The sequence below is a fragment of the Antechinus flavipes genome, chromosome 5 (assembly GCF_016432865.1).
Source record: "Antechinus flavipes isolate AdamAnt ecotype Samford, QLD, Australia chromosome 5, AdamAnt_v2, whole genome shotgun sequence".
Lineage (NCBI taxonomy): Eukaryota > Metazoa > Chordata > Mammalia > Dasyuromorphia > Dasyuridae > Antechinus > Antechinus flavipes.
The window spans coordinates 285,030,431-285,174,609 of record NC_067402.1 but is presented as its reverse complement, the minus strand read 5'-3'; the positions used below and the strand labels follow the sequence as shown (position 1 = coordinate 285,174,609).

The window sequence follows — 144,179 nt, the reverse complement described above, 5'->3', positions numbered from 1 at the left end:
AGAAATGCTATTATAGTATACTATAAAGCTATTGAGGGTAGACCTGAAGGGGAAAAAAGTCACAAAGAGGAAACTTCAACTTAGAAGGGGGAGGGGGCAGGATGGATAAGGAAGTAGCACCAATTTGAGGGAGTTTCCCATATTTTGTATGCACATGAGCCCTGGGCCTTTTTTTTTTTTTTTTTTTTTTAAAGAAGCCACCTCCTCCTTTCTCACTTGACATCACTGCTCAGACACCAGCAGCCTAGGGGACCCCAATGCTTTCGATTCAGAAACACCAAGCCCTTGTGATGAAAGAGATTTTGGAGCAGGACTCAGATAGGGCTTTGTTTGGTCAATGGTCTGGGTACTGAGTCAATTTAATTCAAGAAGTTTTGATTAAGAGTTAATCATGTGCAAGGCAACAAGGCTATGGATTCTGAAGCTACTTCTGGGATGAGGAAGGTAGAAGGGACCAGATGGCATTGTGAGAGGCGGAGAATAACTGTGGACCTTGTGGTCCAGTGACCCTTGCGATCCAAAGAGACCCTATGATTTGTAGATGAAAGGGGCTAAAGAGCACTTTCATCACATTCCCCTAATTTTATAAATGAGGGAAACTGAGGCCCAGAGAAAGGGAGTGATTTGCTTTAGATCACATGATGAAACGGGGCATGTTCTGTACTAGAACTTCTCAGTCCTTCTCATCTGACTTAGTCATAACATCACAGAATTGCAGATTGTTAGTTAGAAGGGAATACACAGATCCCAGGGGTTCTTGACCTGAGATCTATTTATAGATAACATGCATTATATATAATTATATTTATGTAATATTAATTATGTTTCTAGATAATCTATGCAATCTGTTATATTTATTAAAAATTTATAGAATATATTTACTTATATAATGCATATTATATAGTTATGTATTATTGTATATCTATATTTTGTTGTTTTATGAATATATTTATAAATTATATATTTTGTTAACTGCATTTCATTAAAATTCATCTCCTCCATTATTCTATGTGTATATTATGTCAAGCATTTAACAACACGATCTCGAGAAGGGAATCGTAGGTTTCACCAGAATGTCAAGGGGGCGGATGAAGATTAAGATCACCTCCTCTAATTCTAATACCTCACTTTACAATTGAGGAAACTGAGGCTCAGTGAGAACTGCTTTGTTCAAGGTCACCTGACTTTAGAGTAGAGTGGCCTGAAAGCAGGTAGTATTAGAGGGGAAATCACTGCTAGGAGGAAGGATTCCAAAGACTTGTCTCCTGCTGTTTGTTTGCCTTCTCTCAATTTTCTTATCTATAAATAAAGAAAGTTGGATTCACTGATCTTAAAGGATCCTTGCAGCTCAAAAAAGAGGATCTTATCAACTTATTCCTCAAACTATCCTATGAGGACTTATAGCCATATGTGAGAGAGAGATCCCTAATAAATGATGATAACGACTCCATCAAGGACATATGTGACGAAAAAAGGAGAATGATGGACCCAGAGTTCAAAGACTACATTAAAAAAAACAGATCTGTTGGCTCTTTTTAACAGTGAAGTGATTTAAGGCAATTCCAATAGTTTTATGATAGAAAGAACCATCTTCATCCAGAGAGAACTAAGGAGATGGAATGTGGATAAAAGCATAGCATTTTCACCTTTGTCGTTATTGTTATTATTTGTTTGCTTGTTTTTTTGGTCCGATTTTTCTTATGCAACATGATGAATATGGAAATATGTTCAGAAGAATTGTACATGTTTAGGGAGGGAGAAAAATTCAGAACACAAGGTTTTGCAAAGGTGAATGTCGAAAGCTATCTTTGCATGTATTTGGAAAAATAAAAGGCTATTATAAAAAAAGAAAGGAAAAAAAAAAAAGAAAAACAGGTCTGATAGTTACTGTGTGTCCTTGGGCAAGGACAAGAAGCAAGGCATGATGAACAGATCAGGGGATTGGAAACCACATAGTTTGAATTTGAATCTTATCTTGTCCCCTGCTGGACATGAAGAAGTCATTTCCCTTTTCTGGACCTCAGTTTCCTTATTTGAAAAATTAGAATATTGGATCTGGTGATTGCTAAAGTCCCTTCCTCCTCTCGATTATATTGTAGATCATTTCTCTTTCATAAGGTTCAGGTAACTTATTCATAAAATGAGTGTCATTATAATTGTATTTCCTACCTTGCAAAATCATCTTGGGGGAAGGACTTTGTAAGCTGTAACATATTGTAAGTTTTTTGAGAGAAAGGGCTGTTTTTGTCTTTTTTTTGGTAACCCAGCAGGTAGCACAGTGCCTGACACATAGTAGGTGCTTAATAAGTGCTTATTGATTGATATGAGCTCTAATCATCATTCTTTAGTGAGAAAGCTAGACAACAGGAACCAAGGTAGTAAGAGCTGTCTTAGTTTAGACAAAGGAATGGAAGGTTTCTACTCTGTTGAACCTATTCTCTATTAAGAATTTATGAAAATAAAATAAAATAAAACTGTTGCCTAGGTGAGGCAGAACATCAAAAAAAAAAAAAAGAATTTATGGAAGGTTATAGACAAGAAACTCACAGGGAGAGAACAGAGACAACGAGCCTTCGTAAGAGCAGCATCCATGCACAAAAATACATCATCAAATTTAGTCACCAAATAACACACAAAATACAAGTAATACATATATTACAAAAAATAATCAAGTAGCAATTATAATGATAGCTCACATTTGTGTAGTGTTTTATGGTTACAATGTACTTTTTTGTTATTTAGTTGATTATTCATTTATTATTTAGTTATTTTACTCGTTATTTACTTTTTAGTTTATTCATTATTTACTTATTTAATTTTATTCACTATTTAGTTATTTTGTTCATTTAGTTATTTAGTTGATTATTTAGTCAAGTCTTATAGAGATGCTGGAGTGATTTCCCATTTCCTTTTCTAGGTCATTTTACAGATGAGAAGACTGAGGCACATAGAATGAAATGACTAGCTTAGAGTCACACAACTAGCAGGTGTCTGAGGCAGAATTTGAACATAGGACTTCCTAACTCCAGACCTGGAATTCTATCCTCTGTGCCAACTGTTTGTTGCATACTTTCCCCCTTTCTCTTGAGTCTCATTCCAGTCCTGTGAGATGGGTAGGGATAGGAAACTCCCTTTGCCAGTAAAGGTTGGCACCTGCCTTGCATTTGACCTCAGGGAGCTGCCTGGAACACTGGGAGGAGGAAGTTACTTGTCCAAAGTCTCCATGCGTGTCAGACGTAGGATTAGTACAATGGCTCTCTAGCCAGTGATGAGGATCATCACTGCCATTTTGCAAGTGTAGAAGCTAAGGCCTAGAGAAATGGTTTGATTCGTTCAAGGTTACTCCAGACAACCTGGAACTTAAATGACGCTGGAGATCTGTATAAAGCATAAAGCAAGCACCTTCTTGGGCTCAGGGCCAGTCTGTGGGCCTAACGCTGAGAGGAATGGTGGACAGTCATTTGTTATCTTGTCAGATCCTATATCTTGGTTATCAGGGCTACTTCCTGAAAATATATTCTGTTAGTCAGCTGATGAGAGGTAGGGTGGGGTAGCAGATACAGAGTGATAGGGAGGCCACTGTAATACAACAGAATCCTGGCTGTTTTTAGCTTTGTTGGCAGGTCACTCCACCCTCTCTGAATGTTCAGCTTTCTCACCTATTAAATGAGGTAGGGGTGGAGATAGTGTTATATACTATAGTGTTGAGAATGTTTTCTTCAAAGTCAGAAAAAGTGGATTCAAAATTTGCCTTTGCCACCCACTATTTATATGATCTTGTCTAACTCACTTAACTCAGTTTTCTCATCTCTAAAATGAGGGGGCTAGACAAGCCTGAGGCCCATCAAATTATGAATCTATGATTCTAAGTAATTTTATCTATCTGGACCTCAGTTTCCTCATTCCCTTCTAGCCATGATTGCTAGGAAGGTCATCATCACTAGTTGTCTTCTGCTTGGCAGGCTGTATCAAGTATGTTGTGTTCCACGCTTCTGGGTATCACATAATAGAAGGATGTTAACAAACTGAGGAGCCTATAGAAGTTCGCCCTCAGGGTGACAGAATTTCAGACTTTGGGATCACACCATGGGCACTAAATCTGCTGAAGAAATTGGGAGTGTTTTCTAGAGGAAAAAAAAAGACTTAAGAGGATGTGATCATTGTCTTTCTTTTTTTTTTCTTTTTAAATTATAGCTTTTTATTTACAAGATTTTTCAGCATTAACAATTGCAAGACCTTTTTTTCCAACTTTTCCCCTCCTTCCCCACATGTTAAATATGTTAAGGTATAAGTTAAATACACTATACGTATACATGTGCAAACGGTTATTTTGCTGTACAAAAAGAATCAGGCTTTGAAATATTGTACAATTTGCCTGTGAAGGAAATCAAAAGTGCAGGCGGACAAAGATAGAGGGATTGGGAATTCTATGTAGTGGTTCATAGTCATCTCCCAGAGTTCTTTCCTTGGGTGTAGCTGGTTCAGTTCATTACTACTCTATTGGAACTAATTTGGTTCATCTCATTGTTGAAGAGAGCCATGTCCATCAGAATTGGTGATCATTGTCTTTCAAGTATTTAAAGGATTCTCATGTGCAAGAGGCACTAGCTTTGGTTAGCTTAGCCCCAGAAGGTGGCCCAGGTACAGAGACAACTTAGAAGTGATGGAAAGGAAAAAGCTGACAAAGCTCCCGTTTAATGGAATAGGGCCCTTAGGAGGTGGTAGGATCCTTCCCATTGGATGTGCCCAACCAGTAGTCGGTAAACATTTTGTCACAGGTTTCTTGTTCTGGTAAAGGTTACCCTTGTTCTCCTCCAAGGTCCCTTCTAGCCCTGGGCATTGCTTGTTAAATTACAACCCATTATGCAGCCCTTAATGAATGTCACAAGCCCAAGGGAGCCTGAGAGGGATCAGATAAGCAAACAATTACAGCTGACCTCTAATGCCTGACCAGAAATTTTCCAAGAGTCAATAATTGGGGAGTTGTTGTCCAATGCCTTACTTCATAAATGAGAATCCTTATAGATCAGGAACTGAAGGGACCTTAGAAGTCATGGAGTTGGGGCAGTGGATAGAGCACCAGCCCTATTCAAATCTGGTCTCAGACACTTAACACTTCCTGGCTGTGTGACCCTGGGCAAGTCACTTAACTCCAAATGCCTCAGCAAAAAAAGAAAAAAAAAAGTCATGGTGTCCAACCCGCTTTACTTTATGTGGGGGGAGTCAGTGGAAGCAAAGTCCTCAGAACCAGGAAGAAGCCGATCCTTTTATGGCTTGATTGCCTTGCCAGAATCCCCTTGGAAGAGTAGGTCCATTCCCAGATGCTCACAATATCCATTTTAAATGACCTAAGTGGCAGAGTGGATAGATTGATGTCCCAAGTTCAAATCCTGCCTGTATGACCTTGTGCAATTCATTTAACTTTTTTAGGTCTCAGTTTCCTTATCTGTAAAATGAAGACAATAGTAACATCTATTTGTTGTTATATTTGGAAAACAAAAAGTTTGTAAAGTGATTTGTAAACTTTAAAATATTATATAGATACTAGATATGATGGTGATGATGAATTTCAGTTAATAGAAGAATTATCTTTGGAAGAGCAGTTAGCCTTCTTCTGCTTGGTCCTAGAGAGACGAGGGAGAAAATGTTGACTTGTTGTCAGGAAATAATGTTCTAATAACTGACTCTGAAAAAAAGGAATTGGACTTCTTGGGAGGTTTTCCATCACTAGAAGTCTTCCCTCAAAGACTCTTCCAGACAAACAAAAGAGATTCTTGGATTGGAGGATTTGATAAACTTTTCGGTTCTAAGACTGAGAGGACCTGGGTTTAAATTCTGCCTGTAACACTATTATGTGACCTTGAGCAACTCACTTCATGGGAATCAGTTACCTCACTTGTAAAATTAAAGAGTCGGATCAGATGAACCCTTCCTGTTCTAGATAGAAGATCTTAGCATCCCATGAGATCTGGGCCTTAGGTCAACCATCTGTAAATGAGGGGGTTGGATTAGATGGCCTCTGAGGGCCCTTCCTGTTCTAGATATGATCTTATCATCCCATGAGACCTAGGTCTCAGTTTCCCCATCTGACCCTTCTCGTTCTATATTTAGGATCTTATAAACCCATGATTCTGTGAAGTAAATATAGGAAGAGGATTTTGCTTTGCTGAGGACTCCCAGATGTTCCATGTTAAAGCTATGACCAGAGTTCTGGGATTCTCCCCTATCATGTAACTGGAGACAGAGAAAATGGCAAATCCCTCTGAATATCATTGAGCTAGAAAGCCAGGCTAGCTCTTTTTGCTATCACCCAGAAGCCGGGAACTCCCGGTCGATACCAATTAAAAATCCCAGTTTGGGGAAGGGGGGTCTCCAGGTCAGCTAGACTTGCCCTTGGCCTTTGAACGATGTTCATGAAGCATTGAGTTGGCCTTTTGGATGAGCTTTGAATGAGTGAGGAAGAACAGAAGGTGGAACCTGAGTCATGTGGCCAAACAAATTCTACCCAATGTCCTGGGTACCACTTCTGGAATGATGCTGGCAGGTGATGTGGAACTCTGGACACTTGGATCTCTTCTTGTCATGTTTTTATCACTTGGGAAGGTGGGTAGGAAAGGTCTTGATTTCAGAAGTGGCCACTTTCCATGAGCTGCTTCAGATGGGGATTGGGCAAGACAACAGTCCTTCTTCCTGTTTTGTCCCTGCAGAGAGAGGGATGGAGAAAGAGAGAGAGACAAAGACACACATAGAGGAGACAGAATAATAAATTGAGACAGAGACACACATAGAGGAGACAGAAAAATAAACTGAGACAGGGAGAGACAGAGACGCACATAGAGGAGACAGAAAAATAAACTGAGACAGAGAGAGATAGAGACGCACATAGAGGAGACAGAAAAATAAACTGAGACAGAGACACACATAGAGGAGACAGAAAAATAAACTGAGACAGAGACACACATAGAGGAGACAGAAAAATAAACTGAGACAGAGACACATAGAGGAGACAGAAAAATAAACTGAGACAGAGACACACAGAGGAGACAGAAAAATAAACTGACACAGAGACACACAGAGGAGACAGAAAAATAAACTGACACAGAGACATACATAGAGGAGACAGAAAAATAAACTGAGACAGAGAGAGACAAAGACACATAAAGGAGACAGAAAAATTGAGACAAGAGACAGGGTGAAAAATAAGGAGAAATAGAATGTGAGAAAGCAGATAGGGAAGCAGTGAGAGATAGGAGACAATGAAAGTGCAACACACAAAAGTGGAAGAGTAAGAGAGAAAGGAAGCTATTGAGACAGATACAGAGAGGGCAGAGAGCAAGGCACCATGAAGTAGGGGAAGTGAGAAACTAAGAATGAGACAGAAGACCTGACAGTCAGAGAAAGAACACCAAGGGAGGGGGAGGGAGTCAGTGAGTATGGGACTCGATTCTGTCAGTCCAAAAAAAAGAGGGGGGGCGGTAAAGAAGGAAATGGGATCTCAGCCTTCTTCAGACTCCCTGATTTCTCTCATCTTCCTTTAGTCTTTCCTAGCTTCCCTCAATTTCTCTTGCCTCTTTGATCTTCCTCAGCCTATCTTAACTTTCCTTGTCTCCCTCATCTTCTTTTGTCTCCCTCACTTTCCTCAGTTCTTCTTACTCCACCCTCACCTCAAGCCTCCCTTGGTCTCTCACCTCCCTCAGCTTCCCTAAGTCTTTCTTACCTCCTTTAGCATCCCCCAACCTCTTTCACCTCCTTCAGCCTCCCTTAAGCCTCCCTCAGCCTCTCTCATCTTTCTAAGCTTCCCTCAGTCTCTCGATTCCCTCGGTCTCTCTTACCTCCAACTAGTCTCTGATGGCAGCTGATTGAGTGAGGGTGGCTCAGAGAAGCCCTCCAGAGTAGGATCAAACTTCTCAGCAACTCCAGACTCCTCCAGTCAATGTAGTCCATACCCTTTCATGGTACCTGCCCACTTCCTTTTGGTTCCCCTCCTTCCCACGTGTTCCCAATCACTTCCCCATGTCCCTTATCTCAGGTCCAAGAGACCAGGAGACCTGGAACCTGGACAAGTCCATTGCCTCTGAACAATACCAGGGCCTTATAGAGAAGAAAATCCTTATCCCAACACTTAGGCCCCCATCTCGCTGGTTCCCAGGGAACCCAAACAAGTCTAATAATGATCACTTCCATTTTTAAAAATAACATAGAGGAAGAGGGATAGACTAGAAAGAGCAACTGATTGAGAATCACGGGAATTTGGGCTTAAATCCCTCGTCTGCAACCAAGCACTTATATACCTTTGACAAGTAACTTTTCTTTCTGTGGGTCTCAGTTTTCTCATTTGTAAAACAGTGTTTATACTAAATGGTTTCTGAAGACCCTCTCATCCCAAGATCTATAGTCCTGTAATTTTATGAACTGGTCCCATTTTAATGACTCTGTAAGGTTCACAAAACACCTTCTTTCCACAAATCCAGTGAGGTAGTGAGTTATTATCCAAATCCAAGCCATTCCGAGCTAATCTTATAAGCATTTATCAATCCCTTCCTCTGTGATAGGCTTGGGGGTGACAAAAAAACAAAAACAAAAACCAAAAACTGGTAGTCCCTGCCCTTGAGGAACTTACATTCTACTGGGGGAAATTCAGCATGTAAACAGGTAAATATTGTGATGATAATGTGAGGAGAAATTATTATCAGTTCCGGTGAGCATTTACAAAAATTTTGCATTTTGGATTTTAGCCATGGAGAGGTGTTTACATGGTTTCTGTCTCTAACCATATAGCCACACAGCCCTGCCAGCCTGTGAATACCCACTTTATTCTGTCCAAGAATCTATGGCAGTTTTAAGATTTTACTTCGTCATTTCATTGGAAATAGTGTTGGAGGGAGAAGCCTGGGATTAAAATCTTAGCAGTTATAGAGCTTTAACAATTCACTTTACTCCTCTATCATCTGAAAAATGAGGGGATTGAATTAATTAACTTCTCTAGATCCAAAACTATGGTCTCTCTTATTTGTAAAATGAAAGAATTCAGCTCATTAATCTCCAAGGTCCCTGCCAGAGCTCAATCTAGGACTCTTGGAGTTCATCGAAAGAGACTTGTAAAGACTTCCTATACAGAAACTTTCTGGGATGACACGAGAAGGAAAGAGACAGACAGACAGAAGGGGAGAGAAAGAGAAAGGAGAGAGAGAGAGAGAGAAGTAGAAGGAGAGAAATAGAAACAGAGAGAGACACACACATAGTGAGAGAGAGACAGAGACAGAAAGAGGATGAGGAAGAAAGAAAGAAGAGGAAGAAGGAAGAGGAGGAGGAGGAAGAAAAAGGAGGAGAAAAAGAGGAGGGGGAGAGAGAATAAGAACCAAAAGAGAAAGAGACAACTTGATGGAGCAATATCAAGAGACAGAAAGAAAGAGATAACTGTAAAGAGACTGATAGAGACAGGGAAGAGACACAGACCACTTTGACTGGACATAGAAGAGACTGCTTTGAATTAAACTTGAAGAGAAGGTAACCCCAGATGGTGGAAGATCCACAATGTTAAGTTCTGTGCTGTGTATCATGAGGAGACAGAGAGTTGGTAAAGCACAGCTCTTACCCACAAGAAGCTTATGCTCTAGTTGGGAAGATAAGCTGCACATAAGAAAGCATTGCCAATGACAATAGGGCATCTGTGCTAAGGGATGATAGAATAGGAGTTGATGGGGACTTTGAAAGGTCACCTAGTCTCATATCTCATTTTACAGGTAGGAAAACTGAGGCCCGGAGAGATGAAGTGGCTTTGCCCAAGGTCTCACAGGTCATAAAACATAGCTTAGAGCTGAACCCAGGTCTTCAAACTCCCAAAGTAAAAGCTTTTTTCTTTTCCCACTGCACCATGGTGGGCCTCAGTTTCCTGATCTAGTAAGTAAGGGAATGGGAATAATTTTTTTCTGAGATCCACTGGACTCCCATAAGCTTATAAGATATAAGAAGGCATCATAGGATTGCAGTTGTTGTTATCCATCCTACCTACAATGCTATGTATACAGCAGAGGCTTAATAAATGTGAATTGACTAGAAATGAATTGCTTGGCTTTGCCCTGTTTTGCTGACAGATGTCTCCAGCTGTTCCTGACAAGTCAATTCACCCTCTGGATCATGTTTTTCTCATTTGCAAAATGAAGGGATTGGATAAGATGATCTAGAGAGCCTCTATCATCTCTAAGTTTATGGTTTTAGGTAGAATGGAGAAAAAAGGAGGAGGGACTTAACAAAGGCTGCTTGGCCATTCCTTTCCCATCCCTAGGTTTGTACTAATCTGCATGATTGAGAAATCCCAAAGGACCCGGGTTGTTGTGAGGAAGCACTTTGCAATCTTGAAAGCATCATAAAAATGTGAATTATTAATATTATTAATAGTTCCTTAACATTAAAATCCCCTTTGGGAGGGGGGATGAGCAATCTCTTAGTATTATAGCTAAGTGGCTAACTTAGGACCTTAATACAGAAAATTCAGCACCAGGGAATCCCAAATCATACTATCCTCTACCCTAGTCTGATCACGGCTACAAGATTATGTTCATTTCCAGGTGAACAGTATAGGAAAACTATTGGTAGGAGGGAATTGCCATGGGGAAGGAGATTGGTTGGAGGAGCTCGGGATGTTTAGCCTGGAGAAGATAAAACTTAATGGAACTGTTTGAATGGGTACCAAGTAGGGTGAGAGTGTGGTGTGGTGTCAATCAGTTCATAAACACTTATTAAGTACCTACTATGTGTCAGGCAAGTGTTACTACTGGAAAAGACCACTTTTAGTGGAAAGATCCCTGAGCTTGGAAAGCTAAGACTAGAATTCAAATCTTGGCTCTGCTATTGAATATTCATGTGACCTTGGACAAATGTTCAACCTCTCTGTGCCTCAGTTTCCTGATCTGTAAAATGAATACGATTATACTTGATGGTGTCTAGTTCCAAATGTATGGCCTTATGGACAAGGATAAGATCTGTTCTAATTGTCCCCAGAGAGCCAAATTATGGAGAGTGGAGAAAAGTAACAGAGAAAATTTCGGTTCAATGCAAGGAAAACACTTCCTGATAACTAGAACCAGGGGTATGCTTGGTAAATATTTAATAACCAGCTATGTGGAATGTATGCATGACATACTTATACATTTAATCTTCTTGAGTAACATTCCCTCCATCCTTTTCTTGCCTGGATAAATCAGGGTGCATAAGATAGAGCACTAACCTTGGAGTCAGGGGTCCTTGAGTTTAAATTTGTCCTCAGACACATATTAGCTGTGTGAACCTGGTCAAGTCACTTTATCTCCAAAAAAGCACACTAAGCATTGATTTATAGAATTTGCTGATTCCTGAAATGGGAACTCTCATTTGAAAATTTAATAATTGCTTTCTGGAACAGTACAAGCAGATTCCAGTACATCCCTAAACCTTCCAAAAGTGGAAAAGGTGGTTGAGTAGAGCTGGATGAACACTTGAAAAGAATGTTGGGAAGAGGATTCTTGGTCAAGTTCATGTTGGATTATTTGGTCTTTAAGGTTCCTTGTACCATTAACTCTGAGATGCTCTAGTTCTATGATGTGTAATCTGGAGAAGAAAAAACCCCTGATCAATAGCTTTAAATATTTTAGGCCACCAACATAGACATAATATACAATATCACCTACCTGGATTCCAGATCTGGAGCTAGAAGGGACCTCAGAGACCATCTGGATCAACCTAATAAAGAGCGATGTGGAGGACAAGAACATTATTGACCAAGATCCCATGATCAAGGAAGGCTTTCTTGCAGAGGGCCACTTAATTGGGTTTAAGAGGATGGGTACATTTGAGAAGACCTTTGAATGTACAGCTCTGAGCAAATCATTTGGTCTCATAATAATTTCCCAGCATTCTCTATGACTATAAAGAGCAGAGAAGATACCAATCTGGATTAGTAGAGTTGCTTCTTATAAGGGGGGGGGGGGCTCCTTATGTCCATGAAATCACAAGTTCCATAGAATCTACTCAGCAAGAAACTTGGAGGATATCCATCTAAACAAGCGTTCCCAATCCAAGTTCGTTTAGGGAATACCGTTAGACCTCCCATGACAGGGAGACTCTTGGGACAGCTCCTTCTGTTGTGGGCAGTTCCGAGTCTTTCATTTCAGAGTTGAAATTCAGCTTCCTGTAAGTTCCTGCCCTCTGTGGCCAAGCTGAGTACATCTAATCTATCTTCCCTGTGACTGCTCTTTAAATATTTAAAGACATTTATCCCTCTCTAGGTTAAACATCAAAGAATGTAAGTATAGTAAGGTAGCTTGGGGTCAGCCTCCAAATGAACAAGCATTTCTTCTATAATACCTCTGACAAGTGACCACTTGACCTTTTCTTAAAGGCTTACAGGAAAGGGGAGCTCGCTATCTCCCAAAGCAATCAATTCTTTTTTGGGTTGGCTCTAATTGCAAGGCAATTTTCTCTTTAGCGAACAGGAATCTGCCATTCTGCCACCTCTAGCCGTGGATACTGTATTGATGTTCTATCGGCCTGCCTGCCTTCTGCCAACCTCACGCATCCATCTTTCACCACGCTGATGACCCACGTCCTTGTTTTCTCCAGCTTATCAGTGAAGCTCCCCCAATATGGCACCCTGACACTGAAAACAGGGATCCTGATGGAGTCTGCTCGGGCTGAGACTGGGAGGCTGGCTTTCCTTCCTCTGCCTTCTATAATTCTCTGAGTAAAGGATGATTGGGGAAAGCTTCCTGGCAGGGGTATAATTTTAAGTATTGTGTTGTGTTGAAAGACTTGGATTCTACTAGGGCTGCCTTCAACAAGAGTCTCTCAGGACTCCTCGCCACCAAACTGGACTGAAGTAGCAGAACTATAGAAGTAGAAAGGATCTTAGAGGCTGAATAATTGCTTTCTGGAATTTTACAGAGAAGGAAACTGAGGCAGAAGTAAGTTAAATGACTTACCCAGATCCACAGTTAATCAATGTCTGATATAGGATTAAAAGGCAAATCTGCCTGACTATACATCCAAAGCCATACTCACCACATCATGCTAATCCTTGATGAAGACATCAGGAAAGTCTCATGCTCCAGATTCGGCTCCTTCATTTCCTTTGCTCAGTGATATTACAAAGTCTCCATAGCTTTCCCGCCTAGTATTCCTATCTGTCTGATGAATTAGAACTGTGGACCCTGCCTGTCTGGGTTTAGCATGAATAGTAGACAGAAAATGCATCTCTCCATTTTGATCAAGTCAGGAAAAAACAGGGGTGACTGCTAAATACGTTGGATTTGAAGAAGGATTAGATCCCAGCTCTGCTACTTAGAGTCAGCTTCAGAACTAGAAAGACTTTTCAAAGTTATCGAATCCAACCTCCTTATTTTACAGAGAAGGAAACTGAGTCCCAAACCTCGCTCATTTTTAACATGTTTAATGGTATTTTATTTTTCCAAATACATCTAAAGTCAACTTTCAATATTCATTTTTGTAAGACTTTGTATTCCAATTTTTTCTACCTTCTTCTCTTTCATCCCTCTCCCCAAGACAGCAAGTAATCGGAAACAAGTTAAATATTCCTTTAAATATATTTTCATATTTGTCATGTTGTGCAAGAAAAATCAGACTTAAAGGGGAAAAATACAAGAAAGAAAACAAACAAACAAAAAGGTGAAAATACTATCCCTCGATCACTTTGATCCATATTCAATCTCCATAGTATTCTCTCTGGATATGGATTGCACATTTTATCCCAAGGCTGTTGGAATTGCCTTGAATCACTCCATTGTTGAGAAGGGCCAAGTCCATCACAGTTGATCATTACATAATCTTGCTGTTACTGTGTGGAGTGTTCTCTTGGTTCCATTCACTTTAGTCAGCATCAATTCTTGTAAGTTTTTCCAGGCTATTCTGAAATCAGCCTGTTCATCATTTCTTATTGAATAATAATATTCTGTTACATTCATAAAACATAACTTATTCAGCCTTTCTCCAATTGATGGGCATCCACTTAATTTCTGGTTCCTTACCACTGCAAAAAGCTAAACCTGGCTTTCTTGACTCTACAGCTATTGTTCTTTCCATTGTTTTACCACATAAACTTCCCCTTAAGTCACTTCTCCTCCTGGACTTTGATTTCTTCCCTTGTAAAATGAGGGAGTTAATCTATTTCAATTCTTGAGCCTTCCATCTACTCTTCCCTGGGATTCAACTTTTCCCTTCATCATTGACATCTTCAATGTTCAACAGCCATCAAGTACATATTTCTTCATTTCCTCTTCTGCTTGAATTGCAGGTTTGATAACTATTCAGCCAATGTGATGGTTGACAGCAAACCAGTGAACCTGGGACTGTGGGATACAGCTGGGCAGGAGGACTACGACCGTCTTCGGCCTCTTTCCTACCCCCAAACAGTAAGTTCTATCTTCCTCTCATCCCAGATACCCTGCCTCCCTGTCTCTAGATCCTTCTTCCTATCTCATCTCCCTCTTTCTCAACATTGGAATGGAGAAGGTGAATCAGCAGCAAGTTGTCTCTTCTTCTTCCCTTTTCTCATGTCAGTCTCAGACTGACACGAAATGTAAAGATGTCAGTTTGGCTTCCTACCTTGGAATTCCTCGAATTAGATATTTATGTTTGTAAGGAAGTCATGAGTGATAATGTGTAAAATAATGTAGTCTCAGGAGATTAAATTACCTTTTGATCTTCAGAATCCCACTTATCCTCCAAAATAAAAATGGTATACATGAAGGATGATGGGTGAATAAAATACAATGGATGAGCAGTGAAAGAATGAATGCTGGGTAAAGAGAGGGCAAATATTCAGAGGTAAAAGATAGTGGGTAGAAGCTGAAGAGTGAATGGTGACTGATAGGTGAAAGATGGATGAATAATGGCTGATGGATAGGTAGAAGATGAGAGAAAACTGGTGGTTTGGTAAGTAATTGGTAAAGGCTAAATGGGAAATGATTGCTGATAGGTAAAGGATGGATTGTGGAGAAATGCTGGCCAGTGATGAGTAACAGATAAAGGAAAAATAGTGAATATATGGTGGATGATGGATGAATGGTAAATGGTGGCTGACAGGTGAATAGTGGATGATAGAATAATGGTAGGTGAGGGAAACATGGTAGTTAATCTGTGAGAGGAGAGTGATGAGTAGATGGTGGCTGATGGGTGAGGGAAGATTTGTATGTGGATGGTGGACAATAAGTGAGTGAGTGGTAGATGATGGTGAATAGTGGTTGATAATGGTGGTGAATAGTAGAGGATGAATTGTAAATGATGGGTGAATGGCAACTGATAATTAAAGAGTAAACCACAGGGAGAGGTAGATAGGTAAAAGATAGAAAGTAAATGAATGGTAAATGGTGGGTGAAAAGTAGGTGGTAAAAGAAAGTAGCTGAATGGGAATTGGTAGCTGATACAGGGATTACAGGTAATAGGTGAAGGCAGAGTAACGGATAATGGGTGAATGGAGAATGGTGGGTGAGTGGTAATTCATAGGTGAAGTATAGATGGGAGATAAAGGATCACACATTCTGTGGACCAACAAGACTGTTTTATTGGCTTTCTCTGTACAAGACATCCCCACCTCTGAGCCCTTGAACAGATTGTCCCCCCATGCCTGGAGTATCCTTTCTTTCCTAACTTCTACCAGTTGGACTCCAGTCCCCAGCATGTCAGTGCTTCTTCCTCCTGCCCCCTATCAATACTTCATATATAGTTTGTCTTTATCATCTATTTACTTCTCTATGAACAATGTGTACTCCCCAATTAAAGGCAGAGATTATTTCTCCTTTTATCCCCATATCCATCATAGTGTCTGGCAACTAGTAAGTATTTAATCAATACTTATTGATGAGTTGCTTTAAGGTGGATGAATAGTAGATGATATATAACAGAATGGGGGTGGGTGGTGAATAAGTGGAAGGTGTTAAATAAAAGACAGGTACAGAGCATTAGCCAGCCAAGAGCCCATCTCTCTTTCGTGGTAAAGATTCAGATGTCCTCATCTTTCCCCTGAGAGAATCATAGAGCACATGGCTTGATGGAATGAGGGAAATGGCCTGCTTATTCCTGTTTGGCCTCCGACTTTACTGATTTGTCCCCTTCCTCTCCTGTCTTCTCAGGATGTCTTCTTGATCTGCTTTTCCCTTGTGAGCCCAGCCTCATATGAGAATGTTCGTGCAAAGGTGAGTGAGTCCTTGGGATACTCAGCAAAAGGAGATCGACAGTTTTGGGGCAGGAGCATAGGATGGATCCATTGCCTTCCTCCCATAGGGGCAAGTTTGAATGGTGGTAGTTGTGATGGGCGACCAGTTGTGGTTGGTGGGGGAAGAGTGTCCCAGGAGGGATATTGTGATTGCGTGCCTCCTAACTTTGTGACTCTTCTCCCTCTCTGCTGACTCTTTCTCCACTCAGTGGTACCCCGAGGTTCGGCATCATTGCCCCAGCACCCCCATCATCCTGGTGGGCACCAAATTGGATCTTCGTGATGACAAAGACACCATTGAAAAGTTGAAGGAGAAGAAGCTAACACCCATCACTTATCCACAGGGTCTTGCCCTTGCCAAAGAAATAGGTAAGAGTTCTTTGACTTGGCAGTGGAGATCTGAGGGCAAACTGCCATTTTTGTCTATTCATCTCTAATGTCTAGCACTCTCTACTCCTCTAGAGGCAGAAGGAAGATCTTCCCACACTGGGAACTCCTTCTTTTTGGTTTTAGACAGTGGTGAAAATAAAGGCTTGGGCCTGTCCTATGGACTCTGTACTTGAATGAAGGTCCCATTATATCCTGCCTCAACCAATTATATTAGAAGATTATAGATTCTGAGATAGTGCTACTAAAAAAAAAAAAGAGCAGCTCTTCCTAATAATCAGAGACAGCCACCTTTCTTCTCTCACTAAGTATCATCCAATAGTTAGTCAATAAACTTTTATGAAGTAATTTTTGTGTGCTGGGCACTATTCTAAATGCTAGGGATACAAAGAAAGGCAAAATCATAGTCCTTTCCCTCAAGCAGCTTACTGTCTCATGGAAGAAATAATATACAATTAGCTGGGTTCATAAAGATAGATGCAGCATAAAGGGGCAGTTGTCTCAGAGAGGGCATTAGTTGGGGCAGAGAGGTTATCCTCCTGTTGGGAATGTTGGAGTTGAGGGGTTTTATTCAAGAAAAGTCTTTGTAGCCTATGAGATCACTTTTAGATTTGGATCCTATGATTCTAGGGTTCTCTCCTTCTCTTGTATAAATAAATGAAGTACTGATTAATCACTTATTATATGCCCAGCACTGTGCTAAACACTAAAGATATAAATGGAAAAAATGAGACAATCCCTGTCCTCGAATAATTCACATTCTCATTGGGGGTAGATTATACATAAGAAGAAAAATTCGGCAACTATCAATCTGGAGGGAGAGAAGCAGGGTAGATGGTAAGACCCTTAAGCAGCAGTTAATGGTAAGACCCAGTTGTCTTCCATCTCATCGGAGGAATAGAGTTGGTAACCTTCATCTCATTTAGGTCTTTTGAACAGTAAAGGAGCTTAGATATGTTCTGAGTGATGTGGAACCATGGGAGGGAGTATAAGGAAGATACCCCATTTGGATTTTTATTTTATTTTATTTTTAAAACACAATATTTTATGAATTATGTTGGGAGAGAAAGATCAAAGCAAACAGGAAAAACCATGGGAGAGAAAAAAAAATGAACCTAGCATGTGTTGATTTACATTCAGTCCCCTTAGTTCTTTCTCTGCTTGCATATGGAATTTTTTGTCCAAAGTCTATTGGGATTGCTTTGAATCACTGAGCCATTGAGAAGAACCAAGGAAGGCACACCATTTGTATTGGGTTATCCTGCTGCCTAGTCTTCCTGCTTGGAATCTGGGTCGCTTAGGCAGAGAGAGAGAGGGTTGGGGAAAGGAATAAAGTGGAGAGGTTGCCTTGTGATGGTGGGGTGAGATGGGAGCACCTACCTTTTCCTCTGTCTTACTCTGATTTATCTTTAGATTTCCCCAATGCTTCTTTTTTCCATCAGTTCTGGGATGTGCCCTCTTACCTGCTCCTCTTTTTCGGGAGCACAACATGGTAGAAAGCTCTGAATTTAGCACCAGAGAAATTAACTGTATGAGCCCGAACAAGGAAGGATCCCTCAGAACTCCCCATTGTAGAATGTGGACATCTTCCTTCTCTAAGCAATATGAGCTTTAAGAAAGGGAGACTCCCCACACTGGGGCCATTTCTTTAGTGGCCTGGGAGGGAAAGCTCTTCAGAGTTTACATCTTGAGACACAGAGGGGGTGAAGAGGATGAGAGCAGGCAAGTCTCAAGCTTCTGCCAAGTTTGCTCCATGACCTTAGAGCATTATCCAAATTGTGGATTTCTGTCAATCTCTCAGAGAAACACAAAGATATGATACCCATCCTTTGGTCAATGACAAAGTTTGGAGGGATAACAAATTTGTTGGAGGGCAGACTTGAGAGTCTGAAAGGACTCAGAATTCTGGCATAAATCAAATAAGACTATTTGTTTTTGGTTGGATCTGGAATTTCACATCCTTACATGTGAAGAATTCCCTTTGGCAATAGGGATCAACCCTTGTTCTACAACTAATAGATTTAGTTCCTTGATTATGATGAAATTTGATGAACATCAATGAAAAGTCTGAAACAAATTTAATTTTTTTCCCTTTGACCTCATTAGCTTTTTTAAAAATTATAACGTTTTATTGACAGAACCCATGCCAGGGTAATTTTTTACATTATCCCTTGCACTCACTTTTGTTCCGACTTTTCCTCTCCCTCCCTTCACCCCCTCCCCCAGATGGCAAGCAGTCCTTTACATGTTAAATAGGTTACCGTATATCCTAGATACAATATATATGTGCAGAACCGAACAGTTCTCTTGTTGCACAGGGAGAATTGGATTCAGAAGGTAAAAATAACCTGGGAAGAAAAACAAAAATGCAAACAGTTTACATTCATTTCCCAGTGTTCTTTCTTTGGGTATAGTTGCTTCTATCCATCCTTGATCAATTGATTCCATCAGAATACATCCTCATACAGTATTGTTGTTGAGGTATATAATGATCTCCTGGTTCTGCTCATTTCACTTAGCATCAGTTCATGTAAGTCTCGCCAATCCTCTCTGTATTCATCCTGCTGGTTACATTTTTTTTTTTTCACAAGAGCAAGATGTTAAGAGGCATGGCTTAACTCGCACAGAATCTTAAAAAAAATGTGAATGTACTGATGAGCTACAAGCTTAATTAATGGATTAATTAATTAATTAATTAATGGAAAACATTTATTAAGCACCTACTATATGCCAGGTATTATGTTTAGGATACAGGGACCAAAAATACAAGGAACTTCAAGCCCAGTCCCTGAACTCTGTGTTTATTTTATCCACACAAGCAAACACACTCATGTTGATAAATTAGTATAGTTTAATAAAATATAGCATCATATCATAAAATGTAGCATTGTGTATATGTAAAATTATACAATGTTATTATGTATCATATTATATGATATTATAATTACATAATATGTATTATATATTTCTATACATTATGTAGAATTATATATTATTTTATTCTTTTTGTTATTGTATTATTTATTATTAATATATAATATAAATATATATTAAATAAATTATTATTTATTATATATCTATTATATAGAATAGAGCAGAAATATATATTATATAGAATATTACATATTTCTATATCATATATGTATATATAAAATTCAAAATCTAGCTTAACTTAACCCATAATATTATATAACATAAAATAATGTGACAAAAAATATAAGATCATATAAATGCTATGATACAATGCAACAGAATTCCACAGAAGGCAAGATGATACAATGTAAAATAATAAAAGAAAATGTATTAATATAGTATAAGACAGGAAAACATTATAGGATAGGATACAATAGAATACAATAAAATGTAGCATGATAGAATACAATGTGTTATAACACAACACATAGCATACCTAGCTCGGATAGTTAGTACTGTGACACGGCAACCTCCAAAGCTAATGCAAACTCATATTGCCTTAGCGGAGGCGGAGTGCCCATGCCTTGGTTGCCATATCTGAAATACTGAACTCATTTTGGTTCACATTTTAGGAAGGAAATGGACAAGTTGGGAAGGGTGGGGTGGCCAAGGAGGGTGGCCAGGGTTTGAGGTAAATGCCGTGTGAGTATCAGCTGAAGGAGCTGGAGATGTTTATCCTGGAGAAGAGAAGATTCAGAGGAGACGGAATCCTCATAGATTTGAGTGTTCATGGGGCTGTCTTGTAGATGAGCGAGGAACTTTGTTCTTCTTGCCCTCGGAGGACAGAGCTGGAAACTATAGAGAGGAACCTTTCAGCCAGGGGCAAGGACATGTTCCTAATAAAAACTGTCCCAATGCTGAATGGGGGCTATGGAAGGCGGTGCTCCAGACTTTTGGACTCTCTTTCAGAGGATGTTTATGCGGAAAGGTTGAGTGATGACTTGCTGAAAAAGTAAGAGAGGGAATTCTTGTCTCAGACTAATTAAGGGCTAGATGGTCCTAGAAGCCTACTACTTACCACCACCACTCCTCCTCCTCCTACTACCACCGCCACTACCACCACTACTACTGCTACCATGACCACTGTCACTACTACTATTACCACAACTATTACTACTGCTACTACTACTACCACCACTATTGCTATCACTACCACCACTATTAATACTACTATCACTACTAGTACTACTAACACTACTACCAACACTCCTACTACCACCATTATTACTACCACCACCACTTGTAATATTACTACTACCACTACTAGTACTACTAATACCACTACCACTACTACCAACACTCCTACCACTACCACCATTATTACCACCACCACCACTAGTAATATTACTACTACCACTACTAGTACTACTAATACCACTACCACTACTACCAACACTCCTATCACTACCACCATTATTACTACCACCACTAATAATAATATTACTACTACCACTTCTAGTACGACTAATACTACTACCATTACTACCAATACTCCTACCACTACCACCATTATTACTACCACCACCACTAGTAATATTACTACTATCACTTCTAGTACGACTAATACTACTACTAGCACTCCTACCACCACCACTGTTACTATTACTGCTGCCCTCATCACTAGTACTACTGCTGCCTATCCTAAGTCGAGGCAGCATGGGACCTTGGAGCCAAGAAGTTCAAGTGTTGCCTCTGCTATACAGTGGCTGTGTAGCTGTGACATGTGATCTTCAATGCCCCATATATTTCTGTAGGACTATACATGATGCAGCAGGTGCTAGACCCATTGGTGAAGACACTTTCCTTACTGGTCACTCCTTGCTCAATTCCAATTAAAAGTCCTCAAAAATGACATTTATTAATTGCCATAAGAACTTTCCAGTTCTTATAACTAACAACTAATTCATGAAGCACATAGGACATAGCGCTCAGCTCCATTTTCTAGGACCAGAAACTGAGGTTCAGGGTGGCTGAGTAGCCGGTACAAGTGGCCACGGAGTAAGTGGCAGTCTGGTTTGCCCCACGGCCGGCAGGATTCCTGGTACTCCCAAAGGCCGATTCAGGAGGAAGTCTGGCCCTGCCCTCGGGTGCCCTGGCTCTCTGTTCCTCCTGTATTCTGACCGCCCAGGCGCCTGTTGACATTTTACAACTTTGTGGCCCAACAGCAGCCCTCACCTCCCTACCCCCCATCTCTCAGTCTGTCTAACTTCGCCATCTCCTCTTTCCGGCCGGAACTGGGAGGGTCCTGAGAGGGGAGGCCTTCACATCTCTTCTCTCTTAAACAGGAAAAGAAACCACAACTTCCTGTTCTCTGCTCCTCATGACTACTTAATGTTGGGGGCTCAGCTCTGGCCCATCTACCCCCGGGCCTTGCTCTTGCCGGCAATCCCTTGCCTCCTCTTTCTCCTGCTATGTTCAGATATTTTATTGCCTACAATATAGCCCGGTTACCTTAGAGGCCTATCTCTCTGCTTGGTTCCAAGAATTCCCTCCAAATGTCTCCAAATCCAAGGGTTTGTCCTTCAGTCCTCCAGCCAGCCAAGTGGAAAATGGAATGGATCTCTCTTGCCTCGGAGAGGGGGCTTCTGGCTCTCAATCTCCAATATAGCCTGGTTAGCTTTTCTTAGAGGCCTCTCTCTCTCCTTGGTTCTAAGAACTCTTTCAGCTTTGTCCTTTGCTTCTGCCTCTTGCTTTCTTCAGCTCCACTCCCAGTGCTCACCATAGCCATGCCATGCCCAAGACTTGGCCCAGTCACAAGTAATTCTCCTCCCTTGGTTCCACCAGCTCATTAGACTGGCAGTTATCTCAGGGAAATGACAGATGCAGGAAGAATAGGGTTGGGGAGAATGGACACAAACAAAGCAAGTGGGATTTCAGAGGGAGATGCTAAGTACTCTCCTGTGTGCTTTGGGCTTGAAGGATAATGAAGGGCATCCTCCCTGGCCTCAGGGAGCGTCCAGTTTCCCTGGCCAGCCTAGGTGGACTGACTAGTAGGGGTGCAGATAGGGAAACAGATTCAGAGAAAAGGATGTCATCTGAGGTCCCACAGGAGCAAAGAGCAGTTCCTGTAATAGACAGATGCTCTGGAATCATCTAAATGAAAACTTATATTTATTGAATGTTTTTACATCTTTTGTAGAATCATCAAATGTCAGAACTGGGAGGGGCCTTAGAACAGGCAAGTCAGAAGTGGGTGGGGGGTCTTAGAACAAGCTCTAGAAGGGACTTAGAATAGGGGATGTCAGAGTTGGAAGAAACCTCGGGACAGAGAATAATAGGGCTGGGAGGGCCCATAGAATACGGGATGTCAGAACTGGAAATATCATAGAACAGAAGATAGTAAAGAAATTAGTTCAATTCCCTGATCTTACAGATAAATAAACTTATGTCTAAGAAAGATAATTGACTAACCAAACTTCAAACTGTTGAAGAATTGGCAAACTACGTTTCTCTCACTCCATTCTGGGGAATGGGAATCATCAACAGAGCTGAAATTTCTTCCTCTCTCAGCTCCCTCTCGAGGCTTCCAGGTTTTGCCTCAGCTCAGCTGAGCTCGCCAGGGTTCATTCCCATATCAAAAGGCGTGTTTGAGTTCACAGAATATGTAGTCCCCTGCCTCCAGTACCCTGTGAGACTGGCAAGACAAATATTCATATCTTCACTTCACAGATGAAGAACAAGTTAGAGCATATGGGATCCATGATCGGTAAATGATTCATCCGAGATCCACAATATGTATTCAAACCCAGATCTCCTCATGTACTTTGCACAGAGTGTCAAAATGGATAGAAAAATCACAATTGTGGTAATGAATGTTTAATAACCAGCTTTCCAGAAAAAATTACACATAATTGCAAATTTAATCTTTATTATTAACATTTTTGCCATAGTTTTTTAAGTCCAGACCATCAACAAAACAGGAAATCGGGCCTTGATTTGTAACATATGCCAGTTTCTGAAGTGTAAAAACTCACACTGAAAATGTATCCGGTGGTAGTAACAAGCTGGGTGGAGCTGCCTCCAGCACATCTCTTTGACAGATGAATTGGTGATCAAGAAGACATGAGTTCAAATCCAACCTTAAACATTTACTATCTGTGTCATCTTGGGCAAGTCATCCTACCTTGAAGAGCATCAGTTTCCCCATTGTCAAATGGGAATAATTATATATATAATCTATGCTACTTGGCCTTCTGCCTAGGCAGAGGTGGGTAATCCTTCGATTTTCTTGAGGCTCCATGGGACTCTATAGGTCATCTTGCTCAACTCCTTCAATTTGCTGATAGGAAACAGGCTCAGGAACAGAAGTTTCAGAAACAGCTATTCTGACTTGGAGTCCCTTTTTAGAGAGGTGGTTAGATTCTCCCTGACTTTTCACTGTCTGAAGCAGTGGTGTCAAAATAAAACAAAAATGAAGGCTTCTAAGTTATACATAATCTTGTGGTCCACAATGACCAAGAAAACCACAGTGTTTAAATATTCTTTTTTTATCTTTTGTGAGGCGATTGGGGTTAAGTGACTTGCTTAGGGTCACATGGCTAGTAAATGTTGTGTCTGAGGCCAGATTTGAAGTCAGGTCCTCTTGACTCCAGGGCTGGTGCTCTATCCACTGTACCACCCAGCTGTCCCATACTTATTCTTTTAAAAAAAACATCACATTAAAATCAATTGGGAAGTAAATTTGAATCTTGATTTGGGCTAAGCCAGATTGGCTGCATGTAACTGGTGTGCCTTGTATTTGATATCTCTGCTTTTGACAAGCCAAAAAGGGGAGATTCCCAAAGTGTTTTTCAAACCTTAGTGCTCTTGTTAATGTTACTGAATTACACTACACAGGATTTCCCTTTGAGGTGGTCTGGGTAGGCATCATCCCCATTGTACAGATGGGAAAATTTAGTCAGAGAGAAGTGATCCAAGGTCACACGATAGAGTTGATTCAAGGGATCAGGGTGGGGAGAATATGTCAGCTTTTTGAGGAAGCCCTATATATACTGAAGGGGCAAGGAAAGGAAGGAGTCCCCAGATGGTCTTGAAAGTATGTCTTCAGGGCTTTATGTTCTGAGTAGAGGGTGAAAGAAGCAGGGATAGAACTTGTAGAATTTAGCCTGGAAGCAGGAATAAGCTGGGGTCAGCTCCAGCCTTTCTAGAGCCAATTGTTGAATTTTCATTGTGAGCATTTATACTTTGGAAGATGACAGATACTCCAAATCAAGATTTGATTTCTTGTTTTATGGCTTATCTAGGCTTATGAGGGTGATAGAGAAAATTTTAGTGATAAAGATGAAACTTAAAGGCATATTCTGTAAACATCCTCACACCACCCCGCAAGAGATAGTTATTGAACATTTAGCAGCGAATGCCTGCCTTGGTCCAAATGTGATAAGTATTATATTCAATTAGATTGAAAAGTTTCATGACAGAGGAGAGTTCTGGAGTTTAGGAAAGAAATGGATTTTTATAGAAAAAAGTATGGATTTTTCCCTAGGAAAGGTAAAAAGATGAAGAAGTAAGAAGTCTGACCCTCCATGTCTCAGGATAGCTAAGCTGATGATGAGGACACTCAGTATAGGGTTTTATGATGGTTGATTAAAGGACTGGTGTTTAATATGGAGAAGACTTAGAACAGACTTACTGGGTTTATGGGTAGGAAAAAGAGAATGGGAGGAGGAAATGCTTGATAATTGGGGAGGGGGGAATGAGAACCACAGAAAAGACAAAAAAAATTCTAGCCCAAGAGGATTATTTTGAAAGTTATTGAATTTATAAGATACTTAAAAGAAAAGCTAATGGTTTGTACTAGTTTTAAAATTTCTAATATTAGCATCTTCCTCTGTTATATATAAGGAAATGCCCTTTCCTTTGGTGTTTATTAGATTTAGAATAATTTTTCTTTTTTTATTATAGCTTTTTATTTACAAGATATATACATGGGTAATTTTTTCAGCATTGATCCTTGCAAAATCTTCTGTTCCAACTTTTTCCCTCCTCCTCCCACCCCCTCCCCTAGATAGCAGGTTGACCAATACATGTTAAACATGTTAAATTATATGTTAAATCCAATATATGCATACATATTTATACAGTTATCTTGTTGTACAAGAAAGATCGGATTTAGAAATAAGGTAAAAATAACCTGAGAAGGAAAACAAAAATGCAAGTGGACAATAATAGAAGGAGTGGAAATGCTATCTTGTGGTCCACACTCATTTCCCAGTGTTCTTTTGAATAGCTGGTTCTCTTCATTACTGAACAACTGGAACTGATTTGGTTCATCTCATTGCTGAAGAGAGCTACATACATCAGAATTGATCCTCATACAGTATTGTTGTTGAAGTACATAACGATCTCCTGGTTCTGCTCATTTCACTCAGCATCAGTTCCTGTCAGTCTCTCCAGGCCTCTCTGAAATCATCCTGCTGGTCATTTCTTACAGAACAATAATATTCCATAACATTGCTATACCACAATTTACCCAGCCATTCTCCAATTAATGGACACCCATTTAATTTCCAGCTTCTAGCCACTACAAAGAGGGCTGCCACAAACATTTTGGCACATACGGGTCCCTTTCCCTAGAATAATTTTTCTTAATAAAACTGTGAAAATGAAAAAAAAAAGTTGGTCATATAGAAGTGTTAGACAATTTTTGGTTTCAAAAGGGCACAACTAGGAAAAGATTGTAGGAAGAATAATTTTAACCCCACAGAAGGAAAAATTTCTCGACAATAAGATTATTAAAATACTAGAATGGAATGCTTGTAAGGTAGAATATTTTTGACCATTGGATGTATCGAGGTAGATGAAATATAACCAATTCCTAGAGATGCTGTAGGAGAATTTCTTCTCCGCTACAGCTTATGCTCCATGATGACTAATGTTCCTTAATCTCTAAGATTCTATATTTCTGAATCAATTCAATAGACATTTATGATATGGTATCTATGCATAAGACACTAGGCTGAAATTTGACTTGATGAAAAGAAGCATTTTCTAATCATTAAAACTGTCCAAAAATTGAATGCCACTTTACTAGGTAGTGAGTTCCCTATTACTGGGAATATTTTAGTGGAGTATAGATGTCCTCTTGCTTCTTATCTTGGAATTTCATGCCTCAGATAAAGGCTTGGTTATATTATGTGACCACTTTTTTGATTTGGGGATTCTGCAGCTTTATGTCCTCTCCCAATGGATTTTTGACTGCCATCAGGAACAATTGTTATGTTGGACCTTTAATTTGATTGGCCAAATTTCTCCCAGGCCTGATGGGAGAGGCGGCAACATGTGACATTCAGGACTTGGGCCTGAATACTGATTACTGCCTGTGTGATCTTGAACAAGTCACACAGGCATTGGTGTTTGAGTATGGATAAAGCACCGGACCTGGAGTCAGGAAAACCTGAGTTTAAAATGTTTGACTGAGTTTAAGCTGTTTGACTATGGGCAAGATGCTTAAACTGTGTGCCTCAGTTTTTTTTTTTTTTTTTTTGTTGTTGTTATTTTTTTTTAATCCATAAAACAGGTGCTAATAATAGAACCTCTTTTACAAGGTTATAAGGATAAAAAGAGATAGTATCTGTAAAAATGGTTTGCAAACCTCAATCCATCATATAAATGCTAGTTATAATTGTTATTTTTATGATAAAATTTTATTGATATCTTTACATCACCTAAATTTACCCATCTCCTTCTCTGTTTTTTATTCCTGTATCCTTCTTTTTCCCAAGACCCATCCCCTATGACAAAGAATATTTTTAGAAGGGAAAAAAGAAGGGAAAGGGAAAAATAGTAAAATTGATGAATATTTTGAAAAAAATCTGAAATATAGGACCTCCCACTTCTTTAAAGAAGTAGGGAGAGGTACCTTTTTATATCTCTTTTTATGACCTGGATGGCCAGATAATTAACTTTTTTGGGCCTCAGTTTTTTTATCTGTAAAGTAAGGGATTGGTCTAGAATGGCCTCTGAGATTTCTTTCACTTCACAAGGTAGGACCCTGTGATTTGCTTTTTTCCTCCATCTATCTCTTGCCCAATTTGATGACTTTGGGGAATGAATACTCTAGCTAACAGTCTTTGCTCTTCTTCCCTCCCTCTCTCTCTTCCTTCCTTTCTCTCTTTCTCTCCATCTCTTTTTCTTTGTCTCTCTTTTTCTTTCTCCTTCTCTCTCTCTCTCCTCCACCAGACTCTGTGAAGTATCTGGAGTGTTCTGCCCTCACTCAGCGCGGACTAAAAACTGTCTTTGATGAGGCCATCCGGGCCGTCCTTTGCCCCCAGCCTACCCGACAGCAGAAACGCCCCTGCAGCCTACTCTAGAGGTAAGTACTGCAGATAGCTCCCTGGCCTGCACAGCCCACTACCCTCTCTTAGGAGACTGAGTTAGCTCTTCCCATCTGGGTAGGCTCCTTTTTGACAAAGACTCAATCAGTAAACATTTATTAGGCACCTACTGTGTGCCTGGCACTGTACTTATAATGCTAGTCCTGGGTCGAGCTTCTCAGGGGGTGAAGTGTCTGAGGATGGGCTCCCAGCATGAGTGCTGGGTTGGTTGATGTCACTTACTGTGGAGCTAAGGACAGTGTAGAGCAGAAGATTCCCAGGGGTGGAGCATTATAGAAGCCTAGAACTAGAGCTAAAAAGACACTCTCTTTTTACAATTCAATCCTATCTTTTTACAGATGAGGAAACTGAGATCCAAGGGAGTTAAGTCCAAAGTGACATGGATAGCAAATGACAGAGATGAGATTTGAACCCAGGGGCACAGTGGAAAGACTCCCTGGGTGCTCCTCCCATCTCTAGCTATAAGTCCATGGGCTTGGCTTACACTAAGAATATTTTTAGGTCTTTTTTAAGTCACTGAACCACTAGCCATAGAGAACAATAGATTTTTCAACCTTAAATACCCTTGCATGAGGGATGGATGAAGTATAATGGCCTGCTCAACTGTCTTTTTGCCCAATCAGATCACCGCTTAATTAGATGTTGGGGTTGAGGCTCATTAATGAGGATTATCGTCAAAGAGTTCCTTGAGTATATACAATAGTCTGTGCATTTTCTCCTCATCATCTGCTATATCTTCAGAAAAAGCAGATACTTGTTAATTGGAAAAAAAATAATTACTCAAAAAATTAAGTCATTGGAAGGTGAGGTTGGAAATTGGAGATGTGATTAGACACACTGTGAGAGGGACTTGTCCAACTAAAGCCTGCTGGAGAGTCTTGGGAAACAGTGGAAAGTAGGCTGAATTTGGAGTAGAAGGACTCAAGTTCAAATCAGGCCTTGTCCATTTACTGTCTGAGTGACATTGGACAAGTCATTTTAACCTCTCCTCATCTGTAAAATGGGGTTATTGATGGTAATGTGACCTCTAAGATCCAATCTAGCTCTAAATCTATGATCTTATGAGACAAGTAGAGGTGTAGATGAGCATAACCAAGGGACTTGCTAATTCTCATCCTTTATCTTTCCTATCCAGGTATACCCTTGGTGCCTATCTGTTCCCCAGTCTGTATAGCTCTCCTCCCCAGTTCTCTGATTTCAAAACCTGGGGGCTTTTCAGCCAGTCAGCCTGCCTTCTCCCCTTGGCGTTCCTGAACAAATGGATGGAGCTCTTGTCACTAATCTCCCGCCCGCCAAAGACATTTCCAGGACAGGATCGTGTGAGCGCATGCAAAGCTGTTCCCCACTCCCTTGGGGTCCCCTGCTACAGCCAGGGGCTTCTGGGGGAGATGACCAATAAAACAGACCTCTTTTACTGCAGTGGAAACGCTTGTGTGGGACCTCAACAGTGGATGCTCTATTGGGCCCCAAGAACCTTTGTCCCATCCTCTCGAAATCCTTCCTTCCCAAGTCTTTCCCTTCTCAAGCCCAGTTGTCCCCATCACCGCCATCACGTCATCTTTTCTGGTTAACAGTAATGATTCTGGCTCATAGTGATGATTATTTACATTGGTGCTCCTCCCACCTCTAGTCATAAGGCCATAGACCTGGCTTGTCCTCCAACCGTTTTTAAGGAAGGAAATCCTAAACCAAGGCATTGAGCCACTAGGCCCACAGAACAATACTTTCTTCATCCTCAATCCCCCCCACTTACATGGGGGATGGATGAAGTACATTCGCCCACTCAACTGTCTCTTGCCCGGTTATACAGACAATTGAACTCAGGTCCTTTCTGCTCTTTCTGCAGCTTCATGAAACATCCTCAGTTGACCTCAAGGACCTTTGGGATTCCAGCCATAGAAACACTCAAGGAAAGCCCTAGGAAGAACAGAGCCATTCTTCCCTAACCCACCCATTGCTCTGCCAAGACGAGTCTTGTCTTTCTTCTCCCAATGAACAGCTTGGTGATGGCAGTACAGGAGGCCCACCTAAGAAACATCAGCTCACAAGTGGGATTTCTCCCCTTGTTATTTGGCAATCTTGCAGACCCTGCGTAGTAGAGAGCTTGGTGCCCCTTGTTGGGGAGTTTGCCTGGAGCTTGGCTTCCTTAATGGGATAGCACAGCTAGTCAGGGGCAAACCCAGGACTCAGATCTCTGAGCTGCTAAATCAAGAATGCCATAATTAGGGGTAGCTAGGTGACTCAGTGGATAGAGAGAGCACTGGCCTTGTAGTCAGGAGGACCTGAGTTTAAATCTAGTCTCAGACACTTAATACTTCCTAGCTGTGTGACCCTGAGCAAGTCACTTAACCCCAATTGCCTCAGCAAAAAAAAAAAAAAAGAAAAAAAAAAGCCATAATTAAAAGTATAACTCTCATTTCCATGGTATCTTGAGTTTTATGAATAATCTATAGCAGGTAAGAAGTGCTTCCTAGCCCCTCAGGGACTGAGGTCCATGTCTTCCCTTAAGATACCCTGGGGAGATGACCACTAGAGGGACACCCCCTCCATCCCCACCCTGCTCCAGCCTCCTCTCTATAAAACTCATTATAAAAAGCTTGGAAGAAACAATATCTGGACTCCTAGTCAGGGGACCTCTGGGTTCTTCTGTTATACTCGGTGTGATTGTGGATTTGTCCCTTTCCCTCTCTGAGGTTTCATTTTTTTCATCAGTAAAAATGGGACTATGTTGGGCAAGTTACTTAACCCCAACTGCCTCAGCAAAAACAAAACAAAAACAAAACAAAACAAAACAAAAAACAAAAGCAAAAAAAAAAAAATAGGGATATGAATCTTTGCTCTCACTCACAAGATTGTTGGATGAAAAATGGTCCCCACACCTGCAAGAATGGGAAACATCATCATTATTAAGACTAACTCAAGTCCTGTGCAAAATGCTGAGCCTCCTGGGAAGGCAACATAGGTGTCCGCCTACATGTGATTTGAGGGCCACACTTATGAATGGATCTTTCCCTCACCCACACAAATAGGTTTTGATATTCATATTCTGCTGTCTACAGAATGCTTTCACATTTACTAATTTACCTACTACTCCCATCAGAGCCTATCTATGAGGCAGGGAGTAGAGGTGTTTTTAGAACATTTACAAATGAGTAAACTGAGGCCCAAAGAAGGATTGGTCCAGTTCTCATATCACTAGTTTGCCTGTTATTCCCATCAGATCCTATGAGGCAGGGAGTAGAAATGTTTTTAGGACATTTACAAATGGGTAAACTGAGGCCCAAAGAAGGATTGGTCCAGTTCACATCTCACTAGTTTGCCTGTTATTCCCATCAGATCCTATGAGGCAGGGAGTAGAAATGTTTTTAGGACATTTACAAATGGGTATACTGAGGCTTAAAAAAGGATTGTTCCAGTTCACATCTCACTAGTTTGCCTGTTATTCCCATCAGATTCTATGAGGCAGGGAGTAGAAATGTTTTTAGGACATTTACAAATGGGTAAACTGAGCCTCAAAGAAGGATTGTTCCAGTTCACATCTCACTAGTTTGCTTGTTATTCCCATCAGATCCTATGAGGCAGGGAGTAGAAATGTTTTTAGGACATTTACAAATGGGTAAACTGAGGCTTAAAGGATTGTTCCAGTTCACATATCACTACTTTACCTGCTATTCCCACCAGATCCTATCTATGAGGCAGGGAGTAGAGGTTTTTTAGAACATTTACAAATGAATAAACTGAGGCCCAAAGAAAGATTGTTCCAATTCACATAGCTTGTAAGCATTTGCACTCAGATCTTCTGACTCAGTATCCAGAGAACATTTAATAACATAGCAGAAAACTCCTAAAATTTTACCATAGAGAAGGGGGAGATTATCCTGCCTTGGAACCTGAGTTGGTCATCTTCAAAAATTCTTCATTCAAAGATGTGAAAACTGAATTCAGAAGAGCAAAGTGACGGGCGTCACATCATCCCGCTCCAGTGTGAAGTCGTCTCAATGCCATCCTGTATCCCCTGTGTCCCTCCCTCTTACTCTAAGTCCAAAGGAAGGACAGGTCTTGAGACCAGGAGCTGGAGGTCTGAATATGGGTCCAGGTGCTCCTGTGTGGACCAGAATCTGGATTGAGCCAGCCTTTTTTCTCCAGAGAAATGAGGAAACTGAGATGGGCTGAGGTAGAGAGAGAAAGAGAGAGAGAGAGAGAGAGAGAGAGAGAGAGAGAGAGAGAGAGAGAGAGAGAGAGAGAGAGAGAGAGAGAGAGAGAGAGAGAGAGAGAGAGAGAGAGAGAGAGAGTGTGTGTGTACACGCACGTGCCTGCTCAGACTAAAGCAGAGGGAGCCACCAGAGCATGAGTCACCCAGCTAGATGCACACCCTGCAGTCTCTTGTATGCCCTGCAGTTTTCTGACTAGCAAATAGGAGACAAACAACCGGGGCCGGGGATGGATGCAGGACCACTGATCTGGGAGCAGATAAAAAGCAGTGGGGTCATAAAACCTGAGACCTCCTTGTTGGATGGGGTTCACTACGTCCTACTAACACACACAGCAGCTAGCCCAGCTCTGGGTCCCCAGGGATGGCTATTTTTATACAGCCATGCAACACCCTGCCCCCTCCACATACATTCTCTCTCTGTCTCTTTCTCTCTCAAATTTTGAATAGGACAATTTGCCTGCTCCCAAACAAACGAGTAACTAAGTGCCCGCTTTGGGTAAAGCATCCTATTCTAAACCCTGTGAGAAAGTAAGCAAAAAGGCAGACAGTCAGTTCTTACCCTCACGGAGCTCCCAATCTTACAAGGAGATGGTTATTGACCCCAGGGGACGTCACCATCTGATGGGAGACACAGATTTCCCTATGCTCGGGGAACCTTTGGTATGGAGGCTTCTGCCCTTAAGAACAGGCATTGGACTTAAGGCAGCAAGGAACCTCAGAGATCATCAAGTCTAACCTTTTCATTTGACAGGTAAAGAAACTGAGATAATGGCTTGCTTAAAATCATACAGGTATTAAGCAAACTGAGGGGGATTTAAACCTAGTCCTCCGACTCCAGTGGAGATAGAGTCCCTGCCTTTAGGCAGCTCTCAGATTGATGTGGAAGATAAGTTTTTTGTCCTTGAGGAGAGCTTATTTATGAGGGGGAAGCAAACTCTCCCTCCGCAGCCTGGCCCCAATCCATTGAAGAGACCCAACTCTTGCTTTGTGGGGAGACCCTGGTCTGAGAGGAGCAAATATAGACCCCATCCTGAGAAGAGGGGGTCAGGAAGAGGACAGTCTAAGTTGGATGGGGATTACAATCCTCAACTCTGGAGAACCTTAAATCCTTAGAGAAAGACAGGTGGGGGTCTCCCTCAGGGAGCTTCTAATGTGATGTGGATTAGATCAGGTGGGGATAAAATCAGATCCCATGGCAACTATCATGAAAAGGTAGATGAAGGGACTGGGATGTGTGAATTGATCCATCCGGGAAAGAAATGTCTGGGGTATTAGTTTTAAAAAAAAAGAAAGAAAAAAGAAGAAGAAAAAGAGGAGAGCAAGGAACTCCAAATCCCTATCCTTCTCACTCCCAAGCAGCTCCATATAATTCAGAAAGGGGCTTGGACATCATCTAGTCCAGGAGTCCCCAAACTACGGCCCGCGGGCCAGATGCGGCAGCTGAGGACGTTTATCCCCCTCACCCAGGGCTAGGAAGTTTCTTTATTTAAAGGCCTACAAAACAAAGTTTTTGTTTTTACTATAGTCTGGCCCTCCCACAATCCTGGCCCCCTATTTAAAAAGTTTGAGGACCCCTGATAGTCCAATTGCTTCATTTTATAAAGGAGGGAAGTGAGGGTCTTCCCCAAAGGAGATGGATTTCTATATATAGGAAGATGGAGAAATTGGACTTGCCCATGGTCATACTGCAAGTTAGTTGAAGTCGGGGATAAAATCCTGTCCTTACAACTCCAGGTTAGGTTTGCTTTCTTCTAAGCCCACTGGAATTGAATCTGTCTTTAGATTATCTGCAGCTTTCTTCAGAGCAGTGGCCAGAAAACAATCTATAACCAGAAGGGTAGACTTCAGAGGCTTGGACCAAATGGTTCAAATCATGGAGCATGCTGTCCTCTTTTTTGAACCCTAGAGGGTGCTATTAAAAAGGAAAGCTTTGGAACTTCAGCAAAAAGAAAGATGGTACTGTGGAGTAATGAAGTGGCCTAAAGAAGCTGCTGGAGAATAAAGAATTTTTAGTTTTCCTCTCTTTGCATATAATGAGCCATTTTAGTAATGCTTCCCAGAATCATTTTTAAATGCATAAAATAAAATACTTAGTATTATAAAGGAAAGAGATTCTTCTGTTCATCAATAACCAATGCTTATTAAGTGCCTACAGTGTACCAAGCACCACGCTAAGCTTTGGGAATACAAAGGAAAAAAAAACCAGTCAAAAGACATTCCCTGTCTAAAGGGAACTTCTAATTTAATTCAGTTCTGTTGAGATAGTTATTAAAATATTTTTGTTCCTTATGGAGCTCATTTATGACTTGTTCATAAATGATAGGGCTATTTAAATATTCTATTTCTGTTATTCTGGATAGGTTATTATTGTAAAAATTTATCCATAAAAATATGTTTTTTTAAAAGTTCACAGAACCATTGAAATAGCCCCACTAATTCCTTTGGGGTTTGTGGACCCTGGTTAAGAACTTTTTTGAATGGATAACAATTGCTCAAGATCAGAGAATCACAGATTTAGCCCTGGAAGAGTCCTTAGAGACCCTTTAATTGAATTCCTTCATTTATAGTTTATGAAATATGGAGCAAAGTCAAGGGAACTGTCCATGGTCACAGAACTAGGAACTATCAATCATTTGTCCCAGAATTCATAGAATTATATCTTTGGGACTGGAAGGGATTTTGGAAGCCATCCAGGCCAAACCTCCTCATGTTCTAGGTATGGGAACTGAGGCCCAGGGAGGATCATAGGATCATTGATGCTGAGCTAGAAAAGACCTCAGATGCCATTGAGTCCACCCTCCCCTTATACACAAGGAAGTAAAATGACTTGCCTAGGAATAAACATCAGAGATGTTGTTTGAACCCAGATTCTGATTCCAGAGCCCCTGAGCATGATCCCTCACACTCTGAAGCAAGGATCTCAGGGACTAGAAGGATGCACCCTGAGTTCTTTGTAACAATCATTCTCTACATTTGCAAAGACATGCTCTTGACTTTTTCAAGTTCTTTCAGAGTTAAAAAAAAAAGTCATTTGATAATCCCAACCCTCTGTGAAATTAGCACATCAGAAAGTCAGATAATGTGATCCCCATTCCACAGATAAGATAATGAAAGCACCTAAGATCAAGTGCCTTAATTGCAAACCCCACAGCTTTTTCTTCCTTTACTGTGGGCTCTACACTAGAGCTCTTGTTTGATGACTCACTGAATTGTGCAGTTGACCCTAAGGCCTTGAAAGCTAGGCCTACTGTACCAGGGCCCACCAAGCTGGAAAGGCTCAGAAAGAAGAGCAGAATGACGCACGATGTGCTCGTCATCCAAGGACAAACCTGGCTCTGTCAGAGAGCTCATTACCAGACGATTGATTGGTCACCAGGGAAGGAATTTGTCTTTTTAACTCACCAAAAAAAAGAGGTAGTTTTAGTAAAGCCTGAAAGGGTTGCACTCTGCTTTGGTGGAGGGAGTGGTCTCCGGTCCAGATTTAGAGCTGGAAGGGACTTGTCTGCAGGGGCTACGTCCTCCATCCCTCCTCATTTTATAGATGAGGAATCTGAGAGATTTAAGTTACTTACCCAACATCAGAACCACAAACGATGTCTCCTCTCCACCTCTTCCTCCCAGCTTGTCTAGCTTCCGTCAAACCTCGACTTAAATTCTACCTTCTATATAAGGGCCTTCCTTCTGAGATTACCTCCTATATGTATGTATGTGTGTGTATATATATATATATACACACACACATATATAATAAACATATATACATATATGTACTATGTGTAAACACATATATGTATATATGTACTATATGTGTATATATGTGTATGTGTATATATATACTGTATATATCTTATATGTTTTAATTGTTTGCATCTTGGCTCCCTCATTAGACTATGAGCTCCTTTCGGGAAGGGTCCCTGGTTTTGCCTTCCTTTCTATCTCTAGCACTTAGCCCAGGGTCTGTTATACAGTAGGTACTTAATAAATACTTTTTGATAATGATGATGATTTGAAATCAAGCCCTCTAGAGTCTAGTACTATATTCCTTTAGGTTGGGGGCCATTTGATGTTTTTCACCCTTTGAGCTATAACCGTGGGTACTGAGACCTGAAAACTCTGCAGTTCTCCTGCTTGCTTTTGGGGGACCTCCTCCCAATAGACTTGGAAATACCCCTTTCTCTCCCCCATGGTTAAATTAATGGCTTGATCACAGGAATTTGCCAGATGAGAACAATGGAGGGAAAAAGTTGGGGAACAAAAGATGAATTATAGGGGAGATTATATGAGCCACAGGGGACATAAGGGATAGCTGAAGGTCCACCTGGTTAGCCAGAGATGTTAGCTCAGGAGCAGCCCCTACAGATCTAATGTTGATCTGTACATGATACACACGTTCACACAATGGGTTGGATTATTGGGGCCCATGGAGCTTTGGGAAGGGAGGAAAGGGCTTATAGTTTAGAACATGAGAAAATAGAAAGTTGGAGATGTGAAGTGTTTATTTTCAAGGTCACTTGAAAGTCACAGGCAGGGTAGTAGGTTTGTAGACCTGGGGTAGAAAGGATCTCAGGAGCCATTTAGTCTAAACATTTGACAGATGAGGAAACTGAGACCCAGTCAGATCAGATGAAGAAACTGCTAGGCTCAAATATTTAGAGCTGAAAGCTCCCCGGAGAATCATCCTTTCTTTTTACCGATAAGGAAAATGTCCCAACGAAGCGAGATAGTCAGAGCCGGAGCTAAGGTCTGAATACTGATGCATTAATTCTAGCCCTAGTGATCTCTCCACCATAGAACTGGGGCTCTCTTGTAGAGGACTGAGGTTTTCCCTCCCACCCATCCTACCCATCGGCTCCCCCCAGGACCTGCCCATTCTAATTCTTGGGAGAACAAGGTTTGGAGGAGCGGCGAGAGGAGGGAGTGACAGATGTTATCCTGGAAAATGGCCTGACATGGATCTCGACACGGCAGCAGGCGAGGGGCAGGCTGCAGGGGCGGGGGCCTGCTTTGGGCTGGCACCCCACCGCCTTCTGCCGATGGGCCCACTTCTCTAACTTTAACTAGCTCCTAGCTCCAAGGCCCAGCGTGGGTGGCTGAAATCTCCCCGGTAACAAGGGTCTGCCCCCTCCTCCTTTCGCTCCTCTTCCCTCCCCTCTTCTCCCTAACCTTCTGTCCTTCCTCCTATCCTCTTACACTAGGCACCTGCTCTCTGCATTCCCCCTCTGCCCCTCCTCCTTCCCTCCCTCCTTTCCTCCCTCCCTTTCTCCTCCTTCTTTCTCTCTCTCTCTCTCTCTCTCTCTCTCTCTCTCTCTCTCTCTCTCTCTCTCTCTCTCCCACACCCCCTCATTCTTTTTCTCCTCTTCCCTGGCTCCCTGTCACCATCTGTGGAACAGTCATTCTCTGTCACTCTCCTTCCCACCCCCTCATTCTTCCTTTCTCTGTTGTTACCTCTTTTTCTGCATCACTCCTTCTCTCTCCCCTTCTCTTTCTCTCCTTCCTCCTTTCCTCCTGCTCCTCAGACATCTCTCCCTCCCTTGCTAAGCACTCCCCCTCCATCTTGCTACCCACTCATTGTGTCTCTCCAACCCCTTCATCCTTTTATACCTCAGTCCTCTCCCCCTCTCTCCTTACCGAGTTTCCTTTATTCTCATTGGCTTCTGAGGCTGCCCAACACCCTCAGGAGCTCTCCTTTCCTCGTGGAGGGCCTCTCCCTAAATTCTTCCCCCCTTCACCAACAACCCCCTCTTGACTTCTTTCTCGTACCCAGGAGGCATCTGAGAGATGTGGGGAGAATCGCTCAGCATCAATGGGAAGGCGGGGATGGAGACCACATGGGAGACCCTCAGCAGACAGGTGTGACCATTTTGGGGCTAGTGGCGTGCCCCCTTGTGGGGGCACAGCTGCATTCTGGAGACTGGGCACTGGGAGGCCAAGCTTCAACAGGAGACCAGACTTTAAAAATCCCCTGGGTCCAGGGAAGGAGCTGTGGGAGCACCTTAACCCAAATCGAAGGGAATCAAGGGAAGATGAATCATCGAGGGAGCCCCTCATCTGATGAGAAGGTAAGGAGGTCGAAAATTCTATTACTATTGAGGCTAAGCCCGACAAGCCCCCTCCCTGGTCTTCTTCCACCTAGAGCCAGAGTTTGAGTCGGCATGGGACAGGAAGGTGGCTTCAGGTGGTAGCTGGAGCTCTCAGACTTTAGTGGGGAAGTGGAGGGAGGGGAAAACCTCCTGTGATTATCTCAAGGGACTTGGAAATAGAGCCATCAGTCTTAGATTATTAGTATTCGAAAGAAACTTAGAACATAGACTATTAGGGTCTAGAAAATTGGAAGGAGAAAGGACAATCGAACATTAAATGTTGGACCTAGAAGAGATTTTAAAATGTATCACGTTAAGACAAAATATGTTAAGGCTGAGAGTAACTTTTGGGCTGGGCTAGAGATGAGTGGGACTGGAAAGGGCAATAGATCATAGAATGCTGGGCCCAGAAGGCACCTTAAAGTGGGAAGGGGCCTAAGGGACCATCTGTTCACCCGTCATATTTTACAGATCAGGAAAGTGAAGGAAAGGAAAGTGAGTAACATGCCCAAAGTCACAGACCAAGTGGAAGCGGTAGTTTCCAAACTCCCCTACTCTACGCTTTGCAATCTGCCATGTTGCTCTCCTGAATTGTCTGTTTTTCTCTAATGACCAAGTAGTCTTTGTCTCCTGTCCCACTGCCTAGAATGGGACATTTCCCCCTAGAACTTTGCCAGCTTAATTCCATGAAGTGGAATAGGAGTATGGAATGATCAGGGGGTCAGGTCTTTGATGCTCCCACCATTTAGGGAAAGGACCAAGAATCTATATCCCTCCTTCTAATAGGGAGGAAGAAGCTTTCCTTGTCCCAGAAACTCTCACTCCCAAATCAAGAGGATCCCGATTGCCTTAGTTCCTGGGCCTTTGTCCAAAATTAGGATGTTAGAGCTGGGAAGACTTTTCTGTGGGGAAGTTTCTTTCCTTGGCCTTTTCCATAGGCTCTTACCAATTCCAGGTCTTCCCCTCCCTCTTCTTCTGGTCTAAACTCAGAAGGAAAAGTAGAAAATCAAAATTCCTAGTCTAGGCTAGGCTAAGCTGGGTTCTGGATAAAGGAAGTAGTAAAATCTTAGGATTGGACCAGAATGGGGAAATTCAGTTGATTTCATGGCTACAGGACATGGGTAGATGCAAAAAGAAACCTGTAAGCAGTGTGATGGAATAGGAACAGGACTACACTGGGAATCAAGAGTCTTGGGTCCTAATCTAGGCTCTGACTCTAATCTGAATTTCCAAGTTCATTCAAGAAATAGTTTCCAGTTGCTCTGGAGGAGACATAAAGTTATAAAACAGATTATTTCTTAAGGAGATCACAGTCTAGAAGGAAAATAAGACATTAATACTGATAAGTAAAATATATGGAATACTTTATGTTGTTGCTATACAGTCATGTCAATAGTGCTGGACTCTCTATGAGCCCATTTGCAGTTTCTTGGCAAAGTTATTGCAGGGGGTTAGCCATTTCCTTCTCCGGGTCATTTTATAGATAAGGAAACTGAGGCAGACAGGGTAAAGTGATTTGACGTCTGGCCCAAGACTAGCCCACAGCTAGTAAGTGTCTGAGGCCAGATCTGAACTCAAGGTTTCCTGATTCCGGACTTGGTGTTCCAATCACTGAGCCATGCAGCTAATATGATAAAGGAATAAAAGACAGGCAAACAACCAATTAAATGTGGGGGTGGGACCAGAGGAGAAAGTTCTTTAGCAGTTGGAGGGAAGATGTAACAAAAAAAGAGATGGTCTTTAAACTGAGCTTTAAAGGATGGAGATGAATTGACCAAGTATCATTGATCAGGATTGATCAATAGACTGAATATAAGGAATTCTGAGATTCCTTCCAGTTCTGACTCTCTCTGACTCTGTGATATTTCAGGGAACTGCTGAGTGGGTGGAAAACTTGAACCAACTGAAAGAATGAGGGACCAGCCAGAAAGACACAGCAGGAAGGGGAGCAGTCAGTGACTCACTGTGTCCCAAGGGCAGAGCCTCGGACAGAGATGGGGTAGAGAGGGGGTGCGGTTGGGGGAGCCCCGGGAGATGAGCCTTAGCATGGATTTAAGTGCTAGTCTACAGCATGCCCTTGTAGCTCCTGCACTAGAGGGTCATGGGACCCCCGCTCAAAATCTGGAAGGGGCCACTATAAATCCTGGACATACTGTGTGACCTTGAACAAGCTTTTCTCTCTCTCTCTCTTTCTCTCTCTCTCTCTCTCTCTCTCTCTCTCTCTCTCTCTCTCTCTCTCTCTCTCTCTCCCCCTTCCATTATTCCTGCATTTTGTAGCATGGGCCCTAGATTCCCAGAGCTCCTTAAACCACAAGGAGCTGGACATTGAGTCCATCCTCTGCAAAGATCTCAGAGTGAAAAGAATAGCCCATCCTTCCCTCCTTCTCTCAGACCAGGAGAGTGAACAAAATTATATCTGAGTCCTTTGGAAAGAGAAGACGTCACCTAGATTGCAGAGCTAATTTTGGAAGTTTTATGGAGAGCTGCAGTCTTGCTTCTCAGCTCTCCCAAGAGGCTGATGTACTTTTTCAAGAAAGGTGAAGTCCAGTGCTGGGAGAGCAGGAAGGAGAAGGGAGGAAGAAGAGGAAGATATAAATCAATCTGTTTTTCTGGGGATAATACAGTTTTGCCCTCTTTTCTAATATTTCCTCTCTGAAAGGAAGTGGGAGCTTTTGAACATGAGATTTCTGCCCTAAGTTTGTGTATAGTGGAGGGAGAGGAGCAGCTAGAGAAGGGCCAGAAAAATTGGTGGGTTCTTGGAGAGAAGCAGCAAATATAATTCACTGTCTCTGTTCTCTCAGTACAGTAGGATTCAAAGCATAGGAAGCTAGAGTAGTTCCACTTTGAGGGTTCCTTCTTTCTCTCCTAAGGCATCAGAGCATCTGTAAGGAGGGACAACAGGGGCTTGTGGTACTTAATCTCTAAAGTTTCAACCAACATGGAATAAATGAATGGATGAGAATTTATTAATTACTTACGGCATGTCAGATATTGAACTAAGCTCGGGGAGCACCAAATAAAACAGAAAATCCCTGCCTCGAAGAGCTTATGTTCTAATGGGAGACAATACACGTATGGGAACGATGGCTAGAAAGGGTTTTCCCTCAAAATTGCAGTGATGGTGAGTAAAGTCACAGAGCTAGAGAGAGGGACTAGACAGGGAGTAGGGGATTTCATTGACATGAGGAACTCCAGGATGAGTAAGTTCTCTCTACCAATGCATGCTGGAGCCTCCTTTTCAGGACCCAGAGTGCTCAGGGTCACATACTCAATATGTATTAGTGGCCAGAGTTTGAACTCAAGTTTTCCTGACTCTAAGGTTGGGTCTAACACACTACACTAATGTATAGGAGTCACTCAATAGATCCTTTGCAGCAATAATGGTAATGTTGATTTACTATGCCCAATGCAAGGAGTGGAAGTAGAGGAGAGGGATGAAGCACAATCTGAGGGTCTGAAGCGTGTCGGATTGAGCTGGTGTTTACCGCTCAGGACCACACAATCCCAAGAGGTTGGGCCAATAGCAGAAGCACCAAAAGGCTGGGTGATATAGCAAGAAACTATCCAGGATGGGCCATGATTAGGGTCAGAGAAAGCTAAATAAATTCTAGGAACCTGTGTCTTCCCAAATCCTTGTACCAGCTTTGGGATGGGCCAATGGTAGGAGGTCAGGGGCAAGGTTGGAAAGGACCAGCTCTGCTCCTGTGGGTTGCAGAACAATGGGAGCAGTGTCACCATTGGGCTCTGAAGGCAGAATGGAAAAATCCTTGCCCTTTACATCCGGGTTTTTTCCCTCTTTATCATTTCTTCCCCCTCCGAGACTTTTGGGACTTCCTGGATTTTCTAGTTATCCCAGATAACCAAAATACTAACTTCTTTATCATTTGACTTTAAAGAAAGGTAGAGACATCAAGACTCACAGAACCAGATCCCTAGAGGTGCAATTAGGGTAGGGCAGAGACCAGGGTGTAAGTAGGAGGGAATATGCCTACAGGCAGCCCCCTGTTCTACTGATGCCTAAGACTAGCCCTGCCTCTGGGGAGGACTTCTCCTCTCTCTTTACTAAGTATCATTGGCTAAGAGTTGTCCTCAGGCAGAGGCTCTATGTTACCTGGGGAAAGGGGTAGGAAGGTGTGGGGGAATCTTAGCATCCTCTGAGGATGACGCCTCCTCTTCAGACTCACTGGCCCCTGAAACCCTCAGGTAGGCAGGGAGGCAGGCAGGCAGTTGCTCAGTTGGTTGGTCAATCACTTATACAGTCAGTCACACCGCTCCGCCACTTACTGATATGTGTCCTTCTCTGGGCCATTGATTACTCATCTTGAAATTGGGAATGATCATCCTCACGTTGGCAGTTTAGTGGAATTGTGGGAAAAGAGCTATATAAAATGCCAGGGAAACAAATTGCTGTTACCATTACGATTATTTCTGGGTGGAATGAGGGGATAGAACTAGGGGGTCTCTGTAAAAAATGATAGAACTGGGATAGACCTTACAATATGGAGCTGGGCGGGACAATAGGCTACAGGAGGACATAAACTAGGCAATAGAGGTGGGACAGAGTCAGAGAGATCTATGATGGCTGAGATCAAAGATTTAGGTGATGGTGAAAGGGATCCAAGGAATGTAGATCCAGTTTTGATGAAGAGAGAATGGGCTAGAAAACTTATATCTTTTAACTTAAGAAAAGTCACTGTTTTTTAGTTCCATTAAATTATTATCTCCACTCCAATGAGCAATCAACCACCTGTTATGTAGCAGCCCTTGTGTTTGCTTCCAGGGACACAAAGGCAGCAATCAAATAGTCCCTGACTTCAGGGAGCTTCTATCAGACAGAAAACCACTAGGAGTCATTATTTTTCTTTTTCCTTTTTTTTTTTTTTTTTTTTTGAGACAATTGGGGCTAAGTGACTTACCCAGAGTCACACTGCTAATAAGTTTCTGAAATGGGATTTGAACTCACATCCTCCTGACTGATTATAGGAGTGGTGCTTGATCCACTGTAGCATCATCTAGCTGCCCCTGGAGACCTTACTTTTCAAATGTTACAGTCAATCCCCATTCCTAGAACTCAGAGATCAGAGTAAAATGAGTAGGTGATAAGGGAGAGAAAGTGGTTTCTCTGAGGTAACTCTGAAGGCCAGGAGAGATTTGGGGGAGAAGAAAACTGTCTCTTTTTCCTTTACCTGTATAGAAAAAAGATACATTTTCCAAGGTCTGTCCTTCTAGCCCTAAAGTCAACCGTCGGGCTGTCCTTTGGGGGATAAAGTGGGGCCAAAAGGAAAGAAAACATGAAGGGTTGTAAATCAAGTCATCATCATGTCAAAGAAAGAAGTTTCTGGCTCTCATCCCCACCCAGCTATGGACAAGCCTTCTCCCTAGCCCTGTGATAGAGGGGAGGCAAACATCCTGGCTTCAAATCCTACCGGCACTTATTACATATGCAATCTTTGGAAATGTCATTTATCTTTTTCTTAGTCTCATTTTTCTCATCTGTAACAAAGAGAGGATTGTATTGGATGGACTTTGAGGTCTCTTAAAACTCTAGAAGTGAGAGAAGATCTAGATATTAGGAACAACTTCCTCAGGAGCAGAACTGTCCAAAAATGAAATGGGCAACATTTGGTAGATTCTTCAACCCTGGGGGTCTCAAGCAGAAGTTTGGGTGATTAATTGTCAATGATACCACATTGAGGATTACAGGTTGAGGTCATTATCTCTGGGTCCTTTCATATCTGAGATTATGCAATTGACTGGTGTGTGTGTGTGTGTGTGTGTGTGTGTGTGTGAGAGAGAGAGAGAGAGTATACGAGTGTGTGAGTATGTGAGTGTGTATGAGTGTGTGTGTGTGTGCATGTGTGCATGTGTGAGAATGTGTGTGAGTGTGTGTGAGTGCATGTGTGAATGTGAGTGCATATGTGAGTCTGTGTGTGTGAGTGTATGTGAGTGCATATGTGAATCTGTGTGTGTGAGTGTGTGTGTGTGCATGTGTGTGTGTGCGAATGTGTGTGTGAGTGTGTGTTTGAGAGTGTGAGTGTGTGTGTGTGAGTGTGCGTGTGTGTGAGTGTGTGTGCATGTGTGAGTGTGCGTGTGAGTATGTGTGAGTGAGTGTGTGTGTGTGTGTGAGTGTGTGTCATTGGGATAATATAGATGACTAGAAGGCAGAAGGAGGGTGGTAGTGAGGGGAACCAGATTCTGACACAATATCTACAACTGGTGTCACTAAAACCCTAGCTAAGCATTCACTGTTCTAGACCAGACAATCCAGTAGATGACATCCCATAACTCTGAGGACAAAAGCAGACATAGAGTCAGATATAAAATTAGTCCGGGTCTTTCCTCCCTAGGATTGGAGCAGATTGTAGCCCTCGAAGGTGACTCTGCTGACCGCCATCTTTGCCCCTCTCCCGCTCGGCTGGCCTCTCCACCCAGCATGGACATCGCCAGCCCCCCTCCTCCAGCGTCTGCATCCTCAGGACCAGAGAATGCCTCTCTCAGCTGGCCAGAAGACTTTTTCACGGGAAACCTGTCCGTATCCCCAGCCAGCACGGGCCTGGATGTGAGCGGCGTACTGATCCCCCTGGTATACCTGGCGGTGTGCGTGGTGGGCCTGCTGGGCAATTCCCTGGTGATCTACGTGGTGCTTCGGCACACCGTGAGTCCGTCGGTGACCAACGTCTACATCCTCAACCTGGCCCTGGCTGACGAGCTCTTCATGCTGGGCCTGCCCTTCCTGGCTGCCCAGAACGCCCTCTCCTACTGGCCCTTTGGCTCTCTGATGTGTCGCCTCGTCATGGCCGTCGACAGCATCAACCAATTTACCAGCATCTTCTGCCTGACTGTCATGAGCGTGGACCGCTACCTGGCCGTGGTGCATCCCACCAGGTCGTCCCGCTGGCGCACGGCTCCCGTGGCGCGGGCGGTGAGCGCGGCCGTGTGGGTGGCCTCGGCGGTCGTGGTGCTGCCCGTGGTCGTTTTCTCGGGAGTCCCGCGGGGCATGAACACCTGCCACATCCAGTGGCCCGAGCCGGCCGCCGCCTGGCAGACGGGCTTTATCGTCTACACGGCGGCTCTGGGCTTCTTCGGGCCGCTGCTGGTGATCTGCCTCTGCTACCTTCTCATCGTGGTCAAGGTGCGCTCGGCCAGCCGGCGGGTCCAGGTGACGTCCTCCAAGCGGCGGCGGTCCGAGAGGCGGGTCACGCGCATGGTGGTGGCCGTGGTGGCCCTTTTTGTGTTGTGCTGGCTGCCCTTCTACGTGCTGAACATCGTCAACGTGGTCTGTCCCCTGCCCGAGGAACCCTCCCTCTTTGGCGTCTACTTCCTGGTGGTCGTGCTGCCCTATGCCAACAGCTGCGCCAACCCCATCATCTACGGTTTCCTCTCCTACCGCTTCAAACAGGGCTTCCGAAGGGTCTTGCTCCGGCCCTCCAGGAGGGTCCAAAACCAGGAGCCACCCACCGGACCCCCTGAGAAAACGGAGGAGGAAGAGGAGGAGGAGGAGGATGAAAGAGAAGCCAGAAAAGCTATGAATGGACGAGTCAGTCATATCAGCCAACCAGGCAACGGTGGGCAGGAGCAACCACCCTGCAGACCCTATGGCAGTGAACAGAAGCCTCTCCCAGAGGAGCCACCTGGAGGGGAGAAGTCCAGCACTCTGCAGACAAGCTATTTGTAATCAATGGAGCATGACTGGGCAGGGGAACGAGAGGAACTGGAGAGAGGATGAGAGGGAGGGGCTTTGGGGTGCCACCGAGTGGGTGGAGGGGACCAGGCATCCATAAGACCCATCTCTACCCTTAGATGATCACTGAGGGAAAAAATTAGGGTGGGGTGGAAAAAAGGAGATAGAAGCCTGTGTGCCAGTGGTCAAGGCGGGAGATAAAATTCTGCGTGTCGGTGGCCAAGTCACTTAACCTGCGTGGCCCTCGGTTTCCTCATCTGCAGAGTGAGAGGTATAGACAAAATGATGTCTAAGAGGCCTTCTAGTTCCAGATCTAATGTGGCCCTAAGTGGGAGCAGGGAAGACTCAGTCTGATTGACCATAAGCTCTTTCCCGAGTAACTATCCCTTAAGTGTCTTGGGGAGAGGGGACTTTTGGATCTGGAAGGTAACAGTCCTCGACTAATGATCCTTTTCCTCTCCAGATGTGAATAGACCACATCTGGAATATTGTGTCCAGTTCCGGTGTCCCATTTTAAGAGAAACATTGACCAGTGGTATTGTGTCCAAAGGACAGTGGTCAAAATGGTGAGCGGACTGGACACCATGTTCTATGAAAGTTGATCGAAGGCAACTGGGTCTGAATCTCAACTCTGCCACTTTTTAGCTTTGTGACCTTAATCAAGTAACTACATTTCTCTGGAACTCAGTTTCCTCATCTGTAAAACGAGTAGGATGGCTCAAGTGACCTCTGAAGCCTTTTCTAGTCCTTAAACTAAGGTTCTTTGATGCAGTTACTTTACCTCTGGGCTTCAACTTCTTTGTGTGTAAAACAAAGGGGTTTGGTTTAAATGATCTTGGGGACATTCAGCTCTAAATCTGATGATAGTTTTCTTCAGATATCTTAAGAGCTATCGTGTGGGAGAAGCGGTAGGACTGCCCTGCCTGGCCCGGAGAGAATTAGTAGAAGTAGAGAGTTGAGGATTGGCAAGAGACAGATCTCAGCTCTACCTAAGAAGAGCTGTCCATGGGGAAGACAGACTGCCTGAAGAAGGCCCCTTCCTTCTCATTAGAGGTCTACAGCAGAGGCCAGATGACCCCTTCCTGGGGATGTTGTATAAGGGATTGCTGCCTCAGGTATGGGTCGGTCCAATTGGCCACTCTGACATTTTTTGACCCCTGATCCAACATCCCTACCATTCTCCGTCTGAATTCTTCCCCATAATTCCTTTCTGGGGAATGAGCAGACCTCACGCTATTTATTTACTGGCTGAATCGTTTTAGGCAAATTTCTTCATCTCTCTGATCATCGGTTTACCCATCTGTCAAATAGAATGGTCTAGATGCCCTCCAAGGTCACTTCCAAATCTGAAGTCAATGATACAACGACCTCGTCCATATTTCCTTACCTTGTTCCTCCCCTCGTTTCCCCCAATTTCCCATGCTCTTAAATCCACCCAGTGTTTAACCAGTAGAAACACACCTGGGATGGAGAGAAGAAATAAATCCAGTCTCATTGGCTGATCCATTCGGACATTTTTAATGAATGCTATCTGGGAAGTGGGAATCCGGGCTGTATTCTCAACCTCTCACTTTTCATCTTTATCTTAGTATTGGGGTAACTTCACTCAGGAGCCTCCTTTGTAATCTTGGACTGATGGCTGATGGTAAGTGAGATTGAGGGGAGAAGCTAGGTGAGAATAGAGTTTGAAGGAAAGAGGCAGCTGGCCAATCATAAGACCCAGAGTGCAATGAGAGGGCAGCATGGAGGGAGGTCATAGAACTGGGCAGGCGGACCTCCTGAAGGCCAGGCTGTGGGGTCAAAAGGTTCAGGGCTCTGGTCATGTTCAGTACCTAGAAAGGAATCGTAAAGCAGAGTAGGGAAAGGAGCTCTGGACTCGGCAGCTCTGGGTTAGAATCCTGGCCTGTCAAATAAGATCAACCTGCCTGGCCTTCAGATTCTTCATCTGTAAAATGGGGGTGATCGATCCCTCCCCCGCCTACCTCACAGGGCTGTTGTGAGGGCACAATGGGATAACAAAGGAGAAATCATTCTGTGAAATCTCAAGTGTGATACAATGCTTCAAACTCGGAGGGCATTTAATAAATGTGTGTTGGATTAAACCTGGGGGACAATTATTATTCAATGCAGGTTTCATTTCTTGTTCTCTGTCATCCTCCCGGTTTGCTCGACAAATGTCACAATTCTCTCATCACCCCACTCTGTTAGGGAGGGAGTGATAATGAAGCTAGCTAGGATGCGTCACCCAGAATCCCTAGCTTCTCTGGCTACTCCTGAAGAAAGAGAAAAGGTCTGAACTCTGGAGGTACAAGGAAGCAAGCAATGGGGAGGGGCCATCTCTGGAGGAAATACAAAGGAGGTCTCCTGGCACTTTCTAGCTCCAGAACCTATGATAATTTTTGGTTTTGCTCTGTTCCTCAGTTTCCCCCATTTGTAAACTGAGGGAGTTAAACTCAGTGATCTCTAGAGTCCGATCTAATTCTAAAACCTTACGATCCTCAGGCTTGCAAAGACATTTGTGGGGAAATAAAGGAAGTAGGACATATTGCAGAAAATGGGGGACAAAGGATGGATGCCTTTTGAACTAAAGCAAAGGGACATGGGAAGAGACTAGTCTGGTATATTTGGACTGTGGTCTGGGACCCAGGACTAGGACTGGGGGGGGGCAATGAGGGGAAAGGGAATGAGAATACTGTTCCTCCCCTGTCTCCTCCATCTTCTTGGCTCACTCCCACCCCACTCCTGCAGTAAGCTCACCTTGAACTTTCTCTGAAAAGGCTGTTGCTAGGCAACAGTGGTCCATAGCATTGACTCTCCATCCTGAGTCCTGAGCCAGAGGACAAAGATGGCCAGCTGCAGGGAGAGGGTGGGGAGGGAGGCTTCGGAGTTCCTGGGAAGAGGGAGGGTGTGTGTATGTGTGTGTGTGTGTGTGTGTGTGTGTGTGTGTGTGTGTGCGCGTGCGCATGTGTGAGGGGCAGAGGCAGCTGCCAGGTCAGAGCACCCAGAACTATAAGCCTACAGTTCTGAGGAGCCACTGAGAGAAGGCAAATGTAATTAGTAGACAAAAGATGGTGGAAGTAACAGAAAGAGTTTGAAGCTCAAAGGACTGGGTGCAAATTCTGGCTAATCCCTCTCTTTTCTGAGCCTCAACTTTGTTATCTATAAAATTATGAGGTGGGGGTAGGTGACTTCCAGATGCCATGATCAGTAATTAGTAGTGGATCGTATTGACAAAATGACAAAACCCTAATGGTGATGGGAGTCCAGTTTCTCATGGAGGATAGTAGAGGAATTTCCTCCCAGGAAATTATCTTTCTCCTGTTGTGCATTTCTCAATAAGCAACCAAAGATTGAGATTTCTAGAGAAGTTTCAAGTTAAAAAAAAAAAAAGCACTTCCTTTGTTTACAGCCCTTTGAGGCGGGCACATGACTATAAGCATCATTTGCTCCATTTTATAGATGAGGAAATTGAGGTTTAGAGGGGGAAAAAAAAAACTTACTCAAGATCATACAACTGATTATTGTCCAAGCCGGGACCCAGAGACAAATTAGTTGATGAAAAGAATAATAGCTTTGGATCGGGATTCAAATTCTACCTTTGATACTTTCTCCCTTTGAACTCTAGAGTGAATCACAAATTCTGTGGGACTCAGTTTTCTTATTTGTTACCAAAAAAAGGTGAAAGAGAAAAATAAAAGATCTGAAAATAATAATAATCTACCAAAGCATCAGGGGAATTTGTGTATGGGTGTTGTACTTCAAAGCAAAATAAAAAATATCTCTATGTGATACATATATATATATATACATATATATAATATATTATACATAATATAATATATATAAATGTATATATATGCATTTTTAAAAGGTGGTTAAACTAAGTGATCTATGAGGTTCCTTCCAGCATCTATGTCAATAGTCTCATGATCCCCTAGTTTGTGATTCTCATGTGTGTATACATATGCACAATCTTCTATATAATTAAATATACATATTATAAATTCTATATAATGCTTCACATATGTTATCTCATTTTGATCTTCACAACAATCCTGTGAAATGTGATTTTCATCCCATTTTACAGATGTGGAAACTGAGGCTTAGCGGGGCATATAGCTAAGTGTGTGAGACAGGATTCAAAGACAGATTGTTCAGATTGTAAATTCAGTACCCTAGCTTCTTGAAATGAATGGAAACAAACATGGATTAAGTTTGGATGATGTGGCAAGTATTATGGTAAGGTGACATGGAAAGAAAAGACAGTGTCTGCACTCCAGAAGTTCATTTCCTAATGGGGAGGGGGAGTCAGAGAGAAACATAACAGATCTTTGACTATAGGACAGGGGGAAAGGCAGATAAGGATACCCCTTGGAGAGAAGTGGCTAACCACCTTTAGGAAGGGGGTGATGGGTCTGGGACTTGGAATAGAGAGGGGATTCTGGGTTTCCACCTCTTGGGTCACCCCCAGGGTCTTCTAGGTGCCCCAGAGAGGCTCTGGGAAGCTTGCCTGATGTAAGCTCTGGCTGAGCCACTGCAAAGCCCTACCCCCAATGGACTAAGTTTATCCACTGGACTAAATCAATGGTTCTCAAAATGTGGTCTAGGATCCCCAAGATCCTTTCAAGGGAGTCCATGAGGTCAAAAACAATTTTTGAAATAATACTAAGACATTCTAATTTTCAGTGCAGTGAATATTAATCCATATGTTCCACATAAACAAAAGCTTTTTTTGTGTGTGTGTGTAAAGGGGTCCTGAGATCAAAACATTTTAGATCTGCTGACTTAAATGATCACTAAAGCCCCTTTTTAACTCTCAAAATTCTAAGGCCTTTTTCAAAGACTCCTTATTCTGCTTTGACATTACTTTTCCCCTCAGTAACCAAGTGGAACCTTGCTTTTAACTTTAGTACTCAGCATAGGGGACAAAGGGTTTTATTCCTGCCCTCCTCCAAATCAGCTGATGGAGAAATCTCTGGGAGATTCTGGGAAAGAGCTGGTAGCCTTGCAGAATGAGTAATTGCACTTACCCAAGTGCCTGTTTTCAGAGAATTGGTCAGACTAAGGTCAGAGAGACTAATTACCATAAAGATGAACCATCCATGGAGGAATATTTTTTGCCCCCTCAGTTCTCTAATTCCATTTACTTAGAAATGGAAAGACTGAGCTCTGAGTCTCTTGGAAAAGGGCCCACAATGGGGAAATCACAGATCTTTTGAAATGCACAAAGAGAGTTCGGTTCTGCACACATATATTGTATCTAGGATATACTGTAACCTATTCAACATGTAAAGGATTGCTTGCCATCTGGGGGAGGGGTTGGAGGGAGGGGAAAAATCAGAACAGAAGTGAATGCAAGGGATAATGCTGTAAAAAATTACCCTGGCAGGGGTTCTATCAATAAAAAGTTATTAAAAAAAAAAAAAGAAATGCACAAAGAGCGCAGTAATGGAAGGGACAAGGCTTTTATTCCAGCTAGACCATGATACCTGTGCTCCCATTCACCTTAGTCCCGTCTCCCTCATCACATGGAAGTGGACTCAATCAATCAAAACATAGAAACATGCACTACTGTGTAACAGACACTGTGGTAGGCAATGGGAACACAGAGTCAAGAATCAAACAGTCCTTGCCTTCTGGGGATTACATTTTAACCAAGGGAAACAATATAAGTAGATAAATATATGCACAAAGTATATACACAAAGGAAGGAACACCATATAAGGCAGGCTTTGCCATATACATAATATAATAGAAAACGAAGATGCTATATGCAAGGAAAACCCTCTTTTCTTTTTCAGTATGTAAAATCAACCCATCACTTTCTTTTTTTTATTAATAACTTTTTATTGATAGAACCCATGCCAGGGTAATTTTTTACAGCATTATCCCTTGCATTCACTTCTGTACCGATTTTTCCCCTCCCTCCCTCCACCCCTTCCCCCAGATGGCAAGCAGTCCTTTACATGTTGAATGGGTTGCAGTATATCCTAGATACAATATATGTGTGCAGAACCGAACAGTTCTCTTGTTGCACAGGGAGAATTGAATTCAGAAGGTAGAAATAACCCGGGAAGAAAAACAAAAATGCAAGCAGTTTATATTCATTTCCAGTGTTCTTTCTCTGGGTGTAGCTGCTTCTGTCCATCTTTGATCAATTAAGGCTCTCTTTATCGAAGAGATCCACTTCCATCAGAATACATCCTCATACAGTATCGTTGTTGAGGTATATAATGATCTCCTGGTTCTGCTCATTTCACTCAGCATCAGTTCCTGTAAGTCTCGCCAGTCCTCTCTGTATTCATCCTGCTGGTCATTCCTTACAGAACAATAATATTCCATAACGTTCATATACCACAATTTACTCAACTATTCTCCAATGGATGGACATCCTTTCATTTTCCAGCTTCTAGCCAGTACAAACAGGGCTGCCACAAACATTTTCAACCCATCACTTTCAAAGCTATCCTGCTTGTGGGTGTTTCTTCCGATTGTCCTTTTCTCAACTATAAACATATAAATGAAAAAAAAAAAAAAACCCTCAACAGCCCCCTTTTCTTTCTTCTCTTTTTCTTTCCTTTTAAAAAAATCTGAGTGCAAAACATGATGAAAATTGAGCAAACATCACTTTCCTTAGAAGGATTTTGAGGATCCCTTCCCCACTTGCCTCACAAACTATATTGAATTATAATATATTTATCTTGTATGTGTGTATCCTGTATTAATCCTATATGTATATGGTAAAGGGTCCATTTATCTTATAGCATATTTGCTCTAGAGCTACTTGGAGGCAAAGTAAATAGAGCACTGGGTCTAGTATCAGGAAAATTCACCTCATGAGTTCAAATCTGACCTTAGATACCTAATAGCGGAGTGACTCTGGACAAGCATATAATCCTGTTTACCTCAGTTTCCTGATCTGAAAAATGGGAGAAGGAAATAGCAAACTATCCAAGTATCTCTGTCAAGAAAAACCCAAATGGGGTCATGAAGAAGAGTTGGACACAACTGAAAAGCAACAAATATTTACCCTGTGATTTCAAGCATATTATACAATATATATTTAATTTTAATATGTTTATATGCCTATGTGTTGTGTCCTGCAATAGAACATGAGTTCCTTGAGAGCAGGAAATCTTTGATCTCTCCAGTTCAGTTCCTGATACAGAGCAGGCTTTTATATCTATCAATGTATTTATTTTCCTTTATTCACTTTACATTGATTTTGAATGTACATACATCTCTGCTGATATATCATGTATATGTAATTATGTATGTCATATAATTATATAGCATATATGATCATACTTAAGATCATTTATAATTTTAAATATAATTATATTTTTCCTTTACTCATCTTACATTTATTTTGAATATACATATTTCTTTGCTGATATACATGCATATGAATTTATAATTATGTATGTCATACAGGGGTCCTCAAACTTTTTAAATAGGGGGCCAGTTCACGGTCCCTCAGACTGTTGGAGGGCCGGACTGTAGTAAAAACAAAAACTTTGTATTGTGGGCCTTTAAATAAAGAAACTTCATAGCCCTGGGTGAGGGGGATAATCGTCCTCAGCTGCCGCATCTGGCCCTCGGCCGTAGTTTGAGGACCCCTGTCATATAATTATATATCATATATGATTATATATAATTTAAAATATACTTACATGATTCCCTTTATTCACTTTACATTTATTTTGAATGTACATATATTTCTGCTGATATATTCATGCATACATATATGTAACTATGTATATCATATAAATATATAGTATATGGGATTATATTTAAAAATTATTTATAATTTAAAATATAATTATATATTTTCCTTTACTCACTTTATCTTTATTTTGAATGTCTATATATCTTCGTTGATATATACACAGATATGTATATGCAATTCTGTATGTCATATGATTATATATAATATATGGTTATATTTAAGGTTATTTATAATTTAAAAAATAAGTATATATTTTCCTTTATTCACTTTACGTTTATTTTGAATGTACACATATCTCTGCTGATATATAAATGCACATGTAAATGTAATTATGTATGATATATAACTCTATATCATATAGGATTATATTTAAGATTATTTATAATTTAAAAATATAATTACATAATTTCCTTTATTCACTCGACATTTATTTTGCATGTACATATACATCTTTTCTGATACATACATGCATATGTATATGTAATTATGTATGTCATATAATTATATATCATATGATTGTATTTAAGATTATAATTTAAAGTACAATTACATATCATGTGTATGTGTCTATAAAACATATATAATATTTTTGTTAACTATGTAACATGCTTCATTTAATATATGCATATATATTCTAATAATGATATAAGGGAATAAACATTTATAAAGTGCCCACTATGTGCCAGGTACAGAGTAAGCAACTTACAAATTTTTCTCTCATTTGACCTGCATGACAACCCTGGATGACAACTGCTATTATTACCCCCATTTTACAGATGAGGAAACTGAGGAGATGGAGGTGAAGTGACTTGCTTGTAGTCACACAGCTAGTATCTATGAATGAGATTGTATTATAAATGACACCCCCTCTGTTTTCAGATCTGTGTAATGGGTATCCTGTTGCTTTGATGCGAGGTTCCCAGGACCACTGTGGGGCCAGCATCTCGGGCTTTTCGGCACTCGGGAAAAGCTAATTATCGGACTGTTCCCGCTCTGCCGCGCCCCGTCCTAAGGGCCTTCCCAGCTGTGACAGCTGCCCTAGGACCCTCACAAGCGGACACTGCCCGTCACAGGGCCCTTTCTAGCGCCGGTTCCGAGGTTCCGGCCAGTCCCGCTCTTCCTGTGTGGAGCTCGCTCTCCGATCTGACATTCTCTGCTCCCACGGGACGCCGCGAGCCGAGCTCCCGCCTGAAGGAAATGGATTTTTCTATTCCTGGGAAAGCGGTGAGATAAGGGCATGGGCCGGCGGCCGAGGCACTGAAGCTTTCAGTCTCCTCACGTCCAGGCCGGGCCGGGCGTCTGGCGGAGGGCCTCACTGCTCCCAGCAACCCCTGCGGTGGGCCGTGGCCTCCTCCCAGGCGGCAGGTGCTGGCGAGGGGGCCGGGGGCAAACGTGTGTGTGCGTGTGCGCTCGTACATACATAGCTCTGGGCAACTGTCCCAGAGACTCGTCCGTCCATTTGCGCTGCCGGAGCTTATTCCTGGGCACACACGCAGCCGTGGGGTGGGGGGAAGGGAAGTCGTGGGGTGGGATCGCAGGGGGGGCCGTACTTTACACACTCTAGACATTAATCAATCAACCATGGCCCAGCAGAGACTGAAGTTCAAGGCCACAGGGAGCAAACCACCAACACACACACGGCTGCACAAGTCAGACCCTTCCTAAGTCATAAATATACAAGTTCCCTGGAAGCTCAGGACCTACAAAGTTAGTAATAAGCAAGTTACCTAACAACTCCCAAGTGATTAGATGTCAGTGCTAGGAGGGTGCTTAGAACAGGGGGTGTCAGGGCTGGGAAGGAGCTTAGAACAGGGGATGTCAGGGCTGGGAGGGGGCTTAGAACAGGGGGTGTCAGGGCTGGGAAGGAGCTTAGAACAGGGGATGTCAGGGCTGCAATGGAGTTTGGGGCACCGAATGTTAGATTGAGACACCTATTCATCCCTTTGCTCCACAGATGAGTCTCAGGGAAGGGAAGGCCCTCTCTTGTGCTAGGTAGCAGAGCTCAGATTGGTTCCCATCTCTCCTGATGCTCATCTTATCCCCCATCTCTATTCCCAGCCCTATCTTCCCTTTGGGAATTCTAGGACTCTTCTGCAAATGTCTTGGTTCTGGGAGGTGGGGATTCCTAGGGCAGATCACCCCAGCACTTGAGGCAATTGCTCAGGGAGCAAATCGGAGATGGGAGATGGGAGATGGATTTGTTAGGCCTTTGGCCTGTTCGGGAGAGGGAGGCCCAGTTTCACCTGGCCTTTCGGCTTTAATGAGCAGAAAATATGTAAATATTTATTCTTGGAAACTTGCTGTCCTCTGCCTCCCCCACAGAACCCTGTGCAAATATTATGTCACCTGGCCTTCTGGCAGAGTACAAGGGTCAACCCGAAGTGCAAACATGCACCGCACGGCATATACAGAAACTGCTGCCGATCTCAAAGCAACATTCCCACACATCCGTAGGGTCCCCCACCCACCCAGAGTCTCATCAGGCTCCCGAGGTCAGAGGTTCTCACTTGACCCAGAGGGATGCACAGCATGTACCAGCATTCCCCAGTTCTGAGCCTGCTGGGATGGCCTAGATTTTATGCACGTGCACACACATGCGTACCTTGCATGAGCCATTCATTCTTGCAAACCTCCTGATTCATATCTCCCATGTGATCCAACATATGGAGGCTACCCCCCCATCATCATCAGTGCTACCGTCTCTGAACATGCCCCCAACACATACTCATAGACATTCACATACGGACAGACTCCAGTGTGTGCTCTAGGGAAAGCTGCCGGCTCTGGCCCCTAGGAATGGCTCAGTCGCTAGCCACTAGCTCTGGGCAGCTCACTCTTACCTTAGCTATGTCCTGTGTAACATGAGGGAGGGTATATTAGAAGAGGAAAATGAGAAGAAAATGAGAAGAATTAGAAGAGGGAATTTGCTAATTTCCTGTTCTGGAGGCCCCTCCCCACTCTGACACTCCCAGTTTCTTAATATAATCTCTCCCACCTCAGCTTTGAATGACATTTTACAAACACAACAATATTTATATTCATCCAAGTAAATGGGAATATTTGGGCCTTGGTGGAAAAGAAAAAAATCACTGAATTTTGAAAAACACCAGCCATTTTCCATTAATGGGACTTGACACCTCATCTATTAAAGGAAGTTGTGTCTCCTGTGAAAGAAAGTGTGTGGGATTTGTAGTAAGGAAAAACAGACAGGTAGTTCAGTGATAGACTGCCAGGCCTGGAGACAGGAAAATCTGGTCTCAGACACTCGGTTGCTGTATGACCCTGGCTGTGTCATGTTACCGTGTTTGACTCAGTTTCCTTCTCTGAAAAAAAATGAGTTGGAGAAGAAATAGCAAATCATTCTATTATCTTTGCCAAGAAGAAGCTAAATAGGAGCAGGAAGAGTCAGATAGGGCTACCTAACGGCAACAATTAAAGTCCTCGATGCCAGGCTTACTTGCTATTCTGACACCAGGCAAGGTGTCTTGAGCGATTTGCGTAGGTGCAGTCAAACGTTCCGGGGGCCCTCACAGGACCATCCGAATACGGGAAGTCGGGTATCTCCGAGGCCCCCAGGCCAGAGGACGGTGGGCGGGGCAGTGGGGCACACGGAGGGCGTGACTCTGGACGTTCTGCGCTCCATCCCTGGCTGGCAGCCAGGCTGAGCTCGGGGCTGCTGGGATGGAAAGTGGGCAGCAGGGGTCACTCTTGAGCCGCACAGACCCCGCTCTCTGGTTTCCCCCTCCTCCCTCCACCCTCTCCATCCATCCTCTCCAGCTCCGCTTAGTTCCGCTCTGCGGGCTGGAGATGCAGAGCCGGCAGCTGTTAGTGCAGCTGCAGGGAGGCTGGAGGGAGGATCCTTCCCCACCCGACTGCGGGCTGTGTCCCCATTCCAGCCTTCTGCCCTGGGGCTTGAGCCTCTGGGAGCGGGGTGGACAGAGCAGAGCCTACCCAGGGCACCCTGGGATTTAGGAGGTCCTTCCGCATCTTCCGGGCTTGGGGCAATAAATTCTAGACAGAAACTGACTTCTAGAACTGCCACTGACTCGAGACCTTGGAAAGGTCATTTGTCCCGGCCTCAGTTTCCCCATCTATCAAATGAAGGACTGGCATCTGAAGTCCCTTTTGTTAAAGTTGTAATAATATAGTCTGTAGTGGGGGGGGGGAAGAAAGGAAGATAAAGGAGAAGATGGGAAAATTAGGCAAAAGCTTTATGCAGATGACAAGGGGATGCACCTCCCAGTGATAGCTGGCTGCTGTCTATCCCAGCAGGCCCAACAGGATTTCTTCATGCCCCGAAGCAGCACCCTTCCTCCCCGGATGCTAAGCTCAGTTTAGGGGAGACGGTGAGACAGAAAACTCCTAGATCTCTAGGCAGGACAATGGCCCCATTTGAGTGGAAAGAAGCTCCGGGCGTTGATGGCTTGGCCAAAGCCCAGGGAGCCTGGGAGAAATGAGGAGGAGATGGGGAAACAGGGATGGGGATGCTTTCCTGCAGCAGCCACAGTTGGAGCACGCCTGGCCCGCCCCCGGCCAGTCCAGGCACAGATCTGAGTTACATAAGAGCTGGTCCCAGCTGGTTTCAATCAGTCCTCCCCCCCCCCCAACTCCCGCCCATCCTCTTCAGCCTCCCTTGCCTTTCCTCGTGCTAAGATGAATAACTGAGGTCAAAGAGCTCAGCTGGAGGCCAGGCCCTCACCCTAGGATTGGGGGGCTGCTGGGAAAGGGGAGAGGAGGAAGTCAAGGATGAGATGTGGGAAGGGGCTAGTGTGGAAAGAACATCGGATTTGGTGGCGGGGGTCTTGGAGAGGCAAACACAACTTGGCTCTGCTCCTTAGAACCTGCATGACTTTGGGAACATCACATTCCTGCTCCCGACCTCAGTTTCCCCATCTGTAAAATGAATCCAGTGATTCTGTGCTTCCATCCAGCTGCAAATCCTGACTCATAAGAGGGGAAATGGTGTGACTGAAACTAGAAATGAGATTGCTAATGTTTCCAATTACTTCTCTTTGCGCCCTCCCTGTTCCAGACAAACCAAACTTTTCCCTGAACTGGGACTCGGCATTCCATCCTTGTCTTTAAGCCTCGAATGCTTTCCTGATTCACTCTGCTTTATCTTCATTCAAGCTCAGGCATCGCCTCCTCTGAGAAGCCCTCCCTGATACTTCCCTCCCCATAGCTGTCAGGACTCTCTTGGCTCAAATACCAGATATTTATAAAATCATAGATTCTGTTTAAGAACTGGGAGGGGCTTCAGGGGTCGTCTAGACTAATCCCGTGGTTTTACAGAAGAGGAAATTAAGTCAGGGTTGTGGAGGTGTAATTTTGCTGTTAGTCGCATGGCTTTTAAGTATCTCAGGTAGGAATTAAACCCGTGTTTCTCTAATGACAAAATCAGTTTGAATCTATCCACTAATCCGGGCTGCCTCTCCTGGTAGATCCCCCAATAGAACGAGAGCTCAGGGAGGAGGGGGATCTTGAGATCCCAAACAGAGACCTGGAAGGACATATAATCCAACTCTCCCATTTTACAGATGAGGAAAGAGATTAAATAACCTGGTCACAGGAGTACTAATGGCCCAGCACAGAGTCTTGTACACAGTGTGATAGCATGATAAATTAAGACCCGCAAGGGACCTCAGAGACTATCTAGTCCTACCCCTTTATCTTATAGAAGAGGTCCATGGAGGGGCTTCGGATCATAAATTAAGGTGTCAAAGGATTTTTAAAAGCCCTCTATTCTAATGCTTTCATTTTACAGAAATGGAAACTGAGGCCTGGAGAAGCAAATGGTCATATAGATGCTGAATAGGAGAGGCCAGATTTGGATCCACGCGTTCTGATTTCGATAGCTTTCTTATTACACCAGCTGCCACCCTGTGCGGCTGCCTAATTGTTGAGTTGAATCTAGAAAATGGGTCCCCGGTCTCCACTATATCACAAGACATTGCCAACATTAGTAGAGAAGCCAGGATTTGAGAGATTAGGGACCCATTTTCCAGATGGGACCCAAAGAGAGGAAAAAAATCTTAACGGATGTCAGACATTGAATTGGGGGCACATCAGACTGAAACCCAAAGTTTTTGGTTCCCAATTCATGTTTCCATTGCTTCACGAGGATGGGGCTTGGAGACTCAGGAACACAGCTTTAGGGGGATAAACACCCTAGAACCCTAGAATCTTTTTCCATTGACAGAAACACCCACACCAGGCTTCCATCTTCCATCCAGCAGAGCTGGTCACTCCCTACAGTCACTAGGCTCGCTCCCATCCCCTCATCCACCTAGGGTCTTCTACTCTCAATAGGGAGTTGACTTGGAATGGTGGGAAGAGCACTGATTTCGGGACTGAAGACCCAATCAGAATCCCAGTTTTTCTTTTTAAACTCTGTGACTGTGGTTAAAGCATTTGATATCTCCCAGTCTCAGTTTCCACAACTGTACAGTGATGGTTCCGGGGAAGCTCGACGCGCTTATCTGCAGTTCTAGGAATGACTTCCACCTCTATCGCTTATAAGCTGTGTAGCCTTGGGAAATGACCGGCTGCCTCTGAACCTCAAGTTCATCCTCTATGAAATGGGAATGGCCATCAGAAAGAGCCTCAAAGGATACCCACCTGATCAATAGTCCCTCTTTAACATCTCCGGCTTAGCTCGAAGATTCCCAAGGAGAAGGAACCTCCTGTTTTAATTTTGGCCAGTGCTGGATATTGTCTGAAGAATGGCAGCCAGATCATGGGAAGAGAATGGGAATGTTTAGATTGGAAGAAGGAAGACTGGCAGTGGGGGTGGGGAGCAGGAGAACTCTGTGTGTTCAAGACACAGGGAGAGCACGTCGAAATCCTTTTTCATCTTCTCTTGGGTCCATTTTGTGATTTCTTTGTTCTCTGTTCTCCCCTCCTGAGTCCCCTTCTCTCTCCTGCCATCCCTTCTCCTATGTTTCCCGGTTCCTCCCCTTCCTGCATATTTTCCCAGACTTTCCATAAGAGTTTCCAGGACAGCCTGGTGACCACAAGCTCCTGACCCAGACAGCAAAGCCCCTGGGGACTTCAGAATCCCCATTCCCCTTCCTTGTGCCCCAAGGCTGCTGAATCAGCCTTTTTGGGTACTGTGTGGGAGGGGGAGGAGATGTCTTCCCTTCTCTGCCATCCCCATCCCTCGTTCCCGTCCCCATTCCCAATCCCATCTCCCTCCCCCTGCCCAGCTTCATCCCTGTCCCTCTTCTGGAAGACTGGTTGCAAGCAGAGAGTGCAGCAAGTGTAGACTGTGTACTTAGAATAACCGAATATAAAAGGGGAAAACTGGTTCCCATTGCACAAGACTTCCTCAAGCCTGCTCCAGGGGAGCTTTCCTCCTGTAGGGAATCTTTGCACAGAACGAGAGGAGCAGTTTGTTTTGCACGTCTCTAGTTATTTGTGTATGATTTCCTGCCTTAGAATATCAACAACTTGTCTAATTCTTAACACAAAGCCTGATATACATCAAGTGCTTAATTAATGCACATGCTAAAAGGGAGCCTACAAAATCATTTCCAGGAATTCCTAACTTAGAAATTCATAAACTTGTTTAAAATATTTTTAAAACTTGTTAAAATAAATTTAGTTATTTGTTAAAATAAATATTGTTAAAACTCGTTAAAAAAATATTTGACTGCTATCCACATCCAGAGAAAGAACTATGAAGTCCAAGGGCAGATCGAAACATGCTATTTTGACTTTTTGGTTTGCTTTTTCTTTCTTTGTTTTTCCCTTTTGTTCTGAATCTTCTTTCACAACATGACTAATGTGGAAATATGTTTAAAATGATCGTGTATCTACAAGCTATAGCAGATTGATTGCCCTCTTGGGGAGGAAGGAAGGGAAGGGCGAGAGAAAAAATGGAAATCAGCGTTTTATGAAAGTAATTATCTTGAAAAATAGCTTTACATGTAACTGGGAAAAAATAAAATATGATTGCAATTTTAAAAAGTAAAGAGCAGAAAAGAAAGGAAAAAATAAAAGGAAATGTCAAAAACAAATTTTAAAAATAACAAAAATGCAAAATCATTTTAATAATTGAATATAATTCATTTCCTAAGTAATCAGGCATATTTTATTTAAAGCATGTAAATAAAATGCATTGTAAGAAAGGGTTGGTTGATAGACTTGACCATCCTGAAAAAAGGGTCCAGTACATAACATGTTAAGAACCTCTAACTTCTAGTCTACCTCCTCTATTTTTCATTTTCTGTTCTAAAGTAGAGAAAGGATGCCCTTCCCTCCATGAACTTTTCATCTTTCAGGGCCTAAATGGGGAAACTGAGGCTAAAGGCGATCATATTGCTTGTCTGTAGGTCATCAAGGGGATTGTTGGCAGAATCTGGACAAGAGGAAATCCAGCCTCAGATGAATATTGTTGCCTTTGGGGGCTGCCCTCCCCCCCCCCCCCATGAACTTTTCATCTTTCAGAGTCTAAGTTTCCACTAAAACATCTGGCAGGTGGGGAAACTGAGGCTGAAGGAGACCATATTGTTTGACTGTAGGTCATCAAGGGGATTGTTGGCAGAAACTAGACTAGAGAGAATCCAGCTACAGTATTGTTGCCTTTGGGGGCTGTTCTCTAAGGAAAAGAAGAAGGAGAGAGGTAGATATCAAGATCTAAGCTTCCCATTTCAGGAGACATAAGCCCTCCCCCTAGATGCACAGGTCCTGGAGGACCCAGATACAGCTTCTTCCCTTCAAGTGTCTCCTTCTTTCCCGCCTTAGCCCCTGATCCTCCCAGGGACCAGCCCTGCCTCTGCTTCCACCTGGAAGGCCCTAGGAAAGGCTCCGACTTTGGACATCCCCAAAGAACAGGCTTATGTCTCATGTCCCTCTCCTTCTTCCCTTTACCCCCAAATGAAATGTACCCATTTCCCTAGAGATAGGGCAGCTGAGACAGTTTGAAGGCAACTTTGACATCCCCCAGAACCCCTCCTCCACCACAGAAAATAAGCTTGAAAACAGAATTAGAGGCAAAACCCCCTTATCTCCCTCTAATCCTTATCTCCCCGTTCTGTTCTCCTGCCCAGGACCATCCCTCAGCCCTTTATCTAGCACAGCTGAGTCCTGCTCTCCTTCCCAGGGCCAGCCCTGAGGCTCCCCCCTCAGTCCCTGGCTGCCCATTCAGAACCCTGGCCATAGATGGGCATTTTAAGGAGCCTTGTTCCCTGCCCCCCTCCTCCTAAGACTGGCAGCGTGGAGGTCCCTGGAGGGGAGAGAGCCCCTCTCCCAGCCCCCTTTCTTTCCAATCCCTCTGCAAAAAGCCTTGCTGAAAAGTCTACTTTTCCCTTTCCTGGCTTGTTGCTCCTCTCCTACCCAACTTCCTCCGGCTGTATCTGATTCCCAAACAATGTTCTTTGCTCCCAGGGGACTCGTGAGCCCTGCTGAACCCAAGGGAGGCCTATTTCTAATGGGGGGACTTCAGGCACAGTGATTGGAGCCAGTTTCTCAGCCCCCCCATCCCCGCCCCCCTCCCTGCTGAGTCTGGCCTGGAGGGGGGTGCTATGGGAAGGGGCAGTGACTGCTGACGTGGCTCCAGCAGGAAGCCCGTTACTTGAAGGGGGATGGGGTTGCCCACTGGAATTTCTCCACCCACACCCCAGTTCCCAAGGCCGAGTCCCACAAGTCACGAAAGAGTTAAAGCCGCGAAATCTAACCCTCAATTCGTCGGAGCCAAACCCGAGCCGGGCTGGGAGGAAGGGGGGAGGGATCAAGAGGGAGGGAGCGAGGAGGAGGGGAAACCTGGGACCCAGCTCGGTCCCCTCCCTCCCTCCCGCCTTGGCCGGGTCCTGGTGCCAGCAGAGTTATTATTACAGCGATGGGCCAGGGAGCCAGAGGCAACCAGCAGCCCTGGGCCTGACTAAGCCGCTCAGCCTGGCCTTCATGGTGAGTCATGAGTGGGGTGGGAAAAAGTGGGGAGCCCCCTCCCCTGGAGAGCCGAAGGAGGGAGGGGCTCAGCTCTCCCCCTCACTGGCTGACTTCCCACTGGAGGAGAGGCCCCTTGCTCCGAGGTTCTCCTTCCTGCCTTCCACCCCCTCTTCTTCCTCCTTCTTTGCTGATTTTCCCACTGCAGTCAAAAGACCTGGATTCGAATTCCCACTCCACCACTGCTATCGGGAACAAGGGGATCCCTTTCTGAGCCTCAGTTTCTGCTAACTGAAGGCATTGCACTAAGCTGAAGTCTGAAGTCTCTTTCAGCTTGACACCCAATGACCTCCTTCCTCCCCTGGACCATGAGCTAACCCCCCCTTCCAGTGCCCCCTGACCTTCTGAGTTATTCCCCTCCTTCCTCCCTTCCCCATGCTCCTCTTCCTCCAGACCCTCAGCACTAGCCAGCTCTGACTCATTATGAGCTCCAGCTGCAGAATAAGTGTGATGGGGTGGGGGGCGGTGGGGTGGGGGACCCTAAGCACAAATGACTTTTGTTTGGGGTAAGCGGGGATCCAACTTACAAAGAGGACTCCCAAGAGGATGAGGACACCCTCCGCCTCTAAAGCCAGCATCCCTCAGGCCGGTCCTTCAAGGTAGCATCAGCAACACAGACCTGTCACACAGCCACTGACTGACTGACTCCTGCTCCCCTTGCAGGATGTTTGCTTCCCAGCCCAGCTCCCAGCTGGAATTGTGGGGACCGATGGGGAGAGGAGAGGGTTTGGAGCTGGGAAGCTGGGGTCTGATCCCAGAGGGAAAAGGCAGATCTGTCCTGTCCTTGTCCTTGTACTTGGAGGAAAAAATCAGGGGCTCTATTGTGGGATAAAGTGGGACCTTCTTCCCAGTTCTGATAACACAATAGATTTTTTTTTCTTTTTTTCTTTTCTAATTTCTTTTTCTTTTTTTCTAATTCTCTGAGACTGAGGCTTGCGGTCTCCTGGAGATTCCTATGGACATAGCCCAAATGGTTTTAAATTGGAAAAAGATGGGGATGGAGGGGGAACCTTGAAAATAAAATTCTCTCTCAACTCCCTTGTTCTCTGCTCCATTACTCTGACCCCGAATGGCCCCACTGGCCTAAGCTGAAGTCCTGGGGTCTGGAGCCAAAAGACTTTTACAGATGGTTTGGGGTGAAAAGCTAGCCTTGGCCCTGGGTTCCAGAGAGGTGCTGTTGACTTCAATCACTTTTTTTCCTCTTGCTCATAAAGCCAAATTTGCAGAAATTTCCTAGAGCTCTTCACAGAAAGAAGTCATTCTAGTGGAACAGAAATCAGGAACTAAGACAGGGCCAGGGGTGATGCTGATCCATAGGGTCGGTCCTGTGCCCAATGCCCAGACTGAGCCAGGATCACCACGGAATAGAGCCGATTGAGGTGACTGTTATTTAAAAAAAATTTTGACTTAGAATTGGAGAATAGAGTTGCAGAGGCCATCTAGTCCAAGCTGATCTCATTAGGCATTTTTCCCACACCATCTCTGGCAAGTGGTCGTCCTTCCTTGCCTGGAAACCTCCAGGGATGGGACCCATTGACCTTTTGAACAGTTCCAGTTGTTAAAAGTTAGACTATCACCAGGGTCATTTTCTATTCCAGATGACAATTCCACTCCCCCTTTCCTTCCTTTGGGCTTTTGGCCCTGTACTTCCTCATTTAGGTCACCATGGCAACAGCCTCCCTGACTCCCCGATGGGCTGCCCTCTTGCTCCCACTCTTGGTGCTTGGGATGCCCACTGAGGAGCCCACCCCTGAGACACCTTCCCCAGTGCCGGGGGGCTGCCGGCGATGCTGCCAAGAATCGGAGCCCCTCAACCCTGAAATGGCCAGTCCAACTGCTGTTCCCTATGTGATACCTGAAGTGAGACCCTACATCAACATTACCATCCTGAAAGGTGAGTGTCTAACATACTGGTATCTGCTTCTGCCTTCTACTGGGCACCCGGGTGGGGGGAGATTAGATGGGTCTGGGGGCTCGGGGTTCTTTCTAAGGGTAGACAGACAATGATTCAAAAGGCTCCATTTGGTGGTTATATGATACCATATTGTTTTATAACCTTCCAGAACCCCCTCTGGAATACATAGGATCCCGGCAGCCTTCTGGGCAACTTTCCCAGAGTGCTTTGTATATTTCCAGCTACTTGGGAAAAGTAACTGCCCAGTAGTTTAAGCCAGCCCATTGGGACCATCGAGTCATAGGGCAATAGGATTTAGAACTACAAAGCCTTTGGAAACCAATCCCCCCTTTGCAGACAAGAGAAAAGTAAATCTCTGCCCCACTTCTTTCAAATCTTTCCTTTAAATGGGACATGCTTCCTAGAGCAAGGAGCATGCTCACAATACCAAGGCATTAAGTGGGTATTCAGGGGCCAGCATGCCATATTTCCAGTGCTCCCCCAAGTTCATTGTCCTTTCCTCACCCTCCCACTTCCACACTGCACAGACTTGGAACATCCATGCTTCCTGTCCGGTGCTGACACAGCCTTAAGATGTCACCTCTCCCAGGACATTGTTCTATGGGTGTCGACCATAAGACAAAAAAATAGAAGAAAGCCCCCAGAGGATGATTACTTGCCCTTCCTCTGACAGGCTGGTCAAGCTTATTGCAACCCTCTTTAGAACCATAGTTTTTTAAATACCAAAAAACAAAACAAAACAAAAAAACCTAGAATTACAAAGGAAACCAACTATTTTGGAATATGATTTAAAAGTTTTTAACAAGTTCGTATTTCCCATATAGAGTCTAATTCCCCATTCTTTTTTTTTCCTTTCTTTTTTTATTTTTAACTGAGGCATTTGGGGTTAAGTGACTTGCCCAGGATCACACAGCTAGGAAGTGTTAAGTGTCTGAGGTCAGATTTGAACTCAGGTCCTCCTGATTTTAGGGCTGGTGCTCTATCCACTGGGGATTTGGTGTCTCAAATTCCCAATTCTTTAAATTAGTAAACTAAGCCTCAGTCAAGTTAGAGAGATTTACCACATGCTAATCTTTTTTTTTTTTTAATAATTGTAACTTTTTATTGACAGAACCCATGCCAGGGTAATTTTTTACATTATCCCTTGCACTTACTTCTGTTCCCACATGCTAATCTTAATAAGGAGGTTTGAACCCAGGTTCTTTTGGCTTTCAAGATAATGGAGCTTCTATTCTACCATGAAAATGTTTCTATGATTATTGAAAATATGCTTATTGCATTATTCTATATCACATATAGAAGATTGCTTATTATGTTATATTATACTTTTTTCTAATCTTACCAGCAGTTTCTGAGTGAAGGAAGATATTTATTAGAAAGAGCTCTGGGTATAAAGTCTACAGATCTAGGTTGGAAAGCTGACTTTTCTGCTCACTATCTGGGGACCCCTGAATAAGCCAGTTTCCCTCCCTGAGCCTCAGTTTACCCATGGGTTCTGCCTCTTTCTTTCTGATCAATCCCACCAGTTCAGATAATGGGGCAGAGAGGATCACCACATCTAACGTTCCTGTTCATTTGGATAAGCCTCTTGTGGCCCCTTCAATTATAATTGTTGGTAGAAGCTTCTCCAACATTAGCATCATGCTTCCTCTCGGGAGGTTGTTAGGAAGCCTCTTCTCCAGGCTCAGTGACACGATAGTGTCTAAACAGTGACTACAGCCCTTCCAGGACCAAAACTCCCGGGCATTGGCTCTCCAAGGCTTGAATAGTGCCAAAGATAGATCCCCGGAGGCTCTTTGGTAGTCCCTTACTATTCTCTGCATCAGGCCCCTGCCTTGTAGCTGCATCATATTCTAGCCAGACTTTCTGTTGAGCCAAATGGACAGCTGTTGCCCTGAAACATGATAACTGTCCATGGTGAGAGTGCTCTGACTATATTGCCTACTCCATAGTCTAGGCTTGTTTAGAGACATGGCCAGGAGTGGAGAATTTAGGCACAAATTTCTAGATGCCTCCTTTTTTAGATTATTTCTCTGGAGATCTGGGAAGATTCTTAAGCAGTTTATTCAATACAGTTAGTCAGTGTCCTTTCTTGGATGCTTTCCCTACTACCTTCCATCCCCACCCAAGAATTTGCAGCCATATGCAAAATCCTTACAAGGATACCCTTGTTATGGTCTAGCTCCATCTGGTCTCTATCCAAAACAACACACACACACACACACACACACACACACACACACACACACACCCCACAATGGCCCTTGGGGGCCTGTAAGATCCTCCCCGTTTTTAAATCTAGAACCAAGTTCTAGAACTGGTCCTTCTCCAAGTTGGGCAGCCATACTGTCCCTTATCCCTTAATTCCCAAGAGAACACTCCTGGCAGGGATCACTTCTGTCTTGGCGCCTGCTGAAATCTACCTCTGAATAGCTCAGTGCTGGTGCATGCTGCCTGCTAAGACATTGTTAAAACAGATAATTTAGTAATATTCCCTTCCCTACTAAAAATATTATCCCGGATGAGCCCACAAGATTAACCTCTGACTCAGAACCAGTATTAAATGCATGTGCACCGAGTTCAACCTTTGGAGGCTTCTCAATGATTTAAATAATGATTCCATCCCTTCCTAAAGCTATGGTCCTGGCAATACACACATTTGACTCATTTCTAATCCTCCTTAGTGCATTCAGTTCCCTTGAAAGTATCAAGATAACAAAGTATGGGATATTGAACTAATTCATAAAAATTCAGTAAACAACAGGGTAAATGTGAGAAGAAATTGATTGTTTAGTTATATACATATACAATAAGAAATTATTGTTGTTATAAAAATAAAATTTAATTGTGAAATGAAGAATAAGAGAGAAAATTTCACAGTATAAGAGATTTAAAACTCAAAGGTCATTTATTTTGATCAGTTCATTTTACAGAGGAAGAAGCTGAGGGTCAGAGAGGCCAGGTCATTTGCTCACAGTCTCCCTGGTAGTGAGCAGCAGACCAAGGTTTGGACCTGCGCCCCCTAAATCCCAATCCATAGAGAAGTTTGAACCCAGGTCCTTTTGGCTCCCAAGATAATGGAGCTTCTACTCTACCATTACATTTGCTTTAGCAAAGCAGAGGGTACAACCTTCTTTCTAATGGGTGTCATTATTAGACGGGGTCTTTGCCAGAGAGTTGATTACAATCCATTAAAACAAAGCCTCAAATCATAACTAGAAAGAGCCTTGCATTATGGGTGACTACAAGAATAGCTAGCTGTTTTAAGGCAATTTAATTTTATTCACTACAATCCTGTGAGGCAGGGCCTATTATATATATATATATTTTTTTTTTACCCATAGGAAAGGGAGGCTGAGAGGAGATAATAACTAGCCAGGGTCACACAGCAGTGTTTGATCTCAGATCTTCTTAATTCCAAGCCCACTATTTTATCTACTGGGCTGCCCCATTAATTGAATCAAATAGCTTCCCCATCTCTTTGTTCTCTTGTTTCCCTTTGGGTTCTCAGCTTGCTTCCTTGCTTTGCTCAGTATCATGTTCTTCTATCCTTGGTGCTGTGGTTATTAAGCACTCTGGACCATGTTACACCACCCCCCCACCCCCCCACTGTGAAGGAGGCAGCCTCTGTCCGCTGAGCTGACTTGTGTTACTCTTCCTCACCATTACTCTGCTACCGTGTCCATCTTCCTCCGCGTTCCATCTCCTGGAAGCTCCTCTCTCCCTTTCCTATGGACCTATGACATTAGGGAATTGCCTACTCTGCTATATCAGCATCTAGATGCCCTCCTGGCCAGTCAGATTATGAAAGGAGAGCTGAGTGTCTTGCTCCTGTCAATGAGACAAGAGCCCATCTAATAGCTGGGGGACAGATGGGTTGGATTAAATACTCCGTAAGACCCTCACATGTCTAAAACTATGGACTGTCTCTTGCTGTGTGTAAGCAGAATTTTTATGGTGGAACTCGTGGTGTTGTGATACAATGGGGGGGGTGTCTTTGGGAGTGGGTGTTCTCCACACAACTGTGTGGAGATATGGATGTGTTTGCTTGGAGGGAATGGATTCTTGGGTGATTGAAATGGCCTATATAGGGAAGGAGTAGCCCTTAGCTCCCACCCTGCAATAGCCACTCACCCTGATGTGCTTTACTTTGCAGGAGAGAAGGGAGACCGGGGTCCCCTTGGAATACCTGGGAAGATGGGCAAGGAAGGCTCTCGGGGGGAGCGAGGGCCTCAGGGCCCCAAAGGGGCCAAAGGCCAGGCCGGCAGCCCTGGGGAGCCGTGCAAGACACAGTACTCGGCTTTCTCCGTGGGCCGTAAGAAGGCCCTGCACAGCACCGAGGACTATCAGCCCCTGCTCTTCGATACAGTCTTCGTCAACCTGGATGGCCGATTTGATATGTTTTCGGGCCACTTCTCGGCCCCCATCGCCGGCATCTACTACTTCAGCCTCAATGTCCACACCTGGAACTTCAAGGAGACCTATTTGCACCTGATGCGCAATGAGGAGCCCACCGTCATCCTGTACGCACAGCCCAGTGATCGCAGCATCATGCAGAGCCAGAGTGTCCTGCTGGAGATGGCCTCTGGGGACCGCGCTTGGGTGCGCCTCTTCAAGCACCAGCGGGAGAACGCCATCTACAGCGATGATGTGGATACATACATCACCTTTAGCGGCCATCTCATCAAGCCAGGGGATGAGTGACCCCCTCAACTCCCCCTCAACTCCCCCCAATCTGTATCCTCCCAACACTTCTCCCATCTTTTCCACCTCTTCAACCATGCTGTGGAAGGGGGCAATCAAGCCCCCCAGGGCTCCCCAAACTTCCCTCCTAACTAGATATTCCACTTGAGCAAATCATGTTCCTTCTCTGGCCTCAGTTTACTCATCTATCTGTCCCTTTTTTCTTCTCCCCTTCTCTCTTCTCTCCTTCATAGTCCTTCCATTATTCCATTCATTCATTCCATATGCATTTATTAAGCACCTATTATCTGCCTGACACTGTACTCTGGGGACACTAATTCCTGCCCGGGGGGGCCCTCTTCCTTCTGGGCTCCCCTCTGTCTCCCCGCTTCTCCACCTAGGCCTGTGACTTCTAATGCTTCTCCCCCAGCTCCTGCTCCCTTGCCCCCTGTTCTCTGGATGTTTCCCCCATCATCAGTGGCTTCCCCCTACTCCCTCCCACCCTTTTCTCAGTGTCCTTCCTGCCCTCCTCCATCCCTCACATTACTGAATCCAAAGCATAGACACTCAAAGACCAGAGGCAGGGGACGGTCTCTCTGTGGATAAAGAGTAAAATAGGACCAGATATCAAAGCAAAGACCACCCGGCAGTCCATTCTCTGGTGGTTTCCTTCCCCTTCCTACCAGCCTCCACTGGCCAGCCCTTGATAAACAGCTGGGCCACAGCTGGGTTTCCACCCTGGTGAGGCCTCCAGGCTTCCTCGACCCTTGGAATAGCCTGTTCCTCTGTTCTCTCAAGACAGAGATGGGCAGACAAGGGCCCCTTTCTCTCCCTTTTCTCCATGGGTCAGCTTCCCAGGGACCCCAAGGCCAACCCATTCTCCTCTCCACTTGCTCTGCCCCTGCCTAGGGCAGGCTGCGGCCTATAATGTGAAGCTCACCTTGTTAAACTCCCCCTTTTCCTATGGTGCTAAGGAAACCCAAATCAGTCTTGCCTTCAGGTTCATCTTGGTGCTCCCCACTTATGAAGGGCCAAGGCTGAGCAAGGGAGAGGGAGAGGAGAACAGGAAGATTTACCCTTCCCCCCAGCAGGCCTGGGATACTTGGAAAGGGGAGAAAAACAAAGGAAGGGCATGTCTAATTCTTCCTGACTCTCAAGAGGAAAGAACAGAAAAGGGTTAGATGAGATAACCTGGGTTCTACAAATCTGTGATTCTAAGAGTCACTTGGGGTGAGGGAGAGAGGCCTAGAAATGGGGTTCAAGGATGTCACACTATATCTCCCCTACAATTGAGGGGTTTGGACCCCCCTGCACTAGATAACCTCTCCCAGGGACCCTTGGGGAATGGGCCCCTCGGGAAGCATCCAGGGTGGAAGGGACAGAGCTGAGATCTTTAATTCCTTCCCTCCCCGCCCCATTCCCTCCATGGTACCCAATCTCTTTCCTTCAGGATTGGCCTCCAGCTCATTGGTGCTAATTCCTCCTGGCCTGCATGGGCGGGTCAGGCCCTGGTGCTCTGTGGGCGGGAACCAAAAGGGTTGGAGATGCACTCCGTGCTTACATTTGCTGGTGCTTGAGGTGACCTACATGTGCAGTAGCATCCAAGGTCACAGAAGACATAACCCCAAACCACAGTGACATTTTTGGTCTTGTCTCAGGCTGATTAAAAACCAAGAAAAATGCTTTTTCTCAGCATTTATCCGGGCTCATTCTTCTTTGGACTGGTCTCTGAAACTTCCGTTTCACAATTCCCAGGGGTTGAAAGAAACCGAATGGGGAGTTAGAAGGGGAGCGGCAAGCTCACCCCCAAGTTTGTCATTTTCCCCTTTTCAGAGAGGCCCCTTTAAAAGCCAACATCCTCAGAGAAGCGGAAGGAGGCTTCGAATGAGCGCTGGCTTGGGAGACAATCATTGGGTTCCGAGATCCTTAGAGGGCTTTGAGACCAGCCCCCTTAGGGACAGTGAGTGGGGTGTCTGGATGGGACTGGATAGCCAAGAAAATGTGGGATGTGATGGCTCTGGAGTCAGGAAAATATTGGGTCAAATCACAGGATCAAAAAGTAGATTCTCGATAAAGAAGCCTTTATTTGGAGGACAGAAAATCCCTTCCCCCTATTAAGGGCTCTGGATCTCAGAGGGTTCAAAAACTTGAATGCACAAAAAATATATATATAATTTACATATTATATTTAAATATATTTGCTATATAAACACATTTCATATATTTAAATATAAAAATATATTCACATTGTATAAAACATGTATGTAAATATATTTACATATGTTTACATATTATATTTAAATATTTTAATTTAATATATAAACACATTTCACATACTTAAATATAAAAATATATTCACATTGTGTGATAGTATATTATATATGTAAATATATTTAATATATAATTTAACATATAATTTATGTATTAAATATATAATTGAATTTGACATATAATTTCTATATTTGTATATACAATTTTATATTGTATATTTACATATACAATTTTGTATATATAATGCAATTTTATATATAATTGTATATGCAATCTTGTGTATCTATACTTACAATTTATATATTGTATATAAATTATATAACTTAATTTTTAATTTAATTAATAAAGTTCAAGAGTAATTCCTATATTACACATATATTTAAATTTTTTAGCAACCTTTGATTTTCTTTGTAATCTCATATATTTTATCGTGTGCATTTAAAATTATTATTCTTAGGAGAGATCTATATTCTTTACCAGATCGCTTAAAGGGTACTTGAAACAAACAAGGTTTGGCCTAATATTGTGTGGCTTGGCTCAGGTCACAGGAGGTAGTATTTGAACCCTAATCTGGCTCCGGTGATTGTCCTTTCCTGGCTAATTTACTAGACATGACAAGGCAGTAAACCTAGTGTATCTCAGTTTCTTTCATGGTGGAATAAGGAAGTTAAATTCAGTGATTTTTAAACTCTCTTCCAATCTAAAGCTAGGATCCCAAGATCCCTTCCAGGCATCTTTGAAAAAAAAAAAAAGACACGATTTATTTATTTTTTTTTTTTTTTTTATTTCCTGAAATAGTAGATATCAGGTAGCTTGGAGTAGGAGCCGGGGATGGACAAGAAACAAGGATCTTGTACTAGATGGTTAGGAATCAGAAGAGTGGGTCAAACCCAGGCTCTCCCAATAATTCACTCTGTGATCTTGGAAAAGCTACCGTCTTTCTTTTGGGATTTCCCTTTTCCCTGTAAAAATGAATGGGGGTGGGGATGAGGGAAGATCAATGAAATTCAACCATTATATGAATTGATCCTTCTGTTCTGGGCTGTAGACTGCATGCGGGTTGGACTACATAGAATGGGAGTTTCCTTCCAACTCTGATGTTTTTTACAGAGGACAGATGGGAAGGGATCAAAAGGCTCTGGGATAAGTGTGGGGAAGTCTGCCTTGTAATTTAGGATGCCAGATTAGGGCAAGACAGCCTCAGAGAATTTTTAGAAATTTGCTGGATTGGTCAACAGACTAATCTACTGTTTTGAAAAGGATGTGGTTAGGGAGAATGCAGTTTCTAATCCCTCATTTAAGGCCCTCTAATCCCCCCCCCCCAATCTAATCCCCCTTCCATTGACCTAGAAATTGATTTTCTCCAATCACTGTCATAAGAAGATAGGCTTGGAGCTGGAAGGAATATTAGACGTCAGCTAGACTATTGCCTCATTTTAAGATGATAAGTAAGATAAGAAAACGAAGACTGAGAGACATTAAATGTTCTACCCAAGATCACGGAGCTAGCCAGCTTTCAAACCTTGGTTCTCTGATCCAAGAGTTATCTTACTTCCCTTTTGGTAATTTTTTTTCAATGAACAATAATTTACTTTCCTTTTCTACTCCTAGAGAAAAAAGAAGGGAAGAAGAAAGGAATAAGGAAAGGAAGGAAGAAAGGAAGGAATAGGAGGGAGGGAGGAGGAAAGAGAAAGAAGGAAAAAAATAAGAAAGGAGGAAAGTAAGAAAGAAAAAAGGAAAGAAGGAAGGAAGAAAGGAAAGAAAGAAGAAGGTAAAAAAGAAAAGATTAGATAAAAAGAAAGGAAGGAAAGAGGGAACTAAGAAAGAAAAAAGGAAGGAGGGAGGGAAGGAGGGAGGAATGGAAGAAGGAAGGGAATGAAGGAAAAGATAAGAAAGAAGAAAGGAAGGAGAGAAAGACTGGAAGGAAGTACAGGAAGAAAAGAAAGGAAGGGAAAGGAAGAAAGAAGGAAGGAAGAAAAATGAAGAAAGAAGAAAAGAGGGAAGGAAGGAAAGAAAGAGGAAAGGAAAGAAAGAAAAAAGAAAAGAAGGGAAAAAAACAATCAAACAAAATCCTTTTAACAAAACTCCAGCCCTCTTGCAATTGCATCATTTTCTTTGCTGGAAAGTCATCTTTTGACATAAAAGCCAGAATTCTTTCTAATACACTACTATGCTGCCTTTTCCCCTTTAGTGGCAGGGCACTGTGGAATTTCCTGGACTTTCTGGCACATGTGGAAGCAGATTCTGGATAGGGTTTGTCACCGGAGACAAATAGGGTCAAAAGCTGCAAAGAAAAGCCTGTATTTGTGCTCTTAAAATACCTCCCTCCTCCATGGGTTGGCTGATCTTTTTTAAAGTGTTAAAGCTTTCGACAATCCCCTGAGATAAGTTGGTAAGTATTTATCATTCATTTTAGTGTGTGTATTCACACATATACCTATGTACACATATTTATGCATATGGAAACATACATACATATATATATAATTTTTACTACCATGCCCATTTTACAGATGGCCAAATTGAAGTTCAGTAACTTTGTCAACAGTCAAGTAGCTGATTTTAAGTAGAATTTTTTGTAGAGGGGAGTTTTCCCCCAAATTTAAGTGATGGTGATTTAATGCTAGAGTTCTTAAGCTTTTTAGTGCCTTGGACACCTTAGGCCAGTGCTGTGCAAGCTATCGACTTACTTTTCAGAATCATGTTTCTAAACATAAAATGAAACACACAGAATTAGAATAGAGACCAATTAATTACACTGACATACAATTATCAAACTTTCAAATCAAGTGCATGTTTTTCAGGCTAAAATCTGATTCTAGCCTGTCCTACCCAGAATAACCTAAATGGATCTGGTGAGGGTAAGGGTTAGGACAGGCTTCCGTTTGGAAAGGGGATTGGATGTGAAGGCTCTGGATCTAGATTTGCATTGCCAATTAATTATTCCTGAGCTACAAGACTTTAGGCAAGACAGGGCTCAGGTTTCTCATTTGTAAAGTGTAATTGTTGGGGGACAGGGGGAGAGACTAGATGGCATCTTGGGGTCCAGCTAAGGTCTAGATCTTAATTGTGGCCTTGGCAGTAATTTGAGATTTCTGCATCTCAATTTCCCCATTTGTAAAAATCAAAGAAGTGGTCTAGAAAATCTCCAAAACTTTAATTCCACAATTTAATCTGAAGAACTCTGGGATCCCCTAAAAACCTTGTCTTTCTTGTCCCCGCTACACATCTCTCCCCCCAAACTGGTGGGGTTTCACTTCTTGCCACTGTGTTTTGGGAAGTTGCTCAGATGGGTGAAGAGCACCTGTGGTGGGGTGGAAATGGCTCTCAATCTGGCACTGCCCCTAACCAGCTCTGTGATCTGGTCCATGACATTTCCTCTCTCTGAATTTCGGTTTTCTTATTGGTCAAAGGAGGTGGTGGTGACCTATAAGGCTCCTTCCAGCCCTGATATTCTTTGTTCTAAAGTCTTCCCAGCTCTGATATCCCCTGTTCTAAACTCCCTCCCAGCCCTGACATCCCTTGTTCTCAGGCCCCTCCCAGCTCTGACATTCCCTGTTTTAAACCCTCTCCCAGCCCTGACATCCTCTCTTCTAATGTCTCTCCCAGCTACAACAGACTATTTCCCCCCTCATTTGTAATTATCTCTTCTGTCTCCAAGATTGCAGACTCCTCAGAGCTGGGCTGGGTGTTGATTACAGGCTCATTATATATGCAGGATCGGGAAGGGCCTAGTTGTTGGATGGCCAGATAATTACACTTCCTCCTTGGAGCCATGAGCTGTCTGGACTCCCAGACGGGACACTATCCCTCCCACTGGCCCACCCTCAGTGCTCCTGATGTCACCCTTGTATCCTTATGTCTTAGCTTTAGATCCCAATTGTAAATAAGAGGAATTCAGGCCAGCGGATTGACCGATCAATCAGCCTGGTGGTCAGTTGATCACTGGGTCAGTTGATGAGCCATTCCTGTGGAGAAGAGACTCTCACATCCAACAAACACCTGGAAAACAGGCAAGCCCTAAGAACCCTGAGAATGAGCAAATCAGTTGCCCCAAATCCCCTTCATCCTCCCTTGAGTCTCCAGCCCAACCTATGGACCACCCTCCAGGGAAGCAATCCCATGGGGAAAGGAGCCATTGTTCAGGCTAAACGTTGCCCAACTGCCAATGCCATTCTAGTCTCAGCATCCTAGCTGTGTGACCTTGAATCAGTCCCTATCTGTATACCCATTTTCACCCCTGCATAATTGGGGGGTGGAGATTGGACTGAATCGTTTCTAAATTACTTTCCAGTTTTTTAGGTTCCTATTAAGTGAAGGCCTGTTTTGGGTGAGACCTTCAGAAGCTAAGGAAGAAGATCTGATCCCCTGTCTCAGCAATTATGAATTTCACAAAAAGAAGAAGGAACAGAATCCACATTACAAGGAAAGTCAGCAAGCACCCATGAACAGGGGATTCATAATCACTGAAGTGCACCTGTTAGGGAAATGGACAGAAATGGAGGAAGTTGTGGAAGCCGCCAAGGGTAGCTCTTGACGTGGGTTTCCAAAACGTGGTGCGTTTAACAGAGAGGGGAGCAGGGAGGCACTGCAGACAGAGAGTTCTCACTGGCATATAGCTCTGCCAAACCCTGAAGATCACACAAGACTATTCATCCACCAAGAGCCCCAGTAATGTGGTGAAAAGAAAGAGACACCCACGGGTGCCACGGAGATCCCATGGGATCGCTTTTCTTTTTTTAGGGCCTCAGAGACAGTAAGAAGCCCTATCTTGTAAGAAATAAATGAGATACTCTGTTAAAAGTGCTTTGCTAACCTTAAGGCATTATCATATGCATAGATATGCATATGTATATCACATATAATGCATTATAATGCAAATATTGCATAAATATATTATTTAAATACTGAATATTTAAATTTACTATTTAAATATTAATATAAAATTATATAAATGATATATAAATATATAAATATAAAGAAATATAAAATTAATAAATAAAAATTAAATATAAATAAATATAAAATATATGTGCTTGCATTGGGAGCTAGAGCTAGAGGCCAAAAAGTTGGGATCCTTGCAGGGATGAGATGGAGGGTAGAGCCCTGGACTATGACCATATCTGGGGAGGCCAGGGTTAGAGTTAGGATCCTGGGATCAATCATAGCATGGAGCTAGTCCAACCTTCCTTCACACACACAGGAAGAAACTAAGTGCCCAAAGTAACATAACTAAAAAAAAAGTATATATATATAATATAAAATGCATATGTATAATTAGCCATATTAGAGTATGAATATATCAAATCTAGCATATATTTATTTATTATTTATTTGCTCATATTTATTTAATATGGTAAATGTGATACAATATGAGAAACAATATGTTTAAGCATATTTATATTTTATATTATGATTTTTCTATTATAATATAAAATGTAAATATGCTTAAACATTGTATATATTGTACAGATAATACACATCTTACATATGTAGAAATATAATATATGTGTTTTCTATTATATATATGACATGTGTATACATAATGTACATGTGATATATATATATAATAGTATAAATGCTGGATAGCATTCTTGTTAAATCAATAAAACTAAAGCATGAATTATATATTACATAATACATTATTATCTAGACCTAAATCAATTAAATTATACATAATTGTTTGTGTTATTATGCATTCTATATGAATTATGTATCTTATAAATAATATATAGACAGGCAGTTAGGTGGTACAGAGAACAGAGCTCTGGGTCGGGAATCAGAAAGACCTGAGTTCAAATATAAACTCAGAGGTTTACTAGCTGTGTGATCTTGGGTAAGTCACTTAATTCTGTTGCCTTATTTCATCATTTGCAAAATGAGAGAAAAAACAGAAAAAGAAAAGATATTCCAATATCTTTGCCAAGAAAACTGGAAATGAGAAAATGAAGAACTGGAATCAACTAAGTGGCTCAATGCATGGAAAGTTGAACCTGGAATCAGGATTATCTGAGTTCAAACGTAATCTCAGACACCCCAGATAGATCACTTAACCCACTAAACCCACTTAATCCAAAAGGATTAAGATACTTTTCAGCATCTTTGCCAAGACAATCCCATGAACACTATGGTCCATAAGATAATGATGGGTGTATTACAACTAACTAATCCACAAATATATTTAAATAACTGGCAAGTTGTAGGCTCTCCAGAGACCGGTAAATAGAATGTGGGGAAGAGCCTGAAGATTATGTCATAGAAGAGTCCTTTGAAGGTCCAGGGGAGTTTTATCAAGAGAAGGCTCCAAGGGAGGTCAGGACATAATGGCTATGTTTGGAAGGGCCATTGGGATAGATTTGATTTTTTTTTTTTGCTTGGTGTCAGAGGACACATCCCATAGCATGGAGGGGGTTGAGATGGGGAGGAGGAAGAAAGGGCAGATGGGAGTGGTGGAGAGACAAGCTTTGGCTTGGGGTCAGAATCAAGCTCCAAAATACTCAGAGCTCTCCCAGAGCAGGATGGCCTGTCCCCGGATGTCTAGAACTCTGCATCCCTGGAAGTCTGTAAGCAGAGGCTGATTGTCCAGACCCCGAGGATGTTGCAAAGCGGATTTTTGACTCAGGAGGGCTGGACCAGATGCTGTTAGAGGCCCCGAAAGCTCTGAGAATCTGTGACATGAGATAATAGATTTTGTGAAAGTCATAGAGTTATCCAGATGAAAGGAATTGTTAGAGTTCCAGGAGAGCTGGGGGTCCAGAGCCAGAGAAGGAAGTGATAAATTTTCTGCTCCTCCTCCTCAGGCTGCACCCCCCTTTTTCCATCCACCCATCACAGTAGCACAGACACACTGCCACGTGTAAGTGGAGTTGGGGAGGGGGGACGGGCAGGAGGGAGGCGGGAGCTCAAAGCTGTAACCCGACCGGGAACAGATGCAAAGAAAATTAGGAGGTATAGGGAGTGGGGAGAGAGAACGGGGGAGGTCCCTGAGCCAGGCAGGAAGAGAAAGATTTCCAGAACATGATGAAGGATCACAAGAACTAAGCCTGCCTTGGCCGGGACCAGGCGCTTGCATTTGGGAGCTGGAGCTAGAGGCCAAAAGGGATGGGGTGGGGGAAGAGTCCTGGACTGTGGCCAGACCTGGGGAGGCCAGGGTTAGAGTTAGGATCCTGGGATCAATCATAGCACAGAGCCAGTCCAACCTTCCCTCACACACAGAGGAAGAAACCAAGTGCCCAGAGTCATACAACTAAGAAATGATTGAGCTGGGGTTCTAATCCAGATCTTCTAACTCTGAAGCTAACTACAATCTAGTTCTTCCTGGAAGCGTTTTGTAGTGGAACCCAGAAGAAGACCTAGGAAGAAGGAACCTAGAAGAAGAACCCAGAAGAAACCAAGTCAGGTACCCCAGGGAAAATAAGGTTCTAGAAGCAGGAACCCCCTGGTTATGTGGGTGAGCAAAAATCTTGGACAGCCTTAGGACCTACTGCCCATTACCAAGCATCTGGGAAGCATGATGACGAGCCTTGGACGATTTGTGGGTATCGCCATGGCATAGTTCAGAGTTCCCGGCAGTCTCTGCCTGGGAAACAGTCTTAGGGATAATCCAGCAGGGTCTGAGCTCAGCTGTGGACATAACTGTTGGCCAGTTAAAAAAAAAAAAGCCTGAGAGGTTGTATGCCCATTTGTGCCAGATGGGCCTGAAAGGGTGGGCAGGAATTCTAGGGGATGAGATACTGGAGACCATGGAAGTGGGAAATCTGGGAATAGAAATAGTCCAAATTGGCTGGACACAAGGTTTATGTAGGAGAGCAGTGTGGGATGAGCTTGGAAAGAGTCCTAGATCATGGAGGATCTTGGGTACCAGGAGAAGGTGCCCACAGCCTCGTCAGCATAGCTGAGTCCCAAGAGAAACAACTAGTGGCTACATAATATCAGTGTAAGGAACTGGATGAATGGGCAAAACCAGGAGAAACAAAGTATACCAGACATAGATTCAATTTATCACCACCACAGCCATATTAATCATTTTGTATACAAGAAGACAAATAAAAAAATGAAAAAGGAAAATGAAAAATATCGTGCTTCCGTGCTTCAGACAGCATCAGTTTTTTTTAGTATGTTTCATTATGGGTCCTTTGTGATTGTTTTGGATTATTCTATTATTGAGAATAGCAATCATTGACAGTTCTTCATTGAATAATATTGATATTACCGTATATGATGTACTCCTGGTTCTACTTATTTCACTTTGCATCAGTTCATGTAAGAACAGGTTTTTCTGAAACCCACCAGGTTTTTCTCGTCATTTATCTTTTTCTATTTTTAAAAAATTCAAACTTTATTATTATTTTTTAAAGACACATTGCTTTCTGAATCATGTTGGGAGAGAAAAAATAAGAACAAAAAGGAAAAATCAAGGGAGAGAAAAAGAAACAGAAAAAAGAAATGAACCTAGCATGTGTTGATTTGTATTCAATCTCCATAGTTCTTTTACTGGATGTAGATAATATTTTCTATCCAAAATCTATTGGGATTGCCTTTAATCAGTGATTCACTAAGAAAAACCAGATCTTTCACAGTTGATCAACATTCTTGCTGTTACTGTGTACAATATATTTTTGGTTCTGCTTGTTTCACTAAGCATCAGTTCATATTAATCTTTCCAGGCCTTTCTGTAATCAGCGTGTTCATTTTTCATAGAAATGCTCCCAGGTCTGCCCAATAAATTGATGCCCTTATCTATGTGAAGAACCTTTGAATATTTGAAAACAGGAACCAGGTTCCATCGGGACTAATTGTCTCCAAGTGCGCCATCCAGACACCTTCAATTAAACTTTCAGTGGTTTGCCTCCCAGACCTCTGGTCATCTTGCCCATCATCCTATAGGGCCTCTTCATTTTATTGATAACCTTTTCTAAAGCTCAGACCTGAACACAGAACTTGTCTTGCCAGGAGAGAATGATGGTCACTTCTCACTCTGGCTACTGTGCCTCTCCCAAGACAGAACAACTTAGTATGGATCACTTTGACTGCCATGTTAAAATATTGACTCCACTGAAACTCCAGATGTTTTGGACAGATATTGATGTCTCACCAGGCCTTACCTATTACATAATTCTGCAATTAATTGTGATCCTTTTTCCTCATTTAATTTCATCTTACTAAATTTAGCCTTTTATTCTAGCCTTTCCCTCCCTTGCTCTCTCCCTCCCTCTCTCCCTTCCTTTTTTTCCTTCCTTTTCTTTTCTTCCTCTTTCCCCCCTGCCTTCCTTCCTTTCCTCCCTTCCTTTTCTTTCTTTTTCTTTCCCCTCCCATCTTTCATTTCTCTTTTTCTATGATTTGTATCTATATAGTTGTCTTCTAACTTCATGAGTTCCACATGCATCACAGTTGCTCCTTTCAGACTTTTTTCTTGTTTTCCTTTCAGACTTTTTTCTTGTTTTCCACTGGAATAACTTATGTCTCTGTTGTCACAATTTCATTATTGAGGCTGTGTCATCCCTCTTGGTACAACATAGATTCCCAATTCCCTCTCTCCAAATCCAGGTTAACAGTCTAATTATAGTGGCTTCTCCCCCTTGTCTGTCCCAACAACAATCTTGCCTCTTTGGATCCCAAGAACTAACAAGTCTGAATTGCTCTCTACAAACAACTAACTGTGTGGTTTCACAGCAGTATCAGATCTGCTCTTAATCTTCCTTAAATTCCCTCTGTGAGATGGAGGGGAGGCTGGGGCTGGGATGGGCTAGACTGAGGGCATTGTGACATTTGCAGAATGAACAGAAAAGAGCAGACAGCAGGAGAGGCAGAGGAATTGAATCAATAATCCAGTGCTAGGAGGGACCACAGTGGATAATTTATTCAACATCTTCACTTTACACATAGGAAACCGAGGCACTTAGGAGCCCTGTCCAAGGTTTCAGGGGACAGAAAATTCTGCTGCATTGAAAAAGAAATTTTCACTTGTCTCCTTTCTGGGCACTTTTTTCTAGGAGGTATTTAGAATTTATCATTAGAAACACCCATCTGCAATATCCTCCAGATTCCATCAACTGGAACCTTGAGATCCAACTGTTTTGGAACATTTACGGGATCAAATAAAATATGAGCCTTGAATATAAATCTATTTGTCCCCCCATCTCCACCCCAGATACAGTAGGTGCTTAATAAATGTTTATCATTGTTCTGTCTCGGAGAATGTCCTGGGATTTTGTTTTTATGAGGAGTTGGGAGGGATAAATGAGAGCGGATCACAGAGGAAGAAGAAATCGTTTAGAGGGAAAGAGTAATGAACAAAGACCTAGGAAGAGGTCAGTGGTAGCTTAGTTTGGGTCACCTTTTCCTTCGTCCCCATGAGTATGCCCACTTTACAAAACCACCTTCTATAGGCCACGTTCACACCTCCTCAGCCCCTCCTTTTTCACTCTCACTCTCCTCCTTCTTCCTGCTTCATGAGGTCGGGGTGCCGGGAAAGGCACAAATGATTTTGATCAAGGCCACCAGCATCTTATCTGGGGCTAGGAACCGCAGGGTCTAAAATAACCAGCCACATCCTCCTCAGAGTCAAAACTTTACCTACCCATTCCCCTGTCCTGTCCCTGTTTAGACCCAGCAGAGGGACAAGTCAGGGGGCTCAGATGCCCTTTTCCTGGTGAGATGAGGGGCAGATTGGGGTGGAGTCAGTGTATTTATTCAGTTAATGTTTTTGTTTGTTTGTTTGTTTTTCCAGAAGAGGAGACCGGATATTTGAAAATGGCAGTGAGGCAACAGTATTATGTAAGGGGTGCTGCAAATTAGGAGCCAGAATACCGGTTCTAACCTAGAATTTTCCCTTAGCTTATTGGCTCATCTGGAAGAAGTCCCTTCTCTCTCTGAGCCTGCAAATGGAACCCATCACTGGTGAAAGCATACGAATGGTAAATCGTTACTCATATTGAGAACAATTTTAGAATCGTAAGATCTTGGGTAAAGAACTGGAAGGGATCTCGTTAAGTCTTAGCGAAATCATTTTCCTTTCATTTTTACAGATATGAACCAGAGGCACAGAGGGGTTAGGCTTTCCTAAGGTCACAGAGGTAATAAGTAGCAGAATTGAGATTTGAGTCTAGGTCTGTGAACTATTCCTTCTTGAATAGTGACTTTCTTGAAAATGGGTGGATTTAGATACAGTAGATAGGACTTCTGGGTTCAGGGTGGGATCCCAAAAGTGAATAGCAACTGGAGAAGAAGCAGTGAAGAAGTGGCTTTCATCACCCTACTAGATTGTACTGTAAGTTCCATGAGGACAGGAACTAACTATACATCATTTCAACTTTTCTTTCTCCCCCCAGTGCCCAGTACAGAGCTCTATTATTCAGTAAATCATACTTCCCTTCCCCCACCTCCTACCAAAAAAAAAAAAAAAGAAAAAGAAAGAAATAAAGAAAAGAAAAGAACTGTTTTCTCAATTTGGTTACTGAATTCCTGCCGTTTCCCCCAACCAAAAGGGCTGGCCCTGACCCTAAGTGAGTCACCAAGTTTCAGAAGAGGTATTTAGAAGGTTTAGGGGTTAGAATTTAGGCTCGTGAGCTAAAGTCAGAAGTCGGGGCCCCATGGGGACTGGTGAGCAATATTTTCTTTCACAGATTCATTTGGCTGCATTGTGCTTACAGATGCACAGAGGATCATGGGAGACAGAAATTACAGGCTGGGTGTCTTTGAGGGTTGGAAGGGACCACAGGGGGTATCTTGGCAAACCTATACACTAGCAAAAAACCTACTATGACATCCCCAGCCTCTGCTGGAAGGTCTCCAGGGGTTAAGGCTGGGGGATTGGGAGCCATCCCTGTAGTTGACCCACTTTACTTTGGAAAGCTCTAAGCAATAGGAATTTTTTCTTGATATCCAGCCCAAATTGTACTCTTAGCTGAGCTCTGGGGCCAAACAGAACAAATCTCTTCTCTGGAGTATCCCCAGGTCCTTCAAATGATCTTATGTACCATCATTCAACTCTCTTTTGGAATTCTGACTGCCTTCTAGTGGACATTCGCTGGCCCAGAAATGCCTTTCATCGACGAACTCTGACTCCAGAACTGGGGGGATACCACTGATGGGGTCTGATGAAAATAGAAGATAATGGGAGGGAACTGATGGAGGACAGAAAACCAGCTCCTTATTCCTGGAAAGTAAGCCCCTCTCAATTCTGTCCAAGATCATCTTTGCTTTGTAGTTGCTGTGTCGCTGTTTGTTTGTTTGTTGGCTACTTCAAACCAGCTCATACTCCACTTTAGAGTCCCTTAAGACCTTCAGATCTTTTTCAGAACAGCTGCTGTCTAACCATATCTCTCCCATATTTAATTTGTGGAATTGATTTTTGTACATAAGCATAAGACTTTACTTTTATCTTCATTAAAATTCTTCTTGGCAAAAGCAGCCCAGGGCTCTCTCCTGCCAAAATCCTTTTGGATTTTGACTTAGCCATGAATGAGTTATGGATTCTTCCCAGTTTGGGGTCACCTGCAAATTCAATACATTTGCCTTCTTCCAAGCCTTTGATCAAAATGATAAATGGTTCAGACTTACAGGTCCAATCACACAAATACATCCTTAACTATAGAGGAAAAACTCAGGGTTCAGAACTGGCTGGTGCTTCAGACAGAATTTCTCCTTCTTCTTTTAAATCCTGAGGATGGTCCATTTTGGGTTTGGGATTTATGAGTGTCTCACCTGCACATTGATGAGCTAGAGCTGAGTTTAGGATAAAAAGTTACAAGAATGAGAAAATGATCAGGGACCTTAATTCAGAGAATAGAGAATTAACCTGGAGGACCCTCACATCAGGGAGTATTCAAATATAGAATGTCAAGTGAGAAGAACCTTAGAACATAAAATTATAACCGGGAGGGACCTTAGAACAGAGAATGTCAAATATGGGAGGGGCCTGAGAACAGGGGATATTAGAGCTGGGAGGGGCCTGAGAACAGGGGATGTTAGAGCTGGGAGGGAGTTTAGAACAGGGGATGTCAGAGTTGGGAGGAGCCTTTAAATATACAATTCAACCCAATCTTTTTACAAATGAAGAGAATAAAGCTTACAACAGAGATGAAGTGACTTGCTCAGAATAAAGTGCTAGAAAAATAGATTTAGAATCTAGGTCTCTAGCCCAAGTCTCTTGATTCTCAGGTGTGTGTGTGTGTGTGTGTGTGTGTGTGTGTGTGTGTGTGTGTGTGTGTTTCCCACACTAGGGTTCTTAATGTCTGGTAAACTGATCTTACATGAAAAGTTGATTAACAGGAGCTAGGGGATGTAAGGAAATGCACACAATCCTTTTTCCTTAGCATGAGTAAAGTTGTTTATTCATTATGATTTTGACTCTGTGCAGTAAGTAGAGCACACAGAGAAGTCATGTTAAATGTCCAAAAAGAGAGTGAAAGATTTTTAAGTACACAGAAAAGAATAGAAGTAAGTCTAGAAGGAAGAATAAACAAAGAGGACAGTTTTGAAAGCACCAAGTATCATTTATCTTACATTTTTCCAAAAGTAAGTGATATGACATGTCTTTTGTGTGTGTTCTGCTGTGTACATGGAAATACTTTTAAAGTTGTATGCATTTCAGTTCAGAACAAACAAAAATTAAAATTAAATATTAAAAAATTAACATAAAAAACCCAGAGTTTCTTGAGCTGGGAGATATGTTATGTTGCCACAAGGAATGATATAGTAGATATAAATAATGGTTTGACAACTTTTACAAGGGTTAATGTTGAAAACTCTCTTTATGCATATTTTGGAAAATAAAAAGCTGCCATAAAAATAATGGTCTGTATGCAATGATTTTCTCTGATTCCTTATTAGGAACCCACGGGGATGATACGAAGTCAGAGAGAGAGGACTGATGATAATCAATATCTTCTAGCTCAAGGAAGCATGAATTCCCAGGAGGCAAGAGGTTATAGGACGGAACAGAGAGTCAGTAACATTTCAAAGAGCAAGGACATTGGAAGAAAAAACAGCAGGGGAGGAGAAGGTTCATAAAGACACTAATATCACGATGGATTTTCTCCTCTTCCTCTGTTTTGCTTGGGAGACATTTTTTCTCAGTCACTGAAGGTTCAGGGAACTCAGAATCACTTCTGTGAGACACAATAGCTTGATGAAGGCAAAAAACTAGTATATTTGGTGTGAATAGGGCTTGAGAACAGAGAGATCTTAATGGTCAATGAATCAAATTTATTAATTTTACAAATCAGGACACTAGGGCTAGTGACTTTTCCAAATAAGGAGTAGAGTCAGAGTTACACACCCAGAGGCTTTTGACCTTAAATCTTTCTTTGGAATCGTGTATTAGGGTACTGCTGTTACCCACAATTACAAGCCAAAGTCTAATTGTGGTGAACAACACGTGTGGTGAAACTTTCATGTGGAGATCCAGGTGTGGAGCATGAGACTAGCAGGGACCAGAGTGGAAGTGAGAATGTATTAGAGTTAGGGTCAGCCTTGAAAACTTTCTCTATTAGTCAGAAAAAAAAGGAGACCAACCTACCTCCATGAGGTCCCCCAGTTCTCTCTTGCTTATGGTCCTGCCCATGAGGCTGGATCCCATATATGTAAAACCACCCACTTGAGCTTTCTCATGGTCTTGTCCCTGAGCCAAAGGGGAAGAAGTTTGGGGATATATTTGGAGGCAAAACAATAGAAATAGGAGTCCTGAAATCTTTTTGCTTAAAGTTCATTATGTTAAACAAACTCTATGTCTATAGACTGTTTTTGGCTGTGTCCTATGATTGTATTAGTTCCGAGAGATAAAAGTCTAGATGTGGGGTGGGGGTTCTGAGCTGCATGTAAAGCCTCCTCTTGATTTTTCTCATGGTCTTGGAGGGGGAGGGCTTTAGGCTTATCCCTGGAGCAAATGGGAAGAGGTGTGGGGATGATTGGAGGCAAGATAATAGAAATAGAAGCTTTGAAACCTTTTCCCGTAAAGTTTATTATTTTCAACAAACTATATCTTTAGACTGTTTTTGATTGTATTCTACAATTGCATTAGGACTGAGAGATAAAAGTATAGATATGTCTTGGGGGCTCTGAGCTATGTGAAAATTGTATGCTAATTTTTTATGAAAGTTCATCATCTTCTCAGATAGATTTAGAATCTAATAGGTGAGATTTTTTTGTTTTTACCTGCTCATTCAGAGCTCTTCTACCTGATGGCGTGGGAGGATTTTTGATGTTTTCTAATCTGAGGTACTCTGGCAAGACCTTTTGGTTTGTGGCTTCAGTATAATATGACCTATTGAATAAGGGAGTCCTCACTGAGAAATGAATAACTTGACACTTAACTTTTCCATAGACTTATGAAAATCAACAGCAATGTGGGCTGCTGACACGACTGTGCTCATGTGAGGTATTCATCAAGTGTGGCTTTCATAGTGCCTGGAAGACAGTAAGTTTCTCTTAAAATAAGTCACTCTGTTCCCCAGGGACCACTCATGATCATCGCTGAATGGTCCATTGCAACATGGGAATTCTAGCCTAGATCTAAGAAAAGCAGAATCTGGAAAGCCATATGGACAATTAACACCCTATCAGGAATCAAACAGGAAAATGTACATTGACTAAAACTGTTTGTTGCTTCCATAAAAAATGAGAAATGAATCCGAATGGAAATAGGATCTCCAATAATTGGAGGTTAAACTTATCCAATCAGATGCTATTGTTTGCCAATGGAGTCTTGTCAAAAAAAAAGTTAGAAACGCCTGAGTTCAAATCCTACTTTCTGCAAGAAGTTTTTTCCTAATTCCCCTTAATTCTGGTGCTTGTCCTCTGTCCATTATCCTGATCGTGTCCAGCCTCAGAACATTTGTGCTAGGACCCACAGAACTAACAATTGCCAAACTTTCCATAATATCTGCTCTCTAGTTTCTATAACCAATTTTTGGGGGTAAAGTGAGCAAATTTTAGCTGTTTAGAATTTTATAACTGCAAATACTATTCAGCCTCACCTTGAGGAATGTAAATACATTTTTTAAAAATGTAAATAAAAGAAAATATTTCTTTTTAAATAGATGCAAGTATGCTCACATTTATGTATGTGTATATGTTAATGAATATATATAGATTTTATATATTAATATTAATAATTAGTATATATCATAATTAATATATAGTATATATTATATATCATATATGGCATATATTAATATACTATATAATCAATAAGTATATGCTCATAAGATCTTTCTCTTCTTGCTAACATCTCTGTGCTAAAAGTTCATTTTCCCCTCTCCTACTGAATCTGGGTTAGCATTTTTACATGGACTCCCAAGGGATTGGGTGGGAAGCAATGACCTAAGTGCCTTCATAAGCTATGGTGGAAGAAAAGAACAGCCAACTGATTTGGGAGACAGAATCTGGGGTCAAAATAATTTTTAATTCCTTTCACAAGCTACTTCCAGCTAAACTTTCCAGGCCGATCATACATTATTCTCACTCAGCTCTATGCCTTCACCACGCTGGTCTAATGGGGGATTTCCTATTTGCAAAATTTCACCTCTTGCCTCTAGAATATGCTCTCTACTCACCTTTATCCCTCCGAAAATCCTGCCTCCTTTCAAAGGTCAACCCAAGCATCTACTCCTTCACTTGGATGGTCCAGATCCTCCTGGTTTCTGGTGTTTGACCCCACCTTCACGTTGAAATACTTGTCGATTGACGCAAATAGATACCAGAGATAAAACAGAACTACTCAATTCCCATTTTTGCATATTTTCTCTACGAAGAGAAATGAAACTCAGAATTAAAAAAAATAAAGCAAAAATGACTAAATGAGGTTTAATGCCATCAAATCCAACATTTGTTAAGTACCTACTACAGGCAAGAAACTGTTCTGGGAATGGTAGTTCCAAGACAAAAATCATTAGTGCCTGCCCTCAAGGAGCTTCCACTCCACTGAGGAATACCGCTTGTAAACAGATGAGGAAATATAAGATATTTAAAGATGGAGATGGTTTAATTTAGCAGATGAAAGGGGAGTAGTGGAGTGAGATGAGATGGCCACCTTTGTGACTTAAGAATGGTAATTTTTATAGTTGCATTAAAGATAAATTGGAGAAGTGTGAAAGTGGAGACAGGAAGATGAATTAAGCAGCTTTTTAATAGTCCAGTCAAGAACTGAAATTAAATTTAAGAGTCATTATAAATCACAAATGAAAACTCCAGGACTGAAAGGGACTCCGGGGGTCATTAAGTCCAATCCTCTCATTTTGTAGGGAAGGGAACGGAAGCCCAGATAGTTTGAAACTTGTCCAGGCTTCCATATCTAATGAAAGCATAAGGGAGGATTCAAAGTTAGTCAGGTCTTCCTGACTCCAAATATGACACCCTATTCACTATATCTCCCTTTCTTAGGGGGCTAAGAAGGCACTTGACTGGCCCTGAGTTTCTATGAGCAGGCTGGAAGATGTAAAAAAAAAAATGGAAGGTGTAAATGGTGGTGGCTTAACTTGGAGTCAGGAAAACCTGAGTTCCAGTCCTGCTTCAGACACTAACTAGATGTATGACCCCAAGCAAATCCATTAACTTCTCTCAGCCTCAGTTTCTTCATCTGTAAAATGGAGATAATAATGTTTTTCCCTCACAGGATATTTTTGTGAAGATCAAATAAGTTAATATATGTAATACTTTTGGCAAACATTATCCTATTATTATTATTATTACTAATTAGCTGTTGCTAATTGCTGAATGTTGGGGGTGACTTTTGAAGAGTTTAGGAGAATAAAAGAGATAATAGCTCTGGGAACTCTGTCCCAGTTTTCAAAGGGCATCGAATAAATTTTCCACCAGTGGAAAGCTCTTGGTCTTTCCTAAATCTAGTCTTTTCTATACCAGACTGTCTTGCCACTAGCTATTGTCCCATTGGCTGCCCATGAACCTTCCCCTTTTTCTATAATCTCTGACTAGAACCTTTCAGGCCAGAAGCTTCCATGGCCCGTGTAACCTCAACAATTAATCCCTTCTGCTTTAGGAAGGACGATCAATTATGTAAGCCCAAGTGAAATCCTGACCCCCTAAGTACAGCCCTGACCACCCTCCTAGGCAGATTTTAGCCATCCCATCTTGGAGGCTGGAGTAAACTGGATTGCTTGAGCGATTTATCCATCCCCATCCTTATAGGATTTGGGATGTAGAGAGAGAAGGGGACTGTAGAGGCCTTTGAGTTCAACCCTTCTCATTGTAGAATATAATATCTAGAAAAAAGAATGTCCCACTTTTCCCTGTCCTGGTCTTATTTTCATTGCTGGAACATCTTTCAAGAAGATTTGCTTTCCAGACATTTCAACTTCTCCTTAAAACTGGGCCAGAGAAGCTTCCCTTGGGCCCAAGAGCATTCTCTGTTAATTATCTCCTAAACCCGCTCAAATCTGAATCTTACCTCAAGGTCCTGAACACTCCTACCCTTTCCAGTCCCTAAACCATTCTGATCCCTAGGTCCACAGCCACATTCTATGCCTTCCCCCAGAGCTGACATCACTGAAGTCTTCTTGCTTTCTCGCTTTTTCCCTCCCTTTCCATGTCCATTTCCAAATCTGTGAATGTGCAAGAGTGCAGTTTTTTCAGATTTATAGAGAGAAATTTAAAAGGAACATACCTGGATAAAATAATTAGATATAGGCCTATATTAGTACCATATGGAAAGGATCTGTGGAACTTCCTTCATCCATCCATGATTTAGAGAGTTTCATGAGTCACTTGACTATTAAATGACTTACTGCCCAGGATGGTCTTATTATTAAGTTCTAGCAGCAGGATTTGAATCCAGTTCTTTCTAGATTTCCTCGAGCCTAACACTCCATCCACTATACCTAGCTGTCTCTATGTAAACAGCTCTAGATTCTTACCCCACGCCTTCCTCAATGAAAATCAAGAACTCATTGGATCACAAACCCATATGTTGATTTTTTCATCACTGCAAAATTTTTTCTGAGAATTTTTTGAACAAAGGCTTCTTGTTCTATGAATTTAAAAAAAATTATACCCATTGTAATATAATTAGTTTCCTTTGTAAAACTCTATATTTTATCACATATATTTTTAAAACATTCTGAGAAGTGAACAGAGATTTACCAAACTGCCAATGGAGTCTTATGTAAAAAAAAAAAAGTTAGAAACGCCGGAGTTCAAATCCTACTTTCTGCAAGAAGTTTTTCCTAATTCCCCTTAATTCTGGTGCTTGTTCTCTATCCATTATTTCCAATTTATCTCGTTTGTATATAGTTATTTGTATATGAACTTTCTTATTAGGCTGTGAACTTCCCCAAAGGAAGGGACTCTATTTGCCTTTTTTAATAAAGCTTTTTATTTTCAAAACACATGCTTAGATAATTTTTATCATTCACCCTTGCAAAACCTTGCATTCCAATTTTTTCTCCCTCCCTTCCCCCTACTTCCTCCCCTAGACAGCCAGTAATCTAATATATATTTAAACATGTACAATTCTTCTATACATATTTCCACAATTATCTTGCTGCACAAGAAAAATCAGATCAAAATGAAAAAAAAGAAAGAAAGAAAGAAAAAGCAAACAAACAACCAACAACAAAAGAAGTGAGAATGCTATGTTGTCCATACTCAGTCCTTACAGACCTCTCTCTGGGTGCAGATTGCTCTCTCCATCACAAGTCTATTGGAACTGGTCTGTGAAAAGAGCTACATCCGTCAGAAAAGAGCAACATACTGTTGCTGTGTACAATGATCTCCTGATTCTGCTCACTTCACTCAGCATCAGTTCCTATCAGTCTCTCCAGGCCTTTCTGAAATCATCCTGCTGGTCGTTTCTTACAGAACAATAATATTCCATAACCTTCATATATCATAACTTATTCAGCCATTCCCCAACTGATGGGCATCCACTCAGTTTCTAATTCTTTGCTATCACTAAAAGGGCTGCTACAAACATTTTTGTGTATGTGGGTCCTTTCCCCTCCTCTATGATTTCCTTGGGATACAGGCCCAATAGAGACACTGCTGGATCAAAGGGTATTTTTGCCTTTCTTTTTATTTTTAGGACTTAGTATAGTCTGTGGCACGGAGGAAATATTTAATTTATTCATTGTCAGCCAATATTTATTACATATCTACACTGTTCCAGTGCCTGTGCCAATTGCTTTATAAATATTAGTTCATTTGTTCATCACAATCTGTGAGCCAGGTGTTCTTATGTCATTTTCTCAGTTGAGGAAACTGAGGCTGATAGTGTTTAAGTACTTATTCAGGTAATAAATGTCTGAGACTAGATTTAAATTCAGTTCAGATTCTAGGCCAAAGGAATACAGAATTCCACCGAGCTGCCTCTTGAGTCAGGGGAAGTGATTCTCAAATTATTTTTTACTCAGTATTTTTATATAAAAATTATTGAGGATCTATCAAAGACTTTTTGTTTATGTGGGTTATATTTGTAGATAAATGTTAGAAATAAAAACTAATTTTAAATTTATAGATTTTCTGAAAGGGTTTCAGAGACCGCTTCTCCCCGAGGATTCTCTAGACCACACTTTGAGAACCATTGGTTGGTGAAAGCATAAAAAGCTGATTTTAAAAATTACTGATTATTTTGTTTTTCCAATATATCCTCCTGAGCCATAATGTAAAATAACACAATATATTATATGACATATAGTATAATACCTGAGTTTTTATAACAGAAGGAAAGAAAGAGCAAAGGTATCTTATCAAAAGAGTTAACACATTCAAACAAGTCCAAGGGTTTTTGCAATATATTCCACACCCCATGTCCCCCCAACTTTGCAGAGACAGTAGGAAGGTATATTTTTAGCAACATGATGGAATGGATAGAACATCAATTTTGATGTCAGAAAGACCTGAATTCAGATCCCAAAGAGATACTTGCTAGCCTCACGATCCTGGGCAAGGCCATATATATCTCTGAGGTGATCTCATCATAAGTAAATAGTAATTATTAATTATAAATAAATAGCAATTATTAAGTACCTGCTATCACACTTGGCACATGGATAGAGAGATGAATGAATGAGTGAATGAAAATTGTACTCCTTCAATGACTTCAAATACTAGCCTCTGGATTCAAGGTATGCTGATCTTAAATAAAGTTAGAGTCAAGTGAAGATGTGACTCAAATCTACTAAGAAAGAGGATTCTGGAGGAGGGGAAGCATAATTTTTTTTTAAGTGTTTAAAAACACTAGGCTTAGCTTCATGTAGACCTGTATGCTAGTTTTTGCTCAGCTATTTGCCTCTGTGTGATCTTGGGCACGTTGCTCCCCTGCTCTGGGTTTCAGTTTCCTTATGTGTAATATGAGAGGGGTTCTAAGGCCCCTCCCAACCCTGACATCCCCTGTTCTAAGGTCCCTCCCAGTCCTGACATCTCCTGGTTTTGTGCCTCCCATCTTTGCCATTCCCTGTTCTAAGCCCCTTCCCAACTCTGACATTCCCTGTTTTAAGCTCCCTCCCAACTGTCTTTCCCTGTTCTAAGCTCCCTCTCAACCGTGACATCCCCTGTTCTAAGCTCCTTCCCAACTCTGACATCCTCTGTTCTAAGTTCCCTCCCAACTCTGACATCCCCTATTCTAAGCTCTCTCCCATCTCTGACATCCCCTGTTATAAGCTCCCTTCCAGCCCTAGAGGAGACAGGGCTGTGATACTTGAAACAGAGGCTTAATCTCATCTCAGACATTTCTAGTTGGGAGCTAACCTGGCAAGAGTTATACTAGGTCTTTCAAGCAATAGTCTGGCCTGAGATTCCCACAATTTTAAGTGTCCCTGGTTCAGGTCACTGCTTAGGAAGACAGAATTATATAAAGAAAAAAACTATTGTGCCAGGCTCAGAAGAGATTTGGGATTAAATTTTGTCTTAGAGAAGTCCTTACCAGCCACATGACCATGGATGTCATTTAATTTGAAAGAACCTTAGTTTCTACTTCCAAAAAAATGGGAATAAGAATACTTCTGGAACCTAATACAAAAGGCTATCATAAGGAAAGTGCTTATTATAAGGGTTATTTGGCACATGGGCAGATTCCCATAAGCTTGACTCATAAGGAGGTCACCACTGAATAAGCTAGATGGCCCTGTGGACAAAGTACTTTTTTATGGAGTCAAGGAAGACCTGAGTGAGGGGTTCTGCCAAGAAAATCTCAAATGGGGGCGGGAAGTTGGACATGACTGGATAGCAGAATTAATGACCATTAATCTTTGGCCATTGGAGACAAGTTGATGGGGTCTCTCTGTCCATGTGCCAGATTCCTACTTATACTTCTAAACTTAACTCATTACAGAAATATGAGTTATTATTTTAGTGAGTCAATTCATTTGGATAATGGATCATTTACTGGGTATATATTGACTTGAAGGATGTGGGTCAATTCTGAGGTCTGACTGGAAATGAGCACAATACTGAGTAGAGATATGCAAAATTATGTGCTTACACATTGTCCTCATTTCATATCATCACCCCCAAACTCGGCTTCCCAAACTCCAAAACATTATGGGAGCCCCATTCTTCAGTCAGTCAGTCAGCTAACATCTATTAACAGCTAACTAGGGGTGAAGCACTCTGCTAAGTACTGGGGATATTATTATTATTTGATCTTCTTTCTGGAAGAGGACCATGACATCGGGAATTTGATATTATGACTTGTAAATGAATTGGGTTGAAGTGAGGGAAGGCTGTGCAAAGTGGTGACTTTGATTTTCTTCTCCAGAGTCATCGGAGTCCAGTGGCCAGACATGGATCAGGAATGACCGGAAATGGCCCTGGATGTCCCCAGGTAGTTTGTATTCTAATAGGGTAAAAACAGGACATAAAAAGGAAAAGGAAGCTAAATGGGGTGGGAATGAACAGGTAGGAACAAAGGGTTATGGGAGAAAAAGTACATAGTGTAGCCTAAAGAGGATTGAAGAGGGACCAGCTGGAAATGGAGTTTGGGGGAAAGGCCATCCAATCAGAGGGAGAGGCCACAGGAAGGTGCTTCAGGCTAGGAGAGAGAGTAGGATGAAGAGCTAAGGCATGTTGGAGGAAATCTGGAGAGGAATGAGTTATCAAATGTGTGTGATGATAGGTACGATGATGGGTCCAGTCTCCTTCAACAGCCATGCAGAAGTGTGCTGGAATCAGCTGAGGTCAGAAAAGCTGATTGTTAAAATTTCGCTCTGAGCATTTATACCTCTGAGATCAGCAACAGCTACAAATTAGGGTTTTCCCTATTGCTTTGTTGATTATCTAGGCTTATAAAAATAATAGAAATAATGTTGGCTATGCAGTTTAAAAACCCCAAAGTATGTCATGTGCAATTGATTTTTCTGAGGTGAGAGAGCTGGTTATTAAACATTAACGAACACACCATTGTACCCATCCATGTTTCTTACAATTTTACAGAAGAGACTGTGAGAGCAATATCAGCCCTTACAACGATCCCTCATTCTCTAAGGGGTTGTCATCCTGAATTGTTTTTTTCCTGTGCTGGCTTTAGGTGGCCATTCTTAGTTCAATAAGAAGAGATGAGTTCCTGTTCTTCCCCCTCCCCCTTGTTCTAGGATCTGGTGTCCAGGATAGGGGAAGACATCAATCAACAAATTTGCTATTGCTAATTAACAGGATGTGATTCATTTCAAGTCATCCATTATCCCAAACAGGATTTAGCTGGGCATGGGTACAGATAAATCTGCTCCCATCCTAATTATGTCTGTGATTTATCTCTTCTGAGACAGCCTTGTACAGAATTTATTCAGAGTGAAGACATGAGCAGAGATGTTTCTCTTCTACTAGAAGCTTTAATTCTTTTTTTTTCCTACTCCTGAACAGTGCCAGTGTTGTAGAGTTCACCTTTAATCTCCTTTTGTTCTTCCTTTTTATTCTCTCTCTCTTTTCTCCTCTTCACCAATTTCCCATAGGTTTGGTTAAAAAGCTCCCTGGATTTAGCATGAGGAGACTTAGGTCTGAAACTTAGATCTATTGAGTTTTAGCCCCATGTCTGTGGCCAAGTAACTTGGGCCTCAGTTTCTTCCTCTGTAAAGTGAGTATAATATAACTTGCACTACTCACCTCATAGAAGTGAGGGAAAATGATTTTCTAGTTAGTACTATGTGTAATATTACAGCTTCTTTCTTCTCCTTATTCCCCTCCCGAAACCCCAAGCAGCTTGAGAGGGATGCATGGTCAGAGTTGAGAAAGATAAGGGTGAAGGAGTGGAGAAGAGAAACAGTAGCGATTTCTTTATTTCATGCTTCAAACTGGGCTCCCGTTTCCTCTGTCCTGATGTGACTGCCACGACAGCCCACCATCCCCAGGGCTAAAACTGAATTCTGTTCCCTTTTGGGCTAACAGTGCCCAATTCTCTCTTACTTAGCAAATAAGAGCTACCCAGCATGCTCTGGCTTGGTCCAGCTTGAAAAAAATAATAAATCTCATTTTGGGGCATTTTAGAACTACAAGAGAACCTGAGAGATGATCTGGTCCAGTTGCTTCATATTTATTACACACGAGAAAATAGAATCTTGAAGAGATAAAGTAATGTCCAAAAATCATAGATAGAAAACCATTTAAGGTCACCTAGTGAATTAATGGCAAAACCAAGCCTAGAACTGGTTCTCTTAGAAGTTCATCTTACTCTCTGGCACTTTTCCCAGCTCAGGACAAAGCTAACTCATTGACTTTTAAAAAATCCATTTTCTTTGTCAAATCCCCTCTCATTGCTTTCTCTTTCCTCTCCAATGAAGGAACGGACTTTGGATTCTGTCTCCTCCACTCCAAAAAGACACCCTGATTGGTTTTTCTGGTAAATGTGTAACAATCAACTCTCTGGAAAAGCTGTGTGATGATATACTTTTAAATTAAATCTAAGATATTAAATTTTTTCCATCATTTTCTTATGTCTGGACAATCAACAAAACAATAAATCAAGTCTTGACTTGTAGTGTTTGCCAGTTTCCCAAGGTGTTAATTGCTTGTAGGAAAAAATTCAACAATTGGCTTTCCGAGTCAGTTCAAACTAGCTCTGGCCAATCCAGGATTGGTGGCCAATCTCCATTAGCATTCCCGCAGCAGCTCTCTTCTTGAGGAAGTATTTGGCCTTCTCCTCTACTCCCTATCTTCCTTAAAATTTTTTATTCATCTGGATGTGTGAAAAGTGTTTTATACACAGCAATAGTTATGAAACCTATGGGCCCCTTCTCAGAATAATGGTATTAAATTCATAAAATCAAATACACAGAATTACAAAGGAAGTCAACCATACTGAAATACAGTCGTCACTATGTATTTTTGATTATGTTTTTATCTTGTTAAATGTTTCCAAGTAATATTTTTTAAATATTTAAATATTTGACGTTCATCTTTTAAAATTTTATGTTCCAATTTTTTTCTTTTTCTCCTTTTCCTCTTTCAACTATCTTCTTATCTATCTTTCCTTCCTTCTTTTCTTTCTTTCGTTCATTCTTTCTTTCATTCTTTTTCTTCCTTTCTTTTTTTCTTCTTTCCTTCCTTCCTTCCTTCCTTCCTTTCCTATCATCTATCAATCTTTTGATCTCTTTATCTACCTACCTCTCTATCTACCCATCTACCTATAATATTTTATCTTTCCTCAATTACATATTAAAACAATTTTAATGTTTTTAAAAAGGTTTTCCGTTCCAGATCCTGTCCTTCCCTCTCTCTTTTTTCTCCTTCTCAAGAGGGTAAGCAATCTGATAAAGATTATGCAAATCATAATATATTATTTTAAAATGATTTGCTAAAAATCCCTGACCTAGAGGAACTCTGGCTCTGTTAGTTAGAGCCTCTTTGGACATTTTATGACAGAACACAGATAAGAATCACACAAGACGGGGAAGGAGAGCTAGAGGGTGATCTGTATCAATAAAGAGAGTAACTTCTACAGATGAGATCACCAGATCAGCTGAAGAATCAAAGTATAATCAGTGATGATTCAGTCATACACCTCCATGCCTGAATGAAGTTGACATTTCTCTTCTGTTCTCTGTAGCTTTGCTGGGCCCCACTGGCCAGTTTGCTGCTCTCTGACCCCAACATTCCATCTCTGGACATAGTGCCTTATCCTGGTCTCTCTCCCATTCCTGGGGCACAATTCCTCCTTACTTTCACCTCTAAGGAGGTTCAGCTCATATGCTATCTCCTACAGGAAGCCTTTCTTGTACTAATCTCTCCCCTATTCCAACTCTTGATTCATGTCTCGGCTCTGGACTTCAGTGAGGAGAGAGTGAGAGCAATGTTTTTGCATAGCTCTGTCTCGCTTAAATCCAATTCACGTGCAATTGTACTGTACTGATGTCATTGATCTTCCAGTAGTGACCCATGAAAAACAAATAGATAACAGTAATATTAATTAATTAACAACAATTAATAACACGGACTTGAACATGTTCCTCTCCTGCTCAAGAAGTTATGGTAGCTCCTTATTACCCTTAAAATAAAAACTCACGTTTTACGTTTAAATCTAATCAGAATCAAGATTTAGCCTAAATTTCCAGGCTAATTACACCTGGCTTTCCATTATGCACACAACATTTCAGCCGCATTTGCCCACTTGGACAACTCTGTGCTTTTATAGAGTTAGTTCTCAATAACTGATATGCTTTCTTTCCTCCCTTCCATTTCTTGGAACCTCTACTCCTTTCAAGACTCAACTCAAATACCACTTCCTTCAAAAAGCTTTTTATGATTCCCCAAATTGTTAGCTCCTCCCCCACAACCTGAAATAACTTGGTACTTATTTTGTTTATATCTCGATTTAGCTACCCACTAGGATTTAAATGTCCTAGGCAGAGGCTTTCATTTTTGTTTTTCTATCCCCACGTGTGCCAAGGTTGGCAAATGGTTGTAAATGCCTTTTATCTCCTCCAATAGGACATGAGCTTCTTGAGGGTAGGAATTGTATCATTTTTGTTCTCATATCCTCACAATCTAGTATAATACCTAGCAAAAAAATCTGAAACACAAGTCTATGCAAGGGTTAATGTTGTCAAATTATCCATGCATATGTCTTGAAAATAAAAAGCTTTATTTAAAACAAAAACATAGTAGGTGCTTAATGAATATTTGATCAACCAAAGTGAATTACTGAACATGGAATCCAGGAGGCCTGATTCAAACTCTATCTCAGACACATCCTAGCTGAGCAACTCATCCTGTGTCTCAGTTTCCTTACCTCAAAAATGAGAGGATTGGACTAGATGGCAGCCAAAGCTATAATACAGTAGTGTATCTACCTCCGGGGATAGGAACGTCAACAAAGACACAGAATCACCATTCCTAGGGATTGTTGTGAAGATAAAATAAAAATTTTTTTTAATTAAAAAATTTTAATTTAATTTAAAAAAATAAAAAATAGAAAGTATTTTGCAAACCTTGATGTGCTCTATAAATGCTAGCTATTATTAGAAATGAAATTATCAGAGAGGCAAGAGGAGGACCATATGAGTGTGAAACCAAACTTAGAGAGATTATATAGAGTGGTCAGGAGAGAGTCATGGAAGATGAAGGATGAGAAAAAGCATTAGGATTTTGATAAGGTACAGCTTCTAGGGGAAATATAGCAATAATCCTGAGGCCCCCCCAGACCTTGGGAGTGCTGTTGTTCTAACAATCTGTTTGTCAATCATCCTAACGTCTCCTGGCTTTAGGAATACTATATTATAATCCTAGAAACATTGCTGACTGCCTGTTAACAATCTGTTGATCAATGATAGCAGGATTTCTGAGAGAAATGGTGAATTCATTCCTTAGTTCTACCTCTAAGCCATAAAAAAAGCATATCAGTGACATGAAGAATCGTATTTCTTTGTCTTTTCCTATAAATTTATCTTCTTGCTCCTGGTTCTTTGCTAAATTCTTTTGGAATTTAGCCCACTTCAATTGATGGTACAATTACAATAAACGTTGCCCCTTGACCTGGAAATGAATTCAAACCTGCAAATTCTTTTGAAATACCTCACAATATCAGTCTGTGACTTCAATCTTTTGGGGGTCTCTTTTAAACCTCAACAGATTCGATAATAATGAGAGTGTTAATGACATTTCAGAGAAGTTTGGAGTAGAGTGGTTGGATGGAAACCAGTTGTATAGTGAGTGGGAGGTGAGAAAGTAGTGATATGTGGGATGTGGAGGAGATTATATCTTTTGGGGTCATTTTTATTTATAGTAAAGCAAGGTAGAATATAGTAAAATAAATTTAAGGGGGGAGGAGGTAATTAATTCTATTTTGACTATGTAGAATTTTAGTTTTCTCCAGGATGTCTAAAGACTGAAGGTCAGGGGAGAGCTCAGATTTTGGTATAAAAATCTAAAAGTCAGATGAATTGAGATATTTAAATGCATTGTTGCTGCTAAGACATGGCGAGGGTGTGTAGAGAGAACAGAAGGTGACCCAGGATAAGAGCTTTAGGGAACACCCATTTAGATGGTGAGCACAGGATGATTAGCCACCAAATGGGATGGAGAAAGAACAGTCAGGTGGGTAGAAGAACAAAGTAAGAGCTATATCCCAGAGGCCAAGACCAAGGACAGAGTGATTAGGAATGTGTGATCTGTGGGTTTAAAGTTACACATAATATAGATAGCATGGGAACTGGGTAAAGGCCCCTGGATGTCGTGTTGCCTCTTGGTAAATTATGATATTGTATAGTTTTGTTTTACTTCAGATAATATAATGGAGATTGGCCTCTCACTAACAGCAACAGGACCCTTACATTTTAGACCCTCAGGGTTCTCAGTAATTCTAAAGAAACTGGGAAATCTCTTGCTTTTATGTGTTTGAGTCCCCACCACTAGTTTTCCTTTCTTCAGTTCCATTAAATTATTTAGCATTGAATTAGCTTTAAAGGGGAATATTTATTTAAGAGATAAAGCAAAAAGGAACCAACAGCCATTTTCTCCAAACACCTCAAGTACAGAGTGATGTGGTATGGATTATTTTCAAAGTTTATCCTAAATAGAGCTCATTGTCCATGTTCAGTTTTGTCTGATTCTTCCTGATTTCATTTGGGGTTCTACTGGCAAAGATATGGAATAGTTGGCCATTTCCTTTCCCAGCTCATTTTGTAGAGGAGGAAACTAAGACAAATAGGGCAAAGTGACTTGCCAGGATCATCCAGCTGACATTTGAATTCATATTGGAACTGAAGTCAGGGGTAAGGTGCTATCCACTGTAGCCCACATTCGTCCCACCATTACAAGTATAATGGAGCAATGGAGAGTATAGTATGTTTCAATTGAGTCCAAGAAAGAATAATATAATATACGTGTGTTTTGTTTTGTATGTGTATGTAGCATGAAGTCCTCAAGGAGACAATATGTCCACATTGGCTAGAGAGTCCGTTTCTGAGTCAGGAAGATTTAGATTTGAGTTTTGCTTCTAACCCCTACTGGCTATGTGAACTTAAAAAAGTGACAGCTCCTCATTGCCCTAGACTAGAGATCAAAGATGGCCCCTTGACTGCAAAGGGCCCATCTTGTGTGGCCCAACTAGATTGAAAACTAGTGGATCAATATATAACAAAATAAATAGAAATTGAACCATAGAATAATGTCAAGATGTGATTTTCTAAGTCAAAGTGCAGTTGCAGGAATCTTTAGCTAATGTTTTTATTTGAATTTTAATTGAATTCTGTTTGAATTCCTACTCTAAGTAAACTCTTTAAGACTGGAAAGAAGGCAGACTTGCCCTGATAAAGGGAGTTTTTTTATTTGGGAGTTCTTTATGTCAATAAAATCAGAAGCCATTTTCCTATGTCCCCTCTCCTCACCTTTGCCCTCCATAACCTATCATATAGGAAATTGTAGTGTGGTATAACTTTCAGTTATATGGTATAACATGGCAGCAAAATCGGCAATGGAGTATTGTGTTGCTAAGCTATCCGTGAACAACAAAGTGTGTAGATATGTCAGACTCAAGAAACAGACACATTACTTCACACTTATACAAACCACATGGAAAAAATACTTCCTCAAAAAGGTGATAAATATCTGTTGCTTGACTTTTACTGACACTATAGTATAGTTCTATATTAATTAGAGGTGTAATTTCATCCACATGGGACAGGAAAGTCAGTTCACTAATACAGATTGTCATTTAGGTCTTAGAATGTAAGCTACCTGAGGGATGGCTGTCTCACCTGCTTTTATTTGTTCCTTCAGTTCTCAGTGCAGTACCTGGCACACAAAAAGAACATGCTACATTCTCTCTCTCTCTCTCTCTCTCTCTCTCTCTCTCTCTCTCTCTCTCTCGTATTATTATTGTTTTAATCCCTATTTTACAATTGAGAAAAAACTGAAAAATGAGCTATTTCCTCAAGTTTACGCAGCTAGTAAATGTTTGACAACAGATTTGAACTCTGGCCTGTCTTTCTGGCTCAAAGCCCAGTTTGCCCGCCATATACCTCTTGGGGAAAATGGGAAGCCATTGAAGTTTATTGAGTGGACAGTAGGAGGGGGGAGGAAATGGTGACATAGGAAGGCACAAGAAAAACTTAGAATATAAGATGAGAAACCTAGGGAAGGGAAGTAGGAGAAAACCATACCTTGTATAAGACAAAGAACACTGGAAACCAGGGATTTAGATTCAAATCCAAGTCCTGAAAGGAAGTGAGGCGTATCACTAATGAGGGTAAGAAACAATATAAAAAAAGACTATCATAGAAAATAGTGAGTCAGTTGTTTTTGTCTGGTAGCCTGGCACTTGATAAAAGTTTATTGAATGAATGAGAGGTTCAGTCAAAATGTCTGATTAAAAACTTGAATAGCGAGGGACCAATTCTAGTTGGAGAGCATCAGAGAAGCCTTTATAGGGCAGGTAATGTTCAATAATAGGAAGGATTTCAGCAGACAAAAATATACCTCCTCCCTGTGGGATCTTTATAATTCTCTGGACTTGTGGTAAGACCCAGGAAAGGAAAGTATCCAGGGTAGGTATGAAGACAAGAAATCCATCCCTGCAGTCACCCCCTGCTACTGTATATGTTCCCTACGGACATATATAGATCTCCCACTTATAGTACTAACAGAGTTGAAGCTTCCCTGAAAGGGTCACTAGAGTGTCTCAGACCTCCACAATCCATATAACTCACATTACCAGTAAAGAGAAAGATCGGTTTTGTTCTTTTACATCATGATTCTGTTTTTTCCCATAATACTCTATTTTCCATCTCTCTGCTGTGTACTGGTTGTCCCCCAAGGCTGGAATGCTATCCTTTCTCATTTCCCTTGCTTTCTTCAAGACTCAGATCAAATCTTTTTGTCATCAGGATGCTTTTTTTTTTTTTTTGGTCTTTCTCTCCACCCTCACCTCCAGCTCCAATCCTTTCCCTCTGAGTTTATCTCCCATCAATTCTCTGTGTGGCTCTGTATAAAACACCTTTCCCACACATACATAGCTTGAATGCAGAGTATTTGGCTTTTCTCTGCATTCCTAATTCTTAACACTGTGCCTGGCAGCGAATACTTAATTAATGCTTTATGCCTAACTAAGCTCCTTCATACTTTTAACATTCCTTGTTCTAAGCTACTTTCCAGCTCTGGCATCCCCTGTTCTAAGCTCCCTCCCAGCTCTGACATTCCCTGTTCTAAGCTCCCTCCCAGCTCTGACATCCCTTGTTCTAAGTTCCCTCCCAGCTCTGACATTCCCTGTTCTAAGACCCCTTCTAACCTTGATATTATGTATTGTTGTGTTTGTCTGTGAAAAGTGGAAGCCTATTCATTTCTGTTCTGAGTCTGTTTTGCTGTGAGTCATTAAATCCATATCTAGAGACGTCTTCGGATGCCTTTAAATCTAACATGAAAGAAGGACACACACAAACATGGCAGGGTGGGGTGGCCCCATGAAAACTTGGAACACTGCATAAAGACTTCTTCTCACTTCCCCACATCTCATGCAGAAGGCAGAGTCCCCTGTCCCAGGGAAGAGCAGGGTACAGGGAGCCAACCCCCGCTCCACAGGTCTCTAAAATCTTCCTGGATGAGCTCTGCCATAGTGAAGCATCACAAGAAGGCTGTGGTAGGGGAAGATGATGGGGTCCCCCATTGGGACCACCACCACAGAAGAATTGAGGACTAACACCTTTGGTGTGAGGGTTTGCCAAGTCTTTTGGGGGCACTCATCTACCTTTCACCCATTCTCACTTGTTCGAAAAAACTATAGTTTGCATAGTGACCACACTCCAGTAAAACCTTTGATCAGCAGGATGATTTTAGAAAGTCCTGGAGAGACCTACATGAACTGATGCTGAGTGAAATGAGCAGAACCGGGGAATTATTATATGATGATCAATTCTGATGGACATGACTCTCTTCAACAATGAGGTGATTCAGACCAATTTTAATGGTCTTGTGATGGAGAGAGCCATCTGCATCCAGACTGTAGGGACTTAATATGGATCACAACATAGTATTTTCACTCTTTTTGTTGTTGTTTGCTTGCATTTTATTTTGCTTCTTTTTTTGATCTCATTTTTCTTGTGCAACAAGATAACTATATAAATATGTGTGCATATATTGGATTTAACATATAGTTTTACCATGTTTAACATATATTAGATTACTTGCCATCTGGAGGAGGGGGTGGGGGAAATGGAGAGAAAATTGGAACACAAGGTTTTACAAGGGTCAATATTGAAAAATTGTCCATGCATGTGTTTTAAAAATAAAAAGTTTTGGAAGGAAGGAAGGAAGGAAGGAAGGAAGGAAGGATGAACAACAAATCTCTCATGGAATGATGGACTTTGGTAGCATTAGCCCTGAAAGGAACCTTCAGGTTCAGGAGAGGGAATTGAAGCCAAATCAGGGGAAGTGAGCTGCTCCTGCATATACATCCACACAGACGCCCAGCCCAAAGCCCACAACTCTTGACTTCCCCTCCTTGTTCTTTCTTTGACAGGACTTCAGTAATGGGGCATTAGAGGGAACTGAATTATGGATAGTGCCATAGGTATGCTCTGGATATGTATGCCATCTTTCTATCACCACACCTGAAGGAAGGGTCACCCCCACACACACTTTAATTTGTACTTCCTGAGAGCCTTTTCTCCCCCTCACAGTCCTGAACAGTACCTGATGATGGAAACTCTTGTCTCCTAGCAGAGTAAAGTTCTTGGGAGGACCAAGACCATGACATTCCATGTCATCAGTCCAGAACTTCCCAAGATTAGAAGTTCCCTCCCTTCCCCATCTCAAGGAGGAATTCCCTAAGGGAGGAACTATATCTCCTTTTTCCTTTGCATTTCCCTTATACCATCTAATGCAGGACTCAATCCACCACAGACAGCTCAAAAAAGAACTGAATTACTGAATTTTTCTTCTGCTTAAGAAGTATAGCTCCAAGTGATTCCTTGTCTAAGGAGTGCTTCTGGGAAGATAAAAAAAGTTATTAGTTTAATAACTAGCTCTAAGGGAATGAAGCACTTTATAAGTATTATCTAATTTATATAGAAATGTATATACACACAGATATACATATAGAAAGAGACAGAGACAGAAGCACAGAGAAAATCGGTTAGATGGGACGGTATTTGTGAATGAAAGGAACATTTATATTATTGTGTTACTGGGTTCTAATTCTGCCTTCTATATTTACTAGCTATGTGACCATGGCCAAGTTCCCCCCTTTGAAACTCATTTTTCTCATCTGCAAAATGGGAGTGATGATAACTGGGAAGATCAGATTAGATTACATATGAAAAGCATTTCATAAACCATAGTGTTGTAGAAATGTTGGCTATTAACTTCATGCATGTATTTCTATATGTCGATGTATGTGGCGTATGTAACAATGTACTTGACTTCTGCATTGGATCGTCTGTAGATATATATTGGGGGGATGCAATTGAAGCAGGATTGGGGGGTTTCAAGATCTGAGAAATGGGATCTGAGTCCTGGGGAGGCTTTTCCTGGGAAGCACAGACCAATCTTGCCTCTTCCATGCAGAAGGGGGTATGTGTGTGCACATATGTGCACATGAATGTGGGATGTATGCTCAGGCTGTGGGAGTGTGTGGGAGATCTCTATCTGATACCTGGTATCTGGTTCAGAGTTTCAGGCTTAGCCTAATTTCCACCCATCTCTGTCCCCCTCCCCCAGTCACCACAGGAAGTGGGCTGAGCCTGGGGGATTTTTAAGTCTCTGCCCAGGTAGCTGCCTTCTCATACTTGGAGGCCCTGAGCCAGGCCAGTGCATGGAGTCCTTAAGGCAGAGTCCCAGCCTGCTGATAAGGTCCTGCTTCCCTCCTCAGGCCACTTAAGGGACTTTGACCTCTCTTCTTTGGGATTCCCCTCTCATCTGCCTCAAAGTGTGTTTGCCCCCTCTGGTGGCCCCTGAAAGAGGCAGCAGAGGGGGGGCAGCTTTTGATGAAGAAGGTACTAGAGCCTGGGGACCTGGAGGAGGTAAGTCTGGAGTAGAGAATTTTCTGAAAGAGAAGTAGAAGATGAGGAAGAGAAGAAGAGGGGGCAGGATGATGGGAATGGTTGGGGAGGAAGATGATTGGAATGGATGGGGAAGCAGGATGATGGGAATGGATGGGAGACAGGATGATGGGGATAGATGGGAAGGCAGAAGTAATGGACTTTGTGAGAGGGAGAGAAGTAGAAGGGAAGTGTGAGGAAAGAAGTTCCCAGAGATCCGGCCTCATCATGGTGGACAATAATGGATTTGGAAACTAAGGACCTGACTTCAAATCTTGCCTCTGATACTACTTAGACCAGGTCCACCTACCACTCTGGGGGCCTCAGTTTCCTTCTCTGTAAATATCTAGGATTAGGAGTAGACAGTGCTTTTTGTATTTGAGTCCATTTTAGAAAGGGTCATTGATATACTAGAACAAAAGCCTTGGTTCTGGAATCAGAGAGGTCCCTTTCAATATTTCTATACTCTAGAGGTATCCAGAAGAAGGAAAATATGGTGATGATAAGAATGGAACTCTTATTGTAGAAGGATGGGCTGAAGGAAATGATGCTGTTTCTGAAGAGAAGACCGGTGTGGGGGGTATGGGAGACGCCTTCGGGCATCTGGAGGGCTGGTTGTCAGATGGAAGATGGGTCCAATGTGTTCTATTTGGCTATAGGGAATTGAATTAGAAGGAGTGGGTGCACGTGGCAAAGAATTTCAAGTCTGGCTCACATTAGGAAGTTTCCCGAGCATGGGAGGTGTCCCAAATGGGCGGCCCGGAGAGGCAATGGTTTTCTTCTCCTTAGAGATCTTTGAGCAGGAACAGACTGATCATTTAGCAGGAGATTCTTGGTCAGGAATGGGTTGGTCTGGATTGCTGCCGAGATCCTTTTCAGGCTCTGAGACTTTTGATGCTGTAATCCCTTAAGATGCCATTCAGCTTGAAATCTGTGTTCTTATAGCCTTTGTTCCTTTGGGAGAGGAACCTTTGAAGTAGGCAAGAACAGAAGACTGGGGGAGGGAGGAAGGTGGAAAGTAGAGAAAGGATGGGATGGGGAGGAGAGAGGATAAGAGAGCTTTTAAAAAGCGGGCTATGGTAGAGAATAATAATGGAGTTGTTGAGGGACAAGAGAAAGATAATGGGTCATGAGAAAAGGGAGGTGCTGTTAGGGGATGCTTCCCAGCTAAGGAGGGGGTGGATGGCAGTTTCATTCTGACACATCTTTCCCAGCAGTAAGACAGATCTGGGGCCCCGTGGGCGAAAGATTACTATCCTCTTTTTTCTGCTCCTTTCCTCTGGGGACAGATGGGCAGGGAAGTGTTAGCCTTGGAGAATGGCTACGAAGACCAGACCCCTCCCTCCAGCTTCCCTCCCTTGTACCCTGAGATCTGCTTTCCCCCTCCTTCTTAGAAGAATGGGGGAGAATCTTGGGTTCCCCTTCTGTGTCTGTGACTGTTGAGTTGTCAGGGGGTGGAAGGGATTGTGTCTGTCCTTGTGTCTATACATGAGATCAAAATCTATCTCTATGACTCAAGATTCCCCTACTGCTAACCCCCCCTTCGGTCTACAGAAGGCTGAGGGTTATGATATCAAAGGATACCACAGTCCATCTCTCTCATTTTCAAAGGAGGAAACTGTCCCAACAAGGGGATGTGATTCGTTTAAGGTCTCACAGCTAGTAATTATGAGAGCTAGAGTTTGAAAAGAGCTAGGACTGTAATCTCTTTATGAGTCAGCTGTGCAGCTGAGCATCCTCCAAAGCTGATGTCTTCATTGGTCACAGAAAAGTGTCCAGGATGAGGGAGCTGATATTCCTTCCGAGCCATTCCCAGCAGCCCCCACCTAGACCATCGGCTCTGTCATTGATGAGCTTGAGCAGGGGAGGGAAGCCAATGTAATTCATGGTATATTCAGATGGATTGATTGAAGGAACTGACTTGGATGATGAAAAGGCTTGTCCGAGGGGCAGCCAGGTGGCACAGTGGCCTTGAAATCAGATGGACCTGATTTCAAATTCAGCCTCGGACACTTGTACGGACGAGCTGTGTGATCCTGGATCCTGATTGCCCTGAAGAAACAAAGGGGAAGGAGGAAGAAGAAGAGGAGGAAGAGGAGGAGGAAAAAGGAAGAAGGCTTGTGAAAGGGAGGGGAGAACATGACAACTATCTTCTAGTATCTGAAATACACTTGCAAGAAGGATTATACTATCCTACTTGGCTCCAGAGGGCAGAACTAGGAAAAAGAGACCAAGAGACAACTTGAAGGAGATTGCAGATGTCATTCCTGAACATTCCAAATCTGATGTAAATCTGATGTTTTCCCATGATACACCTTGATGCCTCCCTCCACTCAACTGCCAGGCAGCAAGAATTAGAATCTCTAAGTGCTAGGTTGGAGAGAAGAAAAGGGGATCGTGGTGGAGATAATCCAATCTGAAACTCCTTCCCCACCAGGATCTGGAGAGGTAAAAGTACTACTTCTCCTCTCTGAGCCTCAGTTTCTTTATCTGTTTAAAAAAAGAGAGAGAGAGATTGGATCCAATATCTTCTAAGGTCTCTTCATTTTAGATCATTTAATCAGTTCCCTTACTGGAGTCAAATTATGCAGATATTTAAATACCAAACTAAGTTGTTCATTTCCTTCTAGAGACCATAGGGAGCCAGAGAAGCTTCTTGAGCAGGAGTGTGATATAAGAAAAGAATTTTGGTAGTTGTTTGGAGATTTGGAAAGGGGAAGGAAATGATTTAAAGAGCTATACTAAGAGGTACCAATCTAGGCAAGAGATAATGAAGGCAGGGTATAGATCAGTGGCTACTTGATGCAAGGGGAGAGATGTTATAAGGATCAGATTGGTGACCTGGCTGTTAGCTGGCAATGGGTTAGGAGGATGAAAGAGAGAGAATTCATCTATCAACAAGAATTTGTGAAGAGGCTGCTATGTGCCAGATACTGTGCTAGGTGTTGGAATATAAAGGCAAGGATGAAATAGTTGCTACCTTCAGGAAGTTGATATTCTGATGGGGAGACATGATGTGCATAAATGATCATATGCAAAATAAAAACAAGCTTTTTATTTATTTATTTATTTTGCATGGGAGGGAACAAGTAGCTAAGGAGGGATCAAGGAAGGCTACTTATGGTAGAACTTTTGAGAAAAGTTCTATAGGAAATAAAGGATTTTAAGAGGTTTGAGTAAGAAAGGAGAAGGAGACAAGCATTTATTAGGCACCTATTATTGCCAGATACTGTATTAAATGCTTTACACTATAACCCTAGGAGGAAGATGCTAGCTAGCTTCTTCCCCATTTTACAGATGAGGAAACTGAGGCAAACACAGGTTGATCGACTTGTCCAGAACCACACAGTAAGTGTTAAGTGCCTGAGGCAGAATTCTAACTCAGATCTTCCCAACTCTAGACCCAACTCTCTGCCACTTGACAGCAAGGTCATGGAGATGGGTAATGATATCTTGTCCAGGAACAACAAGAACAGATTAGCTGCAATGAGAGAGTGTGGAAAGAATAGAAATATGTATAATCGTGTTGAAAAGGGTCTGGGGACTTAAAAATAGGAGACCTAAAGATCTGATCTTAGGGGCACTAGGGAGCCATTGAATTATAAGGGGCTGAGGAATCATATAATCTGATCTCTCCTTGAAGAAGATGTCTTTGATAGCTATGTGGAGGAAGGGCTGTTAGAGAGAAGCTTTTCAAGACAAGGGCAATTATTCTAGTGAGAGATGGTGACCTGAATGAGGGTGATGGTAGCATTAGATAGTAATAATAATAATAATAACAACAACAATTGTCATTCACATAATGCTTTAAAATCTGCAAATTGTCTCATTTGATAAAAAGAAAGGAACGGATGTTTAGATAAAGATAAAAAGAAAGGAACAGAAACAACAAAGAAGGTAGGTAGACTTGTGTTCAGATCCTGTACCAAACACAAGCTAAATGACTATGAGCAAATCTCTGTTGTCTTCCCCATTAAGATATAAGCTCCTGAGGGCAGGAACTTGTTTGACTATTAATAAATGCTTATTTATTGGGTGATTTAATAGAGCTATGTAAGAAGCATTTGTAAAGGTAGACTGGGATGCTAGAGAGATTTATAATCTGATTTTATATAGATTTAGGAATAATTATTAAGACTATTTCATAAGATCATAATTTGGGAATTGGAAGAGACTTTACAAGCCATTAAGACCAACTCTATAATTTATCCAGAAGATTATAAGTGAACCCAAGGGAGTTGAAAAATTCACTAAGAAAGCATTTTGTTGTTTATTCTTTGTTCTCAAAGAGAACTATGACATCAGGGAGGTGATGCTATAACATGCAAGTGAATTGGCTCTAAGTGAGGGAGGGATGTGCAAGGTCACCTGCCTCACTTTCCCCTCCAAAACCATCTGGATCTAGTAGCCAGATATAGATCAGGATGACTGGAGATGGCCCTGGATGCAATGGGAGAGATCTCCCATGACTAGTTATAGAAATAAGATGGAACAAATCTAAGACTGAGTGACTTGTATCCAAGTTAAAAGTCAAATTATCCTTCAGAGAATGAGAAGGCATGGCCAAAGAGGTAGGGGGAGAGTCAAGATAGAGCACTGTCAGAAAAAATCAAACGAGAAGACAAGTGAGAAGTCAGAAAGTGTCAAAAAACCAAACAAACAAATAAGCAACTGCAGACATAAATTGAAGACTGAGGAAAGGTTTTGGATGTCACCTGTAACCTTGGAGAGAGAGATGTGTTGGGGAGGAGGGGATTGCCACAAGACCCATTGCAAAGGAATGAAAAACAAGTGGGAAGTCAGGAAATATAAGCAATGAGAGTAGTTTCTTTCTAAAGAGTTGTTGGTGAAAAGAAAGAGAGATAAGAGAGAATAGGTCCTGAGGTTGGCTGATTCAAGTGAATCTTTTCTTAAAGATGGGAAGGTGTGGCTAGTTTGTTGGTTGCAAGAAAAAGGCCAAGAGAGATAAAGGGAATTGAGGATAAGAAGAGGAGGCAAGTTCTGAGAGGAAGCAGGAGACAATTACATCTAAAGCAATAGAAAGATTGATCTTGGGAAAGAGAAGAGATACTTCTTCAGAGACTGAAATAGAGAAGATAATTGGGGGTGACATAAAAGGAGTCTGAGTTGTAGAGTAGGGGAGATGAAAGGAGTACATAACAAGAGGTTTTATTCTTTCAGTAAAGTAGGAGATGTGTCAGAGAGAGAGGCAGAGAAAGATAGACAGAGAGAGACAGAGACAGACAGAGAGAGAGAGAGAGAGAGAGAGAGAGAGAGAGAGAGAGAGAGAGAGAGAGAGAGGAAGTTGTGTAGTGAGTTTAAGACAAGGAACAAAGTTTTGGAACTGACATTCTGGGAATTGTGATAGTCAGCGAAGGAAGAATAAAAGGATTGCCAAGTATGATGGGGAGAGGAAGGGGGGAAGGGGAAGAAGAAGAAGAGGAAGAAGAAAAGAAAAAAAAGAGGGGGAGGAGAAAGAAGAAGACAATGAGGCTGAGGAGGAAGAGGAGGAAAAGGGCACAGTCCAACTCTTCATTCTACTGAGCAGGAAAGCTAGGCTTTACTCAAGGTAACAAAGAGCTCAGACCTGATCTCATTCCTCTGACTTCAGATAGAGTTCTGTTTTTGAGTTAGCACTCTGTCTCTCTATTAAGTGACAGGATTGCCAGCTCCTGGATAAGGAGGAAACAGCAGAAAAGAATGATTTTAATAAAAAAAATCAGGAGGATGATGAGATTCCCCTCTAGTAATCAGAAGTCCTGGGTGGTCAGGCTCCGGAGACTATATGTGTGATGACTTTCTGAGTACTTAACATAAAATCTAAGTAGAGTTTTGGAAGAATATGAAAACATAAAATGAAATAGCTCCTGTTATTCTCATTGGAGTAAATGGACACCAATGGTTCCTCTGAGAACAACTAAACTTGCCATCATAGTTGGATTCCAACAGAAATTTGTCAAAAAAAATTTGAGGCTATTGGTTTTGAGAAGAATCATAGGTTTAGGACTGGAAAGAACCTTAGAGACCAACACATCCAAATCCCTCATTTTACAAATGAAGAAACTAATGTTTATGAAGGCTAATTGACTGGACCAGGGTTTGGATTTGAACCCAAGTCATAGACTCATAGAAAGAATAAAAAGGAATTTTAAAGTGCCTATTATGTGCTAGGCCCTGTGCATTAAGCACTTTATAAGTTTTATCACATTTGCTCCTCACACAACCTGGTGAAATACATGTTATAATTAATTTTCCCATTTTATTGTTGAAGAAACTGAGGCAGTAAGACGTGCCCAGGGCCACACTGCTAGTAAGTGTCTGAGGCTGAATTTGAATTTAGGTCTTCCTGACTCCAAACCCTGTGCTTTATCCACTGCATCACCCTCAGGATCCCTCAGGATCATATTCTTAAAGCTGGAAAGGACCCCTGAAGCCATCTACTCCAAACCCCCATTTTACAGAAGAGGAAATCCCTCTGTAAAATCTGAGGCATTGGGCACAAGGATCTCTTGGGGTTCTCCCAGCTCTGATGTTTTCTCTGATGTGCTGTGCTCTGTTATGTGAGAGGAACCCCTGACAGAGGAGACTGATGTGGTTAGACTTGAATTGATGCCTCCCCACATTTTCCACATCCTGTATTCATGCAGTCTATTATTATTCATCTTCCTCCTATTCAATCCCATCCATCAGTGTGTCAACACTTTTAGATCCCAATTTTGTCATCCAACTAGAGGGATATACCTTTCAGCTTTGGGATATGCTCCTGTTTAACTCCATGTCACTTTATCCAAGAAGCTGGTGGGGATCAGAGAGAGATCAGGGCTGGACCTGGGATTTCAACAGGAATGTCTAAATAGGGAAACTCTTCTCAAATTCAAGTTGGTATCTTCATCCCAACTAGGACTCTTAGAGACTTGCCTAGGGAACTGAGAAGTTCAATAACTTGCCCACGATCACTCAATGAGTACTCATCAAAGGCAGGGTTTTTTTTTTCCCCCTGACACAAAGCCCACTTCTCTATCCACTAGCCATGGAGCCTCTCAAGTCATTGATAAGTGTTGAATAGAATAGGACCAAGGACAGATCTCTCGAATACTCCAAGCTGTTCTCTAGCTTAATAAGGATTCATTCAAACTATGATATGTCAGAACTGGGAGGAGCAAATGGGTCCCCTTATTTTATGGACCAGGAAAGTGTTTTGCAAATATTAAAGTGCTATGAAATGTTTAACCTACATCAGATTAGTTCTGTCTTGGGGAGGAGGGAGGAGGAAGGAGAAGGAGAAAAATTTGGAACGCAAGGTTTTGCAAAGGTGAATATTGAAAACTATCACTACATGTATTTGGAAAAAATATAAAGCTATTAAGTTCTCAAAAAAATAAAGTGCTATGAAAATGCTCATTACTGAAATTGTTACTTTCCTTGTAACAGAAAGGCAATGTTACAAAATGATGTGTTGAATTTGGAGTTCAAGGATTTGGGTTCAAGTTGTGGCTCTGTTATTTCCCTTGTTACTACAAGGAAAAAGGGAGGATGAATTTATCATTAATTAACTACTGATCTTAATATGCCATCACTTTGTCTCATTGTCTTGAAATTCATTTAACTGGATCATTGTGTAGCCCATAATGATATTGTGGGAAACCATCAAAACTCACTTTTATAGCGTTCGTTTGATTTGCCCGTTTCCCAATCCAAAAGATCATGTGTTTACTATGGCTTGTAGTGAACTCATGTAGGATCCCAGTTGAGTCACCACCACGATAGAAAGAAGTACAAATGGCCGTAGCATTTTTGCCCTAGAAAGTCACTAGTGACTAGAGAAAAGTAGCTTTAGTAGAATGGTAAAAATGGAAGTCATATTGAAATGTTTAGGAGACAATAGTGAGGAGGAGGAAAGAGAGAGTAAAGAACACTGCGAGACATTCAGGTGGTAAGAGGAACAAGGCAATCAGTTCCAGGAGAGAGGAGTCCTGATAGACTGTGAGAGTGTGTTTGGCTTCTGATCATGACCTTCAAAAGGCCCAACTATGGAGAAAATAAGATGCTAGCACTGTACCAGCACTTTAAGCAGCAAACCTAGTGAATTATGGGAGATAGAAATAACAACATAAATTAGCTTGTCAAGGAATGGAGGAAAGAACATTAGACTTAAGAGATAGGACACTAAGATTCCTGAGCCAATTCTGCAACTTATTAACTATGAGACCCAGGACATTATAGAAATATAATTTCCTTGAATGAAAAGGACATTAGAGGTCAACTAGTCCAAGCCTTTCTTTTTGTAGAAAGGCAATGTTACAACATGGTGTGTTGAATCTAGAGTTCAAGGATTTGGGTTCAAATCGTGGCTCTGTTATTTCCCATCTATGTGACCATTAAGTCCTTTTATGTACCTGGGTTTTAATTCCCTTTCTGTAAAATGGGAGGAGGTTGGATTAGATGGCCCCTGAGGTCCCTTTCATCTCTAGATTTATGATCTTGTAATCATCTCTGGGCTTCAGTTTCCCCAATTGTAAAACAGAGAGAGACTGGGTTGGATTAGATGATTTCTAAAGTCCCTTCCAGCTCTAGATTTATGATCTTATAGTCATACACTTATCTTCCATTAGGGAAGGTGATTTTGAAATGCAAAATGGCAAAGGTGGGATTTTAACTCATTTCCTCAAAATCCAGCAGTCTTCCCCTTATACTGCACTGCCTCTCTCTAAATCTTAGTTTCTTCCTCGGGAAAACTGGTAATGTTTGTATTGCCTTCATACTGCTATTGCTGTTAGGAAAGTATTTTGTTGACTTTAAAGTGTGCATTGAGTAAAGGGGAATTCATCATCATCATCATTTCATTTTTGCCCTGCCCTTTTCCCAATCATAAGTCTATCTGATGCCATATCTTTGCCATTTCTACTTTGCACAATAAGTTGTAGACTCCTCGTGTCTGTAATTCACCTCTCCATGACCCTTTAAATGATTCTCTCCACCTCTTTAGAAAAACATATTCCATAGAGACTTACATGAACTGATGCTAAGTGAAATGAGCAGAACCAAGAGATCATTATATACTTCAACAATGATACTGTATGAGAATTTATTCTGATGGAAGTGGATTTCTTTGACAAAGAGACCTAACTCCGTTTCAATTGATAAATAATGGACAGAAGCAGCTACACCTAAAGAAAGAACACTGGGAAATGAATATAAACTGCTTGCATTTATATAAATAAATTTATATAAAAATAAGGGTTATTTTTACCTTCTGAATCCAATTCTCCCTGTGCAACAAGAGAACTGTTCGGTTCTGCAAGCATATATTGTATCTAGGATATACTACAACATATTTAACATATATAGGACTGCTTGACATCTAGGGGAGGGGGTGGAGGGAGGGAGGGGAAAAATCGAAACAGAAGCGAATGCGAGGGATAATGTTGTAAAAAAAAAAATTACCCTGGCATGGTTCTGTCAATAAAAATTTATTATAAAATTAAATTAAATTAAAAAAATAAAAGAAAAACATACTCATAGATGGGGGCCTGATGACAGTGGGTCAAAGGTAGGAGGTCATGCTCAAAGTAAAGAGATTAAGTGTCCTGCTGGAGAATCTTGACGATTGCAAATTTAGATTTCTGGGATTCAGATTTGGCTTTTGTAACCTTTCAAGCCCACTTCAGCCAATCAGCTGCATTCTGTGGCAACTTAAGATAGATCAGTAAAGGACTTTATAGGAGTGGGAGGGAAAGAGAAAGTTAAGGATCAAGAAAGAGAGAAAAGAGAAGAATTTGAAATGCAAGTGGCAATATTTATTAACAGACTAAGAAAACATTTCCTGTTCAAGGTCAGGAGACAAGGGAAAGTAACCAAATGCTTTTACTTCGATGAAAACAGTTCTTTTACACAAAACTTTGTGGTCTTTTTTTTTCAAGGACAGTAAGTAGTTAGAATAGTTTATCGGCTTTATCACGTCCTTATGCAAGATTTGGGGATTTTCTAATATTAGGCCACCATGTGATTGAAAGACTTCCAGTTAGTTCATCAAGATGTGAAAAGATTCTATTTCCCACTTTTCCCCGTATTCACTGCTTCAATTCTTTGAACTCTGTGGAGTTGCTGGGCTCAAAGTCACAAGATATCCCTGAGAGAATGTGAATATTACAAAGAAAACTTTCTGCTTGAGGAAGAAGCCAGTATTTCCCAAAGAAAGTAGAGCTTTCCTTTAATGAGCAAGGAATAAAACATTGTATGTTTCATTGGCATTCATAATATTATTCATAATATATCAAGGGTCTTGAAAGCCTTCAGTATTTTTGATGGATTTCCCACAGACAATTCACAAGAAGACTTGGGAAAGAGTTTCATGGCATGGCTGATACTGGTTTAGTAGAAATGATGATGATGATGATGATGATGATTATGGTGGTGGTGGTAACAGTGATGAGAATGGGAATGGTGAATTGAGCATTGGTGATGATGAAAGCAATGGTTATGGAATGACTATCATGACCCCGATCATTATAGTGTCATCAAAGATGATGAACGTGAAGATGGCATTGACAATGACACAGCTATGGTCCTTGGGAGAATGGGGATGCTGTAATGATAACAGGGAAGATCATCATTATGATGGTGATGTGGATGATTTTGGTGATGATCATTATGGCTGATGGGAACAATGATTATGGTGATGAGGATGATAATAACAATGTGATGGTGATTCTGATGATGGCAGTATAACAATAAAAACAACAACAGTAATTTCCTTTTTCTAATTTTTGATTTGATACTTACAAAGCACTTCTCTTATGGCTACCTTAGAAGCTATATTATATGGATATTAGTTCAGTGAGGATAATGTTGGTGCTGACTTAACATAGTGATGGCCATAATTACAAGGGTGGCTAACACTTGTACAGTTCTTTAAGGATCACAAAAGGCATGGATGGGTTATGATTTGCATGTCTGGATGGAGTCCCTAAGCTGAAAATTTCACAACTCCATTGGGATGAGCTCCTCTCTCTCCTTTTATAGTTTTATAGTACCTATTTTCTTTTATTATTATATACTATCTTTCTCCTTTTACAGATGAGAAGATAGGGGTGCAGATGAACAGCAGGTTTGATCCAATCCCCCTCCCCTATTCTTGGCTGAATCAGGAAAAATTTCAAGAGGACTTGCATCTGCTTCTTGGGAGCTAACTATGCAACCTTCTCTCCAGATGGTAAGTCCTGGGATCTTTGTTCATAATACATTAGAAAAGACTAAACTGTAGTTCCAAACCATCCCCTCTCCCATTCTTCTTCTTACCCAAGTCTACATGACTTAACCATATTGGAGGAGAAAAAGGCAGATGACCAAGCTCACTGCCCTTTTCTCATCATTCCTACTCTATTCCTTTATAGTCTGTCAAAAAGGCAGTGTGGTAGAATATCTGAGTTTGGGAATTGGCATTGGATCTTGGAATCAACCTTGACTCAGTTACTAGTTGATGACTTTGGCAAATCACTGACTCTCTCTAAGCCTCAATTTTCTCTCTGTAAATGAGAAGGTGACTTAGTTTTTCTCCTTGTAAATCAAAGGGTGATCTCTAATACCATTTGATTCTAGATTATATTGTCCTAAAAACCAGTGTGAAATAGTGATAAGAGTTTTGAACTTCGAATCAAAGGCTCTAATATTGAATATTGAACCCAATTCTTATAAAGTTAGGTGATATTACCAAAAAAAAACCCAGGTTACATAGAAATAGTCTTTTGAACTTAGAGTCTGGAAGTTTTGAGTTCAAATCTATTATCTTCCACTCCAAAAACTTACTACGTAACCCTGGGCAAGTTGTTGGATCTCTCTATACCTTAGTTTCCTTGTCTGTAAAATGTGGATAATGACCTACTTCCTTGAATTTGTGTAAGAATAAAATGAAATAGATATTTTTAAAGCACTTTGCAAACCCTAAAGGACGATGCAATTATTAATGTTTATTATCAGCCCTGAGACCCTGGGCACATTAGTTTACATCTCTAAATTCAGGACTTTTAAAAAATAAAATGTAGATTAATGCTATATTCAATTCATCAAATATTTATTGACAGATAATCACATATTATTCTATATTTACATATATGTATACAAATATTAATAGATGCAAGGTACTTTTTTAGATGATGGAGTAGAAGGTAAAACCAAAAGGCAAGACTTCAATTCCTACTCTTAAAAAAAAAAAAAAAAGAAGAGAGGGACCAAATATTGTAGTATAGGATAATTTGAAGGAGTGGGAAGAGAACTCACAAATACATTATAGTTTCTTTATGTCCACTATGCACCCCTCCATTCCATCATCCATCTCTTGATGATTGAATACTTTGGATTCTGTGCTGACCATTAACTTGCAGCCATGAGGTATCTCCTGAAGAATATTTCTATTTACAAAGAAGTGCTATTAATAGTTTGAAATAAAACCCTGGGACTAAGCAAGGTCCTATGTAATTTTTAAAAAGTAGATGGAACTAAGGATGCACAGCTACATGTTCAGTTATTATCCTTTCTATGCCAAAGGAACAAGAGGAAGATCCCCAGAATGTTAGTTGTATCACCTGGGGAGTGGGGAGGGTTGACAGGAAGCCATGAACCAAATCACACAGGAAAATGGTAGTGATAGAGGTGTTAGTACTGATAGTTTTGATGATGATAGTAGTGAAGATAAGAAAGGTGACAATGTTTTTGAAGGTGATAGTGGTAAAGATGATTCTAGTGATAGTGAGAGTTGTGGGGGTGATAATACATTGTGGATATTCTCCCATTCTTTTTTCCAGGGGCCCCATACTCAGCTTTATCCTATGGGTATGAACACCTGCTCTGCTCTTCCATGGTATCTACCTCTCTTTTTCCTCTTCCTTGTTCTCCCTTGGATCCAGGGAGCCTTGAAAGGTGAGGAAATCTTGTAATTGGAGAACGGTACAAAACACTGAACTTCATTGGAGATGTGGCTATGCCTTGAACCTCTCTTTGAGCCCCCTTGGGACAAAATTATCTCCTCTGGAAAATGAGAAGGTTGGAATGGATGGTCTTTGGGATTTGCCTCAGTTCAAAGATTCATCATCTAACATGTACCCTGATCGAGGGAGGGGAAACCCACCTCCCAGCCCCATGCTCTATAACTTAATTCTATAAATTGGGCATTCAGCTTGTAAGAGACTCTCTCTCTCTCTCTCTCTGTGTGTGTGTGTGTGTGTGTGTGTGTGTGTGTATCTTGAGGTTAACTTTGGAGAGAGTCCAGGTTGCACATTTTTAATGCTATGGACTATTCTATATATTTAGGAGTTTTTATAATGGACTAAGAAGTTGACTTTGGGTTGACATGAAATTAGAGAATACCAGAAGTCATAGACTAGAAGATGGCTTAATACTTGCTGGAGTAAGCTTCCAGAATGACTGAATCCAATGTGCACCAATGGAAAAAGTATTTTCCATTAAAAATCTGAATTCAAATCCCTTTTTTTTTTTGGTAATCTTAGTAATCTCTCTAAGTCTCAGTTCCTTTTGTTGTAAATTGAAAAGATAATCTCTAAAGTCACCTCCAACTCTATACCCTATGAACTATGGACACTTCCAGTGTATGTGTCAATTAAAATCACCTACAGCTTTGTTTAAGGGAAAGGATTCATACCCCAAGGGGAAGGGCTGATGACAAAAATAAGTAAGTAATAAAAGATGGGGGATATTGTTAGGAAGATTTTTGTCTTAGTTGATGATTGGATTTTTTCCAGACTCTTCTCAGCTCTCCTGCTTCTATAACTCAAGAGCCAACATCTCCTGCACCTGGAAGCCAGAATCTACTTTGAAGGTTGAGCAATGCCGTCTCTATGCCAAGCCCAAGCAAAGGTAAGAAATGGAGGTCATTACCGCTTTTCCCATTTCCTGTTTCTTTGGCTGTCAGGTTTCCTTGTTGGCTCACCAGGAGCTGTTCTCTGAACTGCCTTTCTTCCCTTGCCTACTGTCTCTGAGGGCAGCACTGAGGGTGATGGGGAAACCCTATAATGAAGCTTGTCAAGCTAAGAAAGCTTTTTCTACATGTTATAAATCAACCTAGTAAAGTCGGGGTTTCACAAATGGAAGTGTTTATAATTCCCTCTTGTACATATCCCATCCCTCTTTCAAAAAAAAAAGTTCTGGTGGCTTTCTCTCACTTCCAGAATTAAATAAAAATTCTGTTGGGTTTGCAAAGACCGTCAAAAACCAAATCCCTTTCATCTTTTCAGTCTTTTTTGCACCTTGCACTACTCCTTCCTCGACTGACTTGAGGATTCAGTAATCTTGGTCTCCTAGCTGGTCCTTTCATAAGATCTTCTATCTCCTGATTTCTGCTGGCTAGTGCTACCCTCCCCCCCCAATAGCTGCAATTCTATCCCTTTTCAGCTTCAACTCTCAGCTTTCTCAGTTGTCTTCAAGTTCCAACTAAAAGAAGCCTTTTTCCTATCATTCCCTTAATTCTAGCGGCTTCTTCCTGTTGGTTATCTCCAAATTTACATAGTTTGTACATAGTAATTTGGTTATTGTCTCCTCTATTAGGCTGGGAGGCTATCTTTCGCCTTACTTTGTATCTCTAGTGCTTAGTGTAGTTCCTGGAATATTAGAAACTAACTAAATGCTTCTTGACTTGATATGAAGATCTTCAATTAAAAACCAGATAAGCCCTGATTCTTTTGGGGGCAGAAAAGATGTGTTGGGTAAGATGGCCATTTAAAATCCCATCCAACTTGTAAAATTCTCTTATCTTTTTCTATAAAGTAAAGGGCAAAGGCTTTGTGATGTTTTATGCTCTCATCAAAGCCCTTTTACTTAGTGTTACAACTATATCTGTGTTTGGGACCTCTTCTGATGACTGAAGTTGCTGAGCACCCTACTGCTCATGACTACTGGGCTGGTAAGGAAGGAAAATAGAACCCTATAATCATAAATTTAAAGTTGAATGAGACTTCAGAGGCCATCTAGTCCAATTCCCTCATTTACAGATGAGGTTTAGAAAAGTTAGCTGACTTACTAGGGTCATTCAAATACTAAATGTCTGAGATAGAATTTGAAATCAGATTTTCTAGATACCAAATCCAGCACTCCATCCACTATACCTTCTAGCTGCCATACTCAGGAAGCTTATAGTCTAGTAAGTTTTCATACTAAAAACTTGCAGATAATTAAGAGAGAAGAGTGCCATGAAATCAATCAATCATTAATCAAAGGACAAAGAGATAATGCAATGGATACAGAATTGGATCTGGAGTCAAGAAGACCTGGTTCACTTCTGGCTTCAGACACATTTATTAGCTGTGTGACTCTGGGCAAGTCACTTAAACCCTATTTGCCTCCATTTCCTTATTTGTAAAATGAGTTGGAGAAAGAAATGACAAATCATTCCAGTATCTTTGTCACCAACAGTTGGATATAACTTAAAACAACCAAAACTTTATTTAGCCACTACTCTGTGTGGGCAGAGATACAAAAAGCTACAAAAATGAAAAAAAATCCTTAAAAAGTTTACTTTTTATAGAAGCTGATGATGCAGTGGATAAAGCACTGGCCCTAAATTCAGGAGAATCTGAGTTCCAATCTGGCCTCAGACACTTAACACTAACTAGCTGTGTGATCCTGGTCAACTCACTTAACCCCAATTGCCTCACCAATAAATAAATAAACAAACCTTATATTTTATTAGAGAAAATTTCATATATATAATATGCATATATATACATATGTATATATATGTATGTATATATGTGATATATATAATGCACATCAACCAATGCTTTATTTAGCATTTACTATGTTCCAGGCATTTGCTGGGCACTTGGGAGTCAAGGACAATGAAATAATTCCTTCCTGTAAATTGCTTACATACTACTAGGGGAAACAACAGGTATAACGATCACACAAATCAATAAATTGACAAACATCTATTAGATAATAATTATGTTCCAAGCTCGGTTTTACATATTCAAAGACAAAAATGCCCCACCCTCAATGAACTTTTATTTAATTGTAAGCAAGGGAGAGTACCAAAAAGGACTAAGTACTCCTTAATATCAGATGTTACAGATGAAAAGGGAAGAAGAAGACTTGAGAAAAGACCAATGGATTTGGTGACTAATTCACTGCAATCCTGAGAGAAGATAGTTTGAACAGAATGTTAGAGGTAGAATTCAGAGTTCAAATGATTGAGGAGTGAATGTGATGAGGAAGGAGCAGCCATGAGAATTCATATCTCTAGGAATCTGGGAAGAATAGCAAAGAGTTAACGGGAATTTCTGGGAATAGCAGGATTAAGAATTTTTTTTTTCAGTATGGGAAAAACAACATATTTATAGACTGAAAGTTCCCCCCCCACCCCTAACTAGCATTGAATTTAATTCTACCCTTTAGGGCCAATCAGACTATATCTAATCTTTTTTCCACATGACAGATTTTCAAATATTTGAGAGAAATTTCTTCTTTTCTTCCCTACTCCCAAACCAGGTCACCTACCAGTATCCCCCTTTCCAGATTAAATGTCCCCAATTCCTTTAGGCAATTTTCTTTTTTTTTTTTCATAATTATGACTTTTTATTGACAGAACCCATGCCTGGGTAATTTTTTAAACATTATCCCTTGCATTCACTTCTGTTCAGCCAATTTTCACAGAGCATATTTTTCTTTTGCTAAAGCAATTGGGATTTAAGTGACTTGTCCAGAGTCACACAGCCAAGAAGTGTTAAGTGTCTGAAGCCAGATTTGAACTCAGGTCCTCCTGACTTCAGGGCTGGTGCCCTATCCACAGTGCCACCTAGCTGCCCCCATAGGGCATAATTTCAAAATTCTTTAAGATCCTTGTCCCACTTTTTTGGATGCTCAACATTCTGAATCCCTTGGATAGGATTCCAAGTATCCTGTTATATTTTGACCTTCCTCATTGGATACCATGAGCATTATGGATGCCAAACAATCACAAGACAGGTAGAGAATGGGCTATTGTACCCATCAACCCAAAGAACAATATAAATATTATTAAGGTTGTATCAAGTAAAGTTAAGAAACATCAATTTATTAAGCACCTACTATGCGTCAGGCACAAGTCCTGGGTATAGCAAGAAAAGCAAAAAACAATCTGACCTCAAAATGCTCACAATCGACTGAGAGACAACAAACTAACAACCACGTACAAACAAGACAAAAAGATCAGGACAGATTGGAATGACTATTTCTAAATACCCTAACAGAGATTATTTTGTTTTCTTCTTAACAGGACACAGAATCGAAGCTGCGAGCTTCTCCATGTGGAACCGACACTCTTGGCTTGTGATTTGATCTTGGGAGAAATCAATGTGAGTGGCTGAAATCCTCTGAGGGCCAGGGCTGAGATGGTAGAGACAGTGAGGGTGGAGTCTTCAGGCAAGAGGCATATTTTTTTTAATATCTAGACACGTAGCCAGCAGACTTGACTTCAGATCTGGACTCTGCTACTTACTGTCTATAGAATCTTAGAAAAATCCCAATCTTTAGGGACTTTGGTTCCCTTATCCCTACAAATTAAGAGATTGGATTAAATTACCTTCCCTTCTTGTTCTAAATCTATGGTCCTCCAGTGTTATCTGTCATCTCAACCCTCTGGATCGCCATATATAAATCACAATCTATCCATATTAAGCAACTACCACAGGAATAGCACAATGGTAAATGCATGAAAGGGTCATAGATCACATGTAGGATTGAAATGGTCTCAGATATTGTCTAGTCCAACCCCCTCGCTTTATAGCTGGGAAACTGAGGCCCAGGGGAGTGAAGACGCTTGTTCAAAGTCAGGCAGCAGACATTGGCAATGGGATTTGAAAGCAATTCTAGTTTCAGGTCTGTCACTGGCTTTGCCTGAGTGATCATCCCTCTCTGGCTGATGTTCCATCATCTTGAAAATGAGATGAAATGAAATCTTCCAGTTTGAAAATGTTGTAACTCTATAAATCTTGAATTAGTCTTGACAGATACGGTCAAATTAAATGGCAGCAAGAAAGCGAGGAGGGCATTTTGGGTCTTTAGAGAATCAAGGAGAGAGTGATCTGAGAGAATTGGGACTTTGATTCTTTAGCCTTGTTCACTTGGAAATGAAGGAGTTCAACTTTAGTTCATCTCTAAGGTCCATTCAGAATGAACCTATGAATACAAGATATAAAGGGAGGGGGGGTCTACATAGAGCCATGTCTCTTTACTCTTAATGATCTGGGTCCTCTTTCCCCTACCCTTATTCTCTTTAGACTTGGCTTTAAGACTATTCATTTCAGCCCTGGTCTTTTTTCCTTCCAGAGTCAACCTCTGACTGTTGCTGATATTCTGATCATGACGGTGAGCTGTCTAAATGGGGGCAAAAGGATAGTGAAGGAAGAGGAATTCAGACCTTTTGATAAAAGTGAGTAAGGGGCCCCTGGATCCAGAGACCAGGTTGGGGTAAGGGATATAGACCCAACTTTTCTCCCTTTTTCTGAATGTAAGAAATAACAGAGAAATAAAATAGGATTGGTAAAAAGTCAATCTTTTTTCTTGGATATGAACAGTAGGAAGAACTCATGATATCAAGGACAAGCAAGGTATGGTTTATTGATTCTGTTTATTGGTTAATGCTCCTGTTTGGGCCTCAAACTTATTCTCTTGGTTCTGTTTATTAGTTAATGCTCCTGTTTAGGCCTTAAACTTATTCTCTTGTTTATTGGTTCTGTTTATTTGCTTCTGTTTATTGGTTAATGCTCCTATTTGGGCCTTAAACTTATTCTCTTGGTTCTGTTTATTGGTTAATGCTCCAATTTGGGCCTTAAACTTATTCTCTTGGCTTAAGAATTGAATGTGGTTCAAAGAGCCTTCCAAGTTCTGAGGTTCTAAGATTCTAAGATCCTTAAACTGGGGTCGAGATTAAGGTCTACTTCTAATATTGACTGTAGTCTCCATAAATCCATTCTATTTTCCTGCTTCCTAGTTTAATTAGTTTTATTAGTAATAATAATGTGATTATTTATTATTAATATTATCATTATTAATTTAATGCTAGTTTTAGATTTGATCATTTGAATTAAGTATGAAAAAGAGAGACCTGCTTATAGTGCCCATGACAGGGGTACAGGGATTAGAAGCCAGAGAACCCAGATGTCGGGGACTGTTGTCCAGACAAAGTGGCCAGAGCTAGATGGAAGAAAGCAGATGGGGATAACTGAGCCCTTAGTATATGGAGTTTCCTCCCAGCATCCCTAACTTTTTCTGCCATTTTTTCCTTTTTCAGTTCGACTAATGGCCCTCAGTAACCTCTCCCTAAACCAACAAAAAGAAGATGCCTACAATGTGTCCTGGGAAGTCCCTGTATATTCCTACTACCTGGAGGGACACCTGGTATTCGAGGTCAGATATCAGATTCAGGGAAGCTCCTGGGAGGTGAGTGAGAATTGAACTTTGGGCTCGGTTGCTTTGTTCTCCCTGACCCCATGAAGTTATGCCCAACTTCCCTTCCCTGACCTCTATCACCCACCTAGACATAGCCAGCTTTTCAGAAAAGTGCATAGCTGCCACATCCTCTATATAATCCAATCCCCCCCAAAAAATAATAATCCAATCCCATCTTGATCTATTGCAGACAGAAGATCATAGTATTCAGAGTTGGAAGGGAAAATCCTCAGAGAAAGTTATGTCTAGGAGTTCTTAATCTGGGATTCCAAGAATCCATGGAGAGATTTCAAGAAGCCCCTGAACTTGAATCAAGAAAATAATCTTTATATCAACAGAATTATTTTCCTTTGCAATCCTATTTTTATGCATTTAAAAATTATTTTGAGAAAGGGTCTACTAGGCTTTAGCAGACTGACTAGCCAAGGGACCCAGAACAAGCAGAGAAGGTTAAGAAATCTTGGACTAAAGGATCTCTTGCTCCTAGCTCGGAACATAGATTAAAAGTGTGATGGAAGAGTATGATAACTGGAACGGCAATTTGGCAGTGTCAGAGTCAAGCAGGCTTGGGTGTAGGTCCCATCTCTGAAATAGATGATAGATAGATTGATCAATAGATAGATAGATGGAGAGAGAGATGGATAGATATGGAGAGAGAGAGAGAGAGAGAGAGAGAGAGAGAGAGAGAGAGAGAGACTGAATAACCTTTGACTTCTCTGTTTAAATAATTTTCTAGGACTAGAAGTTGAAGAGCAGATATATATATATATATATATATATATATATATATATATATATATATATATATATATATATATATATAGAGAGAGAGAGAGAGAGAGAGAAGAGAGAGAGAGAGAGAGAGAGTTCCTTATACCAATCAAATCATGGATCCAAGCCAATAACATCAACAACTGGAAGCAAATATAGCATAGTTGAGAGAGACCTGGCCTTGAGTATCTGGAGATAGAAAGACCTGGATTCAACTACAGCCTCTGATACATACTGACTGTGGCACCCTGGGAATATTCCTTCATCTTCCAGTCCCCTAGCCAACTCTCTGAGGTCACTTCTAGAAGGAAGTATCAGTTTATATTGGTGGAATTGGAATTCCTTATGCCAATGAAATAATCTATCAGGTCCAAAATATATTATATATTTTATCTATTCTAATATATGTGTATGTATACTATATTAGAAAATATTTATAGTATAATACATAAGTGCAATAATTGTTATTATTAACTGAGGCATATTATTCCATTATTAAACAGCTTTCACTTTTAGGACATTCTTCCTTAGATCTAGCCAAAATCTTATTTCCTATAAATTACTTCAGTCTTTATTTTGCCATCTGGGAGCAAGTGAAATATTAATGAGAATCAAGTGAAACCCTTCAGTCCCTTTACTTGAGTCAAACAAACCCATGGAAAGGGAGACATCTTAAACTGTTATCACTTAATGACACTTGGTTATGAATAAGGGATGGTAGTGTCATAGAGAGAAAAACAAAAAACAGGGGCATGTAAGGACCACTAGGAGAGAGGCAGGAAGAGGGAAGAAGCTGATTGTTGAGGGGAGCAGTATGTATGGAAAACTTCACTGTTCTCACCAATTTGCTACCCTGTGACCTGAATCCTACACATACAGCTTTGTTGATATGAAGCAAGGCAACAAGCAACAGAAATTCATATAGACCAAATTCCTGTAGTCCAAGATTCTAAAGATCACAGGATTCTGAAAGCTCATGATTTGATGATTCCGAGATTCTAAGGTTTTATAAATTCCCACAATGTCCCTAATACAAGACAATTTATTTTCTGTGCAGAACTAGGCATGACTAAGCTGTTTTCTTGTTTGCCTTCAAAGAAAGGTTCAAATACTACCTCTTCCAGAAGATTGTTCTTGCTTGTAGTACTTCTCCTTCCAATCACATTGTGTTTAGTTTATGTGTATATGTATATACATACATATATACATTATATATATATATATATATATATATATATATATATATATATATATATATATAAAGAGAGAGAGAGAGAGAGAGAGAGACATAAGACAGAGAGCTAGATATTATCTCCTTTATAGAACAGAAACTCCTTAAGTTAAAGTTGATTTGTCTTTTTTTGTTTTTGTATTCCCAGTGCCTAGTTGAACCCAGTTTTAGACATGTAGTAGGTACTTAATAAATGCTTATCAATTAATTCATTGGTTTTCTGCAGAAAGCCACCACGCTGCCCATAACTCAAGACCAGAGGTGGGTCTACCTTGAAAAACTCTCTCCTAACACAAAATATGAACTCCAGGTCCGAGGCAAATCCCAAAAAAATGGGTCTTCAGGAATCTGGAGTCCCTGGAGCCCGACCCTCATCTTCCAGACAAAACCACAAGGTGTGTTAAGAAGAGATCAGCTGTGGAAAGAGTAATAAGGGTTGGGGATGGGACTGTGATAGATATCTCTAGGGAGGAAGATTTAAGGAGGGAAGCATAGGGAGAAAGAAGAAAAGAAGTGAGGGGAACATGAAGATGACATGTCGAAAGTGGAGGAAAGGAAAATGAGGAGAATAGGGGAAGTTTGTTATTGAGGGGAAAGAGGGAGGATTGGGCTGGATTCCGTCCATGGCTGGTTTTACCACTGGCTAGTAAATTCAAAACAATTCCGACAGAATAGAATGGTGGGTAGACACTAATGTGAGAAAATATAATAAAGAATAAATCCTACATCGAAGTTCAAGAAAACATATGGTCAAATAAAGGATAGAGGCAGCTGTGACTGGTCACAACAGTTTCTGTGAAAAAGATCCTGAGCTTTGGGTGGTCTGAAAGCCCTAAACAACTTAATAAGCCATTCAAAGTTTATCAAGTACCTATTATGTGCAAGTAACTGTGATAGGTAGGCACTGGGGATACATCAGTGTTCTTATTAATGTGACTATTGCCTTCAGTGATGCAGAGCAGAACTCTTTTCCATCTGCTTCCCCTTTTATATCCCCCTCCATCCTCACCAATAAATCTTCTACAACTAATCTATCCAGGTTTCTAGACTTTAAATTCTCTTAACATTATGTGAATATCAATGGAAACCTTCAGTGCAGGGAATACTAAGATGAAAAATGAAACAATTTCCATCCTAAAGATACTTCCATTACCCCAAATCTGTCCATATGAACTATCCTTAAAAGTTCTACATCTATTTTCCACATGTATGAGTTCCAGTCAGTCAGTAATTATTTATTAAGTGTCTACTATGTGTGAGGCACCATGTTAAGTGCTGGAGATACAAGGAAAGGGAAGAGACAGTGCTCTTGAGAAACAATGCTAGCAAGGCAATTCATCTACACGAATCTCAGTTTTCTTCTGTAAAATGGAGATAATCTTTAGCTGCCTTACAGGGTCACAATGAGGAAAGTATTCTGTCTAAATAATTCCTATGGAGGAATACAATTATTGGGATTTAGAGCTGAAAAATCTAATGAGTTTCTGATCTTAGCTTGTCATTCGCTGACTACTTGTGAGACCTTGGACAGCTCCCTTAGCCTTTCTATAAAATGGGGCTAGTAAAATGTATACTATTGATCTCAGAAAGTGCTATAAGAATCTATATTGGTGGCCAGATCTGGGACTGAATTGGATTGGGCCTTTCCCTCATTATGTTCCTGATTCTTGACTCACTTCCATTTTGGTAACGCCCCTAACTTTTTCTCCCCTTCCCAGAGTTCATCTTCAAGTGGCTGTTCCATTTAATCATGAGTCTATGTGGGGTTGTCAGCATCTTCCTCATGCTCCTGCTGGTACCCAGATGGTACCCCCAGAAATGGTGAGAGAGTCTAACTTATAGCTCAAGCTGAATTTTTCCTATCCTTCACTCTGACCCATCATTAGACATCCCCATCCTCTCTCCTTTCCCCTTCCTAGATCCCTTGAATCTCCTGGTTGATTCTTGGCTATAAGTCCTGAAGAATTTGTTCCTCCCCATCCTTCAGCCCATGACTGAGTGGATGGTCTGAGCTTGAGCATTGGAGAAAAAGTTGTGGGAAGGAATAAAAACAGTCATGGTATCCCAACATATCTTGGGGTCTCAAATTCAGGGCATGTGAACATGTATGTACATGTGAATGTGTAGAATTTCACACATGTCTGTGTATGTTCATACCTGCATACACATTTGTGTACATCATTTTGAGTTTTTTTCCACTTAATAGTATTTTAATTTTTTCAAATTACATGTAAAGATAGTTTTCAATATTCATTTTGGTAAGATTTTAAGTTCCAAATTGCCTTCCTTCCTCCTTTCCCTCCCCTTTCCCCAAGGCAGCTAGCAATCTGACACAGGTTACACAAAGTGTACTTTGTATAGTTGTTTGTGCTGACATGCTTTTGTTTGTATTTATGCTTATGTGAATGTGTACAGGTGTGCAATTGTATTTTTTTTCTTGTTTGGGCAGCCCCATTCGCCTATATTATGCATGCAAGTTTTATATATTGACATGTACATGTTTATTTGTATGCATTGTATCTGATTAATATGTTTGGGTTTGTTATATTTGGATGTGTTCTTGCCCGTTTGTGAACACATGCTATATATGTCTGTGCATATCATCATGTATATGTGTGGACATGTGTTTTCATTCTCAGTCTTGATCGCAGCAGTTTGCTAATTTTTAAAAAGAGCTCTGGGAAGGGGGAGGGTCTCCACATGGGAGAGGGAGGATCTCTACATGTTTTCCCCTGTTTGATCTTCATTTCCTCTCTGGCAGGTTGAAGAAGATTTTAAAATGTCACATTCCAGACCCTTCTAAATTCTTTTCCACATTGAGCACAGAGCATGGAGGAGATTTCCAGGTATAATTGTGTGTGTGTGTGTGTGTGTGTGTGTGTGTGTGTGTGTGTGTAGGGTGTATGTGTGTGGGGGTGGTGGAGGTGGATGTGGATGGGGGAGATGGGTGTGTATGTGGATGAAATGAAAGGATGCAGGAATTGGAAAGTGGAGGTAGAGAAGTTGAATAAAAGAGATATTGGCAAAAAATAATAAAAATAAAATTAAAAATTAAAAAAATAAAAGAGATATTGGCCCCTTGTATCCAATTGTTTCTACTTCATAGTGAAAAGGAGAGGAGGATAATTAGGGGAAAAACTCTTCTTTCAGCCCCTCATCCTCTTTGCCAATCATGTAGTTATTCAACAAGCATTTATTAAAGCCAGGTATTTTGTTAAACCATAGAGATAAAAAAAGAAAACAAAACAAAACAAATAGAATCCTTTCTTTATATAATTCACAATCTAATGACTTGATGGGCTTGCAGAGATGCCCTTTCCCTCCCTTCAAGCCCCAAGTCCCTCCCTCAGCTTGCTTCCCATGCTCTTTGTATCATGGCTCCACATAAGAAATTTCTGTCAGCTGGAGCTGTCAAACAATGAAATGGGATGCCTTGGAGATTCTTTATTCCTGAAGTATCCAAAAGTAGAGGCTGATTAACCTCTGCTCGGGGAATCTGTAGGGATGATTCCATGCTATACATGAGCTAGAAAGGCCTTTTTAATTCCTGAGACCTCAGATAAAAGAATTTAGGACTGCCCTGTGCCCTACATTCTATAGCACAGGGATCACAGTTTATTTCTGAGACTTCTGGGGATCATAAGGAAATGTGAGAAGAATGGTGATCCTTGTCAGAAAACCAGAGTCCTGATCTTGCCTTTGTCACTGACCTACCTCTGTGATCTTGGACAAGTCCCTTCACTTTTAAAAGGTTTCACTTCCTCTTTTTAATATAATAGCTTTGACCTTGGGAGTCCTCTCTCAACTCTAGATCTATAACCCTTCAAGACTTCTTTGATAAGGAGTAAGTCTACAAATCCTTCTACCCTATAGAGGCCCCAATAAAATCCTGGGGATGAGCATACCATCTTCTACTAGGGTCATAGAACCCAGAGCTGGAAGGAAGTACTAGTACTTGGCTATTTTACAAATGAGTACCTGGAGTCCCAGAGGAGAAGTAATCTGCTCAAGATTTGGGGTTTTATGTAGCAGAGCCAGGATTCCAATCCAACGGCAATGAGTCCAATTTCAATTATCTCTTTGCCGCATCCTTTCCCGCCTTCCATTTACCACACTGTTTTTTTCTTCCCTCCTAAAGCACACAGATTTAGAATCAGGGTTTACTTGCTGCCTGATTGACCCTGGACAAGTGACTTTCCCTCTCTTTGCCTCAATTTCTCCCTCTATAAAATGAATTGGATTAGATTAAATAAAATCTAACTTACTTTCTAGTCCTATACTTATGATCTTCTGATACCATTATCTTGGATTTCAGCCTTGACATCAAGGAATCCTATCACCACAGGATGTATATGTATTTATATATAATGTATGTATATATGTATGTCTCTATATGTATGTCTGTATATATATGGGTGTATATATGTACATATAGGAAAGACTTGTGTTGAGGAATCCTCATTTTACATATGGGGGAAATGAGACAAAAGTGGGGAAAACATTTAAGAATGAATGACCCAAATCGAGTCAGAAAATTACTCAAGATCACATGGGAAATAAATTGTGAAAATGATCCCTTTTATCCCTGCACCACATTGTCCTCTCTCTCCCCTTCCTTCTGTCTCAGATCTCCAAGTTAAGCCAAGTCAACAATCATCTATTAAGGAATTACTCTGTGTCGAGCACTGTGCTAAAGCTTGGGGAAACAAGGACAAGCAAAAAGAAAGTCAATCCCTACCCTCAATGTTCTTACATTCTAATAAGGAGGAACAACATACACAAGAGTCCTGAAATGGTTGAGGAAAGGGAAAGATATCTGACTTGAGAGCATGGTGGCAAAGTCCTGAACAAAAAGGATGGCTGGATTAGGGCCTTCTACAAGGATTAGTCTATTCTCCTCCTCTTCAATTCTAATCCCAGTTTATAATTCATCAGCGGTGTTGTGTATGTATGTATATGTGTATACACACACACACACATATCCACACTAATTAAAATGACAAAGTTGTATCATATATTATGCACATAGATCATGTAAAAATTACACTTAAAATTATATATGTAATTGTTGTTACATAATTTTATAAAAATTTTCCATATAACTAGTTAAATGCTATTTAATATATTATAATGAATATAATTATATATTACATAATATAGTCATGTTATATATGACATATGTATTACATACACGTAATATGATGTATAAATATACATGTGTTATGTATAAACATTATGTGTGTATAATATAAATATATTATATAATATAATCATTAATTAATATAATGATATATATTAAAATATCCTTATGTATGCATATACACATACATATATACACTCACACACTGATGGACCAGAACAATGAGTCATCTGTCCAATGACTTCTTTTCAGATTGTGATATCTATAAGTGACATTTTTCATCCATTTGATTCTTCCTGTGTGGATGATTAAGAAGGTTATTCAAGCACCTTTTTGGAAGACTGATTATATAGGAACTAGACTGAAAATAAGATTTTTCCTGCATTTGATGTTTCTTTTGGAAATGAATTTGGGAGAAGACAATTAAGTGGACAGCAGGAAAGAAGAAAAGGAGAACAAGCATTCAAGGACCCATTATGTGCTTAGGTGCAGGCATTGCTTTACAATTATTATCTCATTTAATTCTCACAACTGTGAGGAAGTAGGTGCTATTATTATCCTCATTTTACAGAAGAGGAAACTGAGATACAGAGCTATTAAGTGACTTGCCATGGATCAAACATTAATAGTGTCTGAGGTTGGATTCGCACTCAGGTCCTCCTGGCTTCAACTTCAGCCCTCTGTGCACTGTGGCACCACCTATCTCTCTACAGATAAATCTTGGCTAACCTTTCCCTTGCCAAATAAGTGGTCACTTTTACTCTGCTCCTTCTCTATCTCCAATTGTGGGTGTAGCAAGCAGGTCCACTTGTTATTTCAATTTCCAGTGAATGAAAAACCATTTCTTCTTATTCCACCTTTAACCTGTTTTTGTTTTTCTTTCTCTTTCTCCATTTCTTTTACCAAAGATTCCCCCAAATCATCCCTTTCTCATGGAAAAAGCTTGAAGAAGCAAGATGATTCTAAAACACCAATAAAAAATATAGCAGGGGGTTCCCTGGGTGCCATTTCTCACTCCCTGGGACTGACCAACCCTCTGTTCTCTATAAAAAGGAAGTAGAAAGAGGAAAATGGAGATTAAAGAAAGGAAAAAATTGATTAATTAGGTAACTAAATACCATGAGCCAAACATTCTGTTAAGCACTGGGGATAGCAATACAAACAAAAACAAAAACAAACCCCAAGTACTGGTGGACCAGATGGGCAACAATTCATTTAGTGGAGTGGTGGCCAGGGAGGGGTACGTTGGTCTGGGAAGCCATACAGTATGTGACTGACAGCTTTTCAGCAAAGATGATGTTGCTTCCAAAGGCAGGGCATGAGGGATGGTGGGAGATACTACTATTTGAAGATAGTAATATGTCCAAAGATCACAATGTGGTGTATCTTGAACCCCCTAAATATGCTGAAGTCTCAACAACAAGAAGAGGGAAAAAAAACTCCGATGAACTGTGCCCTGGTAATGGAGTAAAGAATCCTATTCCTGCTACACAGTTTATTACTAACTGTCTCAAGTGGGACTTGAATCCCTATGAGTAATGATGTGTTATTTTTTATTATTTCTCCCTCCCTCCCCCGGCAGAAATGGCTTTCTTCTCCTTTTCCCACCGCCTCCTTTGCCACCAGTATTTTGGCTCCAGAAATCTCTCCACTGGAGGTGATGCAGAAGGAAGACCCAAACCTGAACTTGTTGCTCTCCAAGGAGCTGGTTCCAGCTTATAGATCCCCAGAGACCAGTGGTCACTCCCTCTCCAGTTGCTTCACCAACCAGGGTTATTTTTTCTTCCACCTTCCTGATGCTCTGGAGGTTGAATCCTGCCAGGTATATTTTACCTATTCGCCTTTCGGTGAGGAAGAGGAGGAGAACAAAGAGGAAGGGGAACAGGGCTCCCTGGTGCCCCAGCTGCCTCCTGGAGGGCCCGAGGATGATTCATACTGCACATTTCCCCCTGGAGATGACATGATCCTCTTCTCCCCCAGGCTTTTCCAGAACCCTGGGAATAACCTGGGACCCCAAAGCATCTCTTTCTTAGGAAAGGAGACCAAAAAGGAGACTTCTCCTCCTGAAGAGGACACACCATCCTGTGACCCCAGTTTCTCAAGGCCCCAGAATTCTTTGGATTCAAGACCTGAATCAAGCCAGGATGTGGACCTTCCTTTAAGCCCTGGGTTGGAGCCGGCCTCTCCATTTCCCTGGAATGCTTCCCCTACACTGGACCAGACTAATTCTGTCTCTTCTTCCTACCCAGCCCTAAACACTGGTGCCTACCTCTCTCTGGGAGAACTTCAAAATCAATACCATACTCATTCAGCCTAAGCAGAGAAGCTTCTTCAAGAGAGGATGAGGAGGGGAATCCAGGAAGATCCCCAAGATTCAGGATACCTTCAGGACAGTAGGACAAGAAGAGCTATTTGTAAGCAAAAGGCTGGATTTGGCTTCAGAAGGTTGGGCCTCATACCCCAACTTTGCTCTTTGACCATCACTTTTCTTATTTGTAAAATAGAAATCATACAAACAATAGCAATAATAGAATTGGTTAAAATACATACACTTAGAAATTATATTACTCTAAGAGATACAATGAATTACTTTCAATATTAACTGATATACACCAAATGTAAGCTAATTATTTGAAGAAAAAAGCTAAAGAAATTGAAGAGAGAAAAAAAGTCAAATTATAATAATGGGGGATCTCAATGTAACCTTTTCTGTTATGTAATCCCTCTTTTAAAAAATTCAAAAAAGAAGATAAAGCCTTTGAGTAGAATTTCTAAGTTAGATATAGCAGCTCTCTGGTGATTATTAAATGGGAATAGAAAGGAGTATACATAAACTAATGTGCTTATGGGATAATTACAAAAATAGAATATGAATCAGGTCAGAAAAATCACCAAAAATACAAAAAATAGAAATAATAAATATAGTCTTTACTGATTAAAACACTATAAAAATTATTCCATAAAAGGCCATTAAAGAAATGATTAAAATTTACTGGGAACTAAATAATTTAATCCTAGCAAATTAGTATATCAAATAACAAATTACTGAAACAATAAAATAAGGACATTGTGGAGACACATATCAAAATTTGAAATAGTTAAGGGAAAGCATCCATCTTCAAACATTTTCATCAACAAAAGAAAAATAGAAGAGATCAAATTGGGCACACAATTAAAAATTCAAAAAAATCAACAAAAATTTAAAACTCAATAATCACCAAAATAAAAATTCTGAAAATCAAAGAAGATATTAACAAAAGTGAAAGCAAAAACAGGATTAAATTTATAAGAAACAAACAGAGTAGAGAAACGATTAGATAATTTGATTTTTATGAAGAGAAAAATCAAGTGACCAATATCAAAAATGATTTTGTTCATACAAATTAAATTGTAAATTCAAAAAGCAATTCACAACAAATGAAGATGAAGTAAAGGAAGTTATTAGAGACTAATTTATACATATATATGATATATATGAAACTGACAACTTAAATGAAATAGATATTAACAAAAATGTAAAATTTCATCAAACAAGAAATAGAAAATTTAAATAGCCCAGCCTCTAAAAAAGAATTAGAAAAAGCCATAAGTGAACTCACTAAGGAAAATAAACAAGAATCAATTAATTATAAGTTAATTCTATCAAACATCTAAGGAACAATTACTTCCAATATTTTAGTAATTGTTTATTAAAAAAAAAAAAAGAAAGAAAGAATCCTATCAAATTCCTTCTGTGAGGTACATAGGGTTTTGATATCCCAACTAGTGAGAGTCAGAAATAGACACAATCTGAGGGTTACTATAACTAATTATATCCCTAATAAAGATTGGCACAATTTTAAAAAATTAAATCTTAGTAAAGAAGTTCAAGAGACATGTGAAAAAAAATTATGCACTATGATCAGGTCATATTCATATTGATGATACAAGATCAATTTAATGTTAGGAAAATTATAAGCATAATAAAAATAGCAATAAAGAGCAAGAAACACATAATTATATCAATGTGTATAAAAAAGGTGTTGAAAACTAACATGTCCCATTTCTGAAAAAATAAATAGCAATAAGCAAATAACTTAAAATAAATAATGAGCAAAAGCCAAAAAAAAAAAATGAGCAATAAGTGGAGTTTTCTTTAAAATGGCAATATGCATTTAAAACCAAGAATCAGCATTATTATGTAATAACATTACATAGAGTCTATTTCAGTAAGATCAGAGATATACAGTATCTATCACTACTTCTATTTTGAGACAATATAGAAATGCAACCTAGCAATAAGAAAACATATATAAGTTGAAGGAAAAAGTATAGGCAAAAAAGAAACACAATTATCTTTTTGCAGGTGACATAGTGGTTCATTTAGAAAACCCCAAAGACTCCATTAAAAATTAATTGAAATGATAACTTCAATAAAGTTGGAGAATATAAAATAAATCTATACAAATCATCAATGTGTATGTATAGTAGTAAGATCTAGGAGAAAGAGGCAGAAAGGTCAGTTTAAAGTAATTAAGAAATATAAGTGATACCTGGGAGTTTATTAAGTAGCATACTTACATACATATAGGAACTATATTTATATAACTACAAACTATTTTGGGGAAATAAGGTTAAATAATTGAAGGAATATTAGTTGTTCATATTGATAGAATAAAGACAATACTACCTAAATTAATTGACTTATTCTGGGCCATAACACTCAAACTACTAAAGGATTGCTTTATTGACCTAGAAAAATTATAACAGAATTAATCAGAAAGATCAAAAGATCAAGAATACCAAGAAAAATGATGAAAAAAAAAGTGAAAAAAGAGGGTCTGACAGAACTAGATTTCAAATCAACTTTCACAATATAGTTAAAATATAGAGAAGTAAATTGGTCAATGAGCATTAGTAGCTAGCATTCTATTGTACTTTAAGATTTGCAAGATGCTTTAAAAATATTATCTCATTTGAAAGCCACAACAATCCAGGAAGTAGGTACTATTATTATCCCCATTTTACAGATGAAAAAAACAGAAGCTAAGTGATTTATCGAGGCAGCTAAAAAGCTCCTGAGTCTGGGCTTGAAATGAATGAGGTCTTTTCCTATTCCCTCTCAATATTCTATCCAATGTGCCACCTAAATACAAATTAAAAATACACTGAGATTTCACCTCACACCCATCAGTTTTGCAAAGTTGACCCAAAAAAACTGTTGTAGTTAATCCATGAAGAACCAATACATTTATGGATTATTGCTAGAGCTATGAATTAGTACCAGCATTTGAAAGTGTGGTCTGGAATTATGACCCCAAACTGTCACGAAGATGAACCTACGTTTTGACTCTTGAGAATCAAATCAAGTTTTGATGAAATCAAAGAGAAATTTTTATTTCTTTTTTGTTTGAAAAACATTTGTGGTTGCTCTTTTCTTGGTAATAGCAATGATAACAACAAAACAACCTCCCCCCCCCAAAAAAAAAAAAAACCCTGGAAACTAACAATGTGCTTTCCTGCTGGGGATGAGCTAAACAAATTAAGGCATGCAAATTTAATTGGATATTATTGCACTATAAGAAATGACAAAATGAATAGTTTCTGAGAAGATTGGGAAGCTCTGTATGAACTGATACAAAATGAAGTCAGCAGAACGAGGTTGGTTTATAGTACAATGTGACATTATAATTGTAAACCCCTCTGAACAACTTAAGAACCCTGATCAATGAACGCTTGGACCATGGTTCCAGAAGATCAATAATAAAAAAATACTGCTTGTTTCCTGAAAAAGAGGGACACAAAACGAACCATCTTTTTTTGGACTTGAACAATATGGGAATTTATTTTCCTTGACTGTGTATACTTGTTAGAAGGACACACACACACCCCAAGGTGAGATGTGGGAGTAACAGAGAAGAAATTTTTATTCATTGAACAGAACTTAACGATGAAATTGTTTTTTAAAAGAGTAAGTTGGATTAGGTGGCTGTCAGGATCCTTTCACTTCTAAGGACCATGATTGAAATGACAATAATTCAGAAAAATCCTGACCCCATCTGTCCTAGTCTGTTTTCTACTATCACTGAGACTATTTCTGGGCAGGGCAACTTGAGGTCTAAGTGGTGTAAGTATTTTCGGGCTTGAACTCTCAGAGCGACCCAGAGTCTTCTGTTTCCTCTGTCCTCTGGCTAGATGTTTGAGACAACCCCAAGGGGCTCCTGCCAGCTGGGGCTGGGAGAATGAGGGCCTAGACCTCAATAGGTAGAAAGTAGGGAGAAAGCCTGGGCTTGAAGTCCTGGAAGATAGAACTGGATTCTGTGTCCAGGTAGGGAGGGTGAAAGATTCCAGATGGAGAGAGACTGAACAGATGGAAAGAGTGAGGAAAATGAAATGGGAGATTGGGAAATCAAGGGGACAAGATACACAAGGTTCCCTTGGGGACTGAGCCAGATGGGAAACAGAATTGGGTTGGGTTGCAGGGCAATCTATCTAGGGACAGAACTGGTAACTGAGCCCCTCACTGAAGGGGCTACACAAAGATTTGCCAGGTGGAAGGGGAGAGAGTAATCTGACCATTAAACCCCCAAACTCTAAACCTGAAGATGAAAGAGGGGCGACAGGACAGGTAGTACTCTCTCAATTCCTTCCAGTTGGCTAAGTACAACATACTTCACTGTAGCTCGAAGATCATCCTTTCCTCAGTCAAATTTCCTCTTCCTACTTGTCATGTTCCCCACTTTCAGATAATGTCAGGGCAAGAATTCTGGGCTGTAGACTAGGTTTTGACAGTGTAGTGTAGTGGATAGAGCATTATAAGACTTGGAATTAAGAATTCCTATGTTTGAATTCTGCCTCAGACACTTATTTGAGTCTTAAGAACTTCATTTGTCAAAGATAGCCTTAGGTCCCTTCACTTATGATCTGCCAAAGACGCTATATTCCTTTGTGAAAAACACTTGACTTTCCTGGACCTTGGTTTCTCCTCTTGTAAAATGAAGGATTGGCCTGGGATAGGTTCTTGCTTAAGAACTCTGCAACTTCAGGTTGTCTCTTATCCAATGAAAGGGCTTTATGTGGTTTATATGAGGATTTCAGGAACAGTTTTCAAGAAGATGTCATTGAATTTAGATTTAGTAGCAAAAATCACGGGCTGTAGTGGGCAAAAAAAAAATGGTGGATTTGCAATCAGCGATATGGGTTTCTTTTTTACATTGGGACCACTTATTATGTGATGACCTCAAGTGAACCTTCCTCTCTCTGGGATGCAATTTTAACTCTTGTAAAAATGACTGATTTTTAGCCCTTTTTGTAGTGGCAAGGAACTGGAAACTGAGTGAATGCCCATCAGTTGGAATGGCTGAATAAATTATGGTATATAAATGTTATGGAATGGTATTGCTGTATAAGAAATGATCAGGAGGATGATTTTAGAGAGTCCTGGGGAGATTTACATGAACTGATGCTGAGTGAAATGAGCAGAACAAAGAGAACATTGTGCAGAGCAACAAGAAGATTATGTGATGATCAGTTGTGATGGACGTGGCTCTTCTCAACAATGCCATGATTCAGGCCAATTCCAGATCTGTGATGGAAAATGCCATCTGCATACAGACAGAGAACTGTGGAAACTGAATGTGGAACAAAGGATAGTATTTTCATCTTTTGTTTAGTGATCAAGGCATTGTATTTTCACGTTTTTTTTTTTGTTTGTTTTCTTTCTCTCTTTTTTTTCCCTTTAGGTCTGATTTTTCTTGTACAACATGACAAATATGCAAATATGTTTAAAAGAATTGCACATTTTTAATCTGTATCAGAGGCGGGGAGGTAAGGTAAGAAGGGAGAAAAATTTGGAGTACAAAGTCTTACAAAAATGCATGTTGAAAACTGTCTTTACATGTATTTGGAAAAATAAAATAATGTTAAAAACTTTTAAAATGACTGAGTTAGAATTAGTTGATTTTTTAATCTCCCTGCCAATTCAGATATCCCATCTCTGTCGTTCCCTATTCCAGGGCTTCTTTAGCTTTGACATTCTCCATTCCAAGATCTCTCCCATCTCTGACATTCCCTGTTCTAAGTTCCCTTCCAGCTCTGACATTCCACATTCTAAGTTTTTTCCCAGATCTAACATTCTATAAATTCTGAAGTAACAGCTACAAAAGTAGATTCTTAAAAACTCTTTAAGACTCTAAGAATACAGTGGATTTTCTTTGCAAGGGGAAAAATATCAGTTTTTCTTTCTCTAACATGAAAACATGACCTTTCTCTAACATGAAAACAAAGAAGAAAGGCTTCTTTGTTTTATGGACTATTATATATAAGTCACATTTACTCTTTTGGCAGATGGTATTTGTTTATATTTATTCAATTATTAGATTTCATTTATTTGTTTATTTACAAGGTAATTGGGGTTAAATGACTTCCCAGAGTAACACGGCTACTAAGTATTAAGTTTGAGGCTGGATTTGAATTCAGGTCTTCCTGATTCCAGGCCCAGTACTCTTTCTACTGGGGCATCTAGCTACCCCACAATTGTTTGATTTTTAAAAAATACATTCATGGAAGCACCAGTACATTGAGTCACCCTTTGTCAGTTGCTAAAGGAGTCTAGTCAGGCTGTTTTGGGTTCAAGACTTGCCTGCCACATTTACTACTTTTATCATCCTGAAAATGGCTTCAGATCTCAGAGGATCATTTTTAGGATCATTATTCAGAAAATCTTTTTCCCCTCTTCTCCCCTGGACGACAAGAATGCTGATCAAAATCCCCAAAGAGTGGGGTTGGTTGGTGAGATGCAGTAGAAAGAGGAAGAAGGCTTGAGGATCCACAATCTGAGTGTATGTCCCCGTTCTGCCAGAGACTCAGTGTGACCTTTTGTGGATCTGCTTATGAAAAAGAACTCGACTTGGAGTAAGAGGATCCGGATTCTAATTGTCTCTACTACTACTTATTATCTGTATAAGTCTGAGCAAGATAATTTCTTTTCTCTGGGACTCATTTTCCTCAGCTCTAAAATGGGTTTAAATTAGATTACCTCAAAAATCCTTTTCAGGCGTGAAAATCTGCTTTTTGGTTTCCTTAGTTTAACTCTTTTAAAAAATCGGGTAAGTTGAAGTCACTCTCTTTTCTAGCTGTTTTTTAAAATCTCTCATATGAGTGAAAAAGCATTTATTATGTGCTTGCTATATAATATAACCATAGGTGTGTATGCTGATTGTGGAGCCATTTGGAAGAAGCCAAGCTTTAGAAAATTTCCTTGGGCTCCTCTCAGATCAAACCCTGTGATATACATTTGAGTTGATGGCCTCCATAGCTGAGTGCTTGAGACCTCTACCCATTCATTAGCAGATTTTCTTGGGATTTTGACTAGTAGGTCTTGGGATGGGGAGGAGAGAACTAAAAATCCAACTCAATCTTTACTTGTTTCCAGAAAAGATGAAAGGGATAATTTTTAAAATTTAGAGCTAGGAGAAAACTTGATCTATCTAGACCAAACCCATCTATTTACTGATGATGAATTTGAGATTCCAAGATGTTGAAAGGCTTCCTAAAGACCATATAAGTGGTTGGTAGCAGAGCAGAATTTGAACACAGGTCCTCTGATTCTGAATCCAGAGTTCTTTTCCCTATAACTCATTGTCTCAGAGAGTGGATGAGTTAGAGAGGTCTTTTTTTTTATTTTTATTTAATAATTACTTTATATTGACAGAATCCATGCCAGGGTAATTTTTTACAGCATTATCCCTTGCATTCACTTCTGTTCCGATTTTTCCCCTCCCTCCCTCCATCCCCTCCCCTAGATGGCAAGCAGTCCTATATATGTTGGATATGTTGCAGTATATCCCAGATACAATATATGTTTGCAGAACCGAACAGTTCTCTTGTTGCACAGGGAGAATTGGATTCAGAAGGTAGAAATAACCCGGGAAGAAAAACAAAAATGCAGATAGTTCACATTCGTTTCCCAGTGTTCTTTCTTTGGCTGTAGCTGCTTCTGTCCATCATTTATCAATTGAAATAGACAGGTCTTTAAAAGCCCCGCGTACCTTTAGAAAATCATCCCCTTGGCTGGTAAAACATGGCCTTTTTTATTTTCCAGGCTTGGTAGTCCTGTCTGTTTTTTTTTTTTCCTGAGTATGGCATACCTGGTGGGACATTGCAGCTCACTTGGGCTGGAGGGTGGAGGGTTGCAGTGAGTGTGAAGCCACAGGCAGGAAATGATGGTAATGATATTCAGAGATACCAGGACTTCTATTACTGGAAAACAGGATGAAAAAACCTGGGTTGGGTAACATGGGGAGAACAGAGATGAATAAGAAGATTGTTAAAGAGAGCTAATTCAGTTTCAATTGATCAAGGATGGACAGAAGCCGCTACACCCAAAGAAAGAACACTGGGAAATGAATATAAACTGCTTGCATTTTTGTTTTTCTTCCCGGGTTATTTCTACCTTCTGAATCCAATTTTCCCTGTGCAACAAAAGAACTGTTCGGTTCTGCACACATATATTGTATCTAGGATATACTGTAACCTATTCAACATGTAAAGGACTGCTTGCCATCTGGGGAGGGGGTGGAGGGAGGGAGGAGAAAAATCGGAACAGAAGTGAGTGCAAGGGATAATGCTGTAAAAAATTACCCTGGCATGGGTTCTGTCAATAAAAAGTTATTTAAAAAAAAAAGAGAGAGAGAGAGAGATGGATAAGAAGAGAAGTCATGAGGAGCCAGAGGAGGGCAAAGATCATTCTAACTGAATGGGGATGGAGACGTGCAAGCATCTGGAGATGGGTCAG

The 144,179-nt window shown here is 41.2% G+C and overlaps 4 protein-coding genes across 5 annotated transcripts in view; all 4 read left to right on the top strand.

The window, feature by feature from the left end:
- RAC2 (Rac family small GTPase 2) overlaps nt 1-29,326 on the top strand; it is a 38,248-nt gene extending 8,922 nt beyond the window's left edge. The window contains exons 3-7 of the mRNA XM_051961788.1: nt 14,285-14,402; nt 16,122-16,184; nt 16,414-16,573; nt 27,746-27,878; nt 29,036-29,326. Of these exons, the coding sequence (XP_051817748.1) occupies nt 14,285-14,402; nt 16,122-16,184; nt 16,414-16,573; nt 27,746-27,876 (472 nt within the window). The 3' untranslated portion in view covers nt 27,877-27,878; nt 29,036-29,326. The remainder of the gene's footprint in view (nt 1-14,284; nt 14,403-16,121; nt 16,185-16,413; nt 16,574-27,745; nt 27,879-29,035) is intronic.
- An 8,122-nt stretch (nt 29,327-37,448) lies between these two features.
- On the top strand, nt 37,449-47,976 carry SSTR3 (somatostatin receptor 3). The gene is made up of 2 exons (XM_051961787.1): nt 37,449-38,172; nt 44,541-47,976. The coding sequence occupies exon 2, from the start codon at nt 44,627-44,629 to the stop codon at nt 45,866-45,868; it is 1,242 nt and encodes a 413-aa protein (XP_051817747.1). The 5' UTR covers nt 37,449-38,172; nt 44,541-44,626; the 3' UTR covers nt 45,869-47,976.
- A 14,134-nt stretch (nt 47,977-62,110) lies between these two features.
- Nucleotides 62,111-71,841, top strand: C1QTNF6 (C1q and TNF related 6). 2 transcript variants are annotated; one of them, XM_051961785.1, is made up of 3 exons: nt 62,111-63,509; nt 65,208-65,442; nt 69,620-71,841. In XM_051961785.1, the coding sequence occupies exons 1-3, from the start codon at nt 63,507-63,509 to the stop codon at nt 70,165-70,167; spliced, it is 786 nt and encodes a 261-aa protein (XP_051817745.1). In that variant the 5' UTR covers nt 62,111-63,506; the 3' UTR covers nt 70,168-71,841. The 2 variants fall into 2 exon arrangements, with proteins under 2 accessions (XP_051817745.1, XP_051817746.1); XM_051961786.1 differs by lacking the exon at nt 62,111-63,509 and having other exon boundaries at nt 64,043-65,442.
- Nucleotides 71,842-106,590: 34,749 nt separating this feature from the next.
- Nucleotides 106,591-141,322, top strand: IL2RB (interleukin 2 receptor subunit beta). Its single transcript, XM_051961772.1, has 11 exons — nt 106,591-106,811; nt 117,906-118,041; nt 119,630-119,744; nt 120,584-120,698; nt 124,090-124,168; nt 125,142-125,244; nt 126,106-126,254; nt 128,492-128,660; nt 129,984-130,086; nt 131,027-131,111; nt 134,988-141,322. Exons 2-11 carry the CDS (start codon nt 118,021-118,023, stop codon nt 135,720-135,722), a joined length of 1,674 nt encoding a protein of 557 aa, XP_051817732.1. The 5' UTR covers nt 106,591-106,811; nt 117,906-118,020; the 3' UTR covers nt 135,723-141,322.
- The last annotated feature ends 2,857 nt before the right edge of the window (nt 141,323-144,179 follow it).

Coding starts and splice junctions, on each gene's coding strand:
- SSTR3 (XM_051961787.1), top strand. CDS start 44,627: ATGGACATCGCCAGCCCCCCTCCTCCAGCGTCTGCATCCTCAGGACCA.
- C1QTNF6 (XM_051961785.1), top strand. Junction 65,443..69,619: donor CAACATTACCATCCTGAAAG/GTGAGTGTCTAA, acceptor TTTACTTTGCAG/GAGAGAAGGGAGACCGGGGT.
- IL2RB (XM_051961772.1), top strand. CDS start 118,021: ATGCAACCTTCTCTCCAGATG. Junction 119,745..120,583: donor GATCCAGGGAGCCTTGAAAG/GTGAGGAAATCT, acceptor GATTTTTTCCAG/ACTCTTCTCAGCTCTCCTGC. Junction 120,699..124,089: donor TATGCCAAGCCCAAGCAAAG/GTAAGAAATGGA, acceptor TCTTCTTAACAG/GACACAGAATCGAAGCTGCG.